At 38.7% G+C, this 144179-nt stretch overlaps 1 protein-coding gene across 1 annotated transcript; it reads left to right on the forward strand.

The window, feature by feature from the left end:
- Positions 1–9894: 9894 nt before the first annotated feature.
- LOC149250831 (potassium transporter 2-like) lies at positions 9895–98690 on the forward strand (the record flags this gene model as incomplete). The annotated part of the gene is made up of 8 exons (XM_089459250.1): positions 9895–10222; positions 10684–10929; positions 11043–11096; positions 96216–96476; positions 96603–96655; positions 96793–96910; positions 97040–97294; positions 97434–98690. Coding segments are annotated over 8 exons (2406 nt in total), but the record flags the coding sequence as incomplete, so codon positions are not given.
- Positions 98691–144179: the final 45489 nt, after the last annotated feature.

The following is a 144179-nucleotide window of genomic DNA, read 5'->3' on the forward strand; positions in this document are numbered from 1 at the left end:
AAAATACTAAATTTAATCTCATAATGTTAAACTTTGGATAGATTTTAAAATTTTTTAAGTCAAAAAAACCAATAACAAATCAATAAAAAAAATACTTTATATTAGGTCAATAGCAAATATAATAATAATAATTCTTTCGTGATAATAACTACTATCAAATACTCGGTCATTTTATTTCAAATAGTAATAATTGTTTCTTGGTAATAACTACCATTAAATATTTGGTAATCCAACTTCATTATACATTTATCGACTACATTGATAATGTTATACACTTTGCAACCTAATCGTGTTCTTCTTGAGCTATTTCAAGGTGCTTGAGATACAATGTACCCTAATGTATAGCATTACTTTGGATTTGAGAGGAATGTTGAATATGTTTTCATATTAAATTAATTAATATTATATTAAAAATAATATGATATTTAACAAAATTAGAGAATCTTGTCATGTCGGGCTTTCTGGAGGATTACAAATAATTCAAAATTTCATTTAATTCAGACGAAATACATTTGATTTGGTGCGGGGTTTTAGACCATGCATCAATTTTTTTACAAAATAGTATATTCTTTTTATTGTAGTTACAATAATTTTTATTATTAATTATTTTTCATAAAGGGTAGATATTAAATAGCAACATTGCATATATATAAGAATTTTAGTTACATTTATATTTTATTTATAAAATTCAGTTTTATAACTAATAATATATTTTGAGACTAAATTTAATAAAATAAAATAAATTCAAATTTTTTTTAATTATAAAATAATTGTAATGGAAAAAAATAAATAAAAATATTAAATTATTTCTTATTAATTAAACAGTAATATCATTATATTAATGAGCAAAGTTCATTATGGGATATCATTATATTAGTGAGCAAAGCTCATTATGCTTTATAGTGATAACAATGGAACATGTGCCCAATTGCTAATTCTTTTTTTGTACAAAAAAGAAAAAGAAAGAAAGATAATAATAATTTCATTTTTTTTAAATAACAATTTTGTTGATATAAAATTTTAATTTTCAAAAAATGTATTTAACTAAATTTTAATATTAATAATAACAGTAAAATTAAACCCATAATTTTTTATTTTCCTATTATTATTATTATTTATTAGGTAGAGAGGCACTCTCCAATTTTGTATGGAAAAAATGTTGTAAGGTTATGTTATGTTATGTGATGTGATGTTATTGATGATGATGATGATGATTAACGTCCATTAAGACCAATGTGGTCTATCAGACCCTAAGAAAGAAATTAATTGAGACTCTTTAAAATTGTATTTCTATAATAAAAAGAAGGGAAATAAGTGTTCCCATGTCACTATAATTTTGTTGACTTAGCAAGTCAATAAGGTTGGAAGTGTGACAAATGTTAGGGAAAATATAACGGATGTGTGTAAGGCAATCCAAGAGAAAGTGTTTTTCATCTTCAACCCTCTTAGTATCGCCAAAGACCACTAATTCTTTCATCCCAAGGTATTTTAGGGATAGACCAATGCCCAATTTCACTTTTAAGCTCATGAGAATTAGTTCTTATTTTTGCAATGTTCATTTTCTTCTTAGCACTAGTCAAGGCGGAAAGGTAATTCTAGTTAGAAAAAGTGGGGTTGATCACCTCCTTATAATACCTTAACTTCCTTTTTCCCTCTAACATCTTATCATCCCATAGCTTATCCTTAAATTTGGAAGTAATAGTATTTTTAATATTATCCTTATTCTCTAAGATGACCACCTTCATTATTCCCTAATGGTCGAGCCAAGACTGGGCATCGTTGTGTCATCCTTGCTTGAGTTGGAGGTGAGGGTTCTGGCTAGAGCCATAAGTGATTTTGGGGAACCTCTTGGCATCTATGTTGCCAAGCGTTTTCTTATACATCAAGTTCCCAAACATAGTCACGCTTTTAATGGGAGTAAGGCTAGCTTTAATCAAGAGGATAGGATAGGGATTATTGCCTTTAATCTTGAGGTTGTAAGTTATAAAAAAAATTGTATTAGCTCAATCTTCCTCCACGATTCTCTAGATATACCGCATCCCCAAACCTCACAATCATATAAAATAACAGGGGCCCGGAGGCTTCACTCAATGAGCCACTAACATAGCACATGCATTCATGGTATACTAAACAATACACTTAAATTGACTACATATTAGAAAATACCTCTAAAAATCACTTTATTTAACCCCCTACCAATACAAATCCAATACAACTTCCCCATTTAAAAATCCCCTACTTTCACTAGATCTTGTAGGTATCCATTTTTTCATTAACATTTTTTATACCCCTTTATATTTATATCCCTTTATTTTCATTATGAATGGTAAACAGATTTTGCACCTAGAAAGAATGGCCTAAATACTAGGTAGCTAAAAACTTGAAAGTCTCAATAAAAAAGAGGCAGATATAAGCTGGTTGATTTACAAATGCATACTATGGAAAATACATATATTTGAACTCTCAATTGCATTTATCTTTTATTGAATACTAAAAAAGAAACACTACAACAGTTCAAAACAAAACCTCAATAACCAACACAGTGGTGCATCTTTCATCTCGCTTATAGAATAGGAAGAGGAGATAATGTACCATGAATATCTCTATCCAAAACTAAAATTGCTAAATTTGAAACAACATCTAAATTGGAATTAATTGAAGGTGTGACATGTGTGCCCTTATTATGCAGGCACCCTCTTCCAAAAAATAGTTTATTTCACCATCTCTTATGGCATGTATGTGCCCTCTACCAAGCGATAGTCATTTTCATTGTTTCCTTCACTTTCATTCAACTTGCTCATCGCTAATGTAAGGGAAGGGTGAAGGTGACATATTTGTTGTCTTCTCTACTACCCATCATTGGGAGGATCACTAGCTGAGAAACAGGTAAAAAATATTAACACACACATTAGACATAGGTCATAGAGGTATTAGTAATGTGATGCATGCTTGTTTTGGGGCAACACTGCTTGGGAGTGGGAACAGAAACAAGAAGTGGGAGTGGAAGTAGGAGCAAGGAGTGACATTTTCAAAAGCTCCCGGGTTGGGAGTGATTTTGGGAGTGAATTTTATATAATATATATTTTTATATTTTTTGATGCATATATGTAAACAAAAGCATGTAGAATGATGATTTTGTGATAAAAATCATAAAAACATGGATTAAAGCATATAACATCATTAATCTAGTAGTTATAATCTTCATCAACCACAGGTCCACAAATTACAAGTTCTCATTTATATAGCGTGTAAGGGTGCACATAACCAAAATAACATCGAGTGCAATCCATCTTTGAACAAAAAATACATCAACATATAGGCTGTCGATGACCTCTAGCATCCAAAAAAATCATGCTACAACAAATACCTACATATAATCAAAACCATTGCCTGTCTTCAGATCCTTTTCATTAATATCACCCTTTAAGCATTAACATAAGATAGAAAAGATGTAGCATGTAAAGTCAAGATTTTATTTGAGTGATTGGTACATTTTTAGTAGGGTCATGATAGAGGAGCTTGACAGCCAACGTCACTAACATCAAAATACATAGAGGGCTTGGTTCTTTTGATTAAATATGAGTTCCATACCCTAGTACATGACAAAATCTAGTGGAAACATTGCAATGCCTCCAATCCTGAAATCCTAAAAAATAATAAGTCTGCTGGATTTTGTGTGAGATCTAAAATTCTACTTTCTCCATATGAAATTGAATGAGGTCGGAACCACTCTCAAACATCCAAAGTCATTTCATTGTAATGCTAAAAATTTAAGTAAAATGATGAAAATGAAAGATAAAGGAGAATGTCACTTTTACGTTAAGAATTTAACATTACCATGAATTGCATGTCAATTCTAGGGCCATAGGCTTGAATATTAGGCTACCATGGACCTAATATGACCATAGTTTTTTCTTTCTCCCTCCAACTCTAGATACTCCCACAATACTCATGAACCTCTATTTCTCCGTTCCACTTGTTTTTTGCCTCCACATTGCCAATGCACTGTATAAACAATATCTTATAATACACACATTATTGGGAATTGGATAATCCAATGCTCCCAATTAATGGTGGTGTAGAAGGATAATTCAACGCTCCCTGTGTGTTTCGTGGCATGTACTTAACACTAGCGATGTGTCTGTTTACTAACAACTGCGGGTTTTGGTGTAACGGTAATCATTGCTCCAACAAGTGGTATCAGAGCCAAAGGTCTCGAGTTTGAAACACACCTAGCTCGCGTTGGGGGGGAGATTGTTGGGAATTGGATAATCCAACGCTCCCCGTTAATGGCGGTGTAGAAGGATAATTCAATGCTCCCCATGTGTTTCGTAGCATGTGCTTAACACTAACGGCGTGTCTGTTTACTAACACCTGTAGGTTTTGGTGTAACGGTAATCGTGACTCCAACGCACATTTCTATAACATATAAAAATTCTTTGCCCCCTTATTATATGCTAGATATTATTTCATTTTTTCTTCATTTTTTATACCCCAATATGAACGCACGTGATATGGTATTGCTTTGTTAGTGAAGGCCCTGTGAACAGAGGTGATGAGAGTCTCAAAGAGGAACTTGTTGTTATTCCGAACCCAAGGATCAACCGACTTACAATTGTTTTCAAGCTCATAGTAAGTTTTCCAGCGTCCAATAATCCTCATCTCAATGCTATAATTCTAGTTGAGTTGATGGTGGATGTCAATGCCTAAATATTTGTATGAAAAAACATACTCCAAGTGAGCGTTATTATAGATGAAATTATCATGGTTAATATTCATGGATTTAATTATCATGACTTTAGTCTTGTTGATATTAAGACTCATAGCCATCTTGGCACAGTGACCCTAAAGGACTTTAAGTTGTTTATCAAGAACCTCATGGTTTACTATATCGTCAGCATAGAGGAGAAGAACTATGTTATGCAAACATTTTCACTCGATAAAATTACATAACAATAAAAATACAATTTTTTATATCAATTATCAATTATTAATAATTAAATGAGCTTAGATTCATCTTAACTTTGATCTACAAAGCCCTAAGAGAGATCACATCTCTTTTCACTCAAAGAAGTGTGTACCTCAAGAGATTTGATCCCCTGTTTAATAGATCTCGACCTAAAATAAATCTAGACTAATATTTATTTACTTGTCTTCCAAATTTTATAATTAACTTTAAGAATTTTTATTTTTAAATTTTTGAACTTATTTTTAAATTAGTACAAATGGTCCGGTGAATAATGTGTGCCCAATTAAATGTTTTCAAATCTCAACCAACATAATTATATTATATAAACCTATTATATCAGAGCATATGAAGATAATTAATAGCATTTCTGAAATGGCGGTATTCGTGACAACCAATCTAATTAGTGCACATATATTGAATGATAAAACTAAAGCAATTAATTTTACTTAATGTCTGCTCAATCAATTACCATCAACTCCACGTAGAAAAAGAACTATAACATCCTGTGATTCGCGAGTAAAACGGCGGGGTACCAGACGAGACATCACACATGACCCTTGGCGCAGCCCACATTGTGGAATCCAAAAGCCACGCCTCCTAAACAAACACCATTTCCATTCTCCGCCAAATCATCGTCCTCCGCTCCATCTTCATTCATTCATTCTTTCTTCATTCCAATATCATTCAATTTTAGCTGTTGAAGCTCTTCAGAGCCTTTCTATTCCTGTAGCATTTTTCACCAGAATGGCTAACGATGTGGAGTCAAGAGAAGTGCCTGACAATATCCAAAAGGTTGGTACGTTCTGATCTTTGTGAAGTGACTGTGTTGGATGATCTGTTTGAACTCATACCCATCTCATTATCATATTGTAGTATGAACCATACATTTGTGCTAGGCCCAGTGCCTGATGTCAACTGTATTAAATCAGTTTGTTTTCTTTGCAGCATTTTTCTTTGATCCAGGTTTTCTGTTATTAGATTTCATTGTGTCACCACATTTTCTATTATTAGTAGCTGTTCAAGTCTATGGTTGGAGTCAGTATGAATTCTCTTGAACTTATTGTGCCCTTTTGTAAGACTGGCAGTTGGGAGCATATGTTAACTGGCTTCGCCCTTCATTCAAACCTGTCTTATGTCAATTCAAATTGTGTCTGTTTTATTGATGTTCATATTGTTCAGCAGTATTGAGTGGTCTAGTTTCTACTAACTTGATATTTTAATAGCTCATCTTTTGTCCCCAATTCAGATTTTCAGAACAGAGTTTCTATAACCTTGTGCTTTGGTCTTGCCTCAGTGTTGGTTGGTTTTCTGGAAAAGCTGATAAGACTCGTTTGGCTGAGCATTTTACTGCAGAGTTTCCATTTTTTGACTGACATCAATATAGATTTATTAAAGTGTTGGTTGCAATTTTAGAGCCCTCCATGAAATCAATACAATGGCATTGAGGCATTAAAAAAGTGAGTTTTTGTTGAGTCAATAGGCCCAATTTACAGTTCAGTAGTATGAGGGAGTTGTGCAATTTCTTCAATGTTAAATTTAGTACCCTTCAATAGTATGATTGTTAAATTTAGAGTTGGCACATGTTTTAAAAAAAAAAAAAAAAAAAATTACTAAATGAGAAAACAATCATATATATATGGTTAATTTTAATTAAGGGCATTATTGATTATTGACATTCAATCCAAAGTATGAAGGAGATATGTGAATTTTTCATTGCACTGAGAAACACTCTCCAACTCAATATAGAAGAGATGTTATAATGTTATATTATGTGAACATTTTGACTCAATCAAATAAAAATAAAATAAAATAAAAAATATATATATATATATATATATATATATATATATAACCAGACTAGATATATTTTAACTTTGTACCTATCGAAGTTCAGATGGATCTAGGCTGATTATATATGTTACATGTTATGTAAACATTTTGACTCAGTCATATATATATATATATATATATATATATATATATATATATATAGCCAGCCTAGATCTTTCTTAACTCCGGATCTTTCAAGGACCGAAAGAGATCAAATCTCTTCAGATGCAAACTTTTTTCAAGTTTTGTACTCAAAAAAGAGATTTGCACGTTGAGAGATTTGATCCTTCTCGGCACTTTATAAACATAGAGTTAAAATGCATCTAGAGTGGGGTCTTAATATAGTATTGGTATTTTAAAATATGTATATTAATAACAAAAATAATATTTCTCTTCACCATAAATAAAAATCTCTATGCTGCGGGGGAGCGCCCCCCCCCTTCGATCCCGCTCCCAATGTGCGCTCCGGGTGGGAGCGACTCGGGAGCGGGTTGGGAGCGCAATCCCTAAAAAAAATTTCGCTCCCTGCTTTTTCAGGAGCGATTTCGGGAGCGTTTTGCCTTTTTTGCAATTTTTTTTTGTAGTAATGTTAAATGCAATTTAAAAGTGAAAGAAACAAATAATTTTTGAGTGGGGCAGCTTAATGATCAAGTCTAGGCCCTAGTATTGATATACTATTCATGGTAATGTTAAATTCTTAAAGTAAAAGTGACATTCTCCTTAATATTCATTTTCATCCTTTTACTTAAATTTTTAACATTACCATGAAATGACTCAGGGTGTTTGAGAGTGGTTCATTGGATTTCATATGGAGAAAGTAGAATTTTAGATTTCATTCAAAATCCAGCAGACTTATCAATTTTTTAGGATTTCAGGATTGGGGGATTGCAATGTTTCCATTGAATTTTGTCATGTATTAAGGTATGGAACTCGTATTTAATCAAGAGCACCAATCCCTCTATGTACCTTGATGTTAGTAACATTGGTTGTTGAACTCCTCTATCATGACCCTCCTAAAAATGTACGCATCACTCAAACAAAATCTTGACTTGACATGCTATGCTTGTTCTATCTTATGTTAATGCTTAGAGGGTGATATTAATGACAAAGATCCCTATACAGATACAGAGGTAATGACAAAAATACCTCTGGATATTAATGCTTAGAGGGTGATATTAATGACAAAGATCCTGATTTTCTAACAAGATTAAAAAAGTAGACATTTCTCATAGTGGCAAGAGGCCCAAGCATAAGAAATAGATAATAGATTTACTTCTCTTTTCTAGTTTCTAGTAGTTTTATAACTATTGTCTCTTTCACATTTATTATGATATTTTTTTAAACAATATATGACAATTTAAGTTTGAAGTTGGCAATTATAACTCATTAGTAATGAATTATGAATATGATGCTTCATGAAAGTTGAAAGTTGTTTCATTTCATTTGATTTTATAACATTTCATTTCATGTTAGATATTATTTGTTGTAATGGTTACACTTAGCTTACAAGTACAACTTTGGTGATCAATGATGATAAATGCTATATATTGAATTTTGAAAGCTTGAGACTTTAAGATTGATGAATCATGAGACTCAATATGTTGTATGTTACTATGTTACTAACTTGTGGACGTGGTTGATGAAGATTATAACTTCTAGATGATTGTTGTTGTATGGTTCAATCTATTTTTTTTGTTTTTTTATTATTAATTTTTTAATCTACATGTTTTTGTTGACATATATGTATAAAAATATAATATATATATATATATATATATATATATATAAAACCCTCCAAGATTCACTCCCAAAAAGGGAGCTTCTGAAAATGTCCGCTCCCAAGTAACATTGAAATATCTCAATTTTGCATCTTGAAAAATTTGATCTCTCAACACTTGATAGATCTAGGGTTGAGATTAATCTACATGATCGGCATTGAGATAAAATCAGCAAGAGTCCAAAATATTATAAAAATTAGGAAAATATTGGTAAAAATAGACAAATATTTGCAAAATTAAGGTACCACCAAAATATTGGTAAAAATTAACAAACATCAGCTAAACCAACAAAAAATCGCTATTACAAGATTTTATTGCAATAAAATCGAAATGAGATGTTTACAACACTGATAGAAGTACATTAGCAATCCATATGACTTATTTTTCATTATAATACCAAAAACGTTGACTGTCCATCCATGGAGTTATATGTTTATATGTGTTTGAATATGACAACTCAAAAAAACACCTGGACGAATTTGATGGGCTACTCAATGATTGATGATAAGGGATTCCCTTGTTAGAACGTAATACATGAGGGCAGTGTTACACGACAGGTTTATTCTCATCTCACGTTTCCTATTAAGTGCATGGATTTAGCATTGCCTTCTATTTCAGGATCAAGGCTTTGTTCTCATTTTCTTATTTGAATGGGCATGGAAAGTTCTGGCCTTTTAGTGCAGGTTGTCATAAGGTACAAGGGATCTAGTTTTGTAGTCATGCTGAAGTCAGCTACTACGAACATAACTGAGAAAGAACCAAGAGCCACTTACCCGAGATATGAAAAGAGGCTTCTCAAGAAAGAAATGTTCAGTTCAAATATAAGTGGATTTAAGGCTTTCCTTGTCATTTTCTCAACATCACTGTTTGCAGAAATTTCAGGTCCAGCAATGTTTGCCGTGAATCTGAAGCTCTGCCCTGCGTACAGTTGACAAGCAACTGCAACGTTTCCAAAGCCCACTCCTGCTTAAGCTTCTAATATGGAAATGTTCTTACGATATTAAGTCGGCTAAAATATCTTTGATTTGCCTATTTTTATACTAGAGATTATTTACTACCTATGTAACTGTACTATTTCTCTTCTATTTCTCATACTGTATAAATTCTGTAGTGTGTACTGTTCTCTGTGTGGATGAACAGAGAACAGTGCTGAAGACTATGTGGATGAACACAGAGATTCTGCTTTTGTGTTTTTTTCATTATGCATGAAGTCTAAGAGTAGTAATTTCTACTTTCATTGAGGCAATGTCTTATGAATTTGATAAACATTTTACTTGAAGATGAAAGTTATTTGGGTTATGCTTTGATGATATCTGAGACTATGAAAAGAAAGGAATTATATTAGGTATTTTTTTAGAAGAGAATTTAGTACTCGCAAGGAATTTTCATTATTCTCATGTTGATGTGCAGAAAGAATCCTGGAAGAGTGTTCTGACCTTGGCATATCAGAGTCTTGGTGTTGTCTATGGCGATTTAAGTATCTCTCCGCTCTATGTTTTCAGAAGTACTTTTGCTGAAGACATTCAACACTCTGAAAACAATGAAGAGATATTTGGAGCATTGTCCTTTGTCTTCTGGACATTAACTTTGGTGCCTTTGTTTAAGTATGTCTTTATAGTGTTGAAAGCTGATGATAATGGAGAAGGTACTATCTCAACTGAACAAAATTTACAGTTTACATATTTGTTTTGATAGACTTTGACATTGGTGCGTCTGGGTCTGCGCTCAATAAAGTTTACGGAAGTGAGTATACACTTGCATGGATTCAACTTAATTCCAAATCCATTAAGCATTTAGAGAGGTCAAAATTTAATCCAAACACAAACCTATATTGGTTCATTTTATTATTATATCATTTTTTATTACTATTAGGGTTTTTTTTTTTTCATTTTCAAGTATCTTCTTTTTCTTTTTTTAGTTTAATAGTGTTAAATCTCACTAAATGAAGAAATACACTTGAATGTTCAAATCCTCTGATTTGTCCTTATTGTCATCTGCAACTTGTTGTAAGGAACTCACAGTGAAAACTTGTCAGCTGTATTTATGATCTTATCTCCAATGTACTACAAATGTATCTGATCCTCTCTTTTTTTCATGTTGATGCAGGTGGGACTTTTGCATTGTATTCTCTGTTATGCAGACATGCCAAAGTTAGCCTGCTGCCAAATCGCCAAACTGCTGATGAGGAACTTTCGACATATAAAATGGAACTTCCTCCTGACACAAGGAAGGGATCAAGAATAAGAAAGATTCTTGAAAAGCATAGAAGCCTTCAGTCTGCGTTGCTGGTTGTGGCTTTGCTGGGTACTTGTATGGTTATTGGAGATGGTGTGCTAACACCAGCCATTTCTGGTATGTTTTCATTTCTTGAATATTTGTTCATCTTTCAACAATCATTTCAAAATTCCAAGATTTATTGATATAGCACTTACCGAAACAACCAATTGTTATGATTCTGTATGCAGTATACTCTGCAGTCTCAGGCTTTGAATTTGTTGTGACAGAACACCTACATGAATGTAAGAGCTTCGACCTTCTGAGGATTGCTCATTATAAGTATCATTTTAAGTCGTCATTCTTGTTCTTCTTAGCGTTTTTTTGTCAAGTCTTAATTGCATGCCATATTATTCCAAAGTTAAAAATTCAGAGACATCAGCTGCTCTTTTCTAACATTCTGAATTGCAGTTTTGATACTTGTAGAAACTATACCGTACAAATTATTTTCTCCTTCTTTCTGCAAGAATATGTCACTGAAGGTAAACAAATACACAAACTACCTGAGGAAACATGTGTTCCTTCAACTTCTACCAAAGTAGAAACTTGTCAATTTTGACTGTTAGAGATAAATTTTTTAAACAATGTCATCAACATGTTGGGTTTAAAATACAAGTTGAGAATTGTATATACACATCTTGAAATGATTTAGTTTAACTTTCATTATTTTAGACATGTATGAGCTTAACTGTGCTGACTTGCTGTTTGGAGTCAACGACCCTCTTTGAATGAACTTTCAAGCTTTACTTGAGTCCCCATACTCAAAAAGCAAAGAAACCTTCACTAAGACTAGTCTACTTTCCAATCAGGAGCCTGTATTGGTTTTCCGAAAGTTCGTTCTTGGTGGTACGATTATCTCTAATCTTATTCTGGTATTAAGTTAATTAAAGTTGGCCAAACTGGCTCAACTTAATTCTTTGGCACCTCATGACAGAAAGCTAATGACTTGGCAGGGGGACTTCAACCAACTGGGCCACCCATCAGGGCTACCAACCATTCAACAATGCTATAGTCTACCTGTTGTACTTTTTGGAGCTTTTCTCAGCATAGTTTTGGGTCCAATTTGGCTAGAATCAGGCAGGGATTTGTTGGAATTACAAGTTTGAGTTGTGAACTCTCCAAAATTCAAGTGGCTCAGGGGTTTTTCAAGGTGTTGAATCCATATATCCAGTCAAAAAAACATTTTAAACAATAAAAGATCAGAATTTAACCAAAAATTGTTATGCCGGATTCTGGCAAAAAACTTCAAAACGTGTAATATCCCTATGTAATTTTTCTTTTCCCTTAGGGTTTCAAAGCAAGAAGTATATTGCACTTGCACAATAAAATTTACAACTTTTCCCCAATGACTATTGAAATGCAATAGTGACAAAATAAGTAGAATCAAAATAATACTTAACAATATAAACCTTCAGTGGTTCCACTTTAATAACCGTTTCTAGGGTTGTTGTACCCTAACTATATCAGTGCCTTCAAGAATGATAATACAATTGCAACCACAACGAAAACCCTAATCAATCCAACTATTTTATGATCTACTTACAACACTGTCTAGGATTTGGGACTGTTGACCAGAATTCCTATTACTTCAGTTACTCTATTAAACTTGCATGTATTCTATTGTCTTCTATTTGACTTCAATTGCTGTTATTGATCCGAAACCATCACAATCAAACTGACTCAACTTAATCCTTCCATTGTTAGGCACAGGATCCCAACTTAGTATGATGTGCTTGTTGTTGCAAAGGGGGCTTGTTGCCACACAATCTAGCAGGGTCCTAGGAGGGGTACCTAAGGAACGACTACTAGACCAAATGACAACAATGGGACAAAGACCCACTGTCACCACAGTCAATGTCCCTTGCTCTCTACAGACTTTCACCAATGGGAGGAGTCCCGATAGGAGGGAAATCACTATTAATGATAGAACCAATAACTAGGTATGATGTGGTTTCCAAGGACCATTCAAAAGAGAGGCTCAAATAAAAGTTCAATGCTTCAAGAGAAGCAAAAAGGCTCTCCAAGAAAGACCTATGAGGAGACCTTGACCTAGGGTTAATGATATCCAATGATGACAAGGAGACCTAAGGTCAAGGCTCCTAAGACGATTAGGACCTCTCAAGAAGCTTTGAATGATGTGTATATGCCTTTAAATAGACTTTTGCTATCCTTGAGAAGCCTAGAGTGGGACCACACAAGACCTAGGGTCTATGTATAATCTCGGGAGAAGAATTTTCAAAGTTCTCTCTAGGTCAAGGTGGGATGGGAGAAAGGGTTTAGAATGAATTATTCCATTGAATACTATGTGCAAAACCCTCAAGGAGACCACTAACCAAGACATTCAAGATGATTTTCAAAGATATGACTAGGGTTTGACTTTCCTCCCAATCTGACCGTGGGGACGGGCTCAAATTCAGAGGATCGCTAGGGGAAACAACAATGCAGTAGCTTATCCCCCAAAAAAAAAGTCACCCTTCCAATGCAACTCATATCAAGCCCTAGCTAGCTGTCTAGGGTTAGGGCCGAAATTTAGAGAGAGGAGAAAAAGAGAAAGAAAAGGAGGGTGATGACCAAGATTTTTTGGATCAGTACCTTGTCCTTGGGCTATGAAGTCTATGTGATTCGAAATTTGGCCAAAATCATCTTCAAAGAGGCTAGAAAATGATGCTCTAGCAAACACTCTCTAGCATTTAGCCGCCCAAGATTTATGGACTTCATGAAGAAAAAACAAGTTCTAATCCACTAGAAACATTCATCTACTTGTTATCAATGAGTAACATGCACAAATTTGCAATCCAACAATCTTTTACAATGATATTCAATAATTAGGGCACAAAAGAAAGAGCTAGTTACAAAATTTCCACACTAGACATTTTCATGCAAAAATATTCTATAAGATTACTTACAAGACAACAAGAGATATATCTAAATCCAAGATCAAGAAGATGGTTCCAAGAGAACGAAAATTTCAACTCCAAAGATATCGAAATGCATCAAGAGATCTCTAATATACAACTAAGAAAAAGTGTGAAATTTCCTTAAAGAGAGCTAATCCAAGAATGTGATGATGATCCAATACAAATGAGGCTCTTCTTTATTTATACGAGCCTTTAGAAGTTTGAATTAGCCTAATTAAGCCCCTAATAATATTTTAATGTGCAAATAACATCTCTTTTGGTGACAAGCCCACCAAATAGCTCAATAAGTGAAAAATAAGCCATCCAAAGCTAGTTGAAATGATAGAATAATGGTCAAGAGGGCCGTTGGAAGGCCTGAATGAGTCCTCAAAGTGCCATGATGAAGAGGAGGGCTCCAAAAATGATGATCAAGGGGGTGGCCCCTTGATTTCCAAGCAAAACATCCTGTGGTGCTCCCAAGTGGTTGTGGGGCACAATCAATGGTCTCATGGGTCTCCAGTGGCTCAGCAACAAGTCGATGCTCCATCAGTGAGGGCTAGAAGATGATCTGGGCCTTGGATTCAACTACCAAGTATTGGGTGCAAGTGTGTGGTCGGTTGGGCAATGTGGTTCAAATGCATCATCATCTATGTATGGTTGGGGCACGAACAAGCAATATGTGGTGTTGATGAAGCCCATGATGTAGAAATGGATGCTCTGTGATGGTGGAGGCCCATGGCTCTCACTGCTCACCCTACAAGTGTCATTATGACCCTCTGGAGGGCTTGGATCTCGTATAGGGAAACCAAGTCCAAAATGAAGACCCACATGCAATCTTGTATAAGATCCAATGTGTCTTCTCACCTTCTAGTACAACAAATCATTAGTGTAATTGAGTAAATAAGCTTGCTAATTAGGGGCAAAATTGGACACTTCATAGTGGCATGCCCTTCCAAATGGGCTTTAGAATGTAAGGGTGTTTCCTTGCTCGACAAGAGAGGTTAATAAAGGACCATATCAAGTGGTTTCAACCTCTAAGGGAGTGGCAGGTCCATCGTACATACATCAAATGGCAAGGGTCATGTGAAATAATGATGGAACAGAGTGGGGGCAAGAGGGAAGTCTCCAAGCCACATGCCATGGTACAAGGGTAACTATAATGAAGGAGGCCCACACCTTGGGTATATGAATATAGGAGGGAGAAATTGTGGTACATGAGTTACCCTGGCCTTTATTTTTCCACCCTTCTTCATATGCCTTTTTCCTTTTATTGATTTTTCTTCCCTTTACTGCTTGGGGCTCCAGGGGATGAAAGCATGATGCGTATGATGTAGCAGTGATTACCCCCTTAAGGTTAGGCAGTTCATTGCCCAACATGGGTTGGGACAATCATGGTTTCCTTAATGATGTATGGGGAACTCATAGGTTCCCTAGGAACCAAGGTTATAGCCATAGTGATCAGGGGGTAGAGCTCATGTTTGGCTTTTGTCCATGTGCTAAATTTTTATGTTTTGGCCATATTTTGCATTTGATGGTACATTTCTTGTTGTAAGTGGCCAAATTATGCTTTTATCTTTCTTTTTAGTTGCATCAACCTTTGGGTCATCGTTCCAGGTCCAACCCAAAGTGTGGACAAAGAGAGGGTGAGACTAACACCTTGTGGACCCAATGGACACGGACCCGGATGGGAAAAGTGTGAAAAGGGGTTATAATGAGCGAAGGGGAGTGATATATATGGTGTCGGGAAGTGGGACCACACAACCAAAATTAGGGTTTCCCATGTAGTGCCACTCCTAAAGCTAGTAACCAATAGAGGAGATCCCACTGGACTAGGATACAAGATTAACCCCCAAGTTGGGACAAGGGAACAAGAGTACAATCCAAGTCCATTCTTTTTGTCGAATCTTCCTGCTAATCCATTGTCCAAATGTGTCGAAGAAAAACAAGCATAAACACCTGATTACATAGTGAAAATTCATAACTTGGGGTTGGAAGGCCACCTTCAAACATAAGATCATAACAGATGGGCGAGGGAACACAATGGCTAGCTCAGGTGGCATAGAATGATGGCACATTGAGCTATATGGTGGCTGCAAGGGACTGTTGGTTGTTGGCTGAAGACAAATCTAGGAGAAAAAATCTCCTATAGGGTTCACCCAATGGTGGAGGGTAACATCTAGCTCCAACTAGGACATGACCTCTCAGTAGAGTGCACGAACTATGTACTCGAACGGGAGGTCATGAGAACACTAACAATCTCTTGGGACCACAAACCAATTGCCTACACATCAAAGATGAAGCAAAATAGGCAACATGCTTTTTATGGCGTCCTTTGATCACCCATGCTTTTGTTAGTCCATAAAATCAAACAGGAAATAAAATTTATTCTATACTGCAAATTTAATCTAAATGCATCTAATCTACCATGATAATATAATACGATATTAAATTCTAATGCCGAAATCAATATGCAATGCATACTACTTTAACAATCATGGCTGCATTGGGCAAATGTTAAGTATAGTCATACAACCAATGCGACCAACATATGATTAAGTCAATATAAAATCACTTTCCCTTATGAACCATTATGAGGTAGGGGACCCAAACATTACTTTTCCCATCACGATATTTTCTCAATGAATGGTAAGGGTGGAGGGCAGGAACATTTGAGGACCATGCATTAATGCTTATAGATGAGGAGGGAAAAGAGGAATCCAACTCGTGCAACCTTTCTTGCAATGAAAATATGGAGAACTCAATGACCAAGCTCATAAACTTTCGATGAATAGCAACCTCGGGCATATCCTCCTTATGGCATAATGAGATAGATTTTTCATCCACATCCATATTTACATTATCCTGATTATCGAGGGAGGAACAGGTGGACTATGATCATCATATCTTGGGAAGAACCACAATCCCCTTTCAGGGCATTGAGAAAGCTCCTCAATTTCATGGCCCCGAAGAGATTCATTAAGAGGGGTATCAAGCTCCTCTTGGCTTCTAATGACATCATGATCATTGGATTGAGGATCATCATCTTGAAACATATAAAATAGGCCTCTCCAATGAGCCATTTATTGCCATGCAAATTTTCATAAGATCTTAGATATGGAGTCGCTAGGGTGAACTTGAAATGCCTTGAGAGATGCTTGCTTCACCCTACAAGCATTGACTTTTAAGTTCAATGAATAACTAGGGCTTTGTTCTTCCAATAGAGTCGCCAAACATGACATGTCAATGATGTCGTATAGGAACCTAACACACGTCTCGTGTCCCTGGCAACAATGCCAAAAATGTTGCCACACAATCTAGCAGGGGTCCTAGGAGGGGTACCAAAGGGATGACTACTAGACTAAATGAAAACAATGAGACAAAGACCGATTGTCACCACAGTCAGTGTCCCTTGCTCTTTACGGACTTTCATTGATGGGAGGAGTCTCGTTAGGAGGGAAATCACTATTAATAATAGAACCAATGACTAGGTATGATGTGATTTCCAAGGTACATTCAAAGGAGAGGCTCAATGCTTCAAGAGAAGCAAAAGGGCTCTCCAAGAAAGACCTACGAGAAGACCTAGAACTAGGGTTAGTGATAGTCAATGATAACAAGGAGACCTAATGTGAAGGCTCCTAAGATGATTAGGACCTCTCAAGAAGCTTTGAATGATTCTTAAATGCCTTTAAATAGACTTTTGCTATCCTTGAGAAGCCTAGAGTGGGACCACATAAGACCTAGGGTTTATGTATGATCTTGGGAGAAGACTTTTCAAAGTGCTCTCTAGGTCAAGGTGGGATGAGAGAAATGGTTTAAAATGATTTATTCCATTGAATACTATGTGCAAAACCCTCAAGGAGACCACGAACCAAAACGTTCAAGATGATTTTGAGAGATATGACTAGGGCTTGACTTTCCTCCCAATCCGACTGTGGGGACGGGCTCAAATTTGGAGTATCACTAGGGGAAACAACAGCGCAGTAGCTTATCCAAACAATTTTCCAAAGTCACCCTTCCAATGCAACTCGTATCAAGCCCTAACTTGTTGCCTAGGGTTAGGACCGAAATTTAGAAAGAGGAGAAAAAGACAAAGAAAAGGAGGGTGATCACCAAGATTTCTCAGATCAGTGCCTTGTCATCAGGCTATGGATTTTATGTGATTCAAAATTTGGCCAAAATCATCTTCAAGGAGGCTAGAAAATGATGCCCTAGCAATACTCTCTAGCATTTACCCACCCAAGATTTACGGACTTTCATGAAGAGAAAACAAGTTCTACTCCACTAGAAACATTCATCTACTTGTTATCAATGAGTAACATGCACAAATTTGCAATCCAACAATCTTTTACAATGATATACAATAATTAGGGCACAAAATAATGAGCTAGTTACAAAATCTCCACACATTTGACATTTTCATGCAAAAATCTTTTATAAGATTACTTACAAGGCAACCAGAGATATTTGATTCCAAGATCAAGAAGATGGCTCCAATAGAATGAAAATTTCAACTACAAAGATATCGAAAGGCATCAAGATACCTCCAATAGACGACCAAGAAAAAGTGTGAAATTCTCTTAAAGAGAGCTAATCCAAGAATGTGATGATGATCCAATACAAATGAGGCTCTCCTTTATTTATATGAGCCTTTAGAAGTTCAACTTAGCCTAATTAGCCTAATTAAGCCCCTATAATATTCTAATGTGTAGATAACATCTCCTTTGGTGACAATCCCACCAAATAGCTCAATAAGTGAAAAATAAGCCATCCAAAGCTAGCCGAAATGATAGAATAATGGTCAAGAGGGTCGTTGGAAGGCATGAATGAGTCCTCAAAGTGCCATGATGAAGAGGAGGGCTCCCAAAATGATGATCAAGGGGGTGGCCCCTTGATTTCCAAGCAAAACATCTTGTGGTGCTCCCAAGTGGTTGTGGGGCACAATCAATGGTCTCATGGGTCTCCAGTGGCTCAATAACAAGTCGATGCTCCATTAGTGAGGGCTAGAAGATGATCTGGGCCCTGGATTCAGCTGCTAAGTGTTGGGTGCGCGTGTATGGCTGGCTAGGCAATGTGGTCTAAGTGCATCATCATCTTTATATGGTTGGGCACGAACAAGCAATGTGTGGTGTTGAAGAAGCCCATGATGTAGCAATGGATGCTTTGCGATGGTGGAGGCCCATGGATGTCGACGCTCACCCTACAAGTGCCATTATGACCCTCTGGAGGGCTTAGACCCCGTATAGGGAGACCAAGTCCAAGATGAAAACCCACGTACAATCCTGTATAAGATCCAATGCACCTCCTCACCTTCCACTGTCCAGTGCATTTAATCATTAGTGCAATTGAGTAAATAAGCTTGCTAATCAAGGGCAGAAGTGGACACCTCATAGTGGCATGCCCTTCCAAATGGGCTTCAAAATGTACAAGTGTTTCCTTGCTCGACAAGAGAAGTTAATAAAGCACCCTATTAGGTGATTTCAACAAGGGAGTGGTAGGTCCATGGTACATCCATCAAATGGCAAGGGTCATGTGAAATAATGATGGAATGGAGTGGGGGCAAGAGGGAAGGTTCCAAGCCACATGCCATGGTACAAGGGTATCTATAATGAAGGAGGCCCACACCTTGGGTATATAAATATAGGAGGGAGAAATCATGGTACATGAGTTACCCCAGCCTTTGTTTTTCCACTCTTATTCATATGCCATTTGTCTTTATTGATTTTTCTTCCCTTTACTGCTTAGGGCTCCAAGGGATGAGAGCATGATGCGTATGATGTAGCAGTGATTACCCCCTTAAGGTTGGGCAGTTCATCGCCCACCAGTGGTTGGGACAATCATGGGTTCCTTAATGATGCAGGGGGCATTCATAGGGGCCCTAAGAACCAAGGTGATAGCTATAATGATAAGGGGGTAGAGCTCATGTTTGGCTTTTGCCCACGTGCTAAATTTTTATGTCCTAGCCATATTTTGCATTTTATGTACATTTCCTGTTGTAAGTGGCAAAATTATGCTTTTATCTTTGTTTTTAGCTGCATTAACCTCCGTGGCATCGTTCTAGGCCCGACCCAAAGTGTGGACTGTTAGTTTTTGTAGTATCAGATGTGTTCTAGCCATGAAATTGGGTGGAGAGGCTAGAATACATGAGATCCCCATAACCCAAAAAACGTTTCTGGAAATTCCGCCTAGAAGCGTCTCAATTAGATTATTAGCTGATTTTTTAATATTTCGTAAGTCTAAACTTAGGGATTATGGTTAATTAATTAGTGTTAATTGAGATAAGGTGAGAATCATCTAGAAACTCACTCGGTTCGATAGCGAATTAATCTGGGCCATTGATTATGTATTAATCTTGGTCGTTAGTGCCCCAACAGAAGATTAGAAGAAGAAGTCGATTGGTAGATGGAGAATACGCCAGTTGCAGATACTCAGTGATCTGGGTAGTTCAATTTCCCAGTAGCAGGGGATTTAGCAGTGAGATTGAGCTAGTGATCGAGTAGCAGGTGGCTGAGGGGAAACATAGAGATTCTTCCGAGGAGTTTCTAGTTCTGGAGGTGCTAGAAGAGGAGGTCGTAATTATTATACAGGAGGTTACGTAGGGATTGCGTAGTGCCTCAAGAAGGGCAGTTCGATTTAGCTATGGAGCGGGTTGTTTCAGGCGTAGGAGGTCAGGAAAATTTCTAGAGGGCCTGGATAGAGACTTCTAGCAGTAGAGACAGGAAAGACGTCTGATTTAGAGGGAGTTCTAGACTAAGCGTACAAGGGACTTTACAGAGACAACGCAGAGGTTGATGCAGATCATTCCAAGGGTCAGTTTTTGAGCCCAGACTGAGTCGATATTGCTTGGAGAGGAGGGTAAACTTCCCTCAGATATTTTGGTCAGTATTTCTCTCAAATAGAAACACCAATTTAGCATAATTTTATTGTACTGAGAATTTGTGTTGTATAATAATAATAAAACCCTCATTTGCTGCACCGGTTTTCCCGCATTCAGTTTTTCCTGGGATGATTGTCCAAAAATAACGTTGTCAAATTTTGTGTGTATGCTCGAATCTCTTAGTTTCTAGCTTTCTATTTTTCCGCAGTATTTTTATGGTGAAAATTGCAGTTGTGATTTTATTCGTTGTTTGTCGTAGCAAATAAATTGCACAGTTAAATTTACAGTTAGAAGAATAATTTTCAGTTTCTGCAATAGATGAATTTTTCACATGGTATTAGAGCATGAGTGATTAGCCAAGAAGCTCAGAAGCGAAGGAGGGAATTTCGTTGTTCAGTGGGAGCAACAGGCCAAAATTCCTAGAGGTTGCGCAGTTCATTGACAGGCAGGATGAATTGCTGGGGCAGAAATTCAATTTTCAGTTGAAGGATTAGAGAAAAGTCGAGTTGCCCGATATAGTGATTCCCGCAGTTAGAAAGAAGTAGCAACGTAGATTTTCGCGGAGCAGACTTCTGGTTAGACACAGAAGATTTTGTAGTAGCAAAATCAATGTCGGGTATAAGAGGAATAGCACACAAATTGTCCGTTCTATGACCATGGACAGAATTGACATTCAGGAGGCTTTAGATTTGTCTTTCAAGTTGGAAGACAAAATTGCTTGCTTGTCAGGATCAACTTCACAAGGTGTCTGGTATATAGACAGTGGAGCATCAGTTCATATGACAAGGGTTAGAGAATATTTCTCTAGCTACAAAGAAGAGCAAATGGACTTCTAGATTACGATGGGAAATAGAACGAAGTGTACTCTAATAGGAAGAGGTACCATTGATTTTCAGAGGGAGTCAGGAGCAAGCACCAGTGCTACAGATGTATTGCATGTGCTAGGATTGGGTATGAACCTGATTTCAGTATCCCAGTTACAGGATAAGGGATATGATATCCACTTCATAGGGAAGAAAATGTTTGTCAAACACTCAATTTGGAAGAAGGTAAAACATATTGGAGTTCGAAGCAACAGGTTATATAGGTTGCAGTTGGGCTCTCCAATGGCACTCATAGACAGTGACACTAGCATTTGGAAGGAATTGAATGAGTTATGGCATAGGAGAATGGGACATCTACACCATGGAGCACTCAAGATGCTCAGGGAAACAGTAACAGGGGTTCCAAAACTTGGCACGGAACACGATAATGTGTGCAAAGGATGTGTACTTGGGAAGTATGCTAAGGCAGTATTCCAAGAAGTGACAACAAAGCAGATGGTGTGTTAGGACTTATACACTCAGATATTTCTGGCCCAATGTCCACTAGAGCTCTCAGTGGTGTTGAATACTTCGTCACCTTTATTGATGACCATTCCAGGAAAAACTGGATCTACTTCTTGAAGACCAAAGATGAGGTCTTTGGTTGTTTCAGAGAGTTTAAGGCAGTGTTGCGAACATCGCGATTTAATCACAATGTTTTCAAAAAATCGTGACTTTTTAGCCTTGCTGATAAAAATCGTTTGATTTATTTTATTTTTTTGTTTCCGAAAAAATCATGAAAATATCGCGATTTCGACAAGAAAAAATCTCGCGACTTCGGGACAACGCGTTTTAAAAGTGAATTCATGATTTTTATTTGTCATTTTTAGCAGACAACAGACTTGTTTGAGAGCTAAGGAGGAGAGAAAGGCGACTACTAGGGCAGAGGAGGAGAAAAACGGAAGATTTTAGCATCCCAAGCAAGAGAAATTCGTGTTTGGACCAAATTTCTTCGGCAAACTGTGGTTTCCAGGTATGGGCACCAAATTTGACCATTTTTTTTGGTTTTTTTCTTTGTTTTTGCTTGGGTTTCTATAACCCATTGATTATCAATGATTTTTGAGTGGATTTGATTGTTGTTGTTGTTGTTTTTTTTTTTTTTTGCATAGAGTGGAGAGGGTTCATTTTGGTCAAAAATGCAAAAACTTGATTGTTATATTTATTAGTTTAATTTTTTCTTGTGCTCTATTTTTTGCATCATTTTTTATTGGGTTTGAATGTGCATTTTTTCTATTATTGTTGGATTGAGTTGAGGTTTTTTTTTGTCAAAAATTCAATGTGTTGTGTCATGTATGTAATTTTTATTTTTATTTTTTTAACTTGCAATTCTTCTTGTGCCATAGGTTCAAGTTTCAAGTTTCAACTTCAAACTTCATCTTACATTAAAACTCAAGAGTTCAACCAAGTTACAAACATGCCAAGGAAATTGGACCCTCTATGGGAATTTGGTGAACCTGATGGAGGGTTTGATAGATCAAACTTGTTTTGCAAGTTGTGTGGGCATCATATGACAGGGGGGTTTATAGATTGAAGTATTACCTTGCAAAAAACCCTGGACATGAGGTAGGCCCTTGCACCAATACAAATCCTGAAATCATTCGAAGAGCCCTCAAACCATTGGAAGAATTAGAGCAAGTCAAACTGTCCAAGTCAGATCTGAGGAAGCAACTAGTAGGGAGAGTGTTAGGAGGTGAATATGAAAGTGGCACTGGTTCTACTTCAGCATCAATATCTACAACCAACCCTGTAGCTACCTCATCATATTTTGTTCCTAGAACCACAGCTGGTTCACAACCATCTATCTCTTCAATGCTTAAAAAAAGGAGAAAGAAGTTGATAAGTTGTTGGGCAAGTTTCTCTTTTGGAGTGATATTCCTTTTAATGTTGTTAGGAATAATCCATTTTTCTAGCCTGTTGTTGATGCTATTGCAATTGTTGGCCTAGGGTACAAAATCCCTTCTTATGATGACTTTAGAGGCTGCATTCTTCAAGATGAAAAGGTTGACTGCACCAAAAGATTGGAGGAGTTTAGGGCATCATGGGCACACATAGGATGCACTGTGATGTCAGATGGTTGGATTGACCAAAAGGGGAGAAGTTTTATAAACTTCTTGGTCAATTGTTCCAAGGGGACAATGTTTATGAAATCTGTTGATGCATCTACACATATCAAAGATGCAAAAATATTATGTGATTTGTTGGATGTGTTTATTTTGGAGGTGGGTGCAGAACATATTGGCCAAGTCATAACGGAAAATGCTGCAACTTATGTTGTTGCTGGCAAGATGCTTATGGAGAGGAATCCTACTTTATTTTGGACACCTTGTGCTGCACATTGTATTAATTTGATGTTGGAGGACATAGGAAAAATTTCCTTTGTCAAAGATATTGTTGACTCATCAAAAAGCATTACAAAATCTATATATAATCATGCATTTGTGCTTCATTTGATGAGAAAATTCACCAACAACAAGGAGTTCGTGCGTCCCGCCATTACACGGTTTGCCACCAGTTTCATATCTCTTCAATCTCTCTTGAATTCTATGTGGGATGTGAAGAGAATGTTTCTTTCAGATGAGTGGCGTGCTTTGACATTTAGCCGCAAACCAGAGGGAGAGGCCATATGCAAATTAGTTTCATACCAGAAAAACTTCTGGGCAGGAGTGCAAGAGGCGTGCAACATTACTGAACCTTTGGTAAAGGGTCTTCGATTAGTTGATGGTGACAACCCCGCAATGGGCTACTTGTACGAGGCCATGGACAGGGCCAAAGAATCCATTCAGGCCTACTATGATGATAAGGGAGATGAGGGGTTTCAGAAACAACTCCTCTTATGGGAAATGATTGATGAACGATAGAATAACACACTCCATCGTCCCATTCATGCTGTAGGGATTTACCTGAACCCCGCATTTTCTTACCCCTGTGGGTTCTTATTTGATGTTGAGATCATGGATGGATTCTTCACCTATGTTCATAGGATAATGCCATGTCCAACAGAACATGCAGAAATCTCCAAAGAAATGGAGATATACAAGATGGCAGGAGGCACATTTAGCTTTGAGATAGATGTGGTTGATAGGAAGACTAAAATGCCAGGTATTTTTTAGTTTGTTTCAAATTTCATTGTTTCTTCAAGTTCATAACTCCATACTTTGCTTCAACTTTCAAATTTCATTTTTTTCTTACGTTTATCTTATTTGTAATTTTGTTGTAGATGCATGGCGGAGAAGCTATGATTTCAGAGTACCCCATCTGCGAAAGCTTGCCATTTGAATCCTCAGCCAAACATGTAGCTTCTTAGGATGCGAATGCAATTGGAGTGTATTTGAAAAAATACACAAAAAGAAGCGCAACAGGTTAAACTTAAAATATTCCAAATTTCCAATTAATTTTTGAATTCATTAAATAATATTTTTTTATAATTATTATTTTATGATCTTTGTATAGGTTAGAGCCTTAGCGACTTAATGATATGGTCTACGTCTACTACAATCTTCGATTGTGGGTGAGGCAACTTGAGAGGACACCTGATATGGAGTCCATTTCATTGGATGGGATTGACACCACTGCTACATGGAGAGTTGAGGTCGAGAGGCCTCTCATGGAGTCTATCGATGATTGGTTAGAGCAGGAGGTAATGGAAGGCATAGAGGGGGTGGAGGAGTAGGAGGAGGAGGAGGAGCAACAAGAGGAGGAGGTGTCACCACCTACCCAGGCTACCCCTGCCACTAGTAGACGACGTGGTCTACCTCCTGTAGCTCCTAATTCATTAGCTTCTAGAGCACAACAGAGTCCACTGCCAACTCTACCGGCATCTACATCTAGAGGGAAAGGGAAAGCTATTGCATTTTCTCGCAAGAGGGGCAGAGGAAATCAGTAGTATTGGTTTTTTGTTCATTTCATTGTATATGACATTATGACTTATGATATGAGATACATTATTATATTTTTTGTTCATATTTTGAGGTTGAGTTGGGACTCAGCAGTTAGGACTTACTATTCAGGGCATGATTCACAATTATGTGTGATGTAGCACTAGAAATGATATTACACATCTTATATATTAGTTCTTTTATCATATTTATGTGTCAATGTATTTATTTTATGTTGTATATGCTTTAGATATTAAAAAAACTGAAAAAAAATAAATATTTTTGTATTTTCCGATTTTTTCCTGATTTTACTGACTTCTTCCCCTCGCCGATTTAATCCTGATCGCGATGTTCGCAACACCGGTTTAAGGCTCTCGTGGAAAATGTGATAGGGAAGAAGATCAAGGTGCTTCGCTCAGATATGGTGGAGAATATAATGATAAAGACTTCATAGATTTTTGTGCGAAGGAAGGCATCGGAAGAGAATGGACAGCTACGTATAATCCACAGCAGAATGGGGTAGCAGAGCAGAAAAACAAAACCATAGTTGGGGCTGAAAAAGCTATGTTGTATGACCATGTTAGGTCCCTATAATACTAGTGATTCCCCCATTACTATTGTCATTATAGCCCTTATTGTTATTGTTGTGCCCTATTGTCCCCATATTGTTATTATTATGCCCCATAGAAACCCACTATTGTTATTGTTGTGCCCTTATATTATTATTGTTATATCGGCTTTGATTATATTGTGACCCCTTTGACTCTTATATATAGAAAGGAGGTTGTTTCATTTGTATCACCAAAGAATTGTTTATTTGTGTGATGTAAAGGAGGTTGCCCCCTCGAAGAGGCTGATTTCTAAGGCGTTGATCTTTCTTTTCTATCCTTTTGTGAGCTGGTTTCATAACATTTGGTATTAGAGCTTTGGATTCTAGGGTTTCGTTGCTTCAAATAGGTCATCGTGGTATTTTCGCTATAACTTTTTTTCTGCGACGTTTCAGAAGCTAAAAAAACCATTTAAGCGGAAATCGTTCTGAACCATCGGTCCGAATTTCAAATCTTGTCTCAGTATATTTTTGGAGATATGATCTGAGGAAGCTAGGGTTTTTGCAGACTCCCAAATTACATTCTAAACAGGTAACCTTGGAAAAATCGTTATAACTTTCTCTTTGAGCATCAGATTGAAATTTCGTAAGAAGTCACAGAAAGAGGACATATTGTAGTTTTTTTGTGTATCTTTTTCAGATCCGAAGGTCAAAACAATGACACGTGGCACGTTGTAAAAGTTCGCTTTACTGAAAAATTATATAATCAGGCCATCTTGGGAGATTGGGTATAACTCTTTCTTGGAGAATCCAATTTTGATCAGACTGGTGGCATTGGAAAGAGGACTCAGAGGGCTAACGCTGAAAGCAATTTCAGACCTTGGAGAGCCGCAATTACAAAGATACAATAGATTCAATATCGATCTTCTACGAAGCGAAAAAAGGTGTGTAGGTTTTTTAAAATTTTGTATAAGTTTGGGTTGAAAAATTAGTTTGAAGTTCAAAGGGCATAGTGAAGAATAATTATCATTAATTGATGCTTCGAAGAAAGAAAATGGAAACACCTAGTAAGCAACCTGAAAGCTCTAGCATGATTCATGAAGAAGAGGAAGAAATGCAACATGATATCTCAAAATTACGAGACCAAGTATAACAAATTTCACTCTCACAAAAGGTAACAGAAGTTAAGATTGATGGTTTAAAGAAAGGTGTGGAAGCTAAGATGAATGGTGTGGAAGCTAAATATGAATGGTGTGCGAGTTAAGATGGATAGCGTGGAAGCTAAGATGGATGGCATGGAAGCTAAGTTGAATGGCATGGTCGCTAAGATGGATGGTATAGAAGAAAAACTGAAAGGCGACATGGAATATTTGAAGATAGATTTGACTAAGTTGCTACAAGAAATGCTTACTAATGGTGAAAGGGTAGTAAAGGAAACTCATGATGAGAGCAAAAGAAATGTTAATCATGATTTCATAGACTCTAACGTTGGATTGAAGACCCATCATGTTCCAAAGATCGATATGGGGAAGTTTGATGGCAAGGGTCCCGTAACATGGATACTACAGATGGAGCAATATTTCGATATCTATAATGTGCAAAACACACAAAAGGTACGCATTGCAACTTTATATTTGGAACCAAATTAGTTTGTATGGTATCGATGGCTTTGCTCTTGTAAACAAATTGTCACTTGGGCAAATTTTACGAAAGAAATATATCACATTATGAGGATACAAAAAGCAACACTTTTTTTAGCCAATTGATAAACCTCAAACAAAAGGGTTCAATGACGGAGCACATTGAGGACTTCCAAAAATTGAATATAAGGGTAAAAGATATTCTAGGGGAGCATAGGATTGATGTGTTCATAGGGACTTTAAAGGATAACATCCAACATGAGGTTCACCTTTGGGAACTTGACTCATTGGAGAAGGCATTCAGGTTGGCAAGAAAAATGGAAAGAAAAATTATGGCAACAAGGAAGCCTACCATGTTGGAATTTCCAAGTCTAATTGTTAGAAACCCTTCATGTACTTTTCTGATTTATTTCTTCCTACTTGTTCTGATTAATTAACAAGTTATTTACCATTTAAATACTGAAAATAAATACAAGTACATGCTCAACACATTACAGATCATTAACTGAATGAAACAATACATGCACACAAGTGACACCATTGTTTTTGGACCAATGTCCCCGGAAAAACCCAATGCGGGAAAACCGGTGCAACTATCTGAGGGTTTTAATTGTTAAGCAGTTTCAGAATACAATCTGGGTGCCAAAACCGGCTCACCCATCAGAGAATAATCTTGGCAGTAGTACCTCTCAGTTGAAGATAGATGTTCCGGCTGAAACCCCGGATAAACACTCTGACAGCGCCCAGCTCTAATCTGCCCCACGAAAACCCCAGTGTCAGCCTCTAGGGACTGCGTAAGCCCTTTCTGGCCCAGCGTCACCCTAGCTCGCCCTGCGTTAGCCTCTGGAGGCATTGTGTCAACCCTTAGAGCCTCTGTGTCACCCACGCTGGTTCTCTGAGGCACTGCGCAACTCCTAGCTGCCTCTGCGTGAGCCCTCGCTGGCCCTGCGTGAACCTCTAGTTGGCTCTGCGTCCCTCTCTCCCGGCTTTTGCGCTGATCCTCCTAGTACTATCTCTGCCTCTCTACTTCTGTATTCACTGCCCCTCAGCTACAACTCTGATCACTCTTTCGACTTCCTCAACAAACCCTACCCCAGAAAATCGAAATCTTGATCAACTCGGTGTATTCTCCAAGTGGCCCTCAAACCTCCTCTTGTACTTTTCTCGTTGACAATTCAACGGCCGAGATTAAGTCCCTAATCAACGGATAGGATTAACTCTGGCTTGATCCATGACTTTTGGACCCTTCTAACACAATTTTATATTAATTCATATTAATATTTTATTTTCCCTAAGTTTAAACTTATGGACTCCATTAAAAATATTAATTATTTTAATATTTCCCAAACTGTTTATAATCTGCCCAAACCATTTCTGGGTATTGGAGATCTCATGTGCTTTAGCCTTTCCACCAATTTTTGTGGCTAGAGCACATCCGATGCTACCCCAAATCAACACTCCATCTTAGCAAGGATTATGCTCTAGTAATACTCCTCACTAAGTATCACCCTGATCATCCGGCATCGGTCCTGGCGCTGATGCTAGGCCTGTTGCCCAACATCCTCTGCACTGCTACATCATGTACTGCTACCCATGGCCCTGCCACTGCCACTGCTGCATCCGTACGACAACCCCTCTCATCATGCTGCATTGTGTTGCCCATAGCACTGCCACTGCTAACTGTTGTACTGTAACGCAGTTACTGAGAAGTAAGTAATTGATCTCCCAACTCTAACATCTCTGTCAGGCTAGAGACACCCTCGATGCTGAAACTCTATTTGTCACTGACAAGTGCCCCTTCTTTGACCTCTGTGCTGCTACAACAACTCCATGCATCTCGCACTGTTGCCTCACGCTGCCCTGAGAATCCTGCACTATAGCTCCCTCTGTCGCTCCATCTGCATCCGTCTCTACTGACATCCGTCAGTACTGATACTCCTCTTCGGGGCTCCCACAGCCAGGTATAATTCGAGAGGTTGGGTACCTCAAGGATCCTGCCCCTCATCGCCTGTAGTCCATCTAACTACAGCTCGATGTCTCCGCACTTCCTCTCAAGTGGCACGTGAGCACTCATGGCACAGACATCATCTGTCTCCACTTCCTTCTCTGCCCTTGCTGGCGCAGCCTTGTTCTCGGAAGCCTGTCCCTTGCTCTTCTTCCTTGGACATTGGGTCGCATAATGACCCAGTTCCCCACAGTGGAAGCATTTGACCTTGGAGAGGTCCTTCTTCCGTTTCTCCTGCTTTCCCTCAGATGCTAGAGCAGCATCCACCTCCTCCTCCTTCTTGATTCTAACCCCCTTGTCGTTGCTTCCTGCCTTGGTCAGCCTTCTGATCTCTTCTTGGCGAAGAGCCGCCCACATTTCCTCCCAATCTGGAAGGGTCGCCCTGCCCAGTATGCTCTGGACAAACACCTCCCAGTCTTCAGAGACTGCGTTCAAGGTTGTTCTCACCATCAATTCTTGATTCGGCGTGGCCCCTATGGAAGTCAATTGATCTCAGATCTCCTTCAATCGTCCGAGGAAGGTGTCGATCTGTTCTTCCTTCTGCATCTGGTATGACCGCAGCTAATTTTCTAGTAGCATCTTCCTCTGCACGGAAGTATGCTGATACAACTTTGTTAGGGCCTCCCACATCTCATTTGTCGTATTCTTCTTGGCAATATGTGGTACTACATGGTCCTTGACCCCATCAAGGATGATGCTCTTCGCACTTGCCATTGCATCCTCATACCTATTGTTATCAGTTGGGTCAACTGGGACCGCTATTGTCCTCAAGGAAAATTGCTTGAGACAGTTCCTATCTAGAACGGATAAGATTTTGGCCTTCCAGACTACGAAGTTTGAGGCTCTGTCCCGTCTGTCCCGGTCTCTTACCCCATTCACTGCCATCTCGCTACTCCTATACTTCCCTCCTAGAAGTTCTTGGTGTGACTCCCTCTGAGCCTCGATTTCCCTCCTGGAAACCCTTCTGCCAATGTCGAGATTCCCCCACTCCGATCGTTAGTGCAGCTACATCGCTGATCCAGATTTCTTGGCTAGAAATCCTCGGCAGCAACTCCCTCCTCCTCAGTCTTGCCATGTTAGGTACTATTCTGACTACAATACCCCACCAGCTTCACTCTGCAACTTACTCACAGCCTCCTAAGCCCCAATAAACTGAAGGTTAGAGCTTCTAGGCTCTGCGCAATCCCAACACAAACAAAATCCGCACCTCCTGGCCACGGGCATCAATCCTTCCTGACTGAGAAAGATGACCGGGCACTACGTAGGTCGAGTCTGCTCCCCTCTGCCACTGCGTTGATCCTCTTCCCGGCTCAAACTTGATGACACAGGCACTGCGTCACCCCTTGCTGCTTCTCTGCTAGGAACAACTTCTGTCACTCGGGACAACTGTTTTCTGTTGCTGTTGTTCTGCTCGACTGATGTCCTCAGTTATCCTGTGATCTACAACCAATGCTCCGATACCATGTTGGAATTTCTAAGTCTAACTGTTAGAAACCCTTCATGTACTTTTCTGATTTATTTTTGCCTACTTGTTCTAATTAATTAACAAATTATTTACCATGTAAATACTGAAAATAAATACAAGTACATGCTCAACACATTACAGATCATCAACTAAAGGAAACAAAACATGCACACAAGTGACACCATTGTTTTTGGACCAATGTCCCCTGAAAAACCCAATGCAGGAAAATCGATGTAGCTATCTGAGGGTTTTAATTATTAAGCAGTTTCATAATACAATCTGGGTGCCAAAACCGGCTCACCCAACAGAGAATAATCTCAGCAGTAGTACCTCTCAGTTGGAGACATATGTTCTGGTTGAAACCCTAGATAAACACTTTGATAGCTCCCAACTCCAATCTGCCCCATGAAAACTCCAGCGTCAGCCTCTAGGAACTGCGTCAGCCCTTTTTGGCCTAGTGTCTGCCTAGCATCACCCTAGATCGCCCTGCGTCAACCTCTGGAGGCACTGTGTCAGCCCTTAGAGCCTCTGCGTCACCCACGCTGGCTCTCTAAGGCATTGCGCAACTCCTGGCTGCCTCTGCGTGAGCCCTGGCTGGCTCTGCGTGAACCTCTCGCTGGCTCTGCGTCCCTCTCTCTCGGCTTCTGCGCTGATCCTCCTGGTACTATCTCTGCTTCTCTGCTTCTGTATTCACTGCCCCTCAACTGCAACTCTAATCACTCCTTCGATTTCCTCAACAAACCCTACCCCAGAAAATCAAAATCTTGATCAACTCGGTGTATTCTCCGAGTGACCCTCAAGCATCCTCTTATACTTTTCTCGTTAAAAATTCAATGGCTGGGATTAAGTCCCTAATCAACAGCTAAGATTAACTCTGGTTTGATCCATGACTTTTGGACTCTTCTAACACAGTTTTATATTAATTCATATTAATATTTTATTTTCGCTAAGTTTAAACGTAGGGACTCCATTAAAAATATTAATTATTTTAATATCTTCCAAACTATTTAGAATCTGCCCAAACTATTTCTGGGTATTGGAGATTTCATGTGCTTTAGCCTCTCCACCAATTTTCGTGGCTAGAGCACATCTGATGCTACCCCAAATCAACATACCACTCACAACTATAAGGATGGAAGTGTTGTTTCCCCTAACCTTCCACAACCTACAAGGTTGACAACCCAACAATTAGAAGAAAAAAGAGCAAAAGGGCTTTGTTACAGTTGTGATAGCAAATACACTAAAGGTCATAAGTGTGCTGAGAAGAAATTATTTTACATAGATTGTGAAGAGGAGGAAGAAAAGGAACAAGAAACGTCGAAAGAAGAGGATATGCACCAGGAATTCGACGAGGATATGCACCAGGAACAAACCCTAGAGAAAGAAGAAATGAATCTGACCATATCTTGTAATGCATTGGCCGAAATTACCACTCCTCAAACTATGAAGATAGAAGGACATATCAAGAATAAAAAGGTAATAGTGTTGATTGATTCCGACAATACCCATAATTTTATTCATTGTAAGATAGCCAAGGAATTGAATTGCTTCCTATATCCAACACCAGAGTGTCAAGTGATGGTTGCAAGTGGAGGAACCATAAATTGCTCTGGAAAGTGCCATAATATCAAATTATCCGTGGGAGAATATGTATTGAATAGCCCAATGCTTTCCATTCCAATGAGTGGTGCTGATGTTGTACTAGGAGTCCAATGGCTACAATCCTTAGATACAATAGCTTTTAATTTTCAAGAATTTTTCATGAAATTTTCTTCGAAAGGAAAGGAAGTTGAATTAAAAGGTATCGCAGGGAAACCAAGAAAAATAATCAGCTCTATGGAATGACAAAGCTTCTAAAGAAAGAACAACGAGGCATAATTGTACAATTATGTTCGCTAGAGGTTCCCACATCAAAATCATCTATTTCTCCAGATCTCCAAAAAGTCTTGGACAATCATTCCAAGGTATTTGAGACTCCCAAGGGTCTCCCACCTATTCGTGATCATGATCATGCTATTCATTGGATTCCAGGAAGTGTTCCTCCAAACGTCAGGGCTTATAGATATCCCTATGCCCAAAAGAGTGAAATTGAACATATGGTTGCAGAAATGTTAGAGGTTGGTATAATTCAACCTTGTCAAAGTTCTTTCTCTGCTTCGGTAGTATGGATCATGGCGCATGTGTCTGGATTATAGGGAGCTCTACAAGCTCACTATTAAAGATAAATTTCACATTCTTGTCATTGATGAACTATTGGATGAATTGCATGGATCAATTTCCTTCACCAGGTTGGATCTTCGTTCAGGATATCATCAAATCATAATGAAGATTGAAGACATTCCGAAAACGGCATTTAGAACTCATAAGGGTCATTATGAATTTTTGGTAATGCCTTTTGACCTTACCAATGCACCTTCTACATTTCAAGGTTTGATGAATTCCATTTTCAAACGCTTAGAAAATATGTGTTAGTATTTTTTGATGATATACTAATCTATAGCAAGTCTTGGAAGGATCATGTTCAACATGTTGACAAGGGTGCTCAAACTATTGGAGGAGAAACAATTATATGCAAACAACTCCAAATGTTTCTTTGAAGTACAAGAGGTAGAATATCTGGGTCATATTGTATCTCATGAAGGTGTTAAGGTAGACCCTAGAAAAATTAAAGCCATTAAGGAATGGAAAATCCCCACATCATAAAGCATCTATGAGGATTTCTCGAGTTGACAGGGTATTATCGCAAGTTTGTTAATAATTATGGGAGAATAGCAGCGCCTCTAACAAAATTATTGAAGAAAGATGCATTTTTATGGACTCCAGAAGCAATGAAGGCATTTGAACATCTTAAAGAGGCAATATGCCAAGCACCGCTCTTAGCTACGCCGGACTTCACAAAAACTTTTATTGTGGAATGTGATGCCTCAGGAAATGGAATTGGTTCTGTTTTAATGCAAGAAGAAAGACCCATTGCTTTCGAAAGTCGTCCAATCAAAAGAAAGTATTTACACAAATCTATTTATGAGAAGGAAACGTTGGCAATACTACATGCACTTAAGAAATGGCGACCCTACCTAATGGGAAGACACTTCAAGGTAAAAACGGATCATGATAGTCTTAAATATTTTTTAGAACAAAGATTATCTTCAGAAGAGCAGCAAAAATGGGTCACAAAGATGTTGGGTTATGACTTTGAAATCATATACAAAAAAGGGAAGCAAAATGTTGTGGCAGATGCATTCTCAAGAAAGGATGAGGATGTGGAAGCATTGCTTTGTGCCATTTCTATTATCCAACCAGATTGGATAAACGAAGCAAGGGATGAATGGAAGAATGACAAAGAAATGTGGGCAACTCATTCAAAAGTTACAACAAGATCCCAGTACATTTGATACATTTAGCTGGAAAAATGATTCATTATGGTACAAAGATCGCTTATATCTATGTCAGAATTCCCAATTCAAACAAAAGATTCTTATGCAATTGCATGCCTCTCCCTTAGGAGGGCACTCGGGATTTTTAAAAACTTACCACATGGTTAGGAAGGAATTTTTTTGGGATGGCCTTAAATATGATATTCAAAAGTTTGTAGCGGAATGTTTGGTTTGCCAACAAAATAAAGTTGAAACAATTGAGACCCCGGATCTATTACAACTTTTATCCATTCCAAGTCAACATTGGGAGGAGGTGTCAAGGGATTTAATCATAGGTTTACCCAAGTCTGAAGGAAAGAGTGTCATCATGGTGGTAGTTGACGGACTTACCAAGTATGCGCACTTTTGTGCATTATCGCATCCATTTAAAGCCAGTACAGTTTCCACTGCATTTATGTAAACAATTCAAAAGCTACATGGAAACCGAAAGATTATTGTCAGCGACAGAGATCCCATTTTCACTGGAAATTTTTGGACAGAATTATTTTCTTGTCTTGGTACTCAGTTAGCTCATAGCTCATCTTATCATCCTCAATCTGATGGGAAAACTGAGATAGTAAACAAATGTTTGGAAGGACATCTTTGTTGCTTTGTATCTGGTCACATGGTTGCCTTTGGCTGAATGGTGGTATAACACTTCCTTCCATACTGCAGCAAAAATGACCCCATTTATGGCACTTTATGGATATCACCCATTGTCCATCACATCATATTTAAGAGAAAATTCTAAGGTTCATGTAGTGGAAGATCACATCGAGCATCAACAACAAGCTCTCCAACTCTTAAAGGATAACCTAACTTTGGAACAAAATAGAATGAAACAACAGGCAGATCAACATCGCAGCAAAAGAAGTTTTGATATAGGTGACTGGGTATTTCTACGGCTACAACCATATAAACAAATGTCCCTCAAGCAAGCTAAGAAGGATAATAAATTATCACCAAAGTATTATGGTTCGTACAAGGTGTTGCAAAAGATTGGTACTATGGCATACAAATTGGAGCTTCCTGCAGCTTCTCGAGTGCACCCAGTTTTCCATGTTTCATGCTTAAAGAAGGTTATTGGTGACAAGCTCCCAGTTCAAACAATATTGCCAGAACTTGACGAGGAAGGAAAAATCATATTGGAACCTGAAGCAGTGATAGAAACAAGAACTTGACAGCTACGAAATCGATCAATTTCGGTGTATCTTGCCAAGTGGAAGAACTTAGCCGTTGAAGATTTCACATGGGAGGATAAGAATTTTATACAGAAGCATCCAAAACTACTCAAGCGTTGAGGAAAACACTTTTTTGAAGGATAGGGACATGTTAGGTCCCTATAATACTAGTGATTCCTGCATTACTATTGTCATTGTAGCCCTTATTATTATTGTTGTGCCCTATTGTCTCCATATTGTTATTATTGTGCCCCATAGAAGCCCACTATTGTTATTGTTGTGCCCTTATATTATTATTGTTATGTCGGCTTTGATTATATTGTAACACAACAATGTATATTCAGAACAAGACTCCTCATAGAGCATTGGGGATGAAAATGACAAAAGGGGTCTTCACAGGGAAGAAGCTAGAAGTTAGTCACTTCAGGGTCTTTGGGAGCGTTGCTTATTGCCACGTGCCAGATGAAAAGTGCACCAAATTGGATCAGACTGTAGAGAGGGTTTCTCGTTGGGTATAGCGAAACCTCCAAGGCATATAGGATCTACATTCCTAGCAATAGGAAGATTGTAGTGAGACAGGATGTAAATTTCATAGAAGATCGATCTTTCAAGAGATCTCGTGAGATGCCTGCGGGCGACTAGAATCCGCCAGTTGAAGCTCCATTGGTTCAACCACAAGGGAAGCCATTGGGACAGTCATAGGGATCCAGCACAGTAACTAGTACTAGCATTTCCTCAGGAGCAGGGAGTCCACTGAGATCTCAGGAAATGGAGCAGCAGGGGCAAGAAGAGGAGGAGCTGGTATAACCTCCCACTACTAGTGGTCGAGCCAACGAAGAAGTTTGTCATACATTGAAAGATGCGGAGGAGTTTGTTGGAGCTCCTAGAACAAACAAAAGAGAGCGCAGGTAGCCTAACAGATATCAAGCATTGGTAGCTCAGGTTGCAGAACCTTCCAGCGTTCAGGAATCTACACAACATCAGGTGTGGGCAGATGCCATGGTAGAAGAATACAACTCTATCATGACAAATGATGTTTGGAGGTGATGTCGAGGACTGCTGGCAGGTCAGGGTAGGTTCTCGATGGATTTACAAGATCAAGTATGATGCAGATGGTAGTGTGGAGAAGTACAAGGCTAGGTTCGTGGCAAAGGTTATGCACAGAAAGAAGGGATAGATTATGAGGAGACCTTCACTCCAGTTGCCAGATACACCTCTATTCGGTCAGTTATATCCCTCGCAGCTCAGATGGGATGGCAGATTTACCAAATGGATGTCAAGATAGCATTCTTAAATGGGGTGATAGAAGAAGAGGTGTACATTAAACATCCAGATGGTTTCGAGACTCATGAGAGATGCACTCATGTGTGCAGATTGAAGAAGGCTTTATACGGGCTCAAGTAGGCTCCTAGGGCATGGTATGGTCGGATTGTGTTGTAATAGATCTGACTTTCAAATATATGATAATGCAAATATACCCAAGAAATAACAAGATAGAAATAGATAAACTCTAGATCTTTATTAATAACAAACCCTTGAGGTAGGGCAACACCATACAATCACTCCTTAAGGAAGGAGAACACTCCACAAGCCCTATGCTTGTCCATACAATATTCCTTCACATCTCTCAATGGGGAGTCGCTAGCCTCTATATATGACTCATACATACAATACCATGGGTCATTACCATGGTTCTCTCAATACCATATATCTAATACCATGCGCTTATCACATTATTTCTAACTACTTGTGGTCCCTTACATGAAGCGGGTTAACCACTTTATTTGCTAACTATGGCCCATCCCATTATTACATGATTCCCTTGTGTACCTTCCTCTGTACCCCATAATACCCCCCCAGGTATACTACAAAATGTACCATAAAATGAAAAAGATGGTTGGGACATACAAATTTAGCACGTGGGAAAAAGCCAAACATGAGCTCTATCCCTTTTGTCATGGCCATCGCTTTGGTTCCCAGGGCCCCTCACATTGGCCCCTTACATCATTTAGGAATCCATAATTGTCCCAACCCCTGGTGGGCAATGAATTGCCCCACCTTAAGGGGGTATTCACTACTATACGCTACACATCATGCTCTCATCCCCTGGAGCCCCAAGCAGTTACAAAAGAAAAAGCAATAAAAGGCAAAAGGCATATGAAGAATGTGAAAATTTCTGAATCTATACATTAGAAATCCTATTGCAATCACTAGTTTATCATCTCCTACTTGTTTTTACATTCAACAAGTTATTTAAATATTGAACAACGATGAAAACACTATTGCAGACTACACATACATACAGATCATGAACCGAAAATAGAACAAGACAAATACACAAGGGAGACCATTTTTTTTGGACAAACGTCCCCGGAAAAACCCTATGAGGGATAACCGGTGCAGCATATAGAGGGTTTTTATTATTAAGCAAGCAGAATATGAGTACAATAGGTTGCCTCTCACACCGACTAACCTTTTAGAGAAATCTCTGCAGCAAGAAATACATACGAGGGTTTACCTCGTTCTCCAAGTCTTAACTGATCCACTAAGTGGCTGACTCCAGCAAGCACAGCGAAAATCCCAGCACAATATGCTCTGTGTGGGCCAGCGCCTTGCCTCTAGGAGACTGCGTCACTTCTCTGTTGGATCGATTTGCCCTCAGAAGCTTCGACATCAACCCTCCTGGCTCAGAACATCGAACTCCTAGAAAAATCTCAAACTTCCCTCGATTATCTCACACTGCCACTGCAAGAACCTTCCTGGCCTGCGTCGGCTCTGCGTGAGCCCCTTCCTGGGTTGCGTAGGCCTCTACATTGCCTCTCTGTCTGGTACTCGTTGGCTCGGAACTCCCTTCTGATCCAACTCTCGGCTACTGCCCCTCTCACTGCAACAGATCACTTGCTTGGTTTTCTCAGCAAACCTCTCCCAGAAAAATCGAACTGACTGATCTCTCAAGTGTCTCTCCAACTGACCCTCAAGCCTCCTCTTATAATTTTCTTGTTGATGAATCAACAGCCGAGATTAAGTCCCTAATCAACGACTAAGATTAAAACAGACTTGATCTTCATCACTTAGAAGTTTCTCACCCATATTCTTATTAATACACATTAATATTTTTATTTTCCTAAGTTTAGACTTAGGAACTCATTAAAAATATTAATTATTTTAATAACTCCTCATCTGGGTGGAATTTCTCCAAACGATTTATGGGTTTTGGAGATCTCATGTATTCTAGCCCTTCCTCAAAATTTTGGAGCTAAAGCACATTCGATGCTACCCAAAATCAACACTCGCTCTTAGCGAGGAATGTGCTCTAGCAATACTTCTCAATAGAAGTACTACACTGATCCATTGTATCGATCCTCTGTGCTGCTGATGCCTGGCCTAATGCCCTTTATCCATTGCACTGTTGCTTCCTGTACTGCTTCCCATGACTTTGCCACTGTCACTACTACATCTGTACTGCAACTCCCTCTCAAAATGTTGCCTCATGCTGCCCATAGCACTGCCACTACTAACTGTTGCACTGCAACTCAGTTGCTGAGAAGTAAGCAACTGAAACTTCACCCAAAAACTGACTTGCTGGCCAGTCTGGATGCCTCGTGATGTTGAAGCTACCTCTATTGCTAATCTGTGCTGACCCTCTGCTGCTACTGCGCTGCTGCAAACTATTATGTGCCTCTCGCACTATTACAACATCCACTACGTTGCCTCAGAATCTGGCACTCTAGCTCTGCCAGTGTTGCTCCATCACACCTTGCACCAACCAACACTTGTCATTTTTCTACTGTTGTTAAGGGCTCCCGTAGTCGTATGTGATCCAAGAGTTTGGGCATCTCAAGGATTCTACCCCTCATGCAGCCCTCTCGACTACAACTCCATGTTGCCCCACCTCTTCTCCAGAGGCGCATGAGCACTCATGGCACAGCCGTCATCCTCCCCTTCCCTGTCAGCTTTCGCTGGAGCGACTTTCGAGTCAGAAGCCTCCTCCTTGCCCTTCTTCTGGGGGCACTAAGTGGCGAAATGTCCAAGTTCCCTACACTTGAAACATCTGACCTTGGAAATATCCTTCCTTTTTCTCTTTTGCTGCCCTTATTTTCCGGATGATGCGAGAGTTGCATCCTCCTCCTCCTCCTCCTTGACCCACACTCCTTTGCCGCTACTCCTTGCCTTGGTCAACCTCCTGAACTCTTCTTGTCGAAGAGTTTCCCACATCTCCTCCCAACTAGGGAGAGTCGCTCTACCCAAGATACTTTGGACAAATGTCTCCCAGTCCTCGGTGATTGTATTCCGGGCAGTCCTGACCATGAACTCAGGATCTGGTGTAGACCCCATGAAAGTCAACTAGTCGCGAATCGCTTGCAACCTGAGGAGGAAGGGATCGATCTCTTCTCCCTTCGACATCTGGTACTGTCTCAACTGGTTTTCTAATAGCATCTTCCGTAGGACAGAAGTGCCCTAGTACAAGGTGGTCAACGTTTCCCACATCTCCCTTGTTGTTTCCTTTCTAGCAATGTGTGGTACTACATGATCCTTGACCCCATCCAGGATCATGCACTTGGCCTTCGCTTGGGCCTCCTTGTACTTCTTTAACGGATCAACATCGACCGGAATAACAACTACTTTCAAGACATAGTCCTTGATGCGATGTTTGTCTAGGATTGCCAGGATCCTGGCCTTCCAGATGACAAAATTGGATGTTCCATCTAGTCTGTCCTAATCCCTCAGTCCATGCACTGCCATCTCTTCTCAACAATTATGGTTAATCTAGCAAGACTCGGATCTGGATTTCTTCGGCACTAGAAATCCTCTAAGGAACAAGCTCCTCTAGACTCCCTCCAAGTCCTGATTTCCTTCATGGAAATCCTCCAGCCAAATGTCGAATCACTCCTCTCCAATCCTCCTTTGTTGCTGCAACCAAGATCAAGATTTCTTTGGCTAGAAATCCATCAAGGCAGTGACTCCCTCTACCTCGACTTTGTCTCCACAGGCACTGTTCTACACCAACAGCAACAGTGTCCCACCAGCTCCTCAGATCGAATCTGCTCTACTCCCCCAACCCCGACAACTGAAGAATCTGAGCTCCTCTGGCTCTGCACAATCACTGCGTGAGCTAGATCAGTGCCTCCTGGCCACTGCGTCACTCCTTCCTGGTTCAGAAAGATGACGTGGCTCTGCATGAGCTTGATCTGCCCCTCTCTGTTTCTGCGCTGGCCTAGACAGCTAACGCAGCTACTGTGTCACCCTCACCTGGCTCAAAATGTTGACATAGGCACTACGTGAGCCTCTACGTCACCTCTTCTACACTGCGTCACTCTCTCTCTGCGTCTCTGGCTCTAGAACAACACTATCACTCGAGACAGCTGCCTCTCTGCAGCAAATTCTTTGGATCTACCGGCTGGTGTCTTCAGTCTCCTATGATCTGCAATCCTCTAATACCATGTGAAAATTTCTAAATCTATACATTCGAAATCCTATTGCAATCACTGGTTTATCATCTCCTACTTGTTTTTACATTCAACAAGTTATTTAAATATTAAATTGTGATGAAAACACTATTGTAGACTACACATACATACAGATCATGAACTGAAAATAGAACGAGACAAATACACAAGGGACACCATTATTTTTGGACAAACGTCCCTGGAAAAACCCAATGCGGGAAAACCGGTGCAGCATATAGAGGGTTTGTATTATTAAGCAAGCAGAATCTGAGTACAACAAGTTTCCTCTCACACCGGAAAACCTTTCAAAGAAATATCGGTACCAAGAAATACATATGAGAGTTTACCTCTTCTCCAAGTCTTAACTGATCTATTGGGTGGTTGACTCTGGCAAGCACTGCAAAAATCTCAGCACAATCTGCTCTATGCGGCCAACATCTTGCTTCTGGGAGACTGCGTCACTTCTCTATTGGATGGATTTACCCTCAAAAGCTTCGATTTCAGCCCTCTTGGCTCGGAACATCAAACGCCTAGCAAAATCTCGAACTTCCCTCGATTATATCGCATTGCCACTGCAAGAACGCTTTTGGCCTGCGTTAGCCCCTTGCTGGGTTGTGTAGGCCTCTACGCTTCCTCTCTGATGCTACCGTTGCCTCTCTGATGCTACTGCTTTCTCTTTGTCTGGTACTCATTGGCTCGGAACTCCCTTCCGATCCAACTCTCTGCTACTGCCCCTCTCACTGCAACAGATCACTTGTTCGATTTTCTCAACAAACCTTGCCTCTCTGATGCTACTGCGTTCTCTCTGTCTGGTACTCATTGGCTCGAAACTCCCTTTCGATCCAACTCTCTGCTACTGCCCCTCTCACTGCAACAGATCACTTGTTCGATTTTCTCAACAAACCTCGCCCCAGAAAAATCGAATTGGCTGATCTCTCAAGTGTCTCTCCAACCGACCCTCAAGCCACCTCTTATACTTTTCCTGTTGATGAATCAACGGCTGAGGTTAAGTCCCTAATCAATGTCTAAGATTAAAACAGACTTGATCTTTGTCACTTAGAAGTTTCTCACCCATATTCTTATTAATACCCATTAATATTTTTATTTTCCTAAGTTTAGACTTAGGAACTCATTAAAAATATTAATTGTTTTAATAACTCCTCATTTGTGTGGAATTTCTCCAAACGATTTCTGGGTTCTGGAGATCTCATCCGATGCAACCCAAAATCAACAAAGAAGCGTGGAAAAACAAAGGTCGGTTAACTCATATACCATGATTGCGCCCTCCTACATTTATTTACCCAATTGTGAGCTTCCCTTATTATGGCTACCCTTGCACTTTGGCATGTGGTTTGGAGCCTTCCCCTAATGCCCCATTTCGTTCCACCATTATATCACATGCTACCTGCCATGTGATGGATGTACCATGGACATGTTACCCAATTGGAGGCTGAAACCACTTAATATGGTCCTTGGTTAATCTTTTTCTTGAACTTGGAGACACTTGTACATTCTAAACCCCACTATGGAAGGGCATGCCACCATGAAGTGTCCACTTGATTCCATGATTTGTAAGCTTATTTACTTAATTGCACTAATGATCTATTGTACTATAAGGTGAGGGGATGCATCGAATCTTATACAGGATTGCAGGTGGGTTTGCGCCTTGGGCTTGGTCTCCTTATATGGGGTCCAAGCCCTCCAAAGGGTCATATTGGTGTTTGTAGGGTGAGCATTGAGAGCCACAGGTCTCCACCATAGCTCAGAGCAGATTTCCACTTCATGGGATCCTTTAGTTCCACCTATTGCTTGCTTGTGTTCCACCTTTTGGACGATGATGATGCACATGGACCACCTTGCCCAGCCAGCTACATTCTTGCACCACACTTGGAAGCTAATCCAGGGCCCAGATGAGGATGTGTCTCATCGCGGGAGAAAATAGGAGGGTTTGCACCATTCTTCTAACCCTTACAGATGGGATATAAGCTTGTTCGGTCCATTTGGAGACCCATGAGGATGTTTTGTGCCCCCATAGACACTTGGGGACACGACAGGTTGTTTTCTTGGATATCAAGGGGCAAACCCCTTGATCACTATGTTTGGAGCTCATTTATTTATCTTGGCACACATTGGACTTCATTAGGCCTCTTCAATGGCCCTTCGACCTATTGTGTCTGTTATTTTTCCCTCTTGGGAGGCTTATTGTTATGTTATGGAGCTATCTAGTGGGCTTGTCACCAAGGGATGTTATTTTTGCACATTATTTTTTTAGTAGGGACATTATTAGGCCTTATTAGGCAAATCGAACCCCTTAGGGAGGATATATATTGATGTGATGATCATTTCATTTGATCATCACTTGGATTTGGATCATTTGTTTCTTCTGGGAATTTCGCTAGCCTTGTTGATGGACGAATTGGATTATTAATGCATTTCGATGTTTGGAAGAGCTTAATTCTTGTCTTGGAGCTTCGATTTTCTTGCACTTTGATGATTGGAATAATTTCGCTATACTTGTGAGTACTCTTTTTCATGTTTATCTTGTACTTTGTCTCATGTGATGGTCTATGAAATATTTTCGTTCATGAAGCTGGTGAAGCTGCCCTAATGCTAATGCGAAGTTGCTAATCTTGTCTTTGTGAGGGATTTTTCATATGATTATTGTGAAGTATGGTGAATTATTGTCCTAGGGGTACATGAATATTCATGATTTTCCTTGATAAGTCATCAATTGCAGCAATAAGAAGTGTAAATTCTACTAGTGACCTAGTTGCAGCTTCAAGAGCCATATGAAGTTACTAGAAGACTCCTTGGTTGGGAATAATCCTCTCTAAACATTGATCTCATTAGACTCCATTCTCCCAATAGGCTAGGCACTGGTCTAGTCCTAGGTGATCATCAAAAGAAAACTCTTCTCACCTCTTCTCCCTTTCTAAGGCCTGACCTTAGTGGACTTCATAGGTAATCACACACAATTGTTTCTAGCCATCAAAAATCCTTGAAAATCAGCCAAGAACTGTGATTGGGTCTTCTTAAGAGGTCCTCCAATTTTTAGGTTAATCTAACGGTGGAGTATCAAGATATTACAAGCCCTAGCTCAAACACCATTTTTCTCCCTAGGTTTCCTTGGGTTAGTACCTTCATTAGGATCATTGCATCCAAATTTTGAGAGAAATCTAATTCCTTTGATCCTCTGCTCATCCCTAACTTGGTCAAGTCCATTATTTGGTTGTTTAATCCCAAACCCTTGGCCTTGTTTGGGTCCACTAGGGCTTCTCTGTCATCCCGCAACTTTGTAACTCCAACTTCATAATGATTGCTTAGAAACCTTGTTCTTTTAGGATTCCTTGGTTTAGGGCGCCTCTTTTCAAGACATACTTCTCAACTCTACTCCTAGGTATCCACTTAGCCCTTCTTAGAGAGTCATACATTTTGCTTCTAAAGCAAGTAAGCTTATCATCTGAGCCTCCCTTGTGAATAGGCTTAGAAATCATTACCCTTACACTATTTACATATTTCTTATAGTGATTTCCCCAATACTGGGACTCCTCCCATCTGTGAAAGTCCGTAAAGAGCAGGGAGATTTAGCTAAGGTGGCAGTGGGCTATTGCTCCATTGTTTCCCCTTGACCTAGTAGTTTCTCTATAAGAACACCTTGTAGGACCCTTGCTAGTTTGAGCGATACATACATCTCTTCAATCGGTAGCCAGCAACCTTTGACAGCCACTAATGAAGTCGACATATTGTGCCATTTGATCTCCACTCCCTAAATCATTCATATGTCCCCTCGCCCATTTGTCAAGAGCATATGTTCAAAGGAGAGCAATCGAACTCGAAAGTTATGTTTTTCATTGTGCAATCAGGTGCTTATGCATGTTTTTCATTGGTCATTTTGGGCATGGATTATTAGGTGACCTGGAGGAAGGAAGGGTTTTAACCAGGGCCTTGTTCCCTCACCTTTAATGGGGAGTTAATCCTCAACCCTAGTCCTATGGGATCTCCCTTATTGGCCTATAGCTTTAGGAAAGGCACTGCTTGGGAAACCTTGATTTTGGTAGCGTGGTCCCTTTTTCCCGTTACACATTTTTCACTCCCCTTTACACATTACAAGCCCTATTTCATCATCTTCCCTCCTGAGTCCACATGATCACTGGGTCCACAAGGCATTAGCACACCCCCTCCCCTTGTCCACATGTTTAGGTCAGGCCTGGAAACGTTGTCCTGGAGGTTGATGCAGCTAAAAAGAAAGTTAAAATCATATCATGGCCACAAGAAAGAAACAAAGAAAAGAATATTAGAAAGTGCAAAATATGGTCAAGACATTATAATAGCACGTGGGAAAAAGCCAAGCATGAGCTCTACCCCTTATCATCATGGCCATCACCTTGGTTCCTAGGGCCCATGAGTGCCCCCACATCATTGATGAACCCATGCACGTCCCAACCCCTACTAGGCGGTGAATTTCCCCACCTTAAGGGGGTAATAACTACTTACATCATACACAACATGCTCTCATTCCTTGGAGCCTCGAACAGTAATACAAAGAAAAAATCAAGAAAATGCAAAAGGAAAATGAGGAAAGATGGAAAAAAAAAAGTCGAGGTAGCTCATGTATCCAGGATTTCTCCCTCCTACATTTATATGCCCAATATGTGAACATTCCTCATCACTGCCACCCTTGTACCCATGGCATTTGGCCTTGACACCCCTGTGTCCCCATCCATCTTAATATTATTCACATGACCCCTACCACTTGAAGGGTGTATCTTGGACCCGTATTTCCCCCTAGGAGTTGGGAACACCTAATAGGGTCATTTATTAACCACTCCTATCTAAGGAGGTAACATCACTTCGAGCTTAAAGCCCCAAATTTGGAACGGAAACCCTATATGAAGTCTCATTGTGCCCTTGATAAACAAGCTTGTTTCACTTAGATGCACTAATGAATTATCATATCTGAAGATGAGGAGGTGCATGGGACATATTATATGTAATTGGCAAGTGGTTTCATTATGGGTTGGGCAACTTAATTGGGGCCCAAGTCCACCAAAGGATCATATTGACACCCCTAGGGGAAGCATTGAGAGCCATGGGACTCCTGTCATGTGCAAAGCATTATTTCACATCATGGGCACCCTCAGCAGTCTGCTCATTGCCCCAGATATTCATGAGATGATGCACTTGGACCAACATGCCCCAGTCGGCTTAGAAGTCTACACATTGTTTGTCAGTTGATCTGAGGCCCAGAGAAGGTTTGTCTCACCTTTGAGACATGGGAGGGCAGGCACCATCATTAGAACCATCATTTGGAGCATTACACAGACTATTCTATCATCAAGAAACTCATGAGACTAGCATTTGTGCCCCAAACCCACTTTGGGGCCCCACATGATGACTTGCATGGACAATTAGGGGTCATCCCCTAATTGGTGATTTATGGAGCCCTCTCTCTCTTCTTGGCACCTAGAGGATTCAACGTGGCCCTCTAGTGACCCTACATCATGATGTCATCAACTCAACTAGCATTTGGATGGCTAATTTATAATTTGAAAATCTATTTAGTTAGCTTGTGACCAAGGCTTGTATTTTGCACATTTTTATAATGATAGGGGCCCCTACGCTAATAATTCAACTTAGTGAGACTCATATAAATAGAACACAAGTTCATTTGTGAGAAATCATCACCATTACTTGGGATTTTCGACCTCTTTGGCTAATTCACATTTTTCCCTTGGTGAACTATTGGAGTATCTTGGTGCACTTTGATGTTTGAAGCTGATTTTTTATCTCGTCTTGGAGCTACTTCTTGAATATGGATGGATATATTGCATGACTATTGTGTAAGTTCTCTTGTTGATGAAATCTTTTTTTGAATTTTTCTAATGTATGTTATTGTTGCAAGTAAAGTAAATGCTCTTGTTCCCTAATTTTGTTGAAGAAAATTTTGAAAGCTATTTGGCTGGCTCTTGCATATGTTACTCACAATATAGCATGCAATGAATGTTCCTAGTGATGAAATGTTGTTTTTCCTTATCAAAACTCCATATTCTAATAGTAGGTAATTGTTGAAGGTTGGTAGCTAGGGTGTCAACTTTTAACCTCCTTGAAGACAAATTCAGCCTGTCTAAAGCATCTAGGACTCCATTAGCCCAAGGAAGAAGGCACTGGCCCAAGCCAATTGGTGAGCAAACTCTTCTTTATCCATAATTTTCCCCCCTAAATTTTCATTCCCCTTCCTCTTGGATGGCTAGACTAGGGAATCAATTGAAATCTTCTAGAGTGAATTTTTGGATTTCGTGAGCACAAGACTCTTCCTTAAGGTCTTGTCTAGAGGACCTCCAAGTTTGGTAGGTTTCTCACGGTTATCCATCCATAAAATCTTGTGCCCTAGAAGGGAAAAATCTAGCTTGTATCTCCTTGGTTTGGGGACTTCTTTGAGGGTTGTATGAGCATAGTATTCATTGAAATAAATCATAAGAAGCCCTTTCTCCTCCTTTCCTTGACCTTGAGATTGATTTTGTACACGAGAATTGACAAAACCCTAGGTCTCGTGCAAGTCTTCCTTAAGTCTCTTAAAGGGAGTGAAGAGCCTCTTAGAAGTGTCAAAATATCACAAAGAGATTCCTTGAGAGGTCCTACCTCATAACTTAGAGTCTCGACCTTAGGAATACCTATTACCATTGCATATCCTAATCCCTAGGTCTTGACCTCTTCGACATCTTAAGGCCTTTCTTGGAGAGCATTTTAGCTCCTTTGGAGCATTGAGCCATTGTTGTGTCTCTCCTTGAATGGGCTTTGTGGAATCACGTCATACCTAATCATTGATCAATTTATCCTAAGTGATTCCCTTTCCACTGGGACTCCTCCCATCGGTGAAATTTCGTAAAGAGCAGGGGACATTGACTGTGGTGGCAATGGGTCATTGTCCCATTGTTGTCACTTAGTCTAGCAATTGTCCCATAGGTCTCCCTCTTTAGGGCCCTGCTAGATTGTGTGGTAACAGGAATATCATTGGGTGTCCAGTTACAGCCCCAATTCGCAACGTCCCGCCATAGTGGAAACACCGTATATTGTATTGACTCTATAGCACGAGGGTGATGCTGCCACGGTGGAAACTTCATATATTGTATTGACCTTGTAGCACGAGGGTGAGGTTGTCACAGTGGAAACTCCATATATTTTATTGACCTTGTAGCACGAAGGTGAGACCACCACGATGGAAACTCTGTATATTGTATTGACTCTATAACACGACAATAAGCTAGCCATGGTGACTCGGTAGCACGAGGGTGAGGCCTCCATGATGGAACTCCATATATTGTATTGACCTGTAGCAATAAACCCCGAGGATCCATGACAGATCAGCCCAAGTTGGTTGCAGTATCATCTTCGTAACATAATAGGCACAACATTGATTTAAAAGTGACATCGTGGAGCGTAGTTGGTAAGTTGTGCGCACTGTGCATTGGAGGTCATGGCTTCAACCATTGGTGGTGAACAAGTCAAATTTTTCTTTATATATAAGATGCCATTTGTTGAATGTTTAATTGGTTGTCGGTGGTCATTCTGTAGATTTGGTGTTGGGGTTTTGTTAGTTTGTACATCATGCCCAGAAAGTGCGTATTTGTAGAACAGTTAAATTGTTATATGCGTTAATATGGTTTTTGTAAGTTTCTGAGGTCTATATTGATCCAAATTTGATTCCAAAGACGTTGGGCGATCAAGGTTCAGAGATGGATGCAGTTAGAGGGGTTTAATGTTGTTTTGACTCTTATTTGATGGCCAAAATCTCTTATTTTCGTTTTGAAGGTCTATGAGTATGTTGCAAGTGTTTTGGATACATGCAGTAAATAGGTTCCGAGAAGGGGTTTGAATGACCAGATTGAAAATTTGGTTGAAGAAAATTATGGGTATAAGTATGACAACTAGCAGGAGTGATTGATATGACCTTTTGGGTGCAAGTTGTATAGTAGTATAGTGGTTGCAGGTTGTATGGAAATGCAATGGTTGTAGGTTGTGTGGTAGTGTAGTGATTGTAGGTTGTGTGATAGTTTAATTACAGAGATTGTGATTGCAGCTTATAACAATCCTTTTGATAGTAGATTCAATGATATATGATGACAGTGGAACCAGTTTGAAAATGAGATGAAATAGAGGTCCACAAGGAAGTTGAAGAAGGAGGTTGGAGCCTAGAGCAAGTTGGAGCCCCCTCACTATCGGGGTTGAAACCTCAATCTATTTGGATCCTAGAGTAGGTTGGAGCCTACTCATTCTTGAGGTTGGTGCCTCATTCAGGTTGTAGCCTACTGCAAGTGGCAACTTTCATTTTTTGGGGGAGTTTCCTCCAGCAGGTCGAGGCGTACAAATTGATGTAAATAATTGACAATTAAGAAGCATAAGATTGGTGGTTTTCTCCTGTATGGGTTTCCACCTAAAAAAAACTTGTCTCTTTAATGTCATGGCTTCTTGTGTTGATTGATGGCTTCTTGTTATATTGCTTATATGATGATGCATTGTTATAAATTATGACATAATGTTTATGGTTCATTGCTATATGGATATATGATTAAAAAAGATTGTGAAATTGACCTCACACTGATTCAGCTCCCCCTCCCCCACCCCTCTCAACGTGACCTTTGGGCTAACAAGTGGTATCAAAGCCATGTTCCTTTGGGAACAACTAACTACTGGAAGGTCAAAGATCAATAAGAAATGGCCTCTACCAGAACATTAGGGAAGCCCCCCTATGTTTGATGGAACCAATTATGCATTTTGGAAGATAAGGATGGAGACATATCTCATCTTTTTTGGAGCAGAAGTTTGGGCAATTGTGAACATTGAATATAAAGTTCCCAATGCTATTCCAACGGATGCAGTAGAGAAGGCAGTTTTCACATATAATGCACAAGCTAAGCATGCTATCTTAAGTGGCTTGGCAGAGTCAGAATTCGTCAAAGTAATGTAGTGCAAGTCATCTCATGAGGTATGGAATAAACTTCAAACTTATTATGAAGGAGATAAGAAATTTAAAGAAGTTTGATTGCAAGCTCTTAGGGAACAATTTGAAAGCCTAAAGATGGAAGATGATGAGGACATTACTTCATATTTTCTTCACGTACACAATATACTCAACTCTATTGCACGTCTTGGTGAAGAATTCTTAAAAATGTATGTTGTTTGAAAATTTTTGAGATAACTTCAATCAAGATTCAATCCTAAAGTTTCAGCGCTTGAAGAACTGGAAAAAGTTGAATCAAGAAAGACAATTTGAGAGTCAATAAAATAGCTTTCAAGGCAGAAAAAGAAGAGAAAAATCAAAAGGATCAATAAGACTCGAATTCCGATGAAGAAGAAGCCAACTTTGTTCGAAATCTCAAAAGAAGAACTAGCAAGTTCAAAGGTAAGCTTCATTTCAGATGTTTTGAATGTGGAAGAATTGATCATTATGCATTTAAATGTCCTTATGCTAAGATGAATGAAAGTGATGATGAGTCAAAATTCAAACCCAAGTATCAAAAGAAGCAAGCATGAAAGAAAAATAACTTTTACTCAAAGAAGAAAAGTGACAATGAAAGAAATGCAAGCGTGACCAATGAAAAAAGGAGTGAAATATTATTCATTGTTGAGGCTAAAGAACCCGAAGTAGGAGTGGATATTGAAGGAGAACTTAAAAGTGCATTAAAGGAAATCAGAGTTATCAGGAAAAGAGAAAGTCAATTGATGCAGCAGCTCCAATACAAGAGTCTAAATGAAGACACTATTCTTTCTCTCAAATTTGAACTTAAGACAAGAATTAGAGTAGCTTGATTCGAAGTTCAACGAAGGGTTAAAACCATAGATCATATTCTCAGCATGCAGAGGTCTCAGCTTATCGAGACAGGTATTGGCTATCAAAAAGGAGAGGCATCTAAAAACAATGGTCTCCCTAGCTCATCAACAGAAATTCATTCCAAGAAGATTGATCAAACATTTATAGCATTCAGTAGTTGCTCACTTGAAGATCCAAAGCAAGCAACACACTAGGTCAGGCATGTTCATGTCAAAGATACTTAAGGCAATTCTGGAAAGGACTAGAATGCAAGGAATCAAAATGAAGAGAAAGTATCCATAAGAAATAATGGAACAAGTATTGAAGATCAATAGATGAGTATGGCTCATGCAAGGGTTGAACAATAAGGAAACATGGATCCTCCAAGAAGAAACTTCAGAATATCAAGATCTCCTTCTATAAGCAGGTATCAAAACAAGTTCTTTGGTTATTGTTTCTCATGTACAAAGTTTAGACACAAAACGCAGGATTGTTGGACACTTGATATGGTCAGGTATAGAAGATATGATCAGGTACCTAGATGGAGACATGTGGACCAAATCAAGAGGAATTCCTCAGCCATTTCTGCAAGTGTTGAAGCCTGATGTTGAATGTCACATATGTCATAATGAAGGTCATATAGCACAATATTACAAACATAACTTTGGATGGTACAATAGAGAAGGGCCTCCTATCAGTGATGGTAGATGGAGAAGATGTCAAAGAGGACCTCGATTAGGTTTGATTCCTCAGAACTAATCCTTTGAAGAAAGCTTCTTCAAGATCATTACTTTTCAAATCAAAACTTGAAGAAGAAATTATTGTATGAAGGTAGTATGTGGATTATGATTTGATGATGATATCTCGATGTAAAAAGAAAGATGTCATATAATAAGTACCTATAGATGAAGAAAAGAGGATGATCTCAAGGGGAGTACAAGTATAGCATGAACAACAATGGATTCATTATCTCAGGGGAAGTACAACAACAGTGGAAGCATGGTTTCAGGGGGAGACTATATGTTAGCAAGAAGGAAGCATTGTTCAGTCAAGTCTACAGGGTCATCCAAGAACATATAGAATTATCAACGTGGCAATTTTTTTTCTTGATGACAACAAGATGTCGTCATTGATGACAACAAGATGTCGAAGGGAATGTATTAGAAAATAGCAATCGTACCATCTTTGATGACCAAAGAAGCAGCAAGACTCTTTGTGAAGTGATATGACAGTTGGATCTTTCACAAGGTGTCATTCCAATGAAGATATGGGTGCTTGAAGTTATTCGAGTTTTTGTTGAAGTTATTTTGCTCAAAAGTTTTTACAGATAATATAGTTGCATAGCGCTCGTCGATACCTTTCCAACTGTATATCCTACTCAAAAAACTCCTCCTGGACAAGAAGTTATGGTTGTTTGAAGATTCAACATTAACTAAGGTTCAACATTATAGGGCATGAACCCACAAACTTTAATATGTTAACTAGTGCCCAAGTTTGGAGTTGATCCACCATTGAAAAACTAGATGAACGGCCTCGGGTGTGCAAAGGTGTGCACCATTTAACATAGTTGACTGGCATGCATGTTTTGGATTGATCAATGGAACCTCCAACATGTCAACGATTGGATGAGGTCAAAGTTGCACGAGGTTTAAGCATTGACACGTGGAAAAGTTCTATTAGATAATGGTGTGGACCTATCAGTGATTGACACATGGCTCATCAACACATTCAGCGTGACACGTCAGTAAGCTGATGTCGTGCCTGTTAGAAAATGTAAAGTGGCAGTTGATTAAATTTATTTTCTTTCACCTTGATACTTGCTTGTGAATCTTGATCTTCTTTATGTTATTTTAATTAGATCTTTTTCATCAAACAATATCAAGAAGCAATAACGAAAAAAGAGGGCACAAATGTAGGCTCTCAGCGAGGGCAAAACCCGAAAACTTTCTCTTCTTAGAATCTTCTTCAAATTGTTAGTTTTTGGTAGCATCAAAAGTGCTCTAGCCTTGAAAATTGGTGGAGAGGCTAAGGCACATGAGTTCTAAAGAACTCAGAAACCGTTTGGTGAAATTCCACCCGAATTGTATTTTATTAAAATAATTAATATTTTTAATGAAGTTCCTAAGTCTAAACTTAAGGAATTAAAATATTAATGGGTATTAATCAAAATATGGGTGAGAATGATCTAGAAGGCGGATCAAGTCATGTTTTAATCTTAGCCATTGATTAGAGACTTAATCTCGGTCGTTGAAGACTCAACAGGAAAAGTATAAAATGAAGGCTTAGGGTTCATTTGGAAACACACACGGAGAGAACAAATTGATCTAGAGTTCGATTTCTAGGGCTAGGAAGTTGAGAAATTCGAACTAGGTGATCATTCAGCGGAAGAGGGGCAGTGAGAATCTGGGAGAAGGACTTTCTAGAGAATACTAACAGAGAGGCGAAGAGAGCTTGCAGAGAGGCAGCGCAAAAGTCGGGAGAGCTGACGTTGGGCCAGTCTGGGCCCACCCAGCCTTGATGTAGAGCCAGAAGGGTCAGCGCAAAGGAAAAGTTTCCTGTCACATAGAAGCCAAAACTGTTGGAACAGCCGGGATAGTTGACGTAGAGGACAGAGGAGCTGACGCAGACCCTGAAAGGCTGACGCAGGCCTATGCAAGGTCAACGCAGAAGTAGCCGAGGTTAGCCAGTCTTGTTGCCAGACTTCTACTGGGTGAAGTTAGGTAAAACTCACACGGATTTTCTGCCAATATTTTCTTTGTAAAGGGTTGCTAGATGAGAATCCTAGATTTGCATTCAGATATTTCTCCTGCATAATAATAAACCCTTGGAGCTGCTGCACCAGTTTTCTCGCATTGGGTTTTTCCGGGGACTATTGTGTCCAAAAATAAGTGTGTCCTATGTATCTTATTCTTTGCTCTGTTTTCTGTTTCATGATATCAAATATTTAATTAGTGTAGGCTACAGAAGTAATTTGCTTCAGTATTCAGAGAATAACTTGATAATGTATATTAAAATCAAGTAAGTGAAGTAGATTCAGATTTGCTGCAGTAGGGTTTCCTTGAGGATTAGGAATTTTCACATGGTATCAGAGCGTTGATTTTGAAATAGGAAGAGCAGATCCAGCGCTGAGGAGAGAGGCCAAAAGCTACATTTGGCAGTAGTTCGAATCCCCTTGAAGGGATTGCGCAGTCCTTACCTGGAAGTAGATCCAAGGAAATCTTTCACTGAGTGAGACGACAGAGAGGTACGATTTCCAATTCGTGAGTTTGTATAGGTAGAGGGAGTGACACAGAGCCTAAACATAGTGCTTGAAGGGTGCAGTTTCTGTTGGGGCAGAAATCCGCTAGAAAAGAACGAAGACACGTAAAAGGGGATTTTTTCTCCTCAGAGAACTTTCCGCTAGAAAGTTAGAATTTCTCACTTGCTGAGAAGCTGAGCAGTGCTAAGAAGTGACTAGAGGAGTCAATTCGATAGTTGGGTGAGATGGCATCGCATGGGCTCAAAGATCAGGACAGGTTGGACGGAGCCTCCAACTATGTCATATGGAAGACCAGAATCTTAGCTATTTTGGAGGAATATGATCTCGAGGCCTACATCAAAAGTGTTGTAGTTGTTCCTGTTGACAACAATCAAAAGAAGAAGTACAAGGCCGAGCAGGGGAAGGCAAAGAGGCTCATTCTCGATGGAGTTCGAGATCATGTGGTCTCACACTTGCAGGGCAAGGATACAACCCGGGAGATGTGGGAAGCCTTGTCGTCCCTGTATGAAGGTTCTTCCAAACAGCGGAAGATGTAATATTTTTAATTAGCTATGGCTAATTGGAATATTCGATTTTGTTCGATTTTTGCCTTCTATAGTTATTTGTAAATAAAAAGTGAGGAAGGGGGAACATAACTTGCTTTAGAATAAAAAGCCACTTCCTAGGTAGCACAACGTTGTGACTTAAGTGGGAACCAAGGGGGCCAAAGGGGGACACAGAAATGGGGCCCACGCAGACACATGGAGGGATTGCGCAGGAGGGAAGGAACACATGGCAAGAAGGGGATCACGCAGGGGAAAGTGAGCCTAGGGATTGTGAGAGGCAGAGGCTATAAAATAGAGAGGAACCCCCTCATTTGGGATCATTCTGGTTATGAGCATTTGTGATAGTCATTTCGACTTAGAGCACGCTGGTTGTTTAGCTAATCTGCAACACTATTTAGTGCATTGAGTGTCTCCGTTCGGAGATCTCACCTTTAGCCCCGGGGGATTTCGAGTGCCTGCTCGGGCAAGGTATTTCCATTGGCATTCCAGTAGTAGATTCATTAGCATTTCAGCAACAGTTTCATCAGCATTTCAACAGTAGTTTCATCAGCGTCTTTGAGGAAAAAACTGCGCAGAACCCCAAGGGGGTGATTTTTGGGGGTCGGCCATTTCAAAAAAGCTTTCTAGGTTTTTCTTGGCTTTTTGAGTAGAGTCCGATTCCAGAGTTTCAACCTTTTCTGAGGAGGGGATCAGCCCCAAATCCTCATTCGATTTCCAACAGCAGCAACAGCGTGGCAGTTTCCCAGCCACTGGGACGTAGATTAGTGTGAGGCCATTCCAGGAAAGCTTTCTGGGTTTCTTGAGTAGAGCCCGAATCCAGAGTTTCAGCTTTTTCCGAGGAGGGGAGCAGCCCCAAATCATCATTTGTTTTCTAGCAGCAGTAGCAGCACAACAACAACATCCACGCAGAGAGGCCATTCTTGTCATTCTGAGAGTATTTCTTCACTTGCCTTGTGCAAGTCGAGGTGCCATCTGTCTAATCACCTCTTGTACTCATTTATTGCTTAGTATAATAAAATGGCTTAGCATTTCTCACTGCATTTCTTGTGTATCTGCTTATATTTCCGGTTTACATTATTATATGTTGTTCCACTGTTATTTCATCACTTCTGGGTTATTATATCATTTGCACATATTTGGTTGGAGTTTTGCTGGGGTTTGAGGAATATTCTGGGTTAGGAATATTATAGAAAATGTATTTAGAGCAGAATTTGCAGTGGACTTTGATGTAGAAAGGAGAAGGGGTGAATCTCTATTTTCAACATCTTCAGGACATTAGAGACTAGCTTGTTGCAGTGGGGTCCACTCCTTAGCCAACCGCGATGGTGAGGATAGTCCTGAATGGAGTTTTGGATGAATGGCAAGTTTTCGTCCAAAGCATATTGGGCAGGGAAAAACTACGTTCATGGGAGGAGATGTGGATGGCTCTTCAACAGGAGGAGTTAAGGAGGGACCTAGTGAAGGTCAACCTCAATGGTAGCAGTGGGAGTGGCACAAAGACAAAGGAGGAGGAGGAAAATGCAACTCTAGCATCAAAGGGACAACAGATACAGAAGCAGAAGAAGGACATTTCAAAGGTGAAATGTTTCAGATCTGGTGAGATGGATCACTTTGCATCTCAGTGTCCTTTGAAGCAAAAGGATAAGGACGAGAAGCATGATCCAAAGGTTACAGCCATTAAGATATACGAAGATGAGTTTGTCATGAGTGCCCACTCATCTCCAGGAGGGAAATGGGGCGATATAGAGTTGTAGTTAGGAGGACTAAATGTGCGTAGGATCCTTGAGGAGTCCACCTCTTGGATCAATTCCTTGCTACGGGAGCCCAAGATGCAGCAGTAGCGAAATGGACTTAGTGTCAAATGATGCAGTGGATTGTTTGGAGGAAAAATGCAATAGCTTGGGACCAGAGACTGATCAGTGCAGAGCAAGGTTGGCAGTAGTGCAGTTGGCACAGTGCAGAAGTCAGTAGCAGCGCAGAAGATTCAGAGGGTCAGCAACAGTCAGATTCCAACATTCATTGTATTATGTTGAACACAGTTAAGTTCAGCTAATTTAGGATGTTTTTCAGTTGTTTCTCTCAGCAACTGAGTTGCAGTACGAATGCAGTGTTAGCAGTGGCAGTGCTAGTAGCACAGCAGATGCAACGCTTGAGAGGGAGTTGTAGTACAGATGCAATAATGGCAGTGACAATGTCATGGGCAGCAGTACGGTAGCAACAACAGCACAGTGTTGGTGGCAGCAGCAATGCAGTAAGGAGGTGCTTCAGAAATAGAGCAGTGTACAGGTGGACATTGTTGCTAGAGCACTTTCCTCGCTAAGAGGGAATGTTAGTCTTTGGTAGCATCGAAAGTACTCTAGCCTTGAAAATTGGTGGAGAGGCTAAGGCACATGAGTTCTAAAGAACCCAGAAACCGTTTGGTGAAATTCCACCTGGATTGTATTTTATTAAAATAATTAATATTTTTAATGCAGTTCCTAAGTCTAAACTTAGGGAAATTAAAATATTAATGGGTATTAATCAAAATATGGGTGAGAATGATCTAGAAGGGAGATCAAGTCATGTTTTAACCTTAGTCGTTGATTAGAGACTTAATCTCAGCCGTCGAAGACTCAACAGGAAAAGTATAAAATGGAGGCTTGCAGTTCATTTGGAAACATACACGGAGAGAACGAATTGTTCTGGAGTTCGATTTTTGGGGCTAAGAAGCTAAGAAATTCGAACTAGGTGATCATTCAGCAGCAGAGGGGCAGTGAGAATCTGGGAGAAGGATCTTCCGAAGAATACTAACAGAGAGGCAGAGAGAGCTTGCAGAGAGGCAACACAAAAGCTGAGAGAGCTGACGTTGGGCTAGTCTAGGCCCACGCAGCCTTGACGCAGAGCCAGAAGGGCCAACGCAGAAGGAAAAGCTACCTATCATGCTGAAGTCAGGAACTACAGGAATAGTGGGGATAGCTGACACAGAGGGAAGAAGAGTTGACACATAGCCTAAAAGGCTGACACAGGGCCAACGCAGAAGTAGCCAGGGTTAGCCATTCTTGTTGTCGAATCAGTCGAAATTCTACCGGGTGAAGTAAGGTAAAACTCACTTAGATTTTCTGCCAGTATTTTCTTTGCAAAGGATTGCTAGATGGGCATCCTAGATTTGTATTCAGATATTTTTCCTGCATAATAATGAAGCCTTGGAGCTGTTGCGCCGGTTTTCCCGCATTAGGTTTTTTCGGGCACTGTTGTGTCCAAAAATAAGTGTGTCCTATGTATCTTGTTCTTTTCTCTGTTTTCTATTTCATGAGATCAAATATTTAATTAATGTAGGCTGCAAAAGTAATTTGCTTCAATATTCAAAGAATAACTTGATAATGTATATTAAAATCAAGTAGGTGAAGTAGAGTCAGATTTGCTGCAGTAGGGGTTCCTTGAGGATTAGGAATTTTCACACAAATGAGATACAAAGACCCAATCCCTAGACCAAGTCCTTCTCCCAGTACTAAGTCAACCCTTCCTCAAGTCCTTCTGAATCTGCACCAAACTGCTACACACTGCAACTTCGATCTGCCAGCTACAGCACTGCTACTCAACCCGCAACTTCTAATTGCAATTTCAGCCCTACAATTCTTGGAGAAACCCTAATTTGACCTCCTTCTTGGACCTTCCAAGAGTCAGACTGCTCTTCCTAAGGTCAGTGAGATCTAGACAGAGTTTCCTTCCTTCTAGCTACCAGTGTTTGCACTTCATCTTATTGCAACTTGGCCCTGCAACTTCGACCACTTCCTGCAACCCAAAAAACCTAGAATTTCGCACGTGTGAGAGAGATACAACCCAAAAACAAGATATTTCGACCTCCCAACTTTTTTCCAAACCTTCGCTCTCCATTTTTGTGCCTTCCCAGCTACATATCAAACTCTTTCTTGATGATCGAACTTGTGAGTGAGTGTGTCTCCAAATGAAGTCTAACTACTCTTTATATAACCTTCTGAAGGGGTCGAATTCCCTCCTTTAGGCCGACTTGAGCATCCCAAGGCCGACTTGTACTCTTGAGCTTCCAGGAATTTCTAGACTCAAAAATAATTCTTTTTACAATTACGAATTGCCCGAAAGGGTCTTATAAACATGATGTTGACTCCTTTGACTCTTGACAATAAATCCTAAGACCTGAGAAACCCTAGAAGCACAAAGAACATGCTTTTACCTAAAATACCATCAATAATGAGCATGAAACCCATGCTTTAATAATAATAATTTTTTCTTTTTCTTTTTCTTGTTTGTTACATAGGATACATATTGAAATGAATACAACAATTATGAAGACCGAAACTAGTTATATTTCTCAACGCTCCCTCTTAATTAGGAAGATATTCAAAATTGTACAACCAGTACAACAACATATCTCAAACTGAAGAGTTCTTAAGACGAGTCAGATTGATAAGCCAAACTAAGCATCATCATTATAACCTGCATTGTCCATAAGGCCTAATTGGACAAGCTCTTCTTATATTCAAGAGCATTATGTTGGGAGGCTTTATGTGTGATATTGCACTATATATAGGCTGGTTACTACAAGAAGAGATATAAATTAAGGTAATGAATTAATACCTCACCAGAATATCATATATATCAAATTAGGTAGGTAATATGTATAGCACCTTAAATATATATATCCTTAAACTAAAAGAAAATGTTATTTTTAATTTACAAATTATATTTAAAATTAAAATTAATAAAATAATAATATTAATTAATTAAAATTATAAACTAAATAAATCAAATTAATTTATTAAAATAATAATAAACTTTAATTAAATCAAATCCTACGTATTCAAAATAAAATCCATAAAATCAAATGAGATTTGATTTTTATAAAAAGTTACGCGTAACAAAAATAATGACACAGAGATGGGAAGAAGGCGGTGGGCAGAGAAATAAAAGGAGGAATAAAATCTTGAGGAAGGGGGAGGAGGCTGAGAAAGGGAAATTTCTGAGAATCTTACTTACTGAGAGGAAGAGTTCAATTGTTCTTAAGTTTTGCACGGGGAACAAATTGCATCAATTGAGCCGCACTTTGGAACTGAGTACCTAGGTTGTACCCATTTTGGCTGGGTGGTTTTGGTCTTTTGGTAATGGGAGAGGGAACGGGAACATGAGAAAATTCAAAGGCATCTTCAACCACAGTAAGCTAGGTAAGTACTCAACAGCGAATCAATGAAATTTTGATGTTATGAATTCGGTTTAAGTTCACAAAATAGTTTCCATATTTTGTTAAAGGAAAATGTATGAGTAAATCAAAACCTTACATTCTTGTTGAATAAATTAGAGCTTTACATTCATGTATGAGTAAACTAGGGAACCTTACATTCTAGTATCAGAGCCATTAACAACTCTCGAACCTGCTAAAATGGTGTTATACTTTGTGCTTTTATAGTCTGTACAAATGCATTTTTTTCTTCTTTCTTTACTGTCACTGAATGTCGAGCTGAATTTTTTTGAGTTGATGAATTGAACGGAAAAATAATCACATGTTTATTATGGGGTTATGAATGAGTTGGTCCATTCGCCGGACAACTTTTGCTTAAAATTAGGGCTTTTGATCTAGTATTTCGCCCCTTCGCTTTGCGTGTCCATTAACCTAGGTTCCCTTGTCCACATATTTCAACTTTAAAATCATTTATTTTTAAATCTTTTGCTCCTTAATTCGACGCACTTCATGTTATAACAACAAAATCCAAAAACGTTGGCTGTAATTTTCATAGACAATCTCTACGGGTGTGATTTTATTGGTATTGGATATTTTATAACGCGGTTTATGCTGAATTTAATGCTCGTATACTCCATAATTTACTCGTTGTATTAGGCAACGATGCTGGAAACTTACTCGTAGTGATATCTTATATACTGGCAGGAATATAGATACTCTAGGGCTTGGTTATATGGGATATTACACTTAAGAAATCACTAAAATTCTGGAACATAAATAGATCTTATATAGGATTGAGCTTACTGGGTTTGTATAAAACATATATCAATCCGAGTTTAAATTTATTTAATCAATCTGAGTTTAGATTTATTTAATCACTCCAATGCCTCTGTTTTGTATGATGTTTCTAATAACAAGGGTAATGTATAATCATGGGTTCCTTCAACATAATCTCTTGAACTCCGGAACAACATGGGCTCATTCAGGACAGACCAATACACGATGTTGTTGCAAATGCTCAAGAATGTATGCATTCGATTCATACAAAACATCTCAATGCTACCATTATGCAAGTGGATCTGCAGAAGGCATACGATTGTCTGGATTGGGGATACCTCAGACTGGTTCTTTTCAAAATAGGAATTCAACCCAGATGTGTTGATTGGATAATGGTGTGTGTTATTAATGTTAATTATTCTGTGATTATAAACGGATACCCAACACAATTCTTCCGGGCTGGACGAGGACTTCGACAGGGTTGCTCACTCTCTCCGCTTTTATTCATTTTGGCGATGGACAGTCTGAGCTTGCATATTAAAAAAGCGGTGGAGCACGATCAATTCCAGGCTCTGCAGATGGGTAACAACATCAAAATATCGCATGGTTTCTTTGTCGATGACGTGCTCATCATGGGTATGTTAAATCGATTTGCATGGTTGTGCCTTTTTCATATTTTCAGGAAATTTGCTAATGCCACTGGCTTGCATATGAATGTTCATAAGTCTATTATCTTTCATGGAGTTTGTGATATGGAAATCATTGCATATATAAGAAATTTGTTTGGTATTGAGGCGGAGATGATGGAAAATGGTATGAAGTACTTGGGGTACCATATCAAACCTTGTAGTTATAGGATTGCTGATTGGCAATGGCTTGTGGATAGATTTTTTAAGAGGATATCTGGGTGGGAATTTAGATGTTTGTCACTGGGGGGTTGGGTCATCCTTACCCAAGCTGTCCTTAATCAACTGGGGGTTTACTGGGCACATCTTTTTCATATCCCTGCCACCATCATTCACAGTCTTAACCATATTATGGCTAACTTCATATGGGGGGGAAGTCATGGGCATAAGAAATATCATTTGGCTAAGCTGTCCAACATTACATTGCCAAAGGTCATGGGTGGTTGGGGGGTTTTGGATCTACGTCGCTTTGGATGGTCGTTACTGATCAAATCTCTATGGAGGGGTATTTTTGGGTCTGGGTCTTGGAGCCGTGTTATCAGACATAAATATCTTAAGGACCATGATTTCTTATTTGGTACCGAAAAGGCACTATTGGATCCATACATGGATCAACAATCTGGCTTAGCTTTCACAAAGTTGCTAATATCTTTCTACAACATCTGGCATGGACCATGGGATCGGGTCACAGAATCCTTATCGGTATAGACCATATTCTGGGTGCTGGCAACGACTGTATTATCTCTGAGGGGCTCATACAGTTCTTAAACGGACGAGGCATATATTTCTGGAGTCAAGCCATTACACAATGGCGGGGTCCCTGCCCAGTTTGGAAAAATGCACAGGAGTTGGGTCTATTTGGGCAATGGGACCAGGAATGGAACCGGATTGTTGCTGGTATGAAACATCTTGGGATTTGTCATGCGGGATTTCATGACAATCTAATTTGGACAGGGAAGATGAAGTCTGGAAACATCATTGTTGCTGATACATATCTTTCTCTCTATATCGGGGATGCTCGACAGGGGGAGAAACATGTTTTATATGCCTTTTGGAAGACCAAAATCCCAAACAAAATCATCCTTTTTTCATGGTTGGTATTCCATAATAAAAATCTCACATGGGAGAATTTGCAGAAGAGGCAGTGGCATGGTCCCAGTATTTGTTCTATTTGCAAAATGGAAGCAGAAAACAACAATCACATGTTCCTCAAGTGTCAACATACGGTTCAGGTATGGAAAAGGTTGTCATCACATATCAGTTTTCCTTATATACAACATGACTGTATTGTGGATTGTTTGAAGTGGTGGAGTACTCAGAAGACAGTTTGGAGATCCATTCCACTTATACTTTTTTGGGATATATGGAAATGGAGAAATAAATGCATCTTTCAAAACTCCACAGAAGATTTCTATAAGGTTTTTGAAAGTACTTTATCTAATCTTTCCATGCACACTTCTTTTGAATCATGCTCCAAAAAAACACAACACAAGCGGATAGGTCTTCAGATGGAATATCCAATGGGTTTTTTTGATGGTGCTGCACAACGGAACACATGTGGTTGTGGTTTTTGGATTGCCATTTCAAATGAATTGGCATACATGACTCATTGGCACTAATACCAGGGCTGAAGCAATGGCTTTATGGGCCTCCTATGGTTCACCAACTTCTTTGGTATCCCCTTATACATATCTATAGGGATTCCAAAATTATCATAGATCAGATCAAGGCAGTGGAAACATCAACAGTCTTTTGCTACTTGGTGCGCTGGGGAGAATTGGTCTTCTATGGAATCAACTCAACAATTCTACTATTATGCATATTGGCAGAGAACAGAACAAGGAAGCTAATGAACTTTTGAAGAGGGGACTACTAGGTAATTTTGGTAATATGCACATGGAAATAATTCTGAATCACAATGTTTTAGATGTTGGAGATTTTCCATTTCTTGGGTAATTTCTATATCCCCCTTTTTTGTATGTCTACTAGTTTTAATACCTGTCAGTTCACTCACTTGGATGGAAGGACATGCTGCTTGCTCAATTGCTCGGATAGATGGTATGGTGGAGTAGCAGATATGCCATGTGCATACCTTTTTTTGGTCGGTTTTGTTGTAATCATCTATGTCCTTTTATGTTTATTCTGGAACAGCTCTGGGTCTATGGACTGTTTTTATTTCTGTAATATGTTTGCTGTGACATTATTTGGATGGGATGCTGGATATGCATACCCAGATGGACTGTATGATGGGAAAGACTTGGCAGGTATTGTTTATATCCTGTATATTGATTATATAATATAATATATAAAGCTTTTTCCGTACTGAAAAAAAAGTAATGTATAATCATATAAGTTCAAAACTCTGTTTTCTTTTCAAGTATACTTGGAAATTCAAATGCTTGATATGGTGAAAGGCGTTGTGTGTTCATAAGTGAATGAAATTTAAATAAATTAATAAATAAAAAAAAAACAAACAAACTAAACTCAGAAGCACAATTTTGATCAGTTTTATTTTTCTGAAATTTGAATACCATTTGCTGATAATATTCTACTATCAAATTTCCGAATTATAAAGTTATTAAAAATAATAATAATAATAATAATAAAAATATATGTATATATTTTTTTCCACCCATCGAACTGGTCAACCACCCCAAAATGTGAAATAAGGAGATTTGGCAAATATGTCCCAAGCGAACATGGGATGGTATCAATATAGTTCGATCCTCTTTGTTCTGGTCTAACCTTCCTAGGATTCATACGCTATATATATAAGGCCAGAATAAACATGGTTTTCTTTACCCTAAATAATTAGTGAAGCATTCGAGATATTTAAATTCATTTTATTTTAAATATAAGTTAATAGTAATAAAATATAATTAACAATTTTCAAATAAATAGATTTGGTATATTGGTGTCTCATTCCCTTTCTTACGTAGCGTCTCATGTACCTTTCCTTGGAGTGGATATTCATTAGAGAGTAAAGGTGTATATGTTTATTTTATTTTATATTTATATATAATTAATTATTAAAGGTTTAAACAATATAGCATTATAATCACAATTACTACATTCCATTTTCTTTTATTGTGAATATTATAGTATAAATATATAAATTTTGGTTATATTTTAAATATTATAGTATAAATATATAAATTTTGGTTATATTTTAAGTGAAGTATTTTTTTCATTGAAGAAGGAATATTAAGGAAATATGAAGTAGCGGTGAAAGAAGAGAAAATTCAACGTTGGAGTTTGAATTTTCAAATATTATATGAATTTAAAGTATCTCTTTATTTTGAAAGTTAATAAATTATATTTTAATGTTTTAATATTAAATTGTAATGCGAGTCTAAACAATTAAATTAAATATGTAAATTGTTGTTTAAATATAAGTAATTAAATTATTGTTGAGATAAATTATATGTGAATAAGACTAACACAACTATATAGTAAATGTGGTTAATGTATGCCAAAGGCATCATCTCCCATCATTCATTTATATGCCAATGAGTTTTATAAATGAGATCAATTAAAAAAATTAGGGCAACGATTGGAATTCAATGACCAAGTTATACTCCTTGATAAATCTCAAACCTTGTTCAGTCTTAAATCATATGAATGAAGACCCTCTTATTAGTGTCTACTTGGCGTTCAAAAGTTAAATTTTATTTTAAAAAATATATGTAAATAAAAAAAAGAGTATGTAATCTTTTTCTGGTTAATTTGAAGTATTCTTAGTACTATGAGGAATATTAAATTTAGTTAATTTGTTATGTAAGACATAGGTTCCCTTTAACTCAAAATTATTCCTTATAGATATGACTCCTTATTGGCCATTTTAATTTGTTTTAATAATGATTTTGAAATAATCTTTATAACATTGATTGCACAATTTATGCTAATAAATTATAGTCTTAATATCATTTTTGTCTTAGGTGTTTATCTATATTCTTTATATATTACTCAAAAAAAAAATATCTCGGTCTATATATATTTGTTAGGCTACTTAGAAAATTAATCATGTCATTAATGAAGATATCCAATAACAACAAGTCGGGGCCTTTCATACATTAGTCCAAGGTAACAAAACAATGGAAGAATATGAAATAAGGTTTATGGAGCTTGTGAAATATATTCATTATTTAGATTCTGATGAACGTCAAGCTGAGCGCTTCATATATGGGTTAAATCCTCACATTAGGGCCGTGGTTAGGATGTGGAAGCCATCATCAGTAGCCGAGGCAGTAAAATGTGGCCGTTATGCAGAAGAACATCTAAGAATAAAAAAGGATGCCACGTCAATATAACCTCTACAACCAGGGTTTCCAGGAAAGACTCCCCGAAACTTCTTCAGGGGAAGTAGCTCAAAGCCACCTCCTTATGGTAATAGATTTACCCCAAGAGGAGTAGGAGCAAAAGATCCCATGGCAGTTAATACTATAGCTGTTGAATCATCAAACACAAGTCCATGGAAATCTCATGGAATTGCTAATGGAGGAAGAAACGCAAGAGGAAGTGGCATAAGAGGACGGAGCTCCTTATCTAGAAACTCACAATATGATTCAAGAAGACCGACCCAGGTTAATTGTTGGGGATGTGGAGGACCACATTTTCAACGTGATTGTCCAGAAGCTTCGTCAAGTATAATGCATAGAGCAGGAAAAGAACCAACATCAAATACCCAAGGCAATCATAGAATCCATGTAGTAGTCAACAACAATCAGGCAACACATCAATCCACTGTAGTGGAATCCTCAAGTATTATTAATGGTATAAAACTCAAAATATTATTTGATACTGGTGCCACGGATAGTTTCATTTCATCATATGCATTAAATAAATGTGGGTTGGCAACTCGCAAGCAAAATGATTTCAGATAGGTAGAAATGGCCTCAGGAGAACTCCAATCCGTAGACTTAAGTGTGGAGGAATGCAAAATTGATCTAGGAATCTATTTGACTAAGTTAAACTTTATGTCATAGCCCTAGGAACTTATGACCTCGTCATAGGTATAGATTGGTTAGAAGCTCATCAAGCTTTGGTAGACTGTTATAGGAAAAGAATTATCTGTATAAATGATGAAGGAGAGACGATCCAAGTCCAAGGTATCAAGAGAAAAGTATCTTTATGCTTCATATCAGTGATGAAAATGAAGCGTTGCTTAAGGAAATGTTGTTAGGCATATGCAGTTCAAGAAGTAAGCAAGGAAAAAGGACCATCCTTAGAACAACATCCGGTGTTAGTTGAATTTTTGGATGTATTTCCAAAGGAACTACCAGGATTACCCCCCGAAAGAGAGTTAAATCTCATAATAGAATTGAAACCTGGTACAGAACCAATCTCTAAAACACCCTACAGAATGATAGCACCAGAACTTCAAGAATTGCAAATTCAATTGAAGGAACTATTGGATATAGAACACATTCGACCCAGTATTTCACCTTGGGGTGCTCCTGTAATTTTTGTCAAGAAGAAAAATGGTTTCTTACAGTTATGCATAGACTACCGAGACTTGAATTGAGCTACAGTAAAGAATCATTGTCTAATGCCTTGAATTGATGACCTCTTCGACCAAATGAAAGGAGTTGTTATCTTTTCAAAAATCGATCTACGATCAGGGTATCATTAGCTAAGGATTAAGGAAAGTGATATTTCTAATACTCCATTCCGAACACGCTTTGGGCATTATGAATTCACTGTGGTACCATTTGGGTTGACCAATGCACCAGCAATATTTATGAACCTTATGAACAACGTTTTCCGCAAATATCTTGACCAATTTGTACAAGTTTTCTTAGATGATATTTTCATCTATTCCAAGAATAAGAAAGAGCATGATGACCATTACAGATAGTATTATCTTGCCTCAGAAAACACCAGTTATATAGAAAGTTATCCAAGTGTTCTTTCTTTCAGAAAAAAGATTCATTACTTGGGTCATATCATATCTGGTGAAAGAATCTCAATAGATCCTATGAAGGTAAAGGCAATCATGGAATGGCCAATACCGAAAAATGCACATGAAGTGCAAAGTTTTATGGGTTTAGCTAGTTACTACCGAAGAGTTGTGGAAGGATTCTCCAAAATTGCACTGTCAATTACAACCCTCCAACGTAAAGGTGTTAGGTATGAATGGACTAAGGAATGTAATAAAGCATTCTCTGAACTTAAAACACTGTTGACCAGTGCACCAATCTTGCAATTTATTGATATGGACAAAGATTTTACTGTATGTACTGATGCATCCAAGCAAGGATTAGGTGCAGTATTAATGCAGGATAGAGGAGTAATAGCATATGCCTCAAGAAAGTTAAATCCTCATGAAGAACTCTACGTCACTCACGATTTATAGTTAGCCATTGTAGTACTAGATTTAAAGATATGGAGACACTATCTAGTAGGGCGAAGCTTTATGCTCAAAGGCGATCATCAAAGTCTACAGAGACTTGAATACTAGACAAAGACGATGGAGTGAATTCCTAAGTGAGTATGACTTTGGAATATTATACATTAAAGGAAAAGAGAATGTAGTGGCAGATGCTTTAAGCAGAAGACCTCGAATATTTTCCCTCATACCTATCAAAGTAGATTTAAGGCAACAAGTACTAGAACATCTCATAAGAGATAGCTGGTATTTAAAGGTAAGATCTAGGCTTGATAGTAAAAAGTCAAAAGAACCTAAGTTTGAGGGATATGAATTAGAAGATGATAGAATCTTGCGGTTTCATGGAAGGATGTATATTTCTGATAATGGGGATCTCCGAAACACCATCCTTAAGGAAGCCCACAGAGTAGTGTATTGTGCACATCCCGGGGTAAAGAAAATGTATACTGATACCAAGAAACTCTTCTTCTGGACATGCATGAAACGCGAAATCGTTCAATTCTTTGAAAAATGTTTTGAATGTCAGAAAGTGAAAGCTGATCATTGTCACCCAGCAGGTCTCCTACAACCTCATGACATTCCTATGACCAAATGGGAGATCATTTCTATGGATTTTATCACCGGGCTACCTCTTACTTCACAAAGACACAATGCTGTTCTGGTGGATAAATTAACGAAAAGCACCCATTTCATTCCTGTAAGAGATACCTACGAAGTTGTTGACGTAGCTCGAGTATTCATAAATGAAATTATCAGATTTCATGGAATACCTAAGAAGATCATATTAGATAGAGACTCATAATTCACTTCAAGATTCTGGACTTGTATGCAATCAGCCTTAGGAACTCAACTAAATTTAAGTACAACTTATCATCATGAGACTAATTGGAAAACAGAAAGGGTAAATCAAGTACTAGAAGATATGTTGAGGATGTATGTTATGGATCAGCAATCACACTGGGAAAAATACTTATCCTTAGTCGAATTTGCGTACAATAACAGTTACCGTAGTTCAATTGGAATGCCTACATTTGAAGCATTATACGACAAACCTTGCAGAACACCATTAAGTTTAGACAAGTTAGAAGATCGGGTGATAGTAGGACCAGAATTAATCCAAGAGATGGAGGAACAAGTAAAACAAATTAGACAATGGTTAAAAGAAGCACAAGATAGACAAAAGAGTTATGTTGATGCTCACAAGACAGATAGGAAGTATGAAGTGGGGGATCAGTTTTTTGTCCACATCAAACCAAATAAAACCACTATCCGATTTGGAAAAAGGACAAAGTTGTCACTCCGATTTATCGGACCATTTAAAGTCCTGGAAAAAGTTGGACTTGTTGCCTATCGTCTTGCACTGCCACCTCACTTTCATAAAATTCATAATGTATTTCATGTATCTATATTAAGACATTACATAGCTAACAAATATCATAACCTTCAATGGATGGAACTGCAGGCACCAGACGAAGGAACCATTTCAGTCAAACCAGTACGTATACTGGAACGTAGAGTTCGACAACTCAGGAACCGTCTGATAGACCAAGTTAAGGTCCAGTGTGTCAGAAATACCCCAGCTTGTGTTAAATTTGAGAAATGTAAAGCTATATTTTATATATATTTATTTTACTTTAAATCAAATAATCAAAACTATTTTGAGATGATCACATGTAAAAATGAAATTTTTATGTTACTAGAACACAATATATGTTATTTGCTTAATTCTACTGGTACGTGGATACCAATAAGAAATATGTTATTTAAATTAACATTGTTGAATTATGGATACCAATATGAAGTTTAGTAATTGATTAACCTTGCTATGAAGTCTGAATTATGAATTATGTTATTGATGAGAGAACTATAACTTTATTTCATTTTTGCATATCGACATGATTGATGAAATAGGGGTAAAAAAATGACTACATTTATGAAAGTTAACTTATGGTTATATGGACTAGATATATGAAGTACGCAAAAGTGTTATTGAAATACAATTATGTTGAATATATTGATACATATGTTATAAAGTATGGACAAGTGATTATATTGCAGATAGTATCGTTATCAAAATGACCACGTGATGAAAAAACTTAAGAACAATTGAGTCTCAATGAGGTTCCATGATAGGGTGTTGACCCTGGTCCTAATAGAAGGGGTGAAGGTATTACCCACCGTTTATCCTCCAAAACCTGGAGTCATGGGAGGGTCGTACGAGTCACGTTCCCCTAGACGTGTGATGATGGCTACCGGATGCCCACTGTGAAGTCAGGTCGACATAGTTGACGTTGTTATCCTTAAGGTCTATGAATGGTTAGATCAGTATAGCTGACGCCATGGCATACTCCAGTAGAGGACGGATACGATGGAAGCGGAAGAGATTAGGAAGGAAAGGATGATTGTATAGTAGCTTGGGAACTCAACAAGGGCATAACATGAATGTTATAGTTGTAAAATCTTAAAATATTCAGAAAACAAATTTTAAGTACCCATATCAAACAAATTCAATCCTGAAATACAAAGGCTTATGTGATCACACTAATCACTAATATATTATGAAAACCCTGACTTCGGGACGAAGTTTTTGGAATGAGGGATGTATGTAATGACCCACCTACAACTACAAATATTCTTGACAGATCGATACACCAGTATTCTTGATGTGGTTAAAACCCTCAAAGAGGGAAATAGTCCATGGCTTGAGCCAACGCGGCCACTTCAGGCAATTTATTAAAAAAGGAAATAAAATGTACATAAGCTTCTCTCATGAACCGTCACCCTACAAATGACCCTCCATGCTCTTTAAATAGAGATCACGGACCAATCGGGTGTTAAGCCATAGATCAAGTGTCGGTAATACCGAGGAGAGAATGAACCGTCGGATCACTTCATGTTTAGAACATATCGTGACCATCAGATTGTAAGTTACAAATGTACATAGTAAAGAAACACACTTTACCTAAGTCTACACTAGACCAAGTTATATTTAACTATTTTCTCTGTGTCGGAATATCCTAACATCCCCCCTTAAGAACAGCTTGGGATAGGATTGAAGGATGTACAAATATGACACAATAGGAGAAGGAAGGAGGCATTAGAGCCTATCCCCCCTTAGTGACAACTTCCTGAACTCCAACCATAAATCGAAGTTTAGTAAACTTCGCCTTTGTGAGAGCCTTTGTAAAGATGTTTGCAACTTGATCATTAGATGAACAATATTGCACTTCAAGAACATGGTCATGAATGAGATTTCTGATGAAGTGCATGTGTAGTTCAATGTGTTTTCTGCGCTGATGTTGGATTAGATCTTTGCATAGTTGAATGGCACTTTGATTATCACACCAAAGTGTAGTCGGATGCTGCTACTGAAAGCCAAACTCTTGACAGGATTTGACGAAGCCACAGGGCTTCCTTACTAACTTCTATGGCGCCACGATACTCTGCTTCTGCTGAAGAAAGATAAATGGCACTTTGTTTTTTGCAAGCCCATGTAATAGGTCTAGAGCCAAGAGTGAAGACATAACTTGCAGTAGACTTCCGATCATCAAGGTCACCAGCCTAATCAGAATCAGTGAAACCAACCAATAGAGGAGATGCTTTTGCACTGTAATGAATCCCAAACTGAACTATACCTCGAACATAACGAAGTATTCTTTTAGCTGCTTTCCAATGACTTTCATGTGGGTTTTGCATAAACGGAGCAATAATGCCAACAACAAAGGAAAGGTCTGGACGAGTATGGGTCAGATACAAAAGTTTTCCTACAAGCTGACGGTATAAGGTAGCATCAACTTCAGGGGAAGTACAAGTGACTGAAATTTTGGCTCCAGACTGAAAAGGAGAAGGGGCTGGCTTACAGTCTTCCATGTGAAAGAGGCATAGAAGATCACAGGTATACTTGGACTGGGAAAGGGAAATACCTTCCTTGGTTTGCAAGACTTGAAGACCAAGAAAATAATGCAAGTGTCATAAGTCTGTCATTTCAAACTTCTTTTTAAGGCTAGACTTCACATGGTTTATAAGGTTGGGATCACTACCAGCAAGGATAAGATCATCAACATAAAGAAGAAGAATGATAAGAGACTTACCCACTTTCTTGGTGTAGACAGTATTGTCAGAATGACACCTAGAAAAGCCAGTATCTAAAAGAAAGCTATCCATTTTGTCATACCAAGCCCGAGGGGCTTGCTTGAGACCATAAAGGGATTTCTTAAGCCGACATACAAGGCTGGAGTCTGTTTGTATATAGCCAGGAGGTTGTTCCATATAGATTTCTTCATGCAAGTCTCCATGCAAGAAGGCAAATTTAACATCCATCTTATGGACTTCCCATTTGAAAGAGGCAGCAAAGGAAAGAACAAGGTAGATAGAGTTCATTTTGGCAACAGGGGAGAAGGTTTCAATATAGTCAATGCCTTCAACTTGTGAAAAACCCTTAGCAACAAGAAGAGCTTTATGTTTGTCAATGTTTCCATCTGATCCAAACTTGGTTCTGTAAACCCATTTGCATCTAACAAGTTTTCGTCCCTTTGGAGGAGGAACAAGATCCCATGTATCATTTGCCAATAATGAACGATATTCTTCATTCATAGCTGCGTCCCAATCTTGATGGCCTGAAGCTTCTGCAAAGGTGTCAGGATCATAATTCGTTGAAGCTTGAGCTAGTAAAGAAGAGGCTCTATCGAACTGAGAATGTGTACGTCGTTGATCTGTAGGATCACCTATAAGAGCACCTACTGCATCCCGAGTAGCACGGACCCAATTTGGAAGCTGAGGAGTTGAAGGAGGATCCTGAGAAGGTGGGGGAGGGTTGTCATCCTCGCTGTCATCATCTGAAGAAGAAATATTTTCAGAAGTAGAAGGGATAGAGAGAGGTGGCACATCCGCCGAACTAGGCTCATAGGCTGATATATTTTCAACAAACTTTACATTTCTTCTAATGATAACATTTTGGACTTAAGTGGAATAAGTCTATATCCTTTGACATCTTCAGAATATGTAACAAAAATACATTTTTCACTCTTAGGTTCTAAAGCTTTATATTTCTCATCTGGAATATAGGCCCATGCTTCACTTCCAAAAACACGAAAGTGATTTACATCTGGTTTAATTGAGCTCCATGCTTCTTTTGGAGTGATATTCTTTAAAACCTTAGTAGGAGTGCGATTTACTATGTAATTTGCATAGTTAATTGCTTCTGCCCAAAAATTAAGACTAAGTCCTTTAGATTGAAGCATACAATTAGCCATAGTTTTCTCACTTCATCATTATGAGCAACAAATATCGAGGGAAGAGTTGATGACCCAAAGTTGTTAAACTTATACAACCTTGTAGAATCAGCAGCAATGCCAGTAGCTAAAATCTGTCTAGGATCTCTTAGGTCATTAATTACAACATCATGAGGTGAAAATTCAACGATTTTACCTTCACCTGAATGAGTTATCTGATATACAGATAGAAGGTTGCAGGATAAGGTTGGAACACATAATACATCATTAAATTGACCATTGTCTAGATGAACAGTTCCAGTCCCTACAACACTAAGAGATCTATCATCACCAACATATATATTTTTGGTTTTACAATCATTTAAAGAAGAAAACATGGCTTTGTTTTTGGCCATGTGATAAGAAGCTCCAGAATCAATGAGCCACTCATGAGAATGAGAAGAAGAAGATACATTCAGTGCATAACCAGACCGAGATGCTTGACAACCACATGCAGAAAGTGCTATTCTTGAAGATGAAGTTGAAGTTGAAGAGTGCTCCAAATGGATGTTATGGTTCTTCATTGCTACTTACAAGGCTTCCATCTTCTTAAAGAATTTGGATTCGAAATGGCCATCTCGATTACAAAAGTTGCAATGTCTATTAGTCTTCTTCCCTTTGCTTTTATTTGTCTTATCATTTTGTTGAATTGATTTTTCATTTTGAGAATGAAATTGATTAGGACCCTTGTTTGGTTTAGGACCATTCTTTTTAGGATACTGCTTCTTAGGATTCTTTGAATTTGGTTGTTGCTGGGCAGCTAAGGCTTTCTTAGAAGAGTTTCCAAGATTAAGAAGACCAAGATGTAAGAGTTTTTCTTGTTTTCTTATTAAAGAATCATTAAATGAATCAAAAGAGGGGGACTTGTAGTCTTGTCCTTGAGAAATAAAGGCTTCTCTAGTAGAATGGAAGGTGGAAACAAACACAGAGTAGGCTGGTCCCAACTTAGTAAGAATGGAATGGATAAGGCTACCATCTTCTTTCTTAATCTTAACACCTTCCAAGAGAAGTCTAGGGGTCTTGAACTTTGACAAAAAATCTTCAATGGAAGAAAAATTATTGGGGTCCAACGTAAGCAACTCATTTTCAAGTTGATGGGCTCTAATTTCATTTTTAATTCCAAAAACTTTAGTGAGTTTTTTCATTGCTTCATTAGAGGTATCAAGTTTTGCGATATGGAATCGAAGGTCTGGAGAAATAGACATCCCTATCAACCCACATGCTTGATCTTGCCTATTTTCCCATTTCTCTGCCTTATCTTCATCTTTAGGTTTAGTTTCTTGGCCTGAGGCTATTCTGTAAAGACTTTTACTTCTAAGTAAATCCACAATGTAGGACCACCTTTAGAAGTAGTTGGTGCTGTCAAGAATAACTTGGCATGGACTTTCCATTTTAACAGAAACTAACGCTGTAGATGTTGAAACTAAGTGTTCCAATGGAAAGATCTCGAAAAATTAGGCCGATTCAAAAAATGGCTCTGAAAACAGCGTTCGGATGAAGAACTTATGGCTTTTTGAAGAAAAGTTGTTGAAGATGCTGACGAAGTGCTTGAATGTGTGGAAATGAATGATAATGTTATAAAAAATCCCCCCTCCCCCCTTTCCAAACTTAATCTAATTAGCTCACTTTTAAAAAAAAATTATGTGACCCACTTTTATAAACAAGTCAAGGTCACTTTTACAATGGTACTTTACGAGCTACCCACTAAATTGTAACTTAAATAACAAATAAAGAGACTTTAGAATTATAAGTGACTCAATTTTTATAATGGGTGAGAACACTTTTACATAAAGTAACTTTAAAACATAAGTTACATGTGCTTTTTGAAAAAGTAACTCAACAAAAAGAAAGACTTGAACTCAAAACCTCTATTCTCATAAAGTAACTTTGGACCAAGTGAGCTAGTTTAAAAGGTTAGTAATTTTTGGAAAAGAGGAAGGAGTTTTTTTTTTGTCACTAAAGCTTTGGGGTGCGTGCTTACTTGAAAAAGCTCTTTTTGCTTACAAAATAAAAAACCACACAACCCAACCCGAACATTAAGAAAAAACCAACCTTATGGCTTGAAATTAGCTTTCGACGAAAACTAGATATTTTCCTGAATGTTTCTGATTTTCCGAGATCACACTAAGGTGCAGCAGAAAAGAGCATACGCATGAGAAAAATCCTTCCTTTCTGTTTCTGATTTGCCCAAATTGCACAGAGTCGCGAGGCAAAGAGCATACGTAGAAATGAAAGGTATAGATCCGGTAATAAAAAAACAAAGAGATAAATAAACCGAAAATAACAGAGAGTTAAATAGCTAAAACTGCAAATAAACACTGTATACCTTCAGATCTTAAAAATGACGTAGCTAAGGCTACCAAAAACCTTTTCGCGTGAAACGGAAGGGGTTCCTCATTGGAACAGATGCTCCTAACACAATAGAGCAGTCCTCTCGGCCCAAAAGCGGTCAAAAATAGTAGATCTAGGAAACGACAGTCGGATGCAGTTATACCAGCTTCCGATTTGGATCACCAACAGATGCGGCCCTCAAATAGCTCTGATACCATGTAGGAATTTACAGGGTAAGTTCCTCAGACAGAACACCAAAGGACACCGCTCACAAACAGATCACAGATCAATACACCAGTATTCTTGACGTGGTTAAAACCCTCAAAGAGGGAAACAGTCCACGGCTTGAGCCAACACAGCCACTTCAGGCAATTTATTAATAAAAGAAATAAAATTTACATAAGCTTCTCTCATGAATGGTCACCCTACAAATGACCCTCCATGCTCTTTAAATAGAGATCATGGACCAATCGGGTGTTAAGCCACGGATCAAGTGTCGGTAATACCGAGGAGAGAATGAACCATCGGATCACTTCATGTCTAGAACATATCGTGACCGTCGGATTGTAAGTTACAAATGTACATAGTAAAGAAACACACTTTACCTAACTCTACACTAGACCAAATTATACTTAACTATTTCCTATGCGTCGGAAGATCCTAACATATTAGCATACATACGATACTTCCATACGATAGCTACGTATGCATGGACTCACATGTATCGCACTATATATAGGCTGGTTACTACAGGAAGAGATATAAATTAAGGTAATGAATTAATACCTCACTAGAATATCATATATATCAAATTAGGTAGGTAATATGTATAGCACCTTATATATATATATATATATATATATATATATATATATATATAACCTTAAAGTAAAAGAAAATGTTAATTTTAACTTACAAATTATATTTAAAATTAAAATTAATAAAATAATAATAAACTTTAATTAAATCAAATCCTACATATTCAAAATAAAATCCATAAAATCAAATGAGATTTGACTTTTATAAAATGTTACGCGTAACAAAAATAATGACACAAAGATGGGAAGAAGGCGGTGGGCAGAGAAATAAAAGGGGGAAGAAAATCTTGAGGAAGGGGGAGGACGCTGAGAAAGGAAAATTTCTTAGAATCTTACTTACTCAGAGGAAGAGTTCAATTGTTCTTAAGTTTTTGGGCACGGGGGAACAGATTGCGTCAATTGAGTCGCACTTTGGGACTGAGTACCTAGGTTGTACCCAGTTTGGCTGGGTGGTTTTGGTCTTTTGGTAACAGGAGTAGGAACAGGAATAGGAGCAAATTCTGCAGCATCTTCAACCATAGTAAGCTAGGTAAGTATTCAACAGCGAATCAATGAAATTTTGATGTTATGAATTATGTCTAAGTTCACAAAATAGTTTCCATGTTTTGTTAAAGGAAAATGTATGAGTAAATTAGAACCTTACATTCTTGTTGAATAAATTAGAGCTTTACATTCATGTATGAGTAAATTAGGGAACCTTACATCTCTAATGTACATACGCCTTCTGGATACCCACAAGGTATGTCCTTTTAGTACAATTCTTATCTTTGATCTCCATACCTGAGTCCTCAAAGAATATCAATCCTCTTCGACCACTCTTCTCTTGGATTCTTGTTCCATCGTCGAAGAGTGTCGGTCCTTCCCTTTTCATGGATGTTATATCCTTAAGAAAACCACATATGTTTATCCAATCCTCCGTCATTCTCTCTTCATCACTCGAAGAGGGGAATGCACATGTAATTTTCATCATCACTCCCTCTCAACGAGAGAGAACATCCCTATTCTCCCTTAATCTTGAGAATACAACCTTGCTCCTCCTTCACGGAGACTCTCTTTTTCTTCCTCTCAAACTAGAGGAGATTCCTTCCTTCCAATAATGGAAGCTAGAATCACAAGCCTTCTAGCTTGTCTTCATTAGAGTATCAACTACTAGTTTTCCATAGCTACATGGTTACCTCTTTTCTTTGCATCCAGCCTGCTTCTTTTCGATGTATCGTGGAACCATCTCCACTCATCATTCTTGTGACAGGATCCACGTCATCTCTCTTTCTCATCACTTTCTTCTATAATCATGAAGGAATTGCATTGATCCTTCCCAATCTTCAATCTGATCATTAAAGTGATATTCCTTGACCTTCATGTTATCTTCTTGTACAGCTACCCTTTCAATCCCAAGATGGACTCATCTTGACTTTACAATTGCCAGGTACCAAACACTCTCAACATTCTCCGTCCATATAGTTGAACTTGCCCCAACTATCATCATGTATTCCTGCAACATATTTTTCTTGGTAGCCAAAAATAATATGTTAGCCAAATAACCAAACCGTAAATACAATAGACTTACCTCATGTTAAATTTGACAACTAGGGCCAAACATCACTTTGGACAGCTCTTATGAGGCATCTGATATTTTTCTTGGATTCCCCTTTCCGAGAGGTGTAGGATTCATCTAAAGATCATCCCGTTCTGACATGTACAAATGAAGTTATGAATTTATTTTGATTATGGACAAATTGTTAAGGTTGGCTAGCCATCAAATTAGCCTCCTCCAGCCTTCAATGTTGCATATAAGTACAAGGTGTCGCCTCCTCCTTTTGGCATCTCATCTCATTCATCTTCTCTCTCATCTTGATTGGGTATGGTTTTTTGGGCCTCTCTCTCTCCACGCGTGCAAAAGGAACACAATGTGTTCATTTGGGCAGGCCATTGTTCTGGGCACAAAAATCGAGGCAGTTTGACCCCTGCATTGACCAGTGTTGACTACCCTAATTTAGGTTGTTTCATTGACTTTTGTTGACCAGGTTTGACTGGTTATTTTCGCACTGTTTTGGGCTGCATTATCTTGCTATTGGAGGCCGAGTTGACCAAGGTTGACCGAGCTGTTTTGGAGGTAAATTTCAGCCCTGTTGACCAGTGTTGACTTTCGAGTTAGGGATTTTTGTTTCCGCTGTTTTGACTGATCAGTTTGGGCAAGTGAATATTGTAAATTGTACTCTCTCTCTCTCTCTCTGCTGAACTTTTGAAGAATTATAAGAAGAATTGATCAAGGGTTTCCCCACATTGGGGTTTGTCCCTGGCTAGTGCCATATCTTGTGTCCTCTTGTGTTGGCTTGTCTTCTACTGTTATTGTTTATGTTCTATCTGCATTTTACTATCATGTTGATGTGATTGCTAAACTGGATATGATATTGGGCTAATAAAGAAATTGAAGTAAAATTGCTCTAAGCATAGAACATACCATTGTTATCCTAAAATTAACATGGTATCAGAGCTGAGGTGAAGACAAAGCCCAAGCAAGAGTGAAGAGAAATCACTAAGAGGAGCAATCACTGATCAAGAACAAGTCTCAATGGCCTCCACATCCTACTTCAAGTCTGATGATAAGCTTCATGATAAGTTTGATTATCATGCATCGAAGATGTCTCTTGATTTGACTTTAGAAGAGAAAGATGTCATGGATTATGTGCAGGGAAAGATTCCAGAACCTCCTTCAAATGCACTGGCTGCTGCTAAGACAAAATACAAGAAGGGTGAAGTCAAAGCCAAGAAGATCATCAGGGATTCTATTCAGAAGCACTTAGTTGCTTACATCTCCGATTTGAATACATCAAAGGATATATATGACAGGTTGGTTGGCATGTTCAAATCTAGAAATGCAAATCAAATTCGTTTCCTCAAGAACAAGCTAAAGGATATAAAGAAGGGAAAAGGTGAGGATATTCAATCCTACTTCATGAAGATTACCGAGATCAAAAATGATCTTCTTTCGATTGGTGAATCTATTGCTGACAGGGAGCTCACTTTCATTGCCCTTGGAGGTCTTCCTCTCGAATTGCATGTGTTCAACACTACTATTCTCAATAACAACATAATTCTAGGTTTTGAAGAATTGCTGACTAGATGTTCTCAAGAATAAACAAGGATGATGGAATTGGAGATGCCTTCGAATAGGAATAATCCTACCACGTTCTCCACTCATGCCAAGAAGAAGAGCAACGCAGGTTCAAAGAAGTAAAGTCAAGGAAGGTCGGGTTTCAAAAATGGAAGGAAGGGAAGATGCTTCATTTGCAACAAGTTTGGTCACTATGCTAGGAAGTGTTCCCATAGAAGGGATACACCTCATGATGATGACAATTGCAACAACAACAATTTCAGGGGCAACAACAATGAAAGGAATGGCAAATTCAAGAACCAAGGAAAAAGGAATTCTCCCGCTTCTCATCAAGGAAATGGTCTCCCTTCCAAGAGATCAAGAAACACCAGGTATGATGAATCTAATGTTGTTGATAACAAGCAAAAAGAATTCTATCCTATATCTGCCCTTTCTACTGCATCTCCTCCAAACACATTGGGAAATTGGTTGATTGATAGTGGTGCCTCAGGGCACTTCACCAGGTATAAGGAAGCCCTTTCAAATCTGATTGAAAGGGATACAAATCTAGAAATTATCCTTGGATATAATGCCACCTATCCCATGAAGGGAGTTGGGAATGTTACTCTTCAATTAAATCAGGGTAACACCATTCATCTATAAGAGGTACTATATGTACCCAATCTAAAGAAGAACCTGGTATCTATCTCGGTGATGGAGGACAAAGGATTCAAGGTGGCTTTCATCGATGGAAAGGTACATGTGTGGAACAAAAATTTCAAAGATGCATTTACTCTTGGCTTCAGGGTTGATAGCCTATATCAAGTTGGAGGAAGTCCATTGGGAGCTATGTCTTGTGACACATCACTTCAATCCGGATTATGGCACTGGAGGTTTGCTCATCTACATTATAAGGCTCTACCCGATGCAAGGAAGATGGTGAAAGGTATGCCCGAATTTAAAGTTGAACAAGTCTCAATGGCCTCCACATCCTGCTTCAAGTCTGATGATAAGCTTCATGATAAGTCTGATTATCATGCATCGAAGATGTCTCTTGATTTGACTTTAGAAGAGAAAGATGTCATGGATTATGTGCAGGGAAAGATTCCAGAACCTCTTTCAAATGCACTGGCTGCTGCTAAGACAAAATACAAGAAGGCTGAAGTCAAAGCCAAGAAGATCATCAGGGATTCTATTCAGAAGCACTTAGTTGCTTACATCTTCGATTTGAATACATCAAAGGATATATATGACAGGTTGGTTGGCATGTTCAAATCTAGAAATGCAAATCAAATTCGTTTCCTCAAGAACAAGCTAAAGGATATAAAGAAGGGAAAAAGTGAGGATATTCAATCCTACTTCATGAAGATTACCGAGATAAAAAATGATCTTCTTTTGATTGGTCGAATCTATTGCTGACAAGGAGCTCACTCTCATTGCCCTTGGAGGTCTTACTCTCGAATTGCATGTGTTCAACACTACTATTCTCAATAACAACATAATTCTAGGTTTTGAAGAATTGCTGACTAGATGTTCTCAAGAATAAACAAGGATGATGGAATTGGAGATGCCTTCGAATAGGAATAATCCTACTACGTTGTCCACTCATGCCAAGAAGAAGAACAACGCAGGTTCAAAGAAGTAAAGTCAAGGAAGGTTGGGTTTCAAAAATGGAAGGAAGGGAAGATGCTTCATTTGCAACAAGTTTGGTTACTATGCTAGGAAGTGTTCCCATAGAAGGGATACACCTCATGATGATGACAATCGCAACAACAACAATTTCAGGGGCAACAACAATGAAAGGAATGGCAACTTCAAGAACCAAGGAAAAAGGAATTCTCCCGCTTCTCATCAAGGAAATGGTCTCCCTTCCAAGAGATCAAGAAACACCAGGTATGATGAATCTAATGTTGTTGATAACAAGCAAAAAGAATTCTATCCTATATCTGCCCTTTCCACTGCATCTCCTCCAAACACATTGGGAAATTGGTTGATTGATAGTGGTTCCTCAGGGCACTTCACCGGGTATAAGGAAGCCCTTTCAAATCTGATTGAAAGGGATACAAATCTAGAAATTATCCTTGGATATAATGCCACCTATCCCGTGAAGGGAGTTGGGAATGTTACTCTTCAATTAAATCAGGGTAACACCATTCATCTGCAAGAGGTACTATATGTACCCGATCTAAAGAAGAACCTGGTATCTATCTCGGTGATGGAGGACAAAGGATTCAAGGTGGCTTTCATCGATGGAAAGGTACATGTGTGGAACAAAAATTTCAAAGATGCATTTACTCTTGGCTTCAGGGTTGATAGCCTATATCAAGTTGGAGGAAGTCCATTGGGAGCTATGTCTTGTGACACATCACTTCAATTCGAATTATGGCACTGGAGGTTTGCTCATCTACATTATAAGGCTCTACCCGATGCAAGGAAGATGGTGAAAGGTATGCCCGAATTTAGAGTTGAACATGAAGGTGTTTTTCAGGGGTGTGCCAAAGGAAAGCATACAAGGGGACCATTCCCCTTAAGTGATAGCAAGACTACTAACATATTGCAATAGGTTCATTATGATCTATCTAGTGCGATGCCCGTGAACTCATTAGGAGGATATTTATATTATGCTATCTTTATGGATGATTTCTCTCGCAAGACTTGGATATATTTCTTGAAGAAGAAGGACGAAGTATTCTCATGGTTCTGTTCTTTCAAAGATTTGGTCGAAAATCAAACCGAGAAGAAGATCAAAATATTGAGGACTGATAATGGAACTGAATATGAATCAAATGAGTTCAAAAATTATTGTAGAGAAGATGGCATTAAGAGGGAGACTACTACTGCATATACTCCTGAGAAAAATGGTCTTGCTGAAAGGAAGAATTGTTCTATCGTAGAAGCCACTAGTGCCATGCATCATGATCAAAGCCTTTCGAAGTTCTTATGGGCTGAAGTTGCAAACACCGCCATGTATGTTCAAAATAGATGCCCTCATCAAGCGTTGGACTCCAAGACTCCTGAAGAAGTTTTCACTGGTAAGAGTGCCGAAAGAAAAGAGAAGCAAATTGGATGCTTTTGGGAAGAAAGGAACATTTGTGGGCTACGGTGAAACTTCTAAGGCGTATAGAATCTATGTGCCTAGTCAAAGAGAAGTGAAGATAAGTCATGATGTCACTTTCGATGAGGATTCTTCCCTTAGGAAGATTAGTAACCTTCCTCTTCCAAGGAAGGAAAAAGAAGCAGATTCTAGAAAGCAGGGAGAATCACAGGAAGAGCAGTTGCCCGATGCTGAAGGACCAATGGATCCCATTGATCCACCCCCTCCTGAGCCCTCCTCCTCGAAAAGGAGACCCCCATGGCTTAGGGAGTCTCTTGAATATGTCAAGAGACATGTTGCACCAAGGGGGACATTTCGTGAAAGCAAGAAGTCGAATAGGTACCAAGGGTACTTAACTGCAATGAGCACCATTGTTCAATATGAGCCTTGCACATTCGAAGAAGCTGCCAAACACCAAATTTGGAAGGATGCACTGAACGAAGAGTATGAGTTGATTATGAAGAATGATGTCTGGGATGTGGTCCCTAGACCCACAGACAAATCCGTTGTCACCTTGAAATGGCTCTTCAAGATCAAGCATGGAGCTGATGGAAGTGCTGAAAAGTGCAAGGCCAGATTTGTTGCTCGAGGCTTCTCTCAAAAGGTAGGTGTAGATTATGATGAGATATTTGCACCGGTTGCTTGCTACACCACCATTTGTTCGATTATAGCCCTTGTTGCATCGCAAGGATGGAATCTTCACCAGATGGATGTCAAGACTGCCTTCTTGCATGGTTCACTCAATGAGGAAGTCTATGTAGAACAACCTAAGGGGTTCGAAGTTCAAGATCGTCAAACACATGTATGCAGGCTGAGAAAGCCCTCTATGGATTGAAGCAAGCACCCCGGGCTTGGTATGAGAGGATCGATATCTATCTAATGAAACTGGGTTTTACAAGAAGTGAAGCAGATCTGGATTCTGAACCTTTACTTTAAGGTTGAGAATGATAGACCTTTCATCTTGGTACCCTATGTGGACGATCTCTTTCTGACAGGTGCAGACCCTCTTATTCATCAATGTAAGAGGGAGTTGGCTTCTGAATTCGAGATGAAGGACCTAGGACTGATGCATTACTTCCTAGGGTTGGAGGTCTGGCAAAAGCCAGGCGAGATTTTCCTTTCTCAAGGAAAATATATTGTGAATATACTTGAAAGATTTGGGATGGCGGACTGCAAGTCCGTGACTACTCCGATGGAACTTAACTTCAAGAAGTTATGTGGAAGTGCTGTTGGGCCCAATTTTGGAAATCCTTCTGAGTATCGTCAACTCGTGGGGGCCCTGATGTTCTTGGTGAACTCCCGTCCGGACATATGTTTTGCAGTGAATACATTGAGCCAGTTTATGGTCAAGCTTCATCACATACATTGGATTGTTGCCAACAATCTCTTGAGATATCTTCGGGGCATAATCACTTATGGATTGAGATACACTGTTAGGACTGGGATACATTACTGAGATACATTGTTGGGAATGTGAGGCTCCATGGTTACTCTAATGCAGACTGGGCTGGCAGTGTGGTGGATCATGAAAGCACATCTGGATGTTGCTTCTCTCTAGGTTCTGCTTCGATATCATGGATGAGCAGGAAGCAGAAGTCGGTTTCCTTGAGCACTGCTGAGGCTGAATATATTGCTGCTAGTTTGGCCTCCTGTGAAGCTGTTTGGTTGAGGAAGCTCTTTAGTGAGTTATTTGGACATGTGCTAGTTACCACCATGATCTTCTGCGACAATTAGAGTGGGATTTGTCTTTCGGAGAATCCTGTATCTCATGATCGCTCCAAGCATATTGATATCAGGTACCACTTTATACGAGATATGGTATAACGAGGAGCAATAAGGCTCCAACACATTGGGGTTGATGATCAGGTTGTCGATATTCTTACAAAGCCCCTGGGAAAGGTCAAATTCTTGACCTTTTGTGAAGGACTTGGAGTCGTGGGGAGACCCTCTTATGAGGGTCCCGTATGAGATGGATGTTGAGCTCTGGGAGCTCCGGGGGCTTGGGGTATTTCTTGGAGCGATGAGCGACCATAGGGTGACTCGCCCTCCCCTAGTGGTGCATTGTGTACAGGATGAATGGTGTGAATTCCTGAATCTAACACACATCTAAATCCCCTACTGCAATTACTGGTTTACAATCTCCTACTTGTTCTTTACATTAACAAGTTATTTAATTGCATAAACATCGAAGTAAACACTATTGTAGCCTTCACAAATATATAGATCATGCACTAAAATAAACTGAGACAATAACATAAGGGACACCGTTATTTTTGGACAATCTTCCCCAGAAAAACCCAATTTGGGAAAACCAGTGCAGCATATAGAGGGTTTGTATTATTAAGCAGATTTTGTGAATACAACTAGGGTGTTAGAAATGGCTCACCCAATAGAGAATATCCTCGGCAGTAGTACCTCTATCCGGAGACAGATATTCTGGCAAATCAACAAACCGATGATCAAACCCCACAGCGACTCCGGATTTTCCTTATGCTAGACAGCAAAAGCTGCTCCAAGCACTGCACTGGAACTGCGCCACTCCTCCAGGAGTTGTGTCACCCTATCCCGGCTCAGAATCTGTTGATCTACTCCCAGTTTTCCCCATTGAATCTCCCCAGCGCTACCTCTGAGATCCAGCATTAGCCTCTGCGGCTTCTGCGTCTCACTGCGTCAGCCCTTCTAGGGCCTGCGTTGTCTCTCCCGGCACTGCGCTGCCTCTTTGCTATGTATTCTTCAGCCTCAGATGAAAATCCCTTGCTAATCTTCCCCTCACTGCAACTCTGATCACTAACTCGATTTCCTCAGCAAACCTCGCCCTAGAAAATCGAATTCTTTGATCACTTGGTGTATTTCCAACTGACCCTCAAGCCTCCTCTTATACTTTTCCTGTTGACGAGTCAATGGCCGAGATGAAGCCCATAATCAATAGCTAAGATTAGAAATAGCTTGATCCTCGTCACTTAGAACTTTCTCACCCATATTTTATTAATACACATTAATAATTTTATTTTCCTAAGTTTAGACTTAGGAACCCATTAAAAACATTAATTATTTTAATAAGTCCTCATCTGAGTGGAATTTCTCCAAATGATTTTTGGGTCTTGGAGATCTCATGCGCCTTAGCCTCTACACCAATTTTCAAGGCTATAACACATCCGATGCTACCCAAAATCAACAAATGGTTCACCTTCCCCTCGGATACCCCATGGTGGCATATGCATAGGCTAAGTGGTTCACCCTCCCTTTTGGCATATGAGCAGGATGAATGGTTCACCTTCTCCTGTCGACATCCTACTCATGCAGTCTGGGACTCATGGGAAGTACCTCTCATCTGGCCAATGAGTAGGGAAATGAGGATAGGGACCATAGTAATACTGATGGACACATTGTGTACTACCATACTCCCTATGCTAGGATGTTGATATTGATTTAGGATCAATGGAAACTGACTGCGAGTCAGTTAAGAGTGGTATGACACACTCTCTGTTGTTGGAGACTGACTTCAGGTCAGTGGAGAATGGTATGATACATTCTCGATCATTTCTTCTTTCTTCATGGTTAAGCAGAGCAGTGCAGTGACAGGGATGGTATAGATTGCTAGACAGCTTGGCAGGTGATGTTCTCCCTAGTTGAGAGGGAGTGTTAAATTTGGCAACTATGGCCAAACATCACTTTGGACAGCTCTTATAAGGCAGCTGATATTTTTCTTAGATTCCTCTTTCAGAGAGGTGTAGGATTGATCTAAAGATCATCCCATTCTGACATGTACAAATGAAGTCATGAATTTATTTTGATTATGGACAAATTGTCAAGGTCGGCCAGCCATCAAATTAGCCTCCTCCAGCATTCAATGTTACATATAAATATAAGGTGCCTTCTCCTCATTTTGGCATCTCATCTCATTCATCTTTCTGTCTCTCATATGGATTGGGTACGGGTTTCTGGGCCTCTCTCTCTCCACACGTGCGAAAGGAAGACTGTCTTTTCTAGCTGCTGCGTTGACCAGATTTGACCGAAATTTCAGGAGGCTGACTTTGACCAGTGTTGACCTTGTTTGACTTTGTTTTTGTGAGGGAGACTTCTGTTTGGGCAGGGCATTGTTCTGGGCACAAAAACCGAGGCAGTTTGACCCCTACGTTGACCAGCGTTGACTGCCCTAATTCAAGTTGTTGTGTTGACTGACCTAATTCAAGTTGTTGCGTTGACTTTTGTTGACTAGGTTTGACTGGTTATTTTCGGATTGTTTTGGGCTGCATTATCTTGCTATTGGAGGCCGAGTTGACCGAGTTGTTTTGGAGGTCAATTTCAACCTTGTGGACCAGCATTTACTTTCTGGTTAGGGCTTTCTGTTTTTGCTATTTTAACTGATCAGTTTGGGCAAGTGAATATTGTAAATTGTACTCTCTCTCTCTGTTGAACTTTTGAAGAATTATAAGAAGAATTGATCAAGGGTTTCCCCACATTGAGGTTTGTCCCTGGCTGGTGCCATATCTTGTGTCCTCTTGTGTTGGCTTGTCTTCTACTGTTATTGTTTATATTCTATCTGCATTTTACTATCATGTTGATGTGATTGTTGAACTGGATATGATATTGGGCTAATAAAGAAATCGAAGTAAAATTGCTCTAAGCATAGAACATACCATTGTTATCCTAAAATTAACACCTCACCAAGGTCACATTCTTGTACTATCAACATCCACATTGACCATCTCCACTTGATATTTCCTTTATGCATAAAGAGTGCCCAAGGATCGAACTTGATTACCAAGTTACAACATTTCTTCTGGAGATTATACTATATGTTAATCATTATCAAATACATATTCTAGAGAAAGTCCCAATATTATACATAAGTCACATAGTACTCTTTTCTAGCATCATTGGTACTTAAGCATATCTTTATAACCAACTTCATTTCATAAGCACATATGAATCTTATCTAAAATTTATTTTTCAACATACATTCCTATGCTTTCATCCAATCATATAGATATCATAAATCTCACAAAAAGTTTGTATCCTACCCCATTGCAACCTTTCATCCTTTTTTAACAATATGTTTCGACATTACATAGAATACATACTATTCCTGTCATGATGATTTTTCCAAGGACTTTCTAAAATGATGGTCCTTCCTGGATCATGATGATCCATTTCAGCAAGATAACAACCTCTAACATAATGCTAGATAATCTCTGGATGAACAATATGCAAAATGATCTAACATAATATCCTAGATGATCTCTACTAATCAACATAATAAATTCTAGACATGCTACTATCATATGCTTCTATCTTGTGATGCTCATGTAAAACATATCATCTTAAAGAGAAATCAACATTCATAAAGAACCGAGAAGTCAGTGAACCTTATTTCAGTTGTAAATATGTTTCACTTCTTCCTTCTTTGCCTTCTTCTTAGGTTCTCCCACTGCTTCAGCTACATGAGCTTCACTTCTATCCTTTATTTTATTGTTCTTCTTGTTTGGACAGTCCCTCTTAAAGTGTCCAAATTCATTGCATCCAAAACATTGCACCTTGGACATATATTTCTTCTTGGACTTGCCAAACTTTCCTTTCTTCATCTTCTTGACTCGAGCTAGAAAGGCTTGAGTCTGCTCATCTGATCCAATGTCATCCTTGACCTTGATCCTTGATTCTTCCAGTATGCATTGTGCCCACAACTCATCAAAGGGAGTTGAATCCTTCTTGGAGTAGACACTTGTTGCAAAGTTGCTCCATTCTGGTGGCAATGCATTCAGAACACATACGGTCACCTCAGAATCAGTGATGGGTTCCCCAAGTCCTTGCAAATGGTCTCTTAGTTGAGAGACTCTCATGAGGAAGGATGCCATATCCTCATCCTTTGATTTCTTCATTCTGTATAGCTTGTTTCGTAATGACATCTTTTGACATGTACTTACAGAGTACAAATTCACTAGCTTGTCATACATTGCCTTGGAAGTCTTCAAGTTTGCCACAATTGGAACAAGAGAATCCTTGATTTTTTCCACTATGATCCTTTGAGTTCTTACTTCCCCTTTCTTGTACCTTGCTAGTTCCTGTGTCTTGTCTTTCTCAAGTTCAATAACTTCTCTGGTAACATATCCCATTACATCTTGCTCTGTGAGTATCACGTCAATCCTTTTCTTCCATGCTAGATATTTTGAAGCCCTAATGAGCTTATTGCTTTCCTTGCAGAAGGAACCTACATGACTTGAATATTAAACCACAATGAGATAGTGTGATACTTGAGTAATATCTCCAACCTTCTTGATGTCTTCAAGACCTTCAGAGAATTCTTCACGATGCCCTTGAAAAATGTTCCCTAGGATTACTCCACCAACAGTTTCCAAGATTGATGCCTTACAAATAGACTTCCTTTTTGTGAGATCAATACCCTTCTTACAAGATGGATGTAGTTTTGATCTTCTTCAATGTAGAAACCCTAGATTAAAAGAGTCTTCTACCAACGAGCCTTTAATCAGATCCCTTCAAGAGACAATCTTCTTCTTTTAGGCCTTTAGAGCTTCCTATCCCTTGATCAAAAATTCTTTCTAATGTCCTTTTGGTTGCCTTCCTTGTTCACCTTAGCTCTGATACCATGTTAGAAAATGTAAAGTGGTAGTTGATTAAACTTATTTTCTTTAACCTTGATACTTGCTTGTGAATCATAATCTTCTTTATGTTCTTTTAATTAAAATAGATCTTTTTCATCAAACAATATCAAGAAGCAATAACAACATAAGAGGACACAAATGTAGGCTCTTAGCCAGGGAAAAACCCCTCCAAGGGGAAAACCCGGAAACTCTTCTCTTATTAGAATTTGCTTCAAATGAGATACAAAGAACCAACCCCTAGACCAAGTGCTCCTAGTACCAATTCAGCCCTTACTCAAGTACTTCTGAATCTGCACCAAACTGCTACACACTGCAACTTCAATTTGTCAACGACAACACTGCTACTTGACCTGCAACTTCGACTTGCAATTTCATCCCTGCAGCGCTTGCAGAAACCCTAATTTGACCTCCTTCTTGGACCTTCCAAGAGCAAGACTGCTCTTCCTAAGGTCAATGAGGTCTAGACAGAGTTTCCTTCCTTCTAGATACTAGTTTCTACACTTCATCCTACTACAACTTTTCCCTGCAACTTCAGCCTCTTCCTGCAACCCAAAAACCATAGAATTTCTCACGTGTGAGAGAGGTACAACCCAAAAACAAGGTATTTTAGCCACCCATCTTCTTCCAAACCTTCGGTCTCCTTTGGTGCTCCTTCCCAGCTACAGATCGAACTCTTTCTTGATGATCGAACTTGTGAGTGAGTGTGTCTCCAAATGAAGTCGAACTGCTCTTTAAATAGCCTTCTCAAGGGGTCGAATTCCCTCCTTTAGGCCAACTTGAGGATCCCAGGGCCAACTTGTACTCTTGGAGCTTCCAGGACTTTTTAGACTCAAAAATAATTATTTTTGCAATTACAAATTGCCCAAAGGGGTCTTATAAACATGATGTTGACTCCTTTGAATCATGACAATAAATCCTAAGACCTAACAAACTATAGAAGCAAGAAGAACATGCTTTTTCCTAAAAGACCATCAATAATGAGCATGAAACCCATGCTTTAATAATAATAATTTTTCTTTTTATTTTTCTTGTTTGTTACATAGGATACATATTGAAATTAATACAACAATTATGAAGACCAAAACTAGTTGCATTTCTCAACAAAAGGAATTCTTCAAACTTGTTGCTATCATGACTCATCAACCATCACAGCTCTTATTCATCAGGAGTCATGTGTTGTCTAGAGTCTTGCTAGGCTCCAATGGTGCCTTCCTGAATGTTGCAGACAGCCAAATTTCCAAAACTTGTGCATGTCTAATACTGGCCTTTCTTGCATACCAGGTACCATGGTGGCTCCATTTTTTGTTGAATTTTTAAGTCTAACTATTAGAAATCTTTCATGTACTTTCTGATTTATTTCTTCCTACTTGTTCTGTTAATTAACAAGTTATTTACCATATAAATACTGAAAATAAATACAAGTACATGCTCAACACATACAGATCATCAACTAAAGGAAAAAACAAGAACACAAGTGACAACGTTATTTTTGGACTAATGTCCCCGGAAAAACCAATGTGGGAAAGCGGGTGCAGCTATCTGAGGGTTTTATTGTTAAGCAGATTCAGAATACAATCTGGGTGCCAGAAATGGCTCTCGCAACAGAGAATTCCCTCGGCAGTAGTACCTCTCAGTCGGAGACAGATATCAGCCCCAATCTGCCCCACGAAATCTCCCAGTGTCAACCTCTAGGGTCCGCGTCAGCCTCTCTAGCCCAGCGTCAGCCCAGCTAGCCCAACGTCAGCCTATAGAGCCTCTGCGTCTCCCACGCTGGTTCTTCTAGCACTACGCAACTCCTGGATGCCTCTGTGTGGCCTTTGGCTGTCTCTGCGTGGCCTCTAGCTGGCTCTGCATCAACCCTCTCTCAGCTTCTGCGTTGATGCTCCTGATACCCTCTCTGCCTCTCTGCTTCTGTATTCACTGCCCTTCAGCTGCAACTCAGATCACTCCTTCGATTTCCTAAGCAAGCCCTGCCCCAAAAAATCGAATTCTTGATCAACTCGGTGTGTTCTCCAAGTGAGCCTCAAGCCTCCTCTTATACTTTTCTCTTTGACAATTCAATGGCTAAGATTAAGTCCTTAATCAACGGTCAAGATTTGATCTAGCTTGATCCATGACTTTTGGACCATTCTAACTCAGTTTTATATTAATTCACATTAATTTTTTAATTTCCCTAAGTTTAGACTTGGGGACTCCATTAAAAATATTAATTATTTTAATATCTCCCAAACTGGTTAGATTCTGCCCAAACCATTTCTGGGTATTGGAGATCTCATGTGTTTTAGCCTCTCCACCAATTTTCGTGTCTAGATCACATCCAATCCTAACCCAAATCAACACTCCCTCTTAGCGAGGATTATGCTCTAGTAATACTCCTCACTGAGCATCACCCTGATCATCTGGCATCGGTCCCTGTGTTGATGCTAGGCCTGCTGTCCAACATCCTCTGCACTGTTGCATCATGTACTGCTACCCATGGCCCTGCCACTACCACTGCCATTGCTGCATCTGTACGGCAGCTCCCTCTGCATCCATGCTGCTACCCATGACCCTGCCATTGCCACTACTGCATCTGCACTGCAACCCCTCTCATCATGCTGCATCGTGCTTCCTATAGCACTGCCACTACTAACTACTGCACTGCAACCCAGTTACTGAGAAGTAAGTAACCGATCTCCCAACTCTGACATCTCCGTTAGTTTTGCTACTCCTCTTCAGGGCTCCCGTAGCAAGGTATAATCCAAGAGGTTGGGTACCTCGAGGATCCTGCCCCTCATCGCCTATAGTCCGTCTGACTACAGCTCGATGTCTCCCCACTTCCTATCTTGAGGTGCATGAGCACTCATGGCACAGTCATCATCTGTCTCCACTTCTTTCTCCGCCCTTGCTGGCGCAACCTTGGTCTTAGAAGCCTCTCCCTTGTTCTTCTTCCTCGGACACTGGCTCGCATAATGACCCAGTTCCCCATAGTGGAAGCATTTGACCTTGGAGAGGTCCTTCTTTCGTTTCTCCTGCTTTCCCTCAGATGCTAAGGCAACATCCTCCTCTTCCTCCTTCTTGATTCCGACCCCCTTGTCGCTACTTCCTGCCTTGGTTAGCCTTATGATCTCTTCCTAACGAAGTGCCGCCCACAGTTCCTCCCAATCTAGAAGGGTCGATCTGCCCAGTATGCTCTGGACAAATACCTCCCATTCCTCTGAGACTGCATTCAATGCGGTCCTCATCATTAATTCTTGATCCGGCGTGGCCCCTATGAAAGTCAGCTGATCCCGGATCTCCTTCAATCGATCGAGGAAGATGTCGATTTGTTATCCTTTTTGCACCTGATATGACCGCAACTGATTTTCTAGTAGCATCTTCCTCTGCATGGAAGTATGTTGATACAATATCGTTAGGGCCTCCCACATCGCATTTGTCGTGTCCTTTAATATGTGGTACTACATGGTCCTTGACCTCGTCAAGGATGATGCTCTTGGCCCTTGCCATTGCCTCTTCGTACTTATCATTCTCAGCCGGGTCAACTAGGATCGCTATCCTTTTCAAGGCGAAGTCCTTGAGATGATTCCTGTCTAGAACGGACAAGATCCTGGCTTTCAAGACTATGAAGTTTGAGGCTCCATCCAGTCTATCCTGATCTCTTACCCCGTTCACTGCCATCTCTCTGCTCTTCTCTGTCGACTCCTCAAAGTCTCTCTACTTCCCCTCTAGAAGTTCTCGGTTCGACTCCTCCGAGTCTCTCTACTTCCCGTCTGGAAGTTCTCTTCTGGACTCCCTCTGAGTCCCGATTTACCTCCTGGAAATCCTTCTACCAACCGTCAAGTTGCCCCTCTCCAATCGTCTGTGCAACTGCAACACTGATCCAGATTCCTTGGCTAGAAATTCGCCTCGGCAACAACTCCCTCTACCTTGGTTTTGCCCTGTTAGGTATTATTTTGACCACAGTACCCCACCAGCTTCGCTCTCGCAAACTGCCCATAGCTTCCTATGCCCCAGCAACTGAAGGACTGAGCCTCTAGGCTCTGCGCAATCCCGACACTGGCAAAAATAGCTCCCTTAGCCACTGCGTCAACCCTCCTGGTCTCTGCGTGGCACTGCGTGAGCCTCTTTCTGCCCTCCTTAGCCTCCTACTTGTTTTGTTAATTAACAAGTTATTTACCATGTAAATACTGAAAATAAATACAAGTACATGCTCAACACATACAGATCATCAACTGAAGGAAAAAACAAGAACACAAGTGACACCGTTATTTTTGGACTAATGTCCCTGGAAAAGCCCAATGTGGGAAAATTGGTGCAGCTATTTGAGGGTTTTATTATTAAGCAGTTTCAGAATACAATCTGGGTGCCAGAAATGGCTCACCCAACAGAGAATGCCCTCGGCAGTAGTACCTCTAAGTCGGAGACAGATATCAACCCCAGTCTGCCCCACGAAATCTCCCAGCTTCAACCTCTAGGGTCTGCGTCAGCCCAACTAGCCCAGCGTCAGCCTCTGGAGCCTTTGCGTCTCCCACGTTGGTTCTTTCTGGCACTGCGCAGCTCCTGGCTGCCTCTGTGTGGCTTCTAGCTGGCTCTGCGTCAACCCGCTCTCGGGTTCTGCGTTGATGCTCCTGGTACCCTCTCTGCCTCTCTGCTTCTGTATTCACTACCCCTCAGCTACAACTCAGATCATTCCTTCGATTTCCTCAGCAAGCCCTTCCCTAGAAAATCGAATTCTTGATCAACTCGATGTGTTCTCCAAGTGACCCTCAAGCCTCCTCTTATACTTTTCTCGTTGACAATTCAACGGCCGAGATTAAGTCCTTAATCAACAGCTAAGATTAGATTTGGCTTGATCTGTGACTTTTGGACCATTCTAACTCAGTTTTATATTAATTCACATTAATATTTTATTCTCCCTAAGTTTAGACTTAGGACTCCATTAAAAATATTAATTATTTTAATATCTCCCAAACTGGTTAGATTCTGCCCAAACCATTTCTGGGTATTGGAGATCTCATGTGCCTTAGCCTCTCCACCAATTTTCGTGGCTAAAGCACATCCGATGCTACCCCAAATCAACATTTTTCACTAAACATAACCTCGCACTTTTGCTTGTCTTTATCATGTTGTCAGTGTGATCTGTTTTCTCAGAGCCCACCCTTGGCTTTTTCAAGCAGTTTCAATTGTTGTCCATTGTTTGTCCTCTATGCCCCTCTAGTCTTCAACCTCACTATTTGTTCTTGCTCTCTGACCCTTATTCTAGGTTATATTTTTACACTGATGGACATGGTATACCTCTATCTGACGCTTATTGGGCATTGTATTACCAAAATTGAAGATCCCTTCTCACACAATGGCTTAGTGCTACCCTCAGCAGTATTGTCCTCCATAGGGTCAATAAATCCCAACATCATGTTTGTTTATGCAATGAAAGTCTTTAGTTGGGATCAATTTTACTTGGAAGTGGGAGCGACATTTTCAAAAGCTCTCGGTTTGGGAGCGATTCTGGGAGCGTTTTTTATATAATATATATTTTATATATTTTTATATTTTGATGCATATATGTCAACAAAATCATGTAGAATGATGAATTAGATATAAAAAAATATAGATTGAACCATATAACAACAATAATCTAGAAGTTATAATCTTCATCAACCACATCCACAAGTTAGTAACATAGTAACATACAACATATTGAGTCTCATGATTCATCAATCTTAAAGTTTCAAGCTTTGAAAATTCAATATATAACATTTATCATCATTGATCACTAAAGTTGTACTTGTCAGCTAAGTGTAACCATTACAACAAATAATATCAAACATGAAATGAAATGAAATGAAACAACTTTCAACTTTCATGAAGCATTATATTCATAATTCATTACTAATGAGTTATAATTGCCAACTTCAAACTTAAATTGTCACAAAAATATCATAATAAATATGAAAGAGTCAATAGCTATAAAAACTACTAGAAACTAGAAAAGACAAGTAAATCTATTATCTATTGCTAATGCTTGGGCCTCTTGCCGCCACGAAAAATGTCTAATTTTTTAGTCTTGTTGGAAAATCAGGATCTTTGTCATTAATATCACCCTCTAAGCATTATTATCCAGAGGTATATTTGTCATTACCTCTGGATCTGTATAGGGATCTTTGTCTGTAATATCACCCTCTAAGCATTAACATAAGATAGAAAAAGCATAGCATGTCAAGTCAAGATTTTGTTTGAGTGATGCGTACATTTTTAGGAGGGTTATGATAGAGGAGTTCGACAACCAATGTCACTAACATCAAGGTACATAGAGGGATTGGTGCTCTTGATTAAATACGAGTTCCATACCCTAATACATGAGTCATGACAAAATCCAATGGAAACATTGCAATCCCCCCAATCCTGAAATCCTGAAAAATTGATAAGTCTATTGGATTTTGAATGGAATCTAAAATTCTACTTTCTCCATATGAAATCCAATGAGGTCAGAACCACTCTCAAACATCCTGAGCCATTTCATGGTAATGTTAAAAATTTAAGTAAAAGTGGTCTCTTTTACTTTAAGAATTTAACATTACCATGAATTGCATATCAATACTAGGGCCATAGGCTTGATCATTAGGCTACCCCACTCAAAATTTATTTGGTTCTTTGAAAAATAATTAAGAATTTAACATTACCATGAATCGCATATCAATACTGGGGCCATAGGTTTGATCATTAGGCTGCCCCACTCAAAATTTATTTGGTTTTTTAAAAAAAATTGCGTTTGGAATATTACTGCAAAAAAAAAATTGCAAAAAAAGAGTAAACGCTCCCGAAAACCAGGGAGCATTTTTTTTCAGGGAGCGCACTCCCGAACCGCTCCCACTCGGAGTGCGAATTGAGAGCAGGAGCATGAAGGGGGGGCACTCCCCCACAACCCTGGTTGGGATACATTCACCCAACTAAGCTAAGTCAAACCCTCCATCATCCTTATCTCTATTGACCCCAGATCTCAAATAACTTCTTCAGTTAGCATTATGTTGTTGCCATTATCTGCGACTAGCAGGTAAGTGGGAGAGCACGAGAGAGAGAGGGTGCCTCAATATACATATATATTTGTCTTTAAAAAGAGCAAAACCCTCTGGTGGCTGCAATTGCTTTTGGTGTTCGTAATATATTTTATGAAGTAATCTTTTTAAAGTTTCTATATTTCCTGCATAGTATGATAGACATGTCGCAAAGTATTTGGTATAGTTGAAATGGAAAGCTTCACACTGTAATATTGCTTCTTCTAAATGGTTTTGTTCTGCAGATGTATTGGTTCCTATTTCATGTTTTATATTGGTGTGCCTTTTTGCACTACAACACTATGGGACACATCGGATAGGTTTCATCTTTGCCCCGATTGTTATGATTTGGCTTCTATGTATCAGTGCACTTGGCCTATATAACATTATTCACTGGAACCCGAAAATTTATCGTGCACTCTCTCCATATGCTATGTACAAGTTTATGAGGAAGACCCGGTCTGGAGGATGGAAGTCTTTGGGTGGCATTCTGTTATGTATCACAGGTGAGTTACGGTTTAAGGAGAGACAATTATTGCATTCTTGTGAAATGGACAAGTTGGAATTCAGTTTTGTAACTCCAATTGTATGAAGTTAAAAAAGGATGTTCTTTGTTGGTATTGTTTGTACAGGCTCAGAGGCAATGTTCGCAGATCTAGGGCACTTTTCACAATTATCAATAAAGGTACAGGACATATATCGCAGTATAAGAGCCCAATTTATTTTCTGAGATCCAATCTATATTTACATCTCAGTTCCTTCTCTTAACTCGGGGACAAAAATTCTCATACAGACATCTAATGATTTGTCACTTTATTGCAGATCGCTTTCACTCTTATGGTTTATCCTGCCTTGATTTTAGCTTACATGGGTCAAGCTGCTTACATTTCACAACATCATCAATGTGTTAATCCAATTGGCTATTTCTTGTCAGTGCCAGGTAATGAATCTCGTTGGGTTACTTATGAGTAGTTTTTTGTCCCACAGATTGTTGAAGAAAAAATACTTATTCAAGGAGTACAATTCCAAAATAATAACTTGTCTTTTTATACAAAATATTCCTTTTCAGAAACTGTTAGATGGCCTGTGATTGGAGTTGCAATAGTAGCATCAGTGGTCGCAAGCCAAGCCATGATCACAGGGACATTTTCAATCATTAACCAATCTCTGGCACTTGGTTATTTTCCTAGGGTAAAGGTGGTACACACGTCAGATAAAATACATGGGAGGGTATATATTCCTGAAATCAACTGGATTCTTATGACATTATGTCTTGCTGTTACTTTTGGTTTGAGGGATGTTAAGCACATGGGAAATGCAAGTGGTATGTTCCTTTTTGGTTACATAAGTTACCATTATGTGTTACCATATTCATCGACATTTACTTATCAATTAATGGCTTTGAGGTGTGCGTTATTTTGGAGGCTGTAATGTCTGAACTCTGGACAAATCGTTGGATGCAGGTTTGGCAGTCATGACTGTTATGCTGGTCACAACCATCTTCATGTCATTAGTAATAATTCTGTGCTGGCACAAGAGTTTCCTGTTAGCTTTGTGCTTTCTTATCTTCTTTGGACTCATCGAATCCTTGTACTTTTCGGCTTCTCTTGTAAAATTTATAGATGGGGCCTGGGTGCCCCTAGTTTTATCCTTCATCCTCATGACAATTATGTATGCATGGCACTCTGGCACACTTGTGAAGTATGAATCGGACCTGCAAAATAAGGTCTCCCTAAGGTGGCTCGTAAATCTAGGTCCCAGTCTAGGATTGGTGAGGGTTCCAGGTATAGGGCTTATATATACGGAACTTGTCACTGGAATACCTCCAATTCTTTCACACTTTGTGACAAATTTTTCAGCGCTCCATCAGATTCTTGTCCTTGTGTGCATCAAGTCTGTCCCAGTACCATATGTTCCAGCAAAGGAACGGTATCTTATTGGGCGTGTTGGCCCCAACGAATTCGGCTTGTATAGATGTATTATAAGATATGGATACCGTGATGCTCGAAAAGATAATGAAGATTTTGAAGACCGACTTATCCGTAACCTTGGGGACTTTATCTGTTCAGAGCAAAGAAACTCTTATTCGATTAGTAAATCTTCAGAAGAAGAGGAGATGGCTGTCATGGGAACACCCATGCTCTCTGGAAATGCCATTGATATTGTTCGAAGTTGTGATTCAGTGAAGAGCATAGACTCTGCTACAGTGTCTTACATTATGTCACCAACTATCCAAAACATCCAAGACGTCATACAACCCATTTTTCCTTTTCAAGCTTGGTGGAGGGAAGTTCAGTCTGTTCTGCTTAGCAGTCCTGAATCAGATCCTGTTCTAAGAAAGGAGCTACAAGAACTTCTGGAGGCCAAGGAACATGGAACTACCTATATATTAGGCCATTCCAATGTGAAGGCAAGAAAAGGTTCGAGTTTTCTCAAGAAGATTGTCATTGATATTGCATATAACTTTCTCAGAAAGAATTGCAGGGGGTCATCAGTGGCATTGTGTGTTCCTCATGCGGCACTTATAGAAGTTGGCATGGTTTATTCCGTTTGATATGGGACCCTTGTATGCTAACGTAAATCCCCTCAAATAACAAGGGAGTACTGATATTTATTGTATGAGTTTGTGTTGTGTTCAATTCCGGAGGAGCTAGGACTTGGAAGCTGGTATGAATCTAAATGTTCTCTGCAAGTTAGCATTGACAATATGCTTTTTATTATCATTATGTAGAAGACATGAACTTCCCCACTATGGGAATATTACAATGGAATGTAGGCAGATGACAACAAGAGTAGATTATAATTTTTTTTAACGAGCATGCTCTTCCTCATTCTGGGAATATTACAGTGGAATGTAGCGATTATACAACACTCTAGTGCAAGTATGAAACACTCGCACTTTACTAACTAACAAAAACTGCATTGACATAATAAGGAAATCATGAAAAATGTGATGTTCTTCGTTTGGAGTTTGCACCGGTTAATTAGGTTTTGATTTATTTAGCTTCATGTTAGAAAAATTATTGTCTTCAAACTTTATTTCTTTTCTAATATGGGAACAGTCGTGTTTTTTTTAGCTGTTGTAAATTATGGTTATAGACATTTACGTTTGATAATAATATCATTGTAAATTTTAGCAGAAAAGTGGCCAGAGAAGTTATCTGGATATCATTTTGGAATTTTAAATGTTTAAGACTATAATTTAAATTATTATAATTTGTGACAATTCTAATCTGTGAGGATACCACAAGGTAATTTAGAGTATATAGAGAGCTTACCCAGCCTTTTGAAAATGGGTCATTATTATATTGATTTTACCAGTTTGGAAGTTAATTTCATTCCAAAACTCACATTATTAATGATTTTAAGGTCATGCCTATTTTTTGGGCCTGGGGTTGTTTTCTATAATATGTTGCAAATTGTCATGTTACAAATATATTTGTGTGTTTTGGTATTTCATTTCACATTATCTATATATATATTGGCCCGGGGTTGTTTTCTATAACAGGTTGCAAATTGTTATGTTACAAATATATTTCTCTGTGTTAGTATTTCATTTCACATTATATATATATTTTTTTCACTATTCGTGATTTGACCATCAATAACTTTTCGTATAACAAAATCAATGCAAGTAATTTTGTGAACTTTTAATCTCTTAATAAATAAATGAATTTATTTTAATGACGAATTTATTTTAATGACGTTTACTAGATCTAGCGGCCTGAAGGACCACCCACTAGCTACTTAATCCATATTCAAAGATTCTTTTCCATATTGATTCTGCTGAATGAATGAGAGGAGAGTTGTCTTAATTTTTAAATGTTTAAATGCATAACATTAATACAAGTGTTTCTTCGCAGGCACTCTTCTTGTTACAAAAGGCTGAGTTACCACTGCGTTATGAAACGTTGCGCTACCTGTGTTACCTGAGTTATCAGAGCTATACATAAGCTTCCACATGAACCAGTGCAGCAGGGTCTCAATTACTGCTCAAATTTCCCATATTGATTTGGATGTTGAAAAATATCCGTGGAATCTGTAAGGTTGCATATTCTCGACTCTTTCTTATTCGCTCCACCGCTTCTCGCAAAGTACTGGTATACGGCTATTGCGCTTATTGTAGCATTGGAACTTCAATAAGAATTCTTTGCCGTTATAGCCGGCAAGCACCCCGATGGTCCCATATCTGTTACGACAAACCGTCGAAAACCCACGTTGTACGAGCGCACTAAATTTGCCCTGTTTACCTCGCTTGCCTGTCATGCTCTTCGCTGCCAGAATCCAACTCTCTCATTTCACAGGCTTGCAAACTCAGCCGCACAACATGGTTGCTCTACTTACTCGATCTTGACATGCCAAACGGGAGTGGCTTGTGGGTGTATTCCAATTACCAGTCTAATGTCATGATTAAATGACAAAGCCTCAACAATCAGGGCATGCAGGGGTTAAATTTGACGGGTGACCCTACCCGTCAAGGAATTTTTTTATGACGTTTTTATTTTTAAACTGCCTATCATATGACTTTTAAAATTTATTTGTACAAGTTTCATCTAATTTCAAATTGTACAATAAAAGAACAATAGTTGTGAAATAATTTTCAAACCAAAAACATAATGTGCATGATTTCTCGGTTGGATACAACGACCCTTTTGGTGGCTCCCAGCCTTTCCCAACAACCGACTTTGCAGACAAAAAGTTGTGTTCAACCTCATTTCGGACAAAACCCAACAGTCTAATGCTATTTACTGCACAAACCGCTGTTGAAAGTGCAATCCAATTTTTTACAACAAATACAAAACAAAGCTCAATTTTTTACATAACCCACTACTCAGAATTCAGCTGGTTTAATATCCCAAAACATATCTTGAAGATCTAATGTCAACACAGAAAGAAACCGGGACTCCAGGTAATCCGTCTCGAATTCGTTTACCGTTTAGTTTTATTAGATACGTTAGTACATCTAACATCTCTTGTCGTTGTAGACTGTAGTATAGTGATGACTCGATGAGTATTCCCGCCTATCACGCGGCCCGCGGGTGACCCGGGTTCGATCCCCGGCAACGGCGAGTTTTGATTTCCAATTTCTTCGCGGAAATCAATTGCAAACGGCGTGTTTTGTTTTCCAATTTGCCCGCGGTAATCAATTGCAAAATAACTAATATTTAGTATTTGGTTTTCCAATTTCAAAATTAATTATTCAGTTTTTACCACATTTTCTTGCTTCAACTTACATCACCCAATATTAATATGGTGTTGTAAGACTTAACAGAAGGCATTCGAAATCAAACGAGTCCAAAACCGCAACAGACATGATCTTGATCGAATATGGAAGCAACATGTCGAGTCAATAATCTTCACGGGAATCAGCCCAGAAAATAAGCCCATCACGGATTTTGCCATCATTGTGATTTTAACTAATTCAGAAATGGAGGAAGGCAGCATTGCTAAAACCATTGCAATTCAAAAATGAAAGAAATATACTAGCAAAACGAAAGTAATCTTATAGGGATATTTGTAATAATAGTTAAAAAATATTCTATACATTAAAGTTAAATTCAACTATGTAAAACAGTGCTGCTCATATTTTCACAAAAAATCTGAACATCAAATAGATATTTTGGGAACATCAAATGATAATGGGTAGGAACTAGGAAGCAGTGAAAGAGGGACTTTGCGAAACAGTGAGCCAAAGTAATAAACCATCCTTAGAATTACTGCGTACCTTTTGGCTGTTGAAGAGCGTCTTCAAAAGAAGAGTTTTTCCGGATCCACCCTTGCCAACAACGCCAATGCTCTTCGCCTTGGGTTCATCGATTACCAGCTTTTCGAGAATTGAAAATGCTTTTTGCTGTCCCACTATAAGGGGTTCGTCGATCAATTTCATCATTGCAGACCTCGTTGGAGCCAGAACACCATGGTATGTACTTGCAAAAGTGCTTGAAGAAGTCAAGGCTACGATCTGCCCTAGTTCCTCTTGGAGCTTTTGAGTTTGACCCTCTAGTAGCTCTGGAATTTGGGCCAACGCAACCAGAGGGGACAATTCGATATGTTCATTGATCTCTGAAATCAAACCCCTGATCCTCCGGCTGGTTTGATAACGAGATATAATGTTACACATAGGTATTGTGGAAGTTTGCACCATTTTAGATGCTTGCTGGAGAAGGGCGTCCAACTCTTTAAGCCATCCGTTTACAGCTGAAGCCTTATCTTTTTCCTTCCTGTTTATTGCTGGCCGGTATTTTTGGATCTCCTTAACGATAGGCTTGATTTTCACTACCAGATCTTTCAGAGATGCCATTTCCTTCTGGCAGCGAACCGCAATGTTTATGTGATCAAGAATGTGCTGGATAGTTTTGTCAATACCAACCCCAATAAATCCAGAGCATTGAATACCCACCAGAGCATTGAATACAACTACTTTTGATGCAGAGATTTCAGGATATAAAAACCAAACGCTATGCGAATGCGATACATATCAAAAGCCGAATGTGAATTGAATGCTAATTTGATAACTGGTAAGCGGTAAACCCGAAGGGCCGAATGTGAATTAAATGTTAATTGAATGCAAAATCTGCATCCTGATCTGATCACTGTCACACGCGGTACACCATATTAAAAATGCCATAGGTTAAATATATATAAAGAAAAATTATAAAAAAAAAATTAAAACTTTTAATTTTTATACATGCCCGTCAATATGACGGTTTTGAAAATGAATGGCAAGTTGCGCATGACGTGGAGGTTTAAAAATAAAACGTATTTTACGGGTAAAAATGCAAAATACGTCCATACGGGCATCAAATTTAACCCCTGAGGACATGGGCTCCATTCCCAAGCACTGGAAAGGCGGTTGCTTTTGCCTTACCATATTTGGCTGAGGAGGATCTGTTATTGAATCCACAAACTGCTTTTGAAATAATTTAAGTACGCTATAAGATGGGTTCTGATCCAAAGGTCTACTCTGTTATTGGGATCTCTGAGCACAAGTACAGCATGGAATGTTGAACCTCGCAGTGTATTTTGCTTTTTGGTGGGATGATTCTCTCTTCGCTCATAGTCTATTTTAAAGATTTTTGTCCTTTGATCTTTTATAAAATGGTTCTCTTTCAAGTGAGATATTTTAGCTTTAAGATTCCATTGGAGAGAAAACTTACCATGTACATATTTGAAGAAATAGTGATTATTATTGTATATATTTTGCTTATCCATTTTTGAGTCTCAACTCAAAGCTATGTCGAAGATGCATTTTCTGATTTCTATGGTTGTAGTATTGATTGGAAAAGAGAACTATCAAGAATGGTCAAGAAAGATCAGTGACACTTTCATCTTTAATGACTTATGGAAGGTGTTTGTAAAGGAAAAGGTGACAATGCATGCCTCAAGCTTAGGTTAGATAAACATTTAGCCATTTGGGAGAATAAAGATAACAAAGCTTATTGTTGATTACTTATTTTATAAGTGAAGAGGTGAGTTGTTATATTATTCCAATTACATATGCTTATGATGCATTCAAGGAATTGAAATATTTATATGATTCACACTCAAAATTTGAAGTAGTTCAATTGATGATCAAGCTCTTCAACCTAGAGTTGATGGTTGATGACCCTTTGGCCATAGTCTCATATATTAGAGCCATCATGCGATATAGAAGCCACTGGAGTTAAAATGGACATCCCTCTCATAGCCTTTGTCAAAGCTTTGTATCATGTTGAGAAACCGAGGATGGTGTAAATTAGAGTTGAGAGAAAACTTACCTTGTACATATTTGAATAAATAGAGATTATTAGAGAAACCAAGTATAGTGTAAATTAGGTTTGATTTCTCTCCTTGATGATTACTTGTGAATATTGGTTGTCTTCTTATTATTTGTTATGTTCTCTTCCTCAAGCAATTATACAAATGTTCAAACATAAAGGTCACATAGAGACAAGAGACGCCGGAAATTAAGCTCCAAGCCAGGGAAAAACCCAACAATCATTTCCTTATAGAATTAGATCAAAATGAGATATCCAAGACCCAATATCAAGACCAAATTAGCCACAAAGATTATGATTCAAACCCTCCTCTAAGTCTCCTCCAACAAGTCAAAGTCAATGCTAGTCAAACCATTTCAAATGTGGTCAAACACAGAATTTTGGCCTTGCAGTAGAGGTCGAATTTCAGCCCTGCAATACCTCATAAAATGCCTTAGAAATTCCGCACGTTCAAGTTTGATTACGACAGAAAACCTTCGATCTTTCTCTCTTCTTTGACTTTCTTCTCTTTCCTTTGACTTTGACCTTCTTCTTCTTGTTTATGAGCAAAAATAGATAGATGATGTGATGAATCAATCAATCAATCAAAGAGGTTGAACTTGCCTCTTATATATAGTTGTCCAGAAGGGTCGAATAGGTGCCATTGAGTCAACTTATCCAAGGAGGGCCCACTTGAAGATCTTTTGGGCTTGTAACACAAAAAAAAACAAAACAAAACAAAACAAAACACTGACTTCTTTTTCTTTCAAATGTCTAAATGCGACATGACTCAAATAAATACTCTTTTGACTATAAATAAATATTTTTTTACTCGTTTGACTCTAAGCATGAAGAACATGTTTTAAAATATAAAATGAATATAATAAAGAATAAATACGTCGATGATTTCATATTACATTATGAAGACCAACACTAGTTACAATTTTTAACACTCCCTCTTAACTAGGAAGGTATTCATAATGACTCAACAAGATATTCTCAAGTTGAAGTATTCATATAAGAAAGGATCCGAATTGATAAGCATCAATGCTGATAGCATCATCATAACCAATGTTGTCAACCTACCAAGGCCTTGACAAATCCGCTCTCTCTCTCCACTAGATCAAAGCACAATGTTGAGAAACATTCAATACGATGCCACATTGTCTCTCCAATGCACATACCCCTCCTAGGTGTTCACCAAGGTATGTCCTCATGAGACCATTTCCTAATCCATTGTCACAATACTTGACACAAGGAAACGTCAATCCTCTGGACCATTCTTATCGTAGATAATTATACTTGACTCTTACGGTTGTTAGTCCTAGTCACAATACAGATCTCAAGAATGTCGGTCCATAATGCTTATCCAATCCACCATTCTCCCTACTTGTGTTCATGCACTATAATTATGGTAGTTAGTCCTGGCCATAGTACATGACACATGGAGAACACGGTGTCCATCCTCACTCCCTCTCAACCAGGGAGGAGATATCCACAAGCCCAAGCTTGTCTCAAAAATACTCAAGCTTTCCCTTGGGAAGAGGCTTTGTCAAAATATCAGCTACTCGTTCATTAGTGGAGATATAATGTAGCTTCACAGCTCCATCCTGCTCCATGCTTCAAATGAAGTGGTATTTGATCTTAATGTGTTTCGACCTTGCATGGAAAATCGGGTTCTCTGATAGCTTTATACAACTTTGATTATCACAACATATTGTAGTTGAATCCAATACTCCTTCAAACAAATCTACAAGCAACTTATAGAGCCAAATTGCTTCACGAAAAACTTCATTTGTTGCCATACATTGAACTTTAGCTGTACTTAGCGTAATAGAGTCTTGTTTTCTACTCATCCAAAAAACCATAGCAGATCTCAAACAAAAGCAACCACCAGTAGTACTTTTCCCATCATCAATGTTGCATGTTGTTGGGCATTGGATAATCCACGCTCCTCGTGTGTTCCGTGACATGTGCTTAACCGCCTCTCGAGGATCCGTTAACTCTGACGATGTGTTCGTTTACTAACACCTGTGGGTTTTGGTGTAACGGTAATCATGATTCCAACAAGTGGTATCAGAGCCAAAGGTCTCGAGTTCGAAACACACATGGCTTGTGTTGGGGGGAGATTGTTGGGAATTGGATAATCCAACGCTCCCCATGTGTTTCATGGCATGTGCTTAACCGCCTCTTGAGGATCCATTAACTCTGGCAATGTGTTTGTTTACTAACACCTGTGGGTTTTGGTGTAACGGTAATCGTGATTCCTACACCTATCTAATCAGAATCAGTGTATCCTAATAATTGAATCCCATTTCCTACAACATATCTCAAACAATGATGTAAGGTTCCATGAAGGTATCTCAAGATATGTTTTGTTTCTATCCAATGATCGTGTCGAGGATCCATCTAAAACCGACTTTATTATTTATTGCATAGCATATATATGGTTGGGTGTTCACTAAGTACATTAGAGAACCAATCAGCTTCATGTATGATGATGGATCAACAAGGTTTGAATTTGAGCTTCTCAACTTCTTCAAATTGGTGATCATTGGTGTTGCTATAGGCTTACAATCCATCATCCCAAATTTCTGTAGAATCTTGATCACATATTTTCCTTGACCAAGTAATACTTCAAGTCCCAAGTAATAGTGCATTAGTCCAAGATATTTCATGTCGAACTCAACTACTAAATCCTTCTTGCATTAACGAATAAGATGATCCACAATTGTTATTAATAAGTCATCCACATTTAGCAAAATGAATATTGGTTCATTCTTTACTACTTTTATGTAGAGATTTGGATATGCAACTCCTTTAATGAAACCAAACCTTGTTAAATAAGTATCCATATGGGCATACCATGCTCTAGGGGCCTATTTTAATCCATATGTAGCCTTCTTCAATCTGCAAACATGGGTTTATTTTCCATGCACTTCAAATCCTTGAGGTTGTTCAATGTAAACTTCTTCATCAATTGTGCAATTTAGAAAATTTGTCTTCATGTCCATTTTATGTATATTCCATCCCATAAAAGTTACAACAGAGATAAGAGTTTCGATAGTTGTATATTTGGTTGTAGAAGCAAAAGTTTCATCATTACCAATTGCCTCTTGTTGAGAGAATCCTCTCGCCACAAATCTTGCTTTATATTTTTCAATGATTCCATCTATTGCATGCTTAATTTTATAAATCCATTTGAAGGTCACAATAGATTTATCCTTTGGTCTAGGAACGATTTCCCAAACATCATTCTTCATTATTGATTGATATTCTTCCATCATTGCATTCTTCCATACTTGATGTTTAGTAGTCTGTTCATAAGTAGAGGGTTTTGATTCAATGATTTTAGTCATATATGTTGCATAACCAGAGTACCTTTTGGGTCTTTTGCTTTCTTTGATTGTTCCTTTTGGAGTTGCATGTCCTTCGGCTTCTTGTAAGGTTGTCTTTAGCCAAGCTGGTCTTTTTTGAGTTTTTGGAATGTTGATAGGTTCTACAGGTTCACTTGGTCCTTCTAGTTCTTCATGATGATCAATTGTAGGTTCTGGAGAGTTTATGTGATTTGGACTATCTTTATTGGGAAATTCTAGTCCTTCTTCTTCATCAGAATCAATGAGATATCTTTGGAATTTTTGTATGCAACACTTTCATCAAATGTAACATATTTTCTTACTTCAATACGACGTTGTTCCTTGATGTAGATTTTATATGCTTTGGAAGAGTTACTGTAACCAACAAAGATTCCTTTCATACCTACAGGATCCAACTTCTTTCTTTTGTCCTTGGGAATATGAATGTAGATTGGACATTCAAACATTTTGAGATGATCAACATTGGACTTATTTCCTGAAAAGGCTTTTTCTAGAGAAATGTGCCAAGAATTTTGTGAGGGATTCTATTTTGGATGTAAATTGCAGCCATAGTAGTTTCTCTCGATAAGAATTTGGGAGATATTGATCATGTAACATGGCTCTTACACATTCTTTTATATATCTTTTCTTTCTTTTGGCTACACCATTATGTTGACGATTATAGGAAACTATCAACTCCCTCTTAATCTCGACGTCTTTGCAAAAGGCCATAAGTTCTTTAGAAGTATATCCGCTTTCATTATCTGATCTCAAGGTCTTGATATTTCTTTTTGTCATATTTTCAACTTCTGCTTTGAACTCTTCGAAATTTTCGAATACTTCATCTTTAGACTTCAATAAATATATTTGTCTTTACGGAATGGTCATCAATAAGTATTACATAGTATTGATGACCACCAAGATATTTTTTAGCCATGGGGGTACAGACACCATAGTGAATTAGGTCCAAGATTTCTTTCGATCTTGAGTCACTACTAGGAAATGGCTTCTTCACATTTCTGCCAAGAGCACACCCTTTACAAACTCCTTCATGTTCTTCTTTCAATTGGGGCACACCTATAACCATTTGACTCAAAGATGGCAATATTTTGTAATGTAGATGGCCATATCTTCTATTCACATGGATTAATGTCATTTTGTATTAAATCTTGATGAGGAGGAGCTAGAAGTCTATACAACCTCCCCTCACAAATCCCAATAATTCTAGCATTATCTATACTAGATCTTTTAGCCCAAACCACCTTACCATCAACGAATGCTACTTTATCCCCTATATCTTCTAAACAAGAAATAAAAAGTAAATTCTTTTTCAAACCTAGAACATAGAGGATATTATTGAGATGAATGTTCGCACCAGATTCCATCCTGATGGAGGTAGATCCATTGCCTTTGACCGGATAGCTATTTTGATCTCCAAGTTCCACGTCGTAAGAAGAACTTCCTTTTGATAGAGTGTTGAGATGTCCACGTTCACTTGTCATATGCCTTGAATCTCCACTATTGATCACCCAAGTGTTGCCATCTTCAATAGAACCTGAAAATGCAGAGTAAAAATTCCCATCCTTGACTCCTTTAGATAGTTTAGAAACAAAGTTGATGATGTATCCTTTGATGGATGTAAGAAGAATCCTTAGTGCCTTGAGACCTTCCTTCATGTACTTGGCCATTGGGAGAGAAAAAGGGTTGCTACAAAGATGTATTCAATCAAGAGTACTTAACAAGATGTGATCTTTCAAGCTTCCTTCCTTCACCTTAGCTCTGATACCATGTTGAGAAACGAAGTATAGTGTAGATTAGGTTTGATTTCTCTCCTTGATAATTACTTGTGAATATGGGTTGCCTTATTATTTGTTATGTTCTCTTCATCAATTAATTATACAAATGTTCAAAACATGAAGATCACATAGAAACAAGAGACACCAAAAATTAGGCTCCAAGCCAGGGAAAAACCCCACAAGGGGGAAAACCCAACAATCCTTCTCTTATAGTATCAGATCAAAATGAGATATCCAAGACCCGAGATCAATACCAGGTTAGCCACGAAGATTCTTACTCAAACCCTCCTCTAAGTCTCCTTCAATAAGTCAAAGTCAACACTGGTCAAACCATTTCAAAGCTAGTCAAACACAAAATTGCAGCCCTACAATACCTTAGAAATTTCACACATGCAAGCTAGATTAAGGCAGAAAACCTTCAATCTTTCTCTCTCCTTTGATTTTCTTCTCTTTCCTTTGACTTCAACCTTCTTCTTCTTGTTTAGGTCCATAAATAGATAGATGATGTGATGAATAAATGAGTGTAATCATGAAGAACATGCTTTAAAATATAAAATGAATATAATAAATATTAAATACATCAATTATTTTATATTGCATTATGAAGACCGACACTAGTTACAATTTTTAACTTATCCTACATTTTCTCACTATCTTGAATCCTTACAAGCTAGTGCCCAACTGAAGGACATTGCTTTTGACACTCTTGGGGAGAAGTTTGCAGGATGGGAGAAGGATTTTGGAAAAAGGAAGACAACTTCTCAGCCCTTTGAAGAAGTAATATGATTTGCACAAAAAAAGAAGAATCACTCATGAGATTCTTCTAAAGGAAGAGGCTGTAGAAGAAAGAATCACAAAGGTTGGGGGGTAAACGCCATCAAGGAGAAAGGTATGGTCTCAACTACATTCTTTGTGGTAGAAATGGACATGATGCATCCACATGTAGAATCCCTTATGAAAGAATCAAGCAAGAATGTGAAGAAGACAAAGTTAAAACAACAAATCCAACGAAAGGTAAAGCACCTGAATTTGTTCATTATAGTGTTGCCCATTGCAATATTGGAGTAATTGAAGACATGTTTCATACTTTATTTGCTTCTTGGAAAGATGCATGGTTGTTTGATACAATTGCAACCTACCATATGACCACCTTCTTTTTTAAATTGAACACCTCAATGACAAAGTATATGGAGCAGTTTACTTTGTAGACAAGTCAAGTTTCAAGCCATCTGGTCTTGGCACTATTAGGCTTAAAATATCTAGACTTCCTAACTTTCTTGTACATGATGCACTCTAACTTCTAGGGTTGCGGAGAAACTTCTTGTCCATTGTTAACATTTTCTAGCAAGGACACTCCATTTATATGTTTGATGGAAAAGTAGAGATACGGAAAGCATCAGACAATATAGTTGTCATGACCGAAAGAGAAGATGAAAGGTTGTTAAAGTTGCAAGGAACACCTGGTTGTGCATAGAATTCTACATACAGTTCTCTGTAAAATAAAGAAACATTGTCATCTAGTCTTCTTTGGAATACAAGATTTGTGTTGAAAATTGTAACTAGGTTCGGTCTTCATTATGATGTAATTGTAATCATGACATTGTACATTCTTTATAAAGAAAGAAAAAGGAAGAAAAGAAAATTTTATTTTATTTTTGGAGTATGGGTTTCATGCTCGAGTTTGATTCAAAAGCATGTTCTTCATGCTTTAAGTCTTTTAGGTCTTTCTAGGATAAAGAATAATATCATTCATGTGTCATAGTCCCATTTGGACTCATTGTAATGAAGAAAAATAGTTACTTTGTCGATAAAAAGCCATGGATAATCCCAAGACCAAGTTAGCCCAAGGAACAGATCAAGTCAGCTTAAAGGGAGGGAATTTGACCTTCGAGAAAAGCTATATAAAGGAGTGAAGCACTACTTATTTGGACATTCATCTCAAGCAAGTTCGATCTCCAATAGTGAAGGTGAAGAAGAGTAGATGGGAGGAAGAAGAAGAGGAGTAGAAGTCAAATTTTGTTAATGGATCTCTTTCCTTGTCTCGCTGGGGTTTGCGAATTTTCTGGTTGCAGGGGGCTGAAATTCTAAAGTAGTTGTAGGAGGTTGAAATTGCAAGGCCAAAATTTTGTTGCAGGGGCCGAAGTTGCAGCATCAAGGAAGCAATATCGAAGTTCTGAAATTTGTCTCAAGGAAGATCTTATTGGGGGTTAGCTTGGGGCTTGGAGGGTTTGTTGGCTTTGGTCTTTGGGTCTTGGAAGCCTCTTTTGTAAGTAGATTCTAAAGAAGAAGAGAAGCATTTTATGGGTTTTCCCCTTGGAGGATTTTTGCGCTGGCTTGGAGCTTATATCTTATGTACTTTCTCTTGTTGTGATCTTCATTGTTTTGGTAATTTCTTGATGAAAAAAGATTTAATAAATTAATAAAAGGCCAACTCATATCACAAGTGATTGTCAAGTTAAGGAAAATCATCTAAATACATAAGTCTCTTGATTTTCAAACATGGAATCAGAGTTATGGTGCAAGAAGGAAACTGAAGATCACATCTTTGTTGGCACTATGGCAAGGGTTATAAGGAAGGGTTTCAAGGTTCTTGAAAACCTCGCTACATCTATCAATAATTATCTATTGAAGATCATCTCCAAGCTCACAAAGGAAGTAGCAGATGGAAGTTTGTTCTCTGCTTTATCGACGCATTCAAGGATGGTATGTATGGGTTATTGACAATGGTGCCTCCAGGCATATGATGGGGGAATGCAGTCAACTCCAAACCCTATCTAAGGGTAACTCATATCACTCAATTGAACTTGGAGACAACAAGAGCTATCTAGTGAAAGGCATTGGATCTACAACATTGGAGCTCAAGTCAGGTGGAAGCATTCACCTCAATAAAATATTATATGTTCTTTGAAGAGAAACTGACTTTCTATTTCTTGTCTATAGGATAAAGCATTAGAGAAAATTTTAGCCTAAAAGTGGCATCCTAAGGAAAAATAATAAAATAATAAAATAATAGATATAAATTTTGGAAGGAAAAGAAGAAAACTACTTTTTTAAATTGTATTTTTGGTTTATCTCCTTACAGGTTATAGAAATTTCATGTGGAGACACTCATTGGATGTGGAATTAAATTTTGCATGCAACGAGTACCCATTATGCATACTTTCGAGAAGACCCACATTGATTAAAAAAAAAATGAAGATACATTAAAAAAACATGTTGAACACATTAAAAAATGTGTTCAACATGTTTTTTTAATGTATCTTCATTTTTTTTTTAACAATGTGGGTCTTCTCGAAAGTATGCATAATGGGTACTCGTTGCATGCGGATTTTACTTATACATCCAATGAGTGTCTACACTTGAAATTTGAGTAAACCTTTAAAGAGGTAAGTCAAAAATACAATTAAAAATAGTAGTTTTTCTTCTTTTCCCTCCAAAATATTTACATGTACCTCTTTTTAAATTTAAAGGATTTTGATTGGTTTACATATTATGACATGGAAATTTTGTGAAATTTCGTGGACACTTTTACGCTAAAATTTCCTCTAATGGAAATAGAATAGGTTTTGTTAATGGCAAGGTTTTGGTTTGGGGTAAGGACTCAAGTATTGATAATGTTAGGATAATTGGGATTCGTGAGGGGACATTGTATAGACTCTTTACGCCTCTATCTAAAACCCTAGTCCACTTGGAAGTGAGTCCTTTTGAACTATGGCATAGAAGGTATGGATGTTTATTTGGGGTAGCATTGGATGTGCTCTAGCCATGAAAATTGGTGGAGAGGCTAAAGCACATGAGATCTCCAAGACCCGGAAATGGTTTGGGCAGATTCTACCCGGTTTAGGAGATATTAAAATAATTAATATTTTTAATGGAGTTCCTAAGTCTAAACTTAGGAAAAATAAAATATTAATAGGTATTAATATAAAACTAGGTTAGAAGGTTCTAAAGGACATGGATCAAGTAGATTAGCCATTGATTAGATTTAATCTCAGTCGTTAAAGGACCAACAGGGAAAGTATAAGAGGAGGCTTGAGGGTCAGTTGGAGAACACACGAGAGTGATTTGTCATTTGATTCTCTAGAGCAGGGTTTGCTAAGAGAAATCGAATTAGTGATCAGTTTGCAGTGAGGGGCAGTGAGTACGAGACAGAGAGGTAGAGATAGTGCTGTGAGACCAGCGCAGAAGCAGAAAGAGGCAGAGGTTGAGCTAGAGGGAGCCACGCAGAGGAAGAAGGGATTGCGCAAAGGCCAGAAGGGCCTGCGTCATCCACACAGAGGTTGTAGGAGCGACGCAGATGGTTGTAGCGGCTGCGTAAAGCCTCAGAGGGCTGACGCAGTGAGTTTCATGCTGACGCAGAGGCCAAGTGGGCTGACGTCGAGCTTCAGATTGTGCTAGAAAGGGTTTCATGGGGAAAACTTTCTGAATATATGCTTCTCTATCGGGTGAGCCAGTTTGGCACCTAGTTACTCAGAGAGATTGCATAATAAAATAACCCTCAGAATTGTTGCACCGGTTTTTCCAAGTTGGGTTTTCCGGGGACGAGTTGTCCAAAAATAATGGTGTCACTTGTGTGTTTGCTATTTCTTTCATTTTTTGATCTATAGATGGTTGAGACTGTATTGTGTTTATTTCAATATTTATATGTTTAAATAACTTATTCGTAATTTAACAAATAGGAGAAATAAACCAGAGAATACAGATAAAATTTCTAACGAGTAATACTTAGAAATTTCAACATGGTATCAGAGCGTGGTTGTAGATCACAGGTGAGATGAAGGCACCAGATGAATCAGAGCATTTGCAGCAGAAACAACTATCCCGAGAGACAAAAGTTGTTCCTTGCAGAAAGGAGCAGAGAAGGGTTGACGCAGAGGGACTGCGCCATCAGTTCGGGCCAAAGAAAGGCGAGCGCAGAGGTTGAGGAGGGCAGAAAAGGCTCACGAAGAGCCATGCAGAGCCTAGGAGGGTTGACGTAGTTGGATAAGGGAGCATTTCAACCAGTGCTAGGATTGTGCAAAGCCTAGAGGCTCATTCCTTCAGTTGTTGGGACATAGGAAGTTGTGGGCAGATTACGAGGAGCGAAGTTGGTGGGGTGTTGTTGTTGCCGATACAGAATAGTACTTAACGAGGAAAAACCAAGGTAGAGGGAGTCGCTATCTAGGTAGATTTATAGCCAAGAAATCCATATCAATATTGCAGGTGCATAGGAGATCGGAGAGGTGCGACTCGAAGGTTGGCAGGCGGATTTCTAAGAGGAAAATTGAGACTCAGTGGGAGTCTATCAGAGAACTTCCATGAGGGAAGTAGTGACTCAGAGGGAGTCGAAGAGAGAACTTCTAGAGGGAAGAAGAGACTTGGAGGAGTTGAAAGGAAGAGCAAAGAGATGGCCATGAATGTACTAAGGGATTAGGACAGGTTGGACAGGGCGTCCAACTTTGTCGTCTAGAATGCCAAGATCTTGTCCATTCTAGATAGACATCGCATCAAGGCCTTCGCTTTGAGAACAATGGATATCCCAATTGACCCAGCTGATAATAAAAAGTATGAGGAAGCAACGGCCAAGGCGAAATGCATCATCCTTGATGGGGTTAAGGATCATGTGGTCCGGCCTATTGTCGAGAAGGAAACAGAAAAGGAAATGTGGGATGCCTTGATGAAGTTGTATTAGCACACTTCCATGTGGAGGAAGATGTTACTTGAGAATCAGCTTTGGCCATACTAGATGCAGAAGGGGGAGCAGATAGATCATTTCCTCGGTTGATTGAAGGAGATTCAGAACCAACTGACTTCCATAGGGGCCTCGCTGGATCAGGAGTTGATGGTGAGGACCGCCCTAAACATAGTCTCCAAGGATTGGGAGAAATTTGTCTAGAGCATTCTTGGCAGGGTTAATCTTCCAGATTGGGAAGAATTGTGGGCAGCACTTCACGAAGAAGAGATCGGACGGCTGTCCAAGACGGGAAGTAGCACCAAAGGAGTCTGGATCAAGGAAAAGGAGGAAGAGGATGAAACTCTGGCATTTGCAGGGAAGCAGGAGAAGAGGAAGAAAAAGGACCTCTCCAAGATAAAGTGCTCCAACTGTGGGGAATTGGGGCATTATGCGAACCAAGTGTCCGAGGAAGAAGAATAAGGGAGAGGCGTTTGACTCCAAGGCAGTGCCAATAAAGGCGGAAAAGGAGGTAGAGGAGGATGACGATCAAGGATAATTTTAGGGGCGAATGTTCGCCCTTTGGCGAAATTAAGGGGTTTTAAATTTTTAGTGGGCGAATATTTTGTATCATAGTATATTTTTACAAATCACCTCAAATAGCCCACCTTATTTTAAGGGAGAGGGTAAAAAAGGTAAATTTAACCCTTGAAATTAGGAGTTACAACCTTCCATTCGCCCATTTTCAAGAATAGGTTTTATTTAAGTGAATCCATTCGCCCATTTTCAAGAATAGGTTTTATTTAATTGAATCCTATGGGCCAAATACCATATTTATAAAAGAGGTATGGTAAATTAATAAAAATATAAATAAATGAGAGGTATCGTAAATGAATAAAACATTTTTTATATTTACTCCATAAGTCACCTGGTGTAAACAAATAAAAATATAAGTAAAGTGGAGGTATAGTAAATAAATAAAACGTCTTTTTATACTTACTCAAAGGTATGGTAAATAAATAAAAATATAAATAAACTAGACGTATGGTAAATAAATAAAACCTCTTTTTATATTTAGTCCATAACCCTCGTTCTATTTATGAAGGCTCAAGAAAGAGGTTTTATTTAAGTGAATCCTATGGGCCAAATACCATATTTGTAACAGAGGTATGGTAAATTAATAAAAATATAAATAAACTAGAGGTATGGTAAACAAATAAAACATTTTTTTATATTTACTCCATAATTCACCTTATATTTACGAACACTCAAGAAATGGGTTATATTTAGGTGAAACCTATGGGAAAAATACTATGGGACAAATACAATGGACTAGATTGCTATTAATACCATGCAAAAAACCATTATTAACCCTAATATTAGAATTATTAAAAATAAAAATGGCACATGGTATTGACCCATGGTATTCACCTGGAATGTGGCCTATTTAAATGGGGGGATTAAACCAGCATAGATCCATTTTTACTCTTCTCTAAGAGTTCACAATGCTAAGATTCACTAGGACTTTACAAAGTTTTATTATTTAGTGAAAGACTCGCCAAGATCTTACAAGATTTTATAATTGAGTGAAATATTCGCCATGCTTGGTGAGAGATTCGCCAAAAAATTATATATACATATTATATTATTGATAAAATCGCCTTCCATTTTTCCTATATACCATGGAGATTCGCCCATTTATTATATTTATAAATTTAGGGGGGGTTCTTAAAATTTTCCCTGATGACGATTGTTCCATGAGTGCTCATGCACCTCTAGAGAAGAGGTGGGGAGACATCGAGCTGTAGTCAGAAAGACTACAGGAGATGAGGGGCAAGATCCTTGAGATACCCAAACGCTTGGATTATGCCTAGCTACGGGAGCCCCGAAGTGAGAGTAACAGAATGGTGGATGTGGGTAGAGACGGATGTGGATGAAGTGACATAGAGTGCTACAGTGCAGTAGTCCCTGGAAGCGCAGAGAGGCTTGCAACAGTGCAAGAGGCACGAAGGACATTGAAATAGTGCACAATGGCACAGAGAGGTTTGCAGTGGTGCAAGAGGCAGGGAGCTGTTGCAACAGCGCAGAGATTTCAGAGGGAGCACGAGATAACGACAGAGGGAGCTTCAGCATCGGGAGTGTTTCTAGCTTGACAAGGATGTTAGTAGTTGGGTGGATCAGTTACTTACTTCTCAATAACTGAGTTGTAGTGCAGTAACAGTTAGTAGTTAGCAGTAGCACGATGCAGCATGATGAGAGGGGGTTGCAGTGCAGATGCAGTGTTGGTAGAAAGGACCAGTAGTAGCACAGATGCAGAGGAGCTATCATACAGATGTAGCAGTGGCAGTGGCAGAGCCATGGACAGCAGTACAGGATGCAGCAGTGCAGAGGATGTTGGTTAGGAAGGCCAAGCATCAGCACAATTATCGGTGCCGTATAATTAGAGTGATGCTCAATGTGGAGTATTACTCAAGCACAGTCCTCGCTAAGAGGGAGTGTTGAGTTGGGATAGCATTGGATGTGCTCTAGCCATGAAAATTGGTGGAAAGGCTAAAGCACATGATATCGCCCAGACCTAGAAATGGTTTGGGCAGATTCTACCCGGTTTAGGAGATATTAAAATAATTAATATTTTAAATGGAGTTCCTAAGTCTAAACTTAGGAAAAATAAAATATTAATGGGTATTGATATAAAATTGGGTTAGAAGGTTCTAAAGGACATGGATCAAGCCAAATCTAATCTTATCCATTGATTAAAGATTTAATTTCAGTCGTTGAAGGATCAACAGGAAAAGTATAAGAGGAGGCTTGAGGGTTAGTTGGAGAACACACCAGAGTGATTAGTCATTCGATTCTCTAGAGCGGGGCTTGCTAAGAGAAGTCGAATATGTGATCAGTTTGCATCGAGGGGCAGTGAGTATGACACAGAGAGGCAGATATAGTGCCGAGAGACCAATGCAGAAGCAGAGAGAGGCAGACGTTGAGCTAGAGGGAGCCACGCAGAGGAAGAGGGGATTGCGCAGAGGCCAGAAGGGCCTGCGCCATCCATGAAAAGGCTGCAGGAGTGACGCAGAGGGCCATAGCAGCTGCGCAGAGCCTCAGAGGGTTGATGCAATGAGTTTCGGGCTGACGTAGAGGCCAAGTTGGCTGATGCTGAGCTTCAGACTGTGCTGGAAAGGGTTTCGTGGGGCAGACTTTTCGAATATCTACTTCTGAATAGAGAGGTATTACTGTCAGATTATTTTCTCTATCATGTGAGCCAGTTTTGTACCCATTTGTACTCAGAAAGATTGCATAATAAAATAACCCTCAAAATTGTTGCACCAGTTTTCCCAAGTTGGGTTTTTTAGGGGACGTGTTGTCCAAAAATAACGGTGTCACTTGTGCGTTTGCTATTTCTTTCAATTGTTGATCTTTAGATGGTTGACTCTGTATTTTGTTTATTTCAGTGTTTATATGTTTAAATAACTTGTTCGTAATCAACAAGTAGGAGAAATAAACCAGAGAATACAAATAAAATTTCTAACGAGTAATACTTATAAATTTCAACAATGGACACCTTCATTTTAAGATTTTGCCATCTCTAAGTCAAATGGTCAATTGTGTCCCTGAATTGAAGCAAGAACATGAAGGGACCTATAACGGATGTGCTCTAGGCAAGAACATAAAGAAACCATTTGCAAGTAGTGACACCAAATCTATGGAAATTTTAGATCTCATACTCTCGGATGTATGTGGACCTATGGCAGTCAAGTATCTTGGTGGGCATTAGTATTATGTAACCTTCATTGAAAATTACTCAAGGAAGACTTATTTATACAGATAGGTATTCGAAAATTTTCAGGATTTCAAGAATGAAGTGGAAAACCTAACCGAGAGAAATATCAAAACTTTGATATTCGACAATGGTGGAGAATACACCTCCAAGGAATTGATAGTTTTCTGCAAGGAAGAAGTGGTTAAGGGGGAGCTAATTGTTCCTTATAATCCTGAACAAAATGGTGTGGCAGAAAGGAAGAATAGAACTATTGAGGAATGTGTTAGGGATATGCTACATGATCAAGATCTCCCACAATTCCTATGGGGAGAGGCATGCATGACAATTATTTACTTACAGAATTGAAGTCCTCATAGGATTATCAACAACATGACTCCGGAAGAAAAAATTACAGGAAAGAAGCCAAATGTGGATCACCTTCGAATATTTTGGTGTCTTGTGTATATTCATATACCCAAAGATAAGAGAAAGAAGTTAGATCCTACCAGTTTAAAGGGCATATTTGTGGGATATAGTGCTTCATACAAATCATATAGAATCTATATTAAGGATGATCCTCGAATTGAAGTAAGCAGGGATGTCTTCTTTGATGAGAGCATGGCTTACAAGAAATCAAGGGATGTTTCGGTTGACTCTAATGAAGAGATACATATATTTGAGGATATCTCTAGGGACAATGATGGTCAAGAGTAGACATCTACTCAAGAAAATGTTGAAGGTCCTTGTGAGCTTGTACAACAAGTGATTATTCCGGAAAATCGAAAGAGGCATGTTTGGTTGAAAACTACTCTTCAAGAAGAAGATTAACATACAACATTAGGGACCTTGAGGGAAAGTAAAAGACCGAAAAGGTATTCAATACATGATGTATGCATGACAAGACTTATTGAAGTGGAACCTTCCTCCTATGAAGATACAACCAAACATCAAGAGTGGAGGAATGTTATGCAAGAAGAATACCAACCCATAATGAAGAATGATGTCTGGGAGATCGTCCCTAGGCCAAGTGAAAAATATATGGTCGCTTCAAAGTGGATATAAAAGATAAATCATGTTGCAGATGGGAGAATCAACAAGCACAAAGCAAGGTTTGTAGCAAGAGGCTTCTCACAGAAGGAAGGAATTGATTATGAGGAAACCTTTGCTCCCACAACTAGGTATGCAACAATAAGATCTCTTGTTTCATTGGCTGCTACTATGGGATGGAACATCCTTCAAATGGATTTCAAGATATCTTTTCTGAATGGGACCATCATTGAGGAGGTTTACATTGAGTAGCCTCAAGGATTTGAAATAAATCAGATGGAGACTCATGTTTGCATATTGAAGAAGGCCCTATATGGCTTAAAGCAATCACCTAGAGCTTGGTATGCAAGAATGGATGCATACCTATTGAGACTTGGTTTTACCAAGAGTACTGTAAATACTAACCTATATATCAGGGTGGTCCAGGGTGAACCAATTATCATACTCTTTTATGTGGATGATCTACTAGTCACAGGTGTAGAGCATCGAATCCAAGAATGCAAGAAGTAGTTAGAAGCTGAGTTTGATATGAAGGATATTGGGATCATGCATTATTACTTGGGACTAGAAGTATGGTAGAAGCCAGGAGAGATATATCTTGGTCAAGGTAAGTATGTGATCAAGATGCTTCAAAAGTATGGCATGATGGATTGCAAGCCTATGATGACTCCTATGATTACCAATTTAAAGAAGTTGAGGAGTTCAAAATCTATTACGGTGGATCCTACTTGCTACAGACAATTGATTAGTTCCTTGATGTATTTGGTAAACACAAATACCAGACTTTTTTTTGCAGTAAATGTCCTAAGTCAGTTTCAGATGGAGCCAAAACATGATCATTGGATTTCAGCCAAGCACATACTAAGATATTTGAGTGCGACTATATATCACTGCCTTCAGTAAATTGGTAATGAAATCCAACTCGTGGGATATGCAGATTCAGATTGGGATGGAAGTGAGACATACGAAAGAAGAACAACAAGTGGATGCTTTTGCCTAGGATATTCCATGGTCTCATGGATGAGCATAAAGAAGGATACAGTTACTTTGAGTAGTGCTGACATTTAATATGTTGTTGCAAGTGAGGTCTGTTGGTAAGCAGTTTGGCTTAGGAAGTTGTTATCATACTTGTTTGAAGTATCGCTTAGCCCTACCTAGATACATTGTGATAATCAAAGTTGTATGATATTAACAAAAGACTCAGTGTTTCACGCTAAGATGAAGCATATAAACAACAAGTACCACTACATCAGAAGCTTGGTACAAGAAGGTCGTGGAGCAGCATTATCTACCTATAGATGAATAGGTAGAATACATACTAACTAAAGCATTACCAAACAAGAAGCTTGAGTACCTGAGAGGTAAGCTTGGTTTGGTGGATATCTCTTCCCTAATTGAAAGGGACTAATATCGGATAATTCTTGTCTTTATGGGCTAGGTGCTAGACTAGGACTAACAATCGTAAGTCTTGGTGAAGGCCATAAAGAAAGAATGGAGTCTGGAGGATTGGATAAGCATCTTGATTGGAATTTCTTATGGATTTTAGAATCCAGGGAAAGAAGTTTTTGATCAATTCTCTTTGATGATGAGGTAGGGAATCCAAGATAAGAGTATCCGAAGAGGACCAATATTCTTTGAGAATCTAGGTTTTGGAATCCAAGATAAGAATAGTCCTAAAATGGCATACCTTGTAGACATCCAAATGGGGTATGTGCCTTGAGAGGTATTGTGGCAACTCACATAAAGCCTCCCAACATAATGCTCATAATTAAAGATGAGTTTTTCTAGTTAAGGTCTTCAGGGATAGTGTTGGTTATGATAAATATGCTTGACAAAATATGGCTTATCAATCTGACTCTTCTTATGAGAATGCTTCAAGATTGAGATTCCTTGTACCATGAATACCTCCCTAGTTAAGAGGGAGTGTTGAAAATTGTAACTAGGTTCAGCCTTCATTATGATGTAATTGTAATCATGACATTGTATATTGTTTATAAAGAAATAAAAATGAAGAAAAAATTTATATTTTATTTTTGGAGGATGGGTTTCATACTCAATTTTGAGTCATAAGCATGTTCTTCGTGCTTTTAGGTCTTCTAGGTCTTTCTAGGATAAATAATAATATTGATCATGTGTCATAGTCCCATTTGGAATCATTGTCATGAAGAAAAATATTTATTTTGTTGAGAAAAATCCATGGATGAGCTCAATACTAAGTTGGCCCAAGGAGCAGATCAAGTGAGCCTAAAGGGAGGGAAATTGACCCTCAAGAAAAGATATATAAAGGAGTGAATATCAACTCATTTGGACACTCATCTCAAGCAAGTTCAATCTGCAATAGTGAAGGTGAAGAAAAGTAGCTAGGAGGGCGAAGAAGAGGAGTAGAAGTTGAAGTTTGTCAAAGGATCTATTTCCTTGTTTGTTAGGGTTTGTGAAGATGCTAGTTGTAGGAGGCAGAAATTCTGAAGCATTTGCAGGAGGTCGAAATTGCAGGGCTGAAATTCTGTTGCAGGGGTCGAAGTTGCAGCATCAAAGAAGAAATATCAAAGTTCTGGAAGTTGTCTTAGGGAAGATCTTGTTGGGGGTTGGGTTGCAGCTTGGAGCGTTTGTTAGCTTTGGTCTTTGGTTCTTGGGAGTCTCTTTTGTAATAAGATTTTAAAGAAGAAGAGAAGCATTTTATGGGTTTTCCCCATGGAGGGGTTTTACATTGTCTTGGAGCCTATATCTTTTGTACATTTCCTTGTTGTGATCTTCATTGTTTTGGTAATTTCTTGATGAACAAAGATCTAATAAAGTAATAAAAGGCCAACTCATATCACTAGTAACTATTAAGTTACAGAAAAACATCTAAACACATAAGTCTCCTGATTTTCCAACAATTTGGACATCTTAATTATGGCAGCCTTCGTTTACTGAAAAGAAATGGTGACTCCGATTTGCCAACTATTCCAATGAAATTGAAGAAATGTGATGCTTGTATCCTTAGAAAATATAGCAAACAATAATTTCATGAATATGCTTCCAGAGCACGTAGAAAGATTGTATTGATTTATTTTTATTTATGTGGCCCTATTCCTATTCCTATTCCTTTTGCAAATGGAAATAAATATATGATGACTTTTATTGATGATTACACTGGGATGTGTTGGGTATATTTGTTGAAAAATAAATCAGAATATTTTGAAACTTTCAAAAAAATTCATGCATGGATTGAAAATGATGCACAATCACATATTGGCTCTCTTCATACTAATAATGGAAAAGATTATACTTCTAATGAATATGAAAATTATCTTCACTAACATGGGATTCAACAAAAAACAATTGTTCCATACAATCTGTTATCACTCAGGGAAAACCCTGGCTGCAAAGAAAAACCCTAAGGTAACCTCAAAACCTCTTTTAGGTTGAAGTTGGTCCTTCAACCCGGAGAGGGATCTCTCTGTAAAAACTCAACTACCCTATGGTCACTATAGTAGAATGTTTTGTGTAATTGAGTTCAGGTGGCCAGATTTAGGTCTAGGGATAAATTGTTTGGGTGATCTTCAAAACCATTGGGCATGGAGTCCAACTATTAAAAAAATGAGAACACGGCTCCAATGAGAAGGTTTTACAAAGCATGAAAGTCACTAGTCCTTTGATTGTTTGGGATATTTGGAAGAAAGAGAAATGAAGGAAATTAGAGTTTATATATTACTAGAATAACAAATATTAATGGCTGATAATTTCAAGAGAGGAGCATCAAAGAAATCCAATCTCATAAAATAACTCCTCAGACATTGAAGCAAACAATTATATAATAGAGAAAAATTGACAGGGAGAAGTAACACATGAATTTCCTACTAATTGCTCATTGAACATTGTGAATACATTCAATATTGCTCAAATATATTTAGACTACAAGTTTTTTTCCAATAAAATCCAACCCTGTTTCAATATTCATAAACTGTTTATATAGTGCTTACATAATAGTTTGCAAAATAATAGTCATCACATAATTGGGATATTTTAAATATCTTTCAAGTTCATGTATGCAAAAGATAACTTAAAAATATTATGTCTTTCCTAGAATAACTATAGGAAAATATGCTTGTATTTAGGCAAAAAGAAATATCTGGTCAACTACCTCCCTTGAAAGTAGAACAGGTCCCTAAACGGTAGCTAAGCATCTCTGCTAGCATAATAGGTCCCTCTGCAACACTTCATCAAAATTGCTCCTTTGTTTTTCTCGCTTTTCTTGAGTTATGCTGGAACAAACGTAGATAATGTATTTGTCAGTGTTTCTAGTTTTTTGTCCATAGTTTTCGCTAACAACCAGAAGGTCATCCTTTCAATCTATTTAGATATCGCTGACAACAGAGATGTCAACGTTTCTTTCTTGCCCCAAAATTGCTGACAGACAGATTGTCGGCCCTTTTTCCTGCATCGTTTTCTTATCAATCTATATGCATAGTTTTTAGTTTCAAAGTAGCTGACAATGGCCCTATCAAGGTTTCAAAAATGTTGACAACGATATTGCCAGTTGTCCCAACTATTATGTTGTGTATAAAAACTATCAAGTTGATTGTCAATGATAAGGTGAAAATTGTGTTTTCATTGGATAGGTAGGCAAAATATGAATCTTAATACCCTGGCATACTAGTTGAGGGTACTAGCAGCTTCCAGCAACACATCTACCTTATCCAACCTCTACTTCTTACTCTGCCTGGTCTCCATGGGTCTTCTTTTCATAGTTTCTTTGTTTTGTCTCTTCCTAGAGTTTGTAGGCTTCTTCTTTCTATTAATGATTAGGTCCTTTAGGGGCATATTATCAACATCGATTACCTCTTTGGCCAACTCCGAGTTACTTTTGAGTTTAATCTTATATCTCAGTTTGTTAGTTGGTCTAGTATGTTTGTTGCCTTGCTTGAATACACTAGGTGAAGGCCCCTCTTCTTTGTTTTCTACCTCTGGTTCCTTTCCCTTCAAGTCCTTTGGTTCTTTATCTTTAGGATTTTTTGTTTCAACTGTGTCTGTAGGGGAAACTTCTGAGGGTATGGCCGAAGTATGGGAAGAGTCAATACCAACTGCTAGGTTCTCCAGGGATGTAGGCTCTACTTTGTGAAGTTAGGCACTCTTCCTCTAATACACCTGAGGAATCTTTGGACCAGATGAGGTAGATGGGATCCCAAGGGTTTCATGACTGGTAGGGTTTTCAACAGGAGCCTAGCCTCTTGTTTTCTTCACCTTTCTGGCAGTCTGTGGTCTGCCTCTTTTCCTCCTAATGGGTTGAGGTTGAAAACCTCCCCAGAAAAGGAAATGATTCCATGTTCTCCCTAATTTGGCTAACTGGTTCTCTATCATCAATTTAATTAATGTCTTATGGTATATGAAATGAGATGAAGGATTATTTCGGGCTCTGTATCTAGCAGCCATATGTCTCAGGCTCTCTAACAGGTAAAAGCACGGATTAATTCTGATATGTTTAGCTAGATGAGCTAGGAAATAGAAATGATACAAATTAAATCTATTATACTGACCTTCATAGGTAAAGTATTGCTGGCAAAGGCATAGAGGAACATACCACTGGTCCTGCAACCATTCCTTTCAGACTCCCAACCTCCAACTCTGCCCTATGTGTTGTTCTTTGAAGAAGGGAACGTTGATTCCTGCCAAAATGTGGCTATGAAAAAATGGTTCACCATCCATCTGCAAGGTCGTGGACTCAACAATGGTGTGCTTTATGACTTCGAACAATAGACCTCCCACCTCTACATGGTTCCCATCAAACCCTTGTGCGAAAGACTGAGCCACCAAGTCATGGTAGTTAGAACATCAGTAGAAAAATTTGCTCCACCCTGCCTGCTAAAACAAATGGAGAATATCGAGGTAGATGTCCAGCAAATCCTACCTGGTGGGCTCAGTTTGGTCTAGATTACCCCCTTTTCCCATTCCAACATATGTTATCCCCGGGATTTGATCCTGAAATCCTGCAACGAAAATATCCCTCAATGCCAAGTGTGAAAAAATTAGATTAATCACCAACTAACTGCTTACAGAATGGAATGAGGTGGCTTGACATAATGGTCGAGGTAAACAGGTGAGGCGGTTTAACATACGGTCGAGGTAACACAAGGTAAGTGGGAGATCAAATCATTTTTCTGGTTATGATTATGAATAATATTTGCATCATATGACAAAACGAGTTGCATGACCTTTTACTGATTACGGTGGATAAAACATGATTTAACCCTGTACTTTACCCTTTCGAAAACAATGGAGACACATTCCAACAACATTGTTGACGTTGACGTGGTCAACACAGTCACCATTTTTAAATTTGAAATTTCATTTTGGCACTGACAATTGGCCTGTCAGCCCAAACGAAAATTGGTGCTACCCTCGTTGTCAGTGATTTCTATACAAGACCTTTATCGGATTTCCAAAAAATGATAACAACCCACCTATCTATAAATTTTCCCTGTTTATTACAATTTTAAATGCTGACACTACAACTGTTAGCATTTTCAAAAAATTAAAATAAATAAATAAATAAATAAAATAAAATAAAATAAAATGTTTAATGCTTATTGTGATAGCACAATCCTCAACAAAATGGTGTAGTTGAAAGAATGAACAATACTATTGTGAATATGCTACGCTCCATGATTTTTTTCAATAATCTAAAGCTGATGTTTTGGGCTGATGCAATTCTTTGTGCAGTGTATATCAAAAACATATGTCCATCTAAATTTCTTAAAAGAAAGACTCCTTATGAAATGTGGTATGGCCACTTTATTTCAATAAGGTATCTCATGATTTTTCGTTCCACCTATTATGCCTTGATTCCTAAGGAAAAAAGAAGCAAGCTTGATGCAAGGAGTCAGAAGTGCACCTTTTTTGGGTATTCGGATACCACCAAAGCATATTGTCTCTACGATGAGGTAAATAAGAAGCTTATATTTTCTAGAGATGTGATTTTTCTTGAATCTTCAAAGGTTGACAATATTGTTGAGTGATAACTTGATCACTTATATAGATTCAGTCATGCAAAAACCTATCATGAATTTGATAAGGAGATTCCACATTTTGAAAGGGGGCTCCCTATTTTGGATCAATCTATGCAATCTCCTTCTAAAGCACACTCTCCCCTTCACGAAGTTCCAACCACTTCTTAAATCAGGAAGACCCTTTGAGTGATGTGATTGAGAGGATTTGGAAGGCTAAATCTTGTCACAACCCCATCTCAATCAACAGAGAATCTTGAATCAACTCAGAAAGGTCCTAAAAAATGGTTGATTAAAACACTTGAAAGTTTTCATCCCAATGAGGTTGAAAAGAAAGGAACTAGAGGTTCCACCAGACAAAATGGAGGTGATGTAGATAATTCTAATTTAGTTGATGATATGGATGTTTCTTATGATTGTGAATTAAATTTGTTTACTAATTTTGAACAAACTTATTTTAAAGAAGTCAATTCTCGTGATGAATGGAAAGAAGCAATGCAATATTATGATGCTCTCATAAAGAATGGAACATGGAAGTTGGCAAGACCTCCATTTGGAACGAAACCAATTTGTTGAAAATGGGTCTTCAAGAAAAAGTATAAATCAGATGGCTTACTTGACAAACACAAAGCAAGGCTGGCAGAAAAAGGATTTGCACAAAAAGAAGGTGTTGATTATGAAGAGACCTTTTCCCCCATAGCAAAATGGGCCGCCATTCGGACTCTTTGCCTTGGCAGCTAAGAATGGATGGAAATTCCATCAAATGGATATAAATATTGTTTTCTTGAATCGAGACTTAAAAGAAAAGGTTTTTATGTCTCAACCAGAAGGTTTTTTTGTGAAGCAACAAGAGCAAAAAGTATGCAAACTCACCAAATCCTTGTATGGCGTAAAACAAGCATCGCGAACTTGGTATGAAAAATTGACTATGCATCTTCTAAAAAACAAATCTCAAACACTTCAATCTTGATGGTGCAACTTTATTTGTCAAGAAAGTTGGCAAAAATTTTGTTTATCTTGTGGTATATGTAGTGTCTATTTTTGATAGCATCGGATGTGCTCTAAGCCTCAAAATTTGTAGGGAGGCTTGGACACATGTATTCCACAATACCCAGAAATCATTTTGAGAAATTCCACCCAGAATCAGTTTAATTAAAATAACTATTGTTTCTAATGGAGGCCTAAGTCTAAACTTAGGGAATTAAAATAATTAAAGGGTATTAATCTAACTGTGGGTGAAACTTCTAGAAGAAGATGAGGATCTAGCCAAAATTATTTGAGCCATTGACTAGGATCTAATCTCAGTCGTTGGTTCTCAACATAAGGATTATAAGAGGAGGCTTCATGGGCATTTGGAAGATACATCGAGTAGAGATTAGAAGATCAAATTTCTAAAGCACAGGAGTTGCTGGAAGAGGAATTTGAAGTGATATTTTGCAGTGAGGGGCAGAGATAGTATCCGAAGGGAAGTTTTTCCTAGGACGGAGAGTACAAGGTAGAGAGGGCAGAACGACAATAGAGAGTCTAACGCTGGGCCACGTAGAGCTAACGCGGTGGCATTGCAGAGCCTGAAGGGAGGTCGAATTCCTATTGAGGAAATCGAGTTTCAGAATCCAGGAGCCAGGGTGTGAGACCGGGAGGCTAAGAGCTGAAGTTTCTAGCCAACATTGGGTTAGAAGGAAGAGCATTGTGCTCCCCAGTAGAGGTGACACAGAGACTACATGGGGTTGATGCAGTTCTGCATAGAGGCTGACGCAAAAAGGAACGCAGAGGCTCATTTCCAGTAGATCAAAGCTGGATCTTCCAGTGATAGGGTGAGATCATCTCACTATTTCCTTTTTTCCAGTTTCTCTTTGTATCGGATAGTCGGTCGGGCATCCAACGAATTGTACTCAGAATTACTACTACATAATAATAAAACCCTCAGCTGCTACACCAATTTTCCCACACTGGGTTTTTCCAGGGGCATTTGTCCAAAAATAACTGTGTAGATGTGTGTGGTGTTTATTTCTCTCCTATGTTGTATTTAGTTTCTGCAGTTTTATTTTGGTGTAGGCTGCAGTGTATGTATTTCAGTGTTTGCCATAGAAAACTACAAATAACTTGTTGAATTACTTTAACAAGTAGGTGAAATATAATCAGTTTGTTGTAGTAGGAATCGGGTGACTGAATTTCCACATGTAGATTATATATTGATAACAAAGAGCAATGAAAACTATATTGCATCCACAATGAAAGAATTGAAGAAATGATATAAGATGACAGATTTGGGACACCTTCATTACTACTTGGGCAATGAAGTGACCCAACATCCAAGGTATATATTCCTCTCTCAAAATAAGTATGTTGGAGAATTTTTAAACAATTTTGGCATGGCTAAATGAAATCCTTTGTCCACTCCAATGGAAAAAAAAGTGAAGCTCGCATCTAAAGAAGGAAATGAATTTGAGGATGCAACTAAGTATAGACAACTTGTGGGAAGTCTTATCTACCTCACCACTATTAGACCAAATATTTCATTTGTTGTTGGAATTATTTTTAGGTTTATGCAAAAGCCTTGTGAAGGGAATTGGTTTGTTGTAAAAAGAGTTCTAAAGTACTTGAAAGGAACTCAAGACTTTGGACTCAAATATTCACAGGTGGATGACTTCAGCTTAATTGGATATTCTAATTTAGACTTTGATGGAGATAAGGAAAATGGAGTGTCTACTTCAGGTTATGTTATGAGTCTTAGATCAAGATTTGTCTCCTAGAGGTCACGCAAACAATCGATTCCAGTAGATTCCACAACAAAGGCATAATATGTGGCAGCTGCAAAAGCAACCAAGGAGATTGTGTGCCTCGGGAAATTTCTTGAAGATTTGTAGGAGAAACAAGTGAACTCTGCTACTCTTCTGATCAACAATACTTGTGCAATTAAATTGGTTAATAATCCCAAATTCCATGATCGAACCAAATATATCAACACAAAGTATCATTTGATTCGACATCATGTAAAGGCCAAGACTATTCACCTACGACATTGTTCCACAAATGTGAAAATTGCATATATCTTCACTAAAGCACTTGGAAGAGAAAAGTTTGAAAGATTCATAATGATGCTTGGATTCACAAACACCCCTTCAGATTTAGGGGGGAATGTTAGACGCCAAATCCTCAAGGATTGGGAGACAATGTGTAAATATGTAAATAAAAAAATTTGAATAGTTAGAATCAGAAGAAACCTTGAAATATGAATCCTAAAGGTCACCCCTCTTCATGTATATAATGATGCTCAAAAATACAACTTGGTGAGTTAAAAAGCTTGGCCTAACATTTAGTTTTAACCACCTTATGTGTTCCCACCCTTTGAAGTCTTAAGGGTATGTTGTAAGCCTAATTTTTAGTTAAATTCAACCCTTTTTTATAACACTTCATGCTTCTGAAAATTTGTTTACAAAAATGTGCATCATTATTTAATCAGGTTTTTGAACACCACCATTTCATTTTATATCGTGGGCTCATCTATAAATCTTAACAAAGTGTTGGATCCCATTCTATGAGAAGTAAAACCTTCACTTATGATTTCATCATGATCTAAGTTTGTGATTTCTACAAGCTTGTATGATAGAGAATATTTATGGCTACATGAATTGAGTGATGGTGCCTTGTGTTTCATATGGGTAGAACTGGAGTTGGAAACAAATGGTGTACATATGTTGATGGGGATAAGTTAAAATTATCCATTGGATTGGCACAATCTTTAAATGTAATATCATTATCTTATGTGTGGATCTTATTAGAAGATCCATTGTTTGGAAATATCACTATATCATTGTATTGAATCAAATCCTCGGCCCATGAACTATCTATGCACTTGCATGATTGTGTGAGCACATTAAACTAGCAATTGTTTGAATGGAAAATCAATTTTTAGTGCTTCGATTACCTCTAGTGATTCAAATATGCAAGAGACAAGGCAACTGGTTGTTTGTTGGACATTGAGATTGGCATTCCATTAAAATAATTGTTGGGCTCTGATTGGTGATACTTGTTGGAGGCTAGACATTAGTTTGAGGGGAGTAGATGCCCGGAAAAGGTAATGAATGGTATGATACGCTTATGAATTAAATCCATGAATGATTTAATTCATTAATGTGAGAAAAAGGTTTGTGACCTTTGGTTTCATCTTCCAAGGTGTGATAGTGCTTCCTATTCTCCTAACTCTTCACATTTCTCCTATTCTACTTATTTTACATAGTAATATTTTACCATATTCCCTAAGGATTAGATGTTGAATATTCCCCCCTAATATGAAGCGGTGTTTGTGAGTCCAAGCATCATTTTGAACTTTTCTCTACCAAGCATTTTGGTGAATATTTTCACAATTTGCTCATTTATGGAACAATATCTCAAATGAATAATCTTTGCCTCTACATAATATCGAAAACAGATGATACTTTGTATTGATGTGCTTGCTTTGATCATGGCATCTAGGATTCTTTTCCAACTTGATTACATAAATATTGTCAACTGTAAAAGTAGAATTCACTTGTTTCTCTTGCAAATCTTCAATTATTTTCCTAAGCCATATAATTTCCTTTGTTGCTTCCACAATTGCCACATATTCTACCTCTATTGTGTAATCTACTAGAACTCATTATTTGTATGATCTCCATGGGACAACGACTAATCCAAGACTCGTGAGATAACCTAAAGTTGACACTCGATTTTCTTTATCCCTATCAAAGTTTAAATCAAAATATTCAATCAATATGAATCCATCCACCTTCAAATACTTGAATCCAATGTCTTAAGTTCCTTTAAAGTGTTTTAGGACTCTTTTTGCATCAGAAAAATGTCCTTCATAAGGTATAAACTAAGAAAGAATCCCAACAATAAATGAAATATCTAGTCTAGTGGTGGTAAGGTAGATAAAACTTTTCAAAAGTTGTCTATACTTGGTATCATCCTCAGTTTCATTCCCTTATTTTGATAAGAGATTCAATTTTTTTCCATTAGATTAGAGAAAAGGTTACATTCAGCCATGTCAAACACGTTCAACAATTCTCCAATGTACTCATTTTGGGAGATGAATAAGTAGTTTGGATTTTGATTCATTTCAATGCCCAAGTAGTAGTGAATATTTCCCAAATATGTCATCTCAAATCTTTTCTTCAACTTTTTCTGTATGGATACGTATATCTTTCATTGTGCCATGTTATCAATAGATCATCAACATACACTACAAGGTATAAAACACTTATGCTAACTTTATTGACAATCAAAGTTGCATTATCAAGATTAAAGAACTTGAGATTCAATTTTAGAAGATGCTCAATTAGCTTTACATAAAAGGCTTGTAGTGCATTTTACATTCCATATAAGGCTTTAATGAGTTTACATACTTTCTATTCTTGTCCCTTCACTACAAAACCTTCTAGTTGATACATGCAGGCATTCTATTTCAATTCTTCATTCAATAAAAAAGTCTTCACACTCGTTTGATGAAATTCCCATCCATTGTATGCTTCCAAGGAAAATAGGGTATGGATGGTGGCCCATTTTCTTGTGGGTGAAATTTTTTCATCATAATCAATCTCTTCTTTCTATGCAAAACCTTTTTCCATGAGCCTTGTTTTGTGCTTGTCAAGTGAACCATCTAATTTGTACTTGTTCTTGAAGACATGATTGCGACCAATTGGTTTCGTTCCAAATGAACGGCCCGCCAACATTCATGCCCCATTCTTGATGAAAGCATCATACTCCTTTTATATTGATTTTTTTCACTTATAATGAGAACAAACTTTTCAAAGGAAATTGGTTCAAAGTTAGTAGATAATTTCAATCACAATCATATGCAACATCCATAAAATCTAACATACAAGTGACAATCTTGTATAATCTATTAGCTAGCCCCTACTTTATCTCTAGTCATTTGGTTAGTTGGGAGAGACACCTCATCGATCTCAGATGGATAAGAACATCTATGTTTGAGAAGTCTTTGTCAGATAATTGTGATGACTTACTTAAGGAAGAGAGAAATGTTTGGTGGAACAACATTCATGTGTATGATTTACTAAGAAAGCACTCTCTTATTCTTACTTCCTTGAGAGCCCCTAGTCGCAAACATGGTTGGGACAGTGACCAGTTCTCTGTCCTTGAAGGGGATGGAGCGACACAAGTCTCGGGAATCCAATATAAGGTCACAAAGAGATGAACCATTTATCATTATGATAGGTTTCAAGTGGAAGTGTATTGATTTATGTAGCTAAGGCATCCTAGCAAACCGTGATATTTGAACCTTGTTCCTACAAGCTCCTCCTTAGATTCTATTTTGAAACCGAACAGGATGAGCTTTCTTATGAGTTTACTAGCAGGGAGTTGAAGTGTTTATCGCTTTTCTTGCTAGCATTGGTGGTAGCATGGAAGCGTAGAAGCTTGGTTAATACTTACATATGAGCATCTACATTCCTTTATATTACCACTCATATTAGATAGTTATCCCTTATCCTTGCTTGATATCACCTAAATCTAAATTATCTACATCACCTCCATCTTGTCCATTGGAACCTCTAATTCCTCTCTTTTCAAACTCATCAATATGGGCACTTTCAAGTGTCTTGATAAGCCACTTTGGTGGATCTTTCTGAGATGGTGCAAATTGCTCTAATGATTGAGATGGTGCTACGTCAAGGGTCATATTTTCAATCATTTGAATCAAATCATCCAATACATCTTCCTGATATGATGAAGTGACCAGAAGTTCATGAGGAGAGATGATGCTTCAAAAGTCCTGTTTCTTTGCTCCAATCAAGGCATACAAATGGAACCAAAGACTTAGAGATGCATCACATAAGGAATGTGGCCATACCACATTTCATAAGCAGTATCATTTCTTAAAACATGAGATGAAAACTTGTTTTTCACATATACTGGACATAGAACCACATCATCCCAAAACTTCAACTATATATTTTTGTAAAAACACCATTGAACGAACCATATTTAATATAGCGTTTTCATTCTTTCTGCTACACCATTTTGTTGAGGATTGTATGGAATTGTGGTTTGATGTTGGATTGTGAAAATTTCTTAACTGAAATTCTACTACTGCAGCAACTGAATTATTTCACCTACTTATTATTCACAATAAGTTATTTATGAAATCCCTTCAATAAATATTAAAATAAATTGTACTGCAGTTATCACACAATTATCTAGAGAAAAATACATGCACAAGAACCAATCACATCAACACATTTATTTTTGGACAATTGTACCCAGAAAAACCCAATGTGGGAAAACTGGTGCAGCAGATGAGGGCTTTATTAATCTTCAGCAGCAATTGCTTTTACAAGGAATGATTTTACAGAGAAACTGAAAGAAAACACCTAAGACTTTCCCTTTGAGATCTTCTAACACTTTGGAGACCCTGCTCCCACTTCTGCGTCACCTCAGTTTCACTCTACGTGGCCCAGTGTGGGTCTGAGTGGGTCTGCGTCCCTCTGTGTTAGCCTACGAGGGCTCTACGTATCTCCTTTGGACTGCATCTCTCTCTGCGTTGTCTCCCACTGTCCCTATTTCACCTCCACCTCTATCAATGCCTGTTGTTGATGCCCTCCTCTTCCTCCACCCTGCAACTCTCCCTCTGAAATCGATCTCCTCTACTTGAGAATCGATTTTCCTTGAGATATTGAGTATCTGTCGGTTTGTCTCCAAATGATCCTCAAGTCTTCTCTTATACTTTTCCTGTTGACGAATCAACAGGTGAGATTAATTATTTTAATAACTCTTCACCCCAGTGGAATTTATCAAAATGATTTCTAAGTCTTGGAGACCTCATGGGCCTTAGCCTCTCCTCCAAATTTCTAGGCTAGAGCACATCTAATGCTACCAAAACTCAACACTCCCTCTTAGCGAGGAATTCGCTCTAGCAATGGTTGACTATAGAAACATCACATTGATCTTCCGCACCGGTACCTGTGTTGATGCTTGGCCTGCTGCCTGACATCCCCTGCATTGTTGCTTCCTGTACTTCTGCCCATGACACTGCCACTACCACTACCACTGCCACACCTGTATTGCAGCTCCCTCTCAACATGCTGCATCATGTTTCCCATAGCACTACCACTGCTAACTGCTACACTGCAACTTCTAACACTTATCCATTTCTGCTACTGAAATGGATTCTTTACCATCCCCATATTCTCCCTAAAATAAACAAACTTTGTTCTTCCTAGAGCCATGGTGAGGATGTCTACCACCTATTCTCCTATAGGAGTGTATCTCAACTGTATTGCCCCTCGTTGGACATAGTCTCTGAGAAAGGGACACCTAATATCAATGTGCTTCAACCGATCATGAAATAATGGATTCTCAGAGAGCTTGATGAAACTCTGATTATCACACATGATCCTAGTCGCTTCCATCCTTCTCCTGAATAGATTCACGAGCAATTTCCTAAGCCATATGGCTTCCCACGAAGTTGTGCTAGCTGCCATAATTCTGCTTCAGCTGAGCTTGGAGCCACGTATTTATGTTTCCTACTGCACCAGGAGGTCATTCCTGATCCAATGTTGAAACAGTACCTTGTTGTACTTTTCCGATCTATTGAACTTCTAGCCCAATCTGCGTCAGTGAACACACTCAGCCTGATGTCATTGCCTCTAGTGTACAATAGTCCATGCTCGATTGTTCCTTGTATATACCTGAGAAAATGTTTGGTTGCTTCCTAGTGTGCCCTCTTAGGTTCCACCATGAACTGACTTAGGGGGTTGACAGCGTAACAAATGTCTGGCCTGGTATTGACCAAATACATCAGGGACCTTATAAGTTGTTTGTACAAGGTGGGATCAACATCTTTATCTTCTTATGCATCAATCTTCTTCCAGTTGGTTATAATTGGAGTAGCCATAGGTCTACAATCCCACATCCTAAATCCCTTCAAGATTTCTGTAGCATATCTCCCTTGTCCAAGGAAGATCTCACACTTTTGTTACCAAACTTCCAACCCTAGGAAATAATGCATTTGTCCCAATTCCTTCATGTTGAATTCTGTGACTAGGTTCTTCTTGCAATATTTGATGATCTTGGATGATCTTGTCATGAAGAGATCATCCACATATAACACTAGGATTAGAGGCTCATTATCTACAACCAGATAGTAGAGGTTAGGGTCTGCATCGCTCTTGACGAACCCCATCTTCTGCAAGTAACCATCAATTCGATCATACCATGGCCTAGGTGCCTGTTTAAACCCATAAAAGGCTTTATTTAATCTGCATACATGATATTTCTTCTCATGTGTCTCAAAACCTTTTGGTTGTTCAATGTATACTTCCTCTTCTATTACCCCATTCAAGAATGTCGTCTTGACATCCATCTGATGAATCTCCCATCCCATTTTTGTTGCAAGAGATATCACAGTTCTAATAGAAATATACCTAGCTACTGGGGTGAAGGCTTCTTCGTAGCCTATCCCTTCCATCTCGAACCTACCATTGATCTGTCTTGAGGCTTAGGTACCACTTCCCTAACATCATTGACCATTATAGAGTTGTATTCCTCCACCATAACATCCACCCATACTTGAAGTTGAACAACTTTCTGAAAACTAGAAAGTTCACCAACCTGAGCTACTAAGGCCTAGTATTTTTCTAGTTGTCTTCGCTCCCTTTTACTATTCTTGGGTCCACCAATGAAGTCTTATGCATCTGGTAGAATTTGTCAGAGTTCCCGACTCATTCTTCCACTAGTAGTAGGCATATTTATCATATCTTCCTCTTCCTGATATTCCTCCTGTTCTGAAGCTTTGTCTTCAGGAGAATTTCTGGTACTATTTCCCGCTGGTTGAAGTGGTTTGACCAACGGCTCATCTTTCGACTGCTCCTCGGAAGGAATTTCTTGGGATTTAATGAAAGCTCTATCCTCCATGAACTTTACATCCCATTGAACTACTACCTTCCTACTCTGTGGAAGAGAGACTCTATATGCCTTAACATTCTCGCTATATCCCACAAGATATCCTTTCTCATCAGTTTGATCTAATTTATTTCTCTTCTCTTCGAGTATACGACAATACACTAAACTCCCAAATATCTTGAAATGACTGACTTCAAGTGTCTTCCCAGTGAAGACTCTATCTGGAGTTATTTTTCCCAATGCCATGTGAGGAGTCCTGTTCTGGACATAAATTGTCATGTTGCATGCTTCTGCCCACAGGAATTTAGGCATATCCTGATCATACAACATTGCTCTAGCTGCTTCCACAGTAGTCTTGTTTTTCCTTTTTGCTACTACATTCTGCTCGGGATTGTAGGGAGTTTTCCACTCTCTTCTGATGCCTTCCTTAGCACAAAAATCAGTGAAGTCCTTGTCAACATAATCTCCACCATTGTCTGAGCACAATACTTTTATCTTCTTTCCTGTCAGACTATCCACTAGAGCCTTGAACTCTTTGAATTGGCCGAAAACCTCATCCTTGGTTTTTAGAAACTAGATCCAAGTCTTCCTGGAATGGTCATCGATGAAGATGATGAAGTATTTGGCACCACTAAGAGCTTTTGTGGACATCGATCTGCAGATGACTGAGTGTATCAATCCTAGCACACTCTTAACCCTATTGTTACTTCTAGAAAAAACTGCTTTGGCATACTTGCCTAGAGTGCACCCTCTGCATACATAATCTCGTTCAGTACTTAGTTCTGGAACTCCTGGTACTGTTTCCTTGAGAATTCTCAGAGCCCCATGGTGTAAGTGTCCCATCCTCCTATTCCATAGTTCATTCAAATCTTTGTCTCCATTATTGCCTATCAGTGTCATTAATGATTCTAGCTGCATCATGTATAACCTGTTACTTCTGATTCCAATATGGGCCTTCTTTTTCGAACTCGGGTGTTTGACATATACTTTCTCCTTAATGAAGAAATGTCATAGCCCTTGTTCTGAAGTTGAGATATGGAAAGTCAGTTCATCCCCAATCCTGGCACATGCAGCACATTGCTTGCTCGAAGCCGCTCTCCTGCTTCGGTTTGAAAAACTATAGTACCTCTTCCTACTAGAGTACACCTTACCTTATTTCCCATGGTGATCTGAATATTCATTCTTTCTTCGTGATAATATGAAAAAAATTCTCAGATTCCTATCATATGCCAGGAAGCTCCACTATCTATATACCAAACCTTCGAGGAGGCAAATCTTGCTAAGCAAGTGACTTCTTCTTCCACTATGGAAGTTAACATAGAATAATTGTAATTTATGTCCATTGTGCATTCTTCTGGAAATTTGCATGAGTCCCCTTGAGTGGATGCCTCTGCATCATGCTCTTGACCCATAATCGATTTTCCTTTCTTGTTTCCGGATCTCTACTCTGATACCATGTGAAATTTCTAAACTAAAATTCTACTACTGCAGCAACTGATTTATTTCACCTACTTATTATTCACAATAAGTTATTTACAAAATCCCTTCAGTTGTTAAACACACATGGGCAACAAGAATAATCTAAAGGATAAAACATGAGAATTCCAATTTTATTAACAAGTGATATACATTTATAGTACATATTGTGACCATTGGGTTTCACATCCCAAGGTCTCTTGGACTCCTTTTGTCTATTCGGCTTCCACACTAACCCATTGAGGATTAGGTGTCCAACATTCCCCCCCTTAATCCGAAGGGTTATGTATGAGTCCAAGAAGAGAGCTGAAATAAAAAATGTGCAAAAATGCACGGCAGCACTAGGCTGAATGTGCTCTCTGAAATGTTGGTATAAAGGGCGGTGGTTTAAGGATGACCACCAACACTGGAACGCTTAGTGCAGTTCTCGAAACTCTTCCAAAACTGGCAAGAAGCTGGAGTCTTCTACTAGAGGAAGTGCTCCTATTGTTTTGAAGAGGGAAACCTTCAACCATGAAAGGGAGGTCTCACCCCGCATAAAAGGGAGAACTTCAACCTGAAAAGGGAAGTCTCAACCTGTGATGGTTTAAGGATGACCAACAACTCTAGAATGCTTAATGCAATTCCTGGAACTCTTCCAAAACTGGCAAGAATCCGGAGTCTTCTGCTAGAGGAAGTGTTCTCAATTTTGTTCCTGGAATTCTTCTGAAACTGGCAAGAAGCTGAAGTCTTCTGCTAGAGGAAGTGTCCCAGATTATTGACTGAAGGCATGTTCACGGGCATCTTTGTCTCTGGCTACAACTCTGAAACTGGTGTGGCAGGTTGTGGCTCAGGCTCGCTTGATGTGACTTTGAAGCTTGTAGATGACCATCATTTCCCCCCCTGTCAGATACAAGGTGAGATGATGGAGAAAACTCAATTGCAAGACTGTTCAAAACTCTAGAACAAGTTTTGACATGTGACTGGAATATCTTCTTGGTTGTTGATGCCCATCGCCAAGAAGCGATCCATCCAAGATGAATCTTTGTTCTTGCAGGAAGTTTGTTTCTGAAGCATATGTGTGAAGGATGGGTGGTTTTATGACAGTGCTTACATGGATGAAGATTAAAACAGTGATCTTTCAGATGGCCAACTCGATCACAGTGTTGGCATTTCACAATCTCTTGTTGTTGTTGTTGTTGTTGCTGTGGAAGAGGAGCAGAATCTGGAACAGCTAGATGTGAACTATCATGAATGAATCCAGTACTCTGAAACTGAATGGGCTTTGAGTAGTCTAGAATATGAAAGGACAAGTCCTTGTCATATCCAAGACCGGTTTTGTGCTTTTTGTGGACAAGTTGTTCCCAAGGTCTGATAATGGGCTTGGGAAGTGCAAACTGAGTTTCTACATCTGCATGTACAACTGCTGCTTTATTGGGTACTAAATCTAAACCAACTGTAACATTATTGACTTGCTTCTGATGGGTTGCAGTCTCAATGTTCTGAACAGAAACATGTTCAGAATGATGACTCCTCTATTTTAATTCTTCTTGCTGTAGCTGAGTTTCAAGCTGCAAAAAATCAATTTTCTCTTGTGCATTTTGTAGACAGACTTGAATGTCTGTGAGAGAAACTTTTCTGACTTTTAATGTATCATGATTAGTAGACAATATCAGAGTTTTAAGGAACTCTAATACTTCACTGATTCTGGCCATTTTTATTTTTAATGTCTGATTTACACCTTAAAAATTGATCACAACTACTACTCAGTGCAGAAAAGTAATACCCACTCACAGGACATAATACCCACTCACAGGACACAGCAATATCCTTTATAAATGTGCAGCAAATGAATCAAGGAATCAATGCATATATATGTAGACAGAGACTATAATGATTTTTAACACCACAACTGGGGCAGCAGCAACCGCAAACTTGCTTGGATCCTTCAAATACTCCTTCACTTTTGAATCAGAAATGATGGCTAACAAAACTTCAACAATTATAACACCATGTCATACAAGACTTGAATGCTCATATGCTTTGACTGGGGTACGAATCAATATTCTCTGATCTTGCCACTTTCTTCAAAGAAAACAATAGTCCACTTCAATATTTGAGATACCAGATTTGCATGAAAACAATAGTCCACTTCAACTTTATGTAATAATTGCATGAAGATAGTTGTAGTGATGTACGCTGCTACCAGAGGTGCCACACTGCAACTAGTTCATGACTCGCTATAGGACAAGTCCACGTCCCTTTATCAATAATCCCCTTGACTCCAAATGAACTACTGGACAGACAATGCCCTCTTTTCCTCAACTTGAGATCTTGATCAATTTGCCCAAAGTTACCAGCGATTCCAAGCCTATAGGTGAAGTCCTGTAGCAATGAAGGACTGGAAACTTGGAGCAACTATAGCTATAGTGATAGCTCGTGTCTCTGCCCTGTGTAGATTCCTTTACCAAAATTTAAATGATTTTCTGCAAATAGCTGCTATGCAGGCTCCTGGGATTCGCTCCAATTTTTTTTAGAGAAGACAAAAATGATCTTTATAAACTTGCTGATAGCGCTTAATGCTATGCTGGAAACAATGCGTCCCTCTTATCTAGCAGAGAAAGATGACCAGGAAAGCAATATGAACTTGGTCTGGAAGCTAAGTTGGCCTTCAAGGTTTGATATGTCCAGCACGACCCGATTTTGGTAGTGTTGCTTCAAAGATTAAATTCTGGAGTTTACGTACTGGAATAATGGCCTGTCCATTCAGACATGTTCAAAAATTCAATCTCCAGTGGTAGTCTGAACTTGGTCTCCGAGTGTTGTTGACATCTCAGAACTCAACCAAATTAACATAAGCTCAGCCTCTTCAGAGAAATATTCTATAAGGAATGCTTGCGCCCACAATCAAAAGTAGATTTCGTCCATCTTCTAGGACTGATATTCAGTGTGATTCTACCTTCTTGATATTAGAAATTCGTTCCCCTATCTACAATCTGGGAAAGGGATTCAATCTGGTTGTTGAGGGAAGAATTCGACTTTAGATTCAACTACCTTCCGTTTCTTGACTAATAATAATGAATCTTAACTTTCCCACTGCTGATAGAAATGCCAAAATTCCAAGGGATATCCACCTGTACAAGACAATGAGAATCTCGGCCCTAGATGCCACAATTTTGGAATTCGTTGCTCCAAGGGACAATAACAATCCTTAACAGTCGCTCCTTCGGAAACAAGAATAGCATTCGACCTAGTTCATCTCCAATACAACACTCACAAAACCAATCACCAAAGCTGACCACACTTCAAACAGTGATTCAACATTGGAGGAAGGTAACGTCTGACGATTTCAGGATTGTGGGTGTGCCAAAAAGGTATAGAGAAATCTAAATGGTGCGTAGAATTTTAAGAGGAACCCAGTGATCAGACTATGATTCAATGCAACGCATAGGTTAAAATGACATGTAGATGGACCCCCAATCGGCCTCATACAATATATGCACAGAGAAACAACCACATTAATTAACAATAATACACTAACACGAAAATTGGTGTAGAGAAGCGTTAAACGCAGCATTCAACAGAAGGCTGAAGCAACCAGCGGACTCTGGTATGGCAGTTCAACATATGGACAGTGAGTCAGAGACCAAAAACAGAGACCTGCAGATTTCAGAGGTCAGGAATGTCAGGATGGCAGGATAATGGCTAAAATTGGTCTTTCTTCAACGCAGAATACAACTGCAACAACTGACTACGTTTTTTTTTTTTCTCTCATATGACTGACAGTAGAACTGGCCACAGAAAACAATCACTCATATCAGGAATTACACATGGATATCACCAGGCGCAGGTATGTTCAAAACATTTAGAATTCATTTAATCGGCATATAGAGACACAACACAAGGAAAATCGATTTTCCATTCCAACACGTGGATATGTATGCCTTCAAACGTTTTGTATTCCCGTGAATTTCTCTTAGACTTCAAGCTCAACGCCAACGCATGAATCAATCAACCAGCAATATCACTGCACCGAGAGTTCATGACCCACATAACATTAATGGTCAATGCATAGGTCTGGTGAAAGAAACACAACAAAAGGCCACAAGAAAATAGTGACTCAAATATGAGTAGGGCCAAAATTCGCCTGCTCTGATACCATGTTAAACACACATGGGAAAAAAGAATAATCTGAAGGATAAAACATGAGAATTCCAATTTTATTAACAAGTGATATACATTTATAGTACATATTGTGACTGTTGGGTTTCACATCCCAAGGTCTCTTGGACTCCTTTTGTCTATTCAGCTTCCACACTAACCCATTGAGGATTAGGTGTCCAACATTAGTAAATATTAAAATAAATTCTACTGCAGTTATCACACAATTATCCAGAGAAAAATACATGCACAAGAACCAATCACATCAACACAGTTATTTTTGGACAATTGTCCCCGGAAAAACCTAATGTGGGAAAATTGGTGTAGCAGATGAGGGCTTTATTAATATTCAACAGCAATTGCTTTTACAAGGAATGATTTTATAGAGAAACTAAAAGAAAACACATGATACTTTCCCTTTGAGACCTTCTGACACTTTGGAGACCCTTCTCCCACTTCTGTGTCACCCTTGGGTCACTCTACGTGGCCCAGCGTGGATCTGAGTGGCTCTGCGTCCCTCTATGTCTGCCTGCTATTGTGGCCACAACCACCACCCTATTAAAACCTGCCCTGGTAGCAATTTTGAATGGGTCCCCTAGGAGTTTGACCTTTCACCTCTCTGAATAATAACTCTCTGAATGATCTTTTTTATCCCAGGGATTTTAACTCTTTGCCAAGTCACATCTTCAATTCTTAATGGTTAAGGCCCCCTTAATAAATCTCTGCCACATGATTCATCTATAACCCTTTCTAGCCCTTCATTCATATCCTTCACCGAGACTGTTTCAACCCTCAAAACCTCCCATCGCATCCTTGTTTCTATATCAACGCTTTGATAATAGAAATACTCGACAACATGCATAACTCACCCTTTTTCACTTATCGCAATCAACATTGACACACAACGTGTACCATGATACACTGGACCTGACGGCATTATTAACCATAATATATATATTTTCGGGTCCGGAGCCTTTCGCATATCGCAATCGGCGAGAGTCAAAGCCGAGCCATAAGGCTGATGCGATATAGCGGACCCGATAGGACTATCAAGTATAATACATATATATATCGGGTCCTCTTCCCCAATCGCATATCGCAATCGAAGGAACCCAAGGGTTATATATAAGGTGTGCTGTGATATACTAGACCCACCGATAACTATGAATTCGGGTATATAGTATTTCAAGTTCGGCCTTATGGTCGGATGCGAGTTTTTCCCGTGTATTCCCATGTTTTCAATAAAGTGTTGTGGTCCGGTATTTAAAAGGAAAATCCCATAGGACGGACCCGCCAGGACTATTAAGCGCCACATATATATATATATATATATATATATATATATATATATATATATATATATATATATTTCGTGTCTAGAGCCCATCGCATATCGAAATCGGGCTTCGACGAAACCCAAGATCCATTCACTCGCCATTGAAGCATTGTGATGTGATATGGCGGACCTGATGATAACTATAGGCTCGGGTGTATATCATTTGAAGTCCGGCCTTATGGTTCGGCCGCGAGTTTTCCCGTGTTTCCAATAAAGTGTTCCGGTCCCGGTTTTGAAAGGAAATTTTATATGGCGAACCCGAGAAGATTATGAACTGTGACACATATATATTTCGGGTCCAGCCAATTGCAAGTCGCAATCGGCAGAGCCCAAAGCTTAAACATAAGGCGCGATGCGATTAGCGGACCTGATAGGGTATGGGTTCCCGTCTATAATATTTCAAGTCCAGATTTCGTATCCGGTTCTGTGTTATGCAATTATTTTCAGTGTAAATCGAGTTTACGGTTGCGGGACTTAATCAATGCGTGAATTAAAAAACAGGGGCCGATTCTTTCACATTTGTTCCTTTTGGTGTTATAAGCGTTTAGTGAAGGCAATACTTGTGTTTTTTAAGCATTTCTATCATATTTTCATAAGCATAGCTGATGTCTGTTATCTCTGCAGGCAAGGACCGAGAGAAGGCAAGTGAGTTCAAAGAACGGATGTATAAGCATCAAGTATGGCTCCAAATAAAAGATGCATGAGCAGATCCGAAGAGTTTATCTATGCGGATATGTTTTATTTAAAGATTTGGCTTTAGGTGTTGGCGGTCATGTTTCCATGTGTTACCTGTGTGTTTCGAAGGTTATGCGGCCTCAAGTCTCATCATGAAGAAATGAAATGCATAACTCCTCCTTTCAATTGGCATCCATTCATTTCCCCAGGAACTGAAACGCTCCAACAGATGTGGCCTTCACATATCAGTCGTTTCACCGATCGATTCGAGGCCTATATATTTTAATTTGTATATTGAAAAGAGGAGGGAGGTGGAAAGTCATGGGAGACCAAGGGTTAGTGGCTTTTGCA

This window comes from Pinus tabuliformis, chromosome 7, assembly GCF_031772625.1.
Source record: "Pinus tabuliformis cultivar Carrire ecotype Pingquan chromosome 7, CPIR1, whole genome shotgun sequence".
Classification (NCBI taxonomy): domain Eukaryota; kingdom Viridiplantae; phylum Streptophyta; class Pinopsida; order Pinales; family Pinaceae; genus Pinus; species Pinus tabuliformis.